Source organism: Podarcis muralis, chromosome 3 (genome assembly GCF_964188315.1).
Source record: "Podarcis muralis chromosome 3, rPodMur119.hap1.1, whole genome shotgun sequence".
Taxonomy (NCBI): domain Eukaryota; kingdom Metazoa; phylum Chordata; class Lepidosauria; order Squamata; family Lacertidae; genus Podarcis; species Podarcis muralis.
The window spans coordinates 15,481,288-15,620,516 of record NC_135657.1 but is presented as its reverse complement, the minus strand read 5'-3'; the positions used below and the strand labels follow the sequence as shown (position 1 = coordinate 15,620,516).

The following is a 139,229-nucleotide window of genomic DNA, read 5'->3' as shown; positions in this document are numbered from 1 at the left end:
CTCTGGACACTGGCAACCCACGCTACGCCACTGTGCGCAGTGACGCCAGGCAAGGCGTAAGTGTTCATGAACGTTGGGTCAGAGGACATTGCCTGCATGTGGCCATGTGGGATGAGTGTCTCCCCTGAGCGTGGTATAGACAACGATGGCTCTGCTCTGCCTCCACGGTCGAAGGCAGCTATGCTTCTGAATACCTGTTGCTGGCAACCACAGCTGGGTGGAAAGCTGTTGTGCTTGGGTCCCGCTTATGGGTTTGCTACAGGCATCTGGTTGGCCACTGTGAGAACAGGATAATGGACTAGATGGGCCATTAGACCAATCCAGCAGGCTCTTCTTATGATGTTAGATTCTGGAGGTGTAATGTTGGAATTGCCTAGCTGATACATACATGTGGGCATATTTGGCCTGATCCAGCAGGTTCATCTTACATTGCTATGCTCTTAGCAGCTGCTTCTTGCTGCTGTTACTGGGAGACCCAGAGTGTTAGAGCAACACAGGGCAGACAAAAGAGCAACAGCCAGGGGTGAGGGGCCAGTGGCATCCCACGTAATGTTGAACTTCAACCCCAGCATGGCCAATGATCAGAGAGGATGGGCATTGTCATTCAGTGTGTTGTCCAGAGGGCACCAGGTGTCCCCTCCCTGACATAGAGGAAGGCTGAAGACATGGAAGACAACTGCAGTTATTTCCCCTTACTGCAGGCTTCCTCCAGGGGTTTTAGACTAGCGCTGTCACCAGCCCCAGACAGCATGGGTGGCCAATGGTCAGGGATGATGGGAGAGAGAATCCAAAACTCTGGAGGGCACCACGTTGTGGGGGAGGGGGTGTATTAAATCACATGTCGCCCCCCCTCTTCTTCATGGAGTGTTCTGTCCTGATATCCCCAATGTCAGGAGTGCAGGAGCCAGGCCCTGTGACGAGTAGGGCCTCGCAGGACTGGGGCCTTCCTAAGTTTGTTCTGGAGAGGCAAGGCACGGCCGCACAGGTGAGGCCGCTTGGTAACTCACTGCACCTGATGGCAAGAGCCGGGAAGGGATATAAGGTCAGCATTCCCTTCGGCTCTTTGCCACAGCAACTCGTTTCCTGCCTTGCTGCGTTTGGCTTCTTGCTTCCTGATCCTCGGACCGTGGCTCCTTGACTCCTTGCTTTTCAACCCTTGGACCCTTGACTTTGTGACTCCCTGCTTCCTGACCCTCGGACCCCTGGCTTCTGGACTCTCATTCCACCTTCCACCCTGCCATCTTGCCCCCTGTCCTGACGTCCTCAGCCAGGACTTTGATTGCCCGTAGACCGGACCGTGACACCCAACTAGAATCGGAGAATGCAGAACTGGTGCAAAAACAACTTGAAAACGACTCTGCAGACTGCCCATTGTCGTTTCTCCTTCACCAGCACGCCCCCTGGCGACCTTGGCAACCTGAGACCTGAGAGATATAGCCCTATGCTTCCCCATCTACTGTCTCCCTGTCCAGGGCTTCTATACTGCCAGCGGTTTGCAACTCAGCCAGGATGAGACGCCCTCCCAGCCAGCCACCATAATAATTTGATCAGACGAAGTAAGAAAGGTACTCGAAGGAAGAGCAAGAAATGTTTTTGTTTTTTGTTTTTAAAGGCGGGGAGGGCGGGAAAACTGTAAAAAAAAACACCGCAGCACAAAAGACCTGGATTTCGGACCACCCCCTGAAGTCCATGTCTTTGTCATCATTTCCTCTGATGTCATAAATTCCTCTGCCCAGATTACTTGAGGCTCTATACGGTGTGAGCCATTTTTCACCTTCAGAAAAGTCCACCTTGTAATTCCCTATTTGCATTGACAATGCAACAAAAGGCCAAGAAGTCTAGTCGGGGAACTGCTGGTAACCTAACAACCTACCCCCCAAAAACCCACATTGATATCCTAGCACATCTAGGCATAAATCTAGAACCTAGACCTTTTCGTTTCTGTGCCGTTAGCTTGAATTGCAGCTCATTAGCTATCTTGGAGGCAATATTTGCAAACTTCCGCAAGCTTATTTAAGCATCTATGCATCCATATGTTTTTTTAATACATTTTTTTAAATGCATTGGGGGGGGTTGAGGGATTGGGGGGGGGGAGAACGTGTTCCTAACAATATGTTTCTAAATCTATTTGTATCAAGGTTCAGCAGCAAAACAAAACCCATACATAAATAGTAGCAAACCTTCAGCATCTTGTTGTCATGACAATGTCCTACTTATAGTGCATTAAGCTGATTCAGGTCTTTTACCACCTCGCTGTTCACAAATTATGGTCGCTGATGTGAACGAAACCAGCTGGAAGACTTTGCAACAACAAGTCACAAATTATTTTGCCACCTGACATGGGCACCCTCGCTGGAGAAAGCTCCCCCTGTAGAAAATACTGCAATGCACTTTGTTTCTTGTTGATGTTGTGGTTTTAAATCGGCAGCGGTGGCATAAAGTACAAAGCAGTAATAGACAAGAGTCCTCAATTTGCTGCTCCTTGAGAAGCCAGCTTGGATGGAGGACAGAACTGACCACTGGGATAAAAAAAAATTTCCTGAATGGAATACAGGTTAGTGCAGCTCTGGGAATTTTTCAGAGCAGGGGTGATCCATGTCATCTGCTGAAGCACCAGATTAGTTGATGGACCCTCCTGGCTCTGGCAAGTGAATGAGGTGATAACAAGGCTTTCAAGTTTTACTATTGCGCATGATGCATATTCTGGGGCTGTCAGCTGATCCTAATAACTTGAGTTGTTGTGCTAAGTATTTCTGATTTTTGATGCACGCCTTGCAATGTTGGGGAAGCAAAGCTCACCAGCAAGGACAGAACAGGAAATGGAGGTCGTACTCTTGGGGTGGGGGCAAAGGGACTATAGCAGGAGCAGTCAACATGGCTCCTGTTTATGTATGTATGTATGTAGCGCCCTTCAGATGTTGGACTACAACTCCCATCAGCCCCAGTCAGCAAAAAGCGCTACGGGCTCTTCCTAGTGATGACACTAAAGTCCATATTTAATTGACTAGAAATATAAATTTGTTCAGCTTGTAGTGCTTGGCTGCATTGTGAATTGAGCACCAATACAAAAGGCCTCCCAATTTTGGAGTTTCCAGCTTTCTCTCATTCAGCGCTCCCCCCCCCCCCCTGCAGCCGGAACTTGCTGGGAACTCAGTTCCGGCACCTGTCAGGTGGGCACCATTGCCATTCCAAGAGAATGAGGGAGGTGTTCGTGGTGAGTTTCTTTTTTCTAGAAAAATAGCCGCTCTGGTTCGCCAGAAGCGGCTTAGTCATGCTGGCCACATGACCCGGAAGCTGTACGCCGGCTCCCTCGGCCAATAAAGTGAGATTAGCGCCGCAACTCCAGAGTCGGCCACGACCGGACCTAACGGTCAGGGGTCCCTTTACCTTTACCATCAACAACAGAGTTCTCACTGAAGGCCTCGCTGTGAGAGGCCCCCTGTTCCTCTTTGACTGGCACCATAAAAACTGCAATGGCTGCACTCTGGGTACCAATGACTGTGGGAAATACTGTTAGCTATTTGTGATAAAATAGGTAGATGCCTTGCACAAGACTTGAAGAGAAATCTTTACTTGGCAGATTGCAAGAGTTGAAGAACTCTCTCTCTCTCTCTCTCTCTCTCTCTCTCACACACACACACACACACACACACACACACACACACACACTTTGTTTCTCTCCCTTGAGCCCAAGAGAGGGTTTAGTCCTTTTTTGTTTTCAAAACTCCTTCATGTTTTGAAGTCACCACACTCTCACATTCTCAGTCAAACAATCAACTAACAGAATAGCCTGCCAACAGCCACCTCCTTTCCTCAGTACCGTTTATTCTTTGTGAAATGCATTTACAATGTAAATACAATACAAATGCTAACAAATCTAGTTTCTCAGGAACCCTGAATGTGGCTGGCGGGCACCTCAGAAACTTCACATTGCAGGACCACTGGTGGACCCCATTGTGTTGTGGGAGCGCAACAGAATATCAGAAGTGTACTTTAAAAGAGACAGGTTGAGAATGATGTTTTGATCTGATCTTTTTAATCAGCTGCAGTGCCTCTTCCTAGCTTGGCCTAGCAGAATGGTGAAGGCATGAAGGAAGGAGGCAGAGGTGTTTGGAATCAGGCGGAGGAAGTTGATGCATCCGGAGAAGCCGTATTAGATTGCTGGCTGCTTCCCGGAATGCAGTTTTCCCCTCCCACCCCTTAGAGACCCCTTCCTTGGGCTTTCCTGTGCATGATCATCTCTGCTATACTCTCTGCTTTCTTTCAGTAAATAGTAAATGGAAGCCATTAAAGGCAAGGCAAGGAGAGAGGAGGGAGGGGAGGGGGGGAAATCAATGCACTCAGCTGAATGGCACTTAACTCAATGATTTCGGACTTACCAGTAAAAGCTCATTTTATGGAAAGCATTTTGAAGTTCTTGTCTCCGATTGCAGGAATATTGAATTACTGTAGTTTCTGTATTATCTCAGTAATGCCATAGTATGTTGTTGCTTTGGGTTGCTCGTATTGATTTTCAATTGTAGTTTTGTCTTGTTTTTTAAAAAAGTAAGAATGTAAAAAGAGTCTCCTTGATCAGGCCAGTGGCCCATCTAGCCCAGGATCCTCTTCCCATAGATGACATCCAGATCCCTGTGGAAAACCTTCAAGGAGGACCCAGGCACAATATCCCTCTCCCCTCTTGTGGTTCTGTGTTGTGAACTGCCCTGAGATCTACCAGTGTAGGGAGGTGTACAAATTTTAACAACAATGAAATATACTCGGAGTCGAGAGTGGATTTCATGCTCTTTATTCAGCTCATTAGTGGTGAGGAGGAATGGAAGTTCCCCCAGAATGTCTGCTTTATATACAATGGGCCCCACGTGATTGGCTAATTCCGGGATTCTCCTGTAGGCCAATCTGGTTGCGGATTCACTTCCACCTGGAGCTGGATTGGGTGGCTCCTGTGGACCAATCAGACTGCTGCATTCTGGACCCTATTGTTCTAGGACCAATCAGACTGTTGCCTTTTGGATCCTATTCAACTCAGTACATAACAAGCAACAACAACAATTTATTATTTATACCCCACCCATCTGGCTGGGTTTCCCCAGCCACTCTGGGCAGCTTCCAGCAAAATATTAAAATACAAGTCAGTCAAACATTAAAGGCTTCCCTAAACAGGGCTGTCTTCAGATGTCTTCTAAAAGTTTGGTAGTTGTTCTCTTTGACATCTGGTGGGAGGGCGTTCCACAGGGCAGGTGCTGCCACCGAGAAGGCCCTCTGCCTGGTTCCCTGTAACTTGGCTTCTCGCAGCGAGGGAACTGCCAGAAGGCCCTCGGCGCTGGACCTCAGTGTCCAGACAGAACGATGGGGGTGGAGACGCTCCTTCAGGTATACTGGACCGAGGCCGTTTAGGGCTTTAAAGGTCAGCATCAACACTTTGAATTGTGCTCGGAAACGTAATGGGAGCCAATGTAGGTCTTTCAAGACCGGAGTTATGTGGTCTTGGCTGCTCCCAGTCACCAGTCTAGCTGCCGCATTCTGGTAGTTTCTGGGTCACCTTCAAAGGTAGCCCCACGTAGAGCGCATTGCAGTAGTCCAAGCAAGAGATAACCAGAGCATGTACCACTCTGGCGAGACAGTCCGCGGGCAGGTAGGGTCTCAGCCTGCGTACCAGGTGGAGTTGGTAAACAGCTGCCCTGGACACAGAATTGACCTGTGCCTCCATGGGCAGCTGTGAGTCCAAAATGACTCCCAGGCTGCACACCTGGTCCTTCAGGGGCACAGTTACCCCATTCAGGACCAGGGAATCCTCCACACCTGTCTGCCCCCTGTCCCCCAAAAACAGTACTTCTGTCTTGTCAGGATTCAACCTCAATCTGTTAGCTGCCATCCATCCTCCAACAACAGCAACAGGTATTCAGAAGCATTACTGGCTCAACCACTGCAGTTGGTCACAAAAAGAGGAAACTTCTGTGTCATTCAAATTCTGTGGCAGAGCTTCCCAAACTTTTCACGTTGGTGACACACTTTTTAGACCTGCATCGTTTTGCAACACAGTAATTCAGTTTTACTAACAAACTGGAAGTTAAACGAACCCCTTTCCAGCCCCAGGGGGAGTGGGGTGGGGGAGTGTCATGACACACAAGTCTGGAAAACTCTGTTCTATGGAATTTGAATTGTAGCACCAGAAAATACAATGAGAAATAAAAGAAGCAATAAAGCAATGAAAAACTACACATAATCTAGCACTGTGCATCACGATGGCTGCAACAGGATAAGTGTGAATGAATGAATGAATGAATGAATGAATGAATGAATGAAATGTTCCGTCAAGACCCTCCACAATTTTCAAGGGGTCCATGGAAGGGGAGAAGAAAGTTTGGGTACCCATGCTATAATTTATTTCATGAAATGTATACACCACTTGACTGTAAAAAAGAGAGAAAAGGAAAAAAGAGAAAACCCTCTTCAAGCAGTTCAGAATAAGTCCCACTGAGTTCAAGTAATTGTAGCGATGTCATAGTTCCTCTGCCACAGATCTTCTTTAGCAGTTTTGAACTGCCGGGTGTCGTTCCCCCCCTGGTCTCCAGTGAATGGTTGCTTCTCACTTGCCAGAGTCGAGTTCTGGGTCCTACGGTGGTCACCCTCCCCATAGATTTTGCCAGGCTGGCAGATGGCAAATTACCATAAATGGGATAGGGGCTGCGGGGAAGGCTGAGAGCATAGCCAGGCATAACTAAACAGCAGCATCTGCAACTGAGCAAGCAAGGTCTTTTATCGCCTCGCCCGATTCTGACACTTTTGACGGTGCTGTTGCTTGGAGCAGATGGTCAGCGTGGCGTCGTTACAAGGGACTGTGTTTGGCCCTTATGCCCTCGGTCTAGGTGGAATTTCCTAGGCCCGTGACTTTCAATGGCTCTCCTTAGCAAACTTGCTGAGCGCTGCTTGCTGCCTTGAACCAGGAATACCAACTGATCACAGCGGGGGAAGGAAACAAGCAATGTCCCTGGCCACTGGCTGAAAAGCAAGAGGCATACCTATTCCCCCCTCCTCTGTTGTTGTTGTTGTTGTTTTTAAGCAGGACACTTTAGCTCAACCTTCCCCACTCTGGTCTCCCTTCAGATATTGTTGGATTCCTCAGCCCCAGCCACGATGGCCCATGGGGAATGGGTGATGGGAGTTGTAGACCACAATACCTGGTTGCCACCAGATGGTGGAAGGCTGCTTTAGATTAATAGGCAGCTTTTGCTCCTGGCTCTGTGCCCCGGACCACAAACCAAACAATTCCAGACCTTCCAGGTATCCCTATTTTCCAGGGACAGTCCCAGATTTACAGAAGCCATCCTGGTTTCTGATCTGATCCTGGAATGTCCCGCTTTCCCTTAGGACGTCCCTATTTTCATCAGAGAAATATTGAAGGCTATGGAGTTATGTGACCCTTGAGCCAAGGAGATAAATACCGTAACTCTACAACCTTCAGAAGACATCTGAAGGCAGCCCTGTAGTGGGATTTTAAAAAAAAAAATGTTTAATGTTTTATTATGTTTTTATATATGTTGGAAGCTGCCCAGAGTGGCTGGGGCAACATAGTCAGATGCGTGGGGTATAAAATAGAAAATAGAAAAAATAAAATATAAAATAAAATAAACAAAACATCCCTATTTTTATTGGAGGAATGCTGGAGGGTATGCAGTTCCATTCCAGGCCTGTTTGCTGACAGTCCTTCATAATAGAGCACTGTCTTCTGCAAGCAGGGCAGACTATCACACTAACTGAATGTATGGACAAGTTAGGAAGTCGCTAAAGACTCCTACAGAATCTCAGCAGTCATGGAATAAAAAGGGAACAGGATAATTCTCATGGTGGGTAGGTGGGTGGAAGATCCACAGTGATCTGTAGTGGGATTGGTGACTTTTAATTTATTCATATTTGACCTGGAGGTAGGTGTAAGCAGGCAGGTGGCCAAATTCACCAAATTATTGTGAGGCACTCCAGAAGGATCTCTCCAAACTGGGTGAAAGGGCATTGAAAGTTTAAAGTCATTAACACTGGGGCAAAGAATATATACACCAATAAAATATTTGAGGGGGTTAAAGGTAAAGGACCCCTGACAGTATGTCCAGTTGCAAATGACTCTGGGGTTGCGGCGCTCATCTCGCTTTACTGGCCAAGGGAGCCGACGTTTGTCCGCAGACAGTTTTTTGGGTCATGTGGCCAGCAGGACTAAGCCGCTTCTGGCAAACCAGAGCAGCACACGGAAACGCCGTTTACCTTCCCGCCGGAACGGTACCTATTTATCTACTTGCACTTTGATGTGCTTTCAAACTGCTAGGTTGGCAGGAGCTGGGACCGAGCAATGGGAGCTCACCCCGTCGTGGTGATTCGAACCGCCAACCTTCCAATTGGCAGGCCCTAGGCTCAGTGGTTTAGACCACAGCGCCACCCGCGTTAGGCCCCTGAAAAGGGAATTGCCATTCAAATCGTGTCCATGCCCTGCATCATGTGATTGATTGTGCAGGGTGGGGCTTACTTGGGTCCCCTCCCCCAATACTTTATTCAAGTTGGTACCCGTGGTGCTGGCTGAATGGGCGACAGCTGTAAATAAGGCAAAATCCACAGATAAAGACTCCTGATCTCATAGTCGCGGGTTCGAGCTCCACGTTGGGCAAAAGATTGGACTAGATGGTCCTCGTGGTACAGTTCTATGATTCTACGTACGAGGAAACTGACTTTACTGCAGTGCCCCAGTTAGACCTGCAGCAATCCCTCGTCCCAGGAATCAGGATGGGCTTACCATACCCCTCAACGTGGACGCAAACATTCTCTGCATCATTGCAGTGGTGCACATCTTGCAGAATTAGGCAGCTTTTCCATCTCCATTTGGCCCTTGCAGAGATGCTTACACTAAGCAGTAAAGAAAGCCAAGGCTGGATTGGATGAAACTGCCAGTAAAGCTGTGTGTGCTCAAAACTTCATAATAATAGGCCAAAAAAATTGTATCAGGCACACACAAAGAGAGAGAGAGAGACAGACAGACAGACATATACAGTACAGTGGTACCTCGGGTTACATACGCTTCAGGTTACATACGCTTCAGGTTACAGACTCCGCTAACCCAGAAATATTACCTTGGGTTAAGAACTTTGCTTCAGGATGAGAACAGAAATTGTGCTCCGGCGGCGCGGCGGCAGCAGGAGGCCCCATTAGCTAAAGTGGTGCTTCAGGTTAAGAACAGTTTTAGGTTAAGAACAGACCTCCGGAACGAATTAAGTACTTAACCCGAGGTACCACTGTACATACATTTATACACACACTTCCAGCTCATTACAATTCCGTGTCACTTTTGTGCTTTAAAATCAAATCCCGCTGTGCTACTCCTTCCTTTCTGCCTCCCTCTCCACCCAAACTTGCTGTGATTTTTTATTTATTTAAAGCAAACAATGGGAAGGGACGAGGCCAAATGGCTGTCCTGGGCACAAAAAGCGAATTGTCTCAAAACAACGGATCTTTCAGTCCCCCCCCGGGAGGCGAAGCACCATGACAGCAGCATGAATGTACAAAAGAGCTTCCTGTTAAGGCCGTGCCGCTGAAGTGCTCAAATTCGAACGACTTTCGCTGGTTGGGGGTGCGTGTTTGCAGAGAGAACATCCACAAAAGACTTCCAGTGTCTTTATGTAAATTTGCACAGGCTCTTGACTTCTGCAAAGTTGTTGGGGTTGCACCATAGAACTTGACGGAGTGTGCAACAACAAGAACAAAGTTTTTCTCTTGTGTGTGCATTGAATTTTGTACCTTGGAAAGTAGCTGCCATGCATTGTCTTCCACTTTCTGATTGAGGGCTCGGCCTTCGACTGGGGACTTCTGTTATTTTTGGATTTTTGCCTTGGCTTAGAGAGGCCACAACCATGGGGGAAGGAGCATGGTCGGTGAGCTAAAAATAAACGCGGGACGGAATACTGCTGAATTGCAATAGCAGCTGTAAGATGCTGGGAGCAATTGTGCCCTTGGACAATGCAGGCAAAAGGAGAAGAGACACTTTCCACCTGTGCTGTGTGATCCCGGAGTTCTGCAGAGAAACTGGTACAAGGTGTGGACTGCAGCTACCCCATAGATTTCTTGGACTAGAAAACAGCCTGGGGTGGGGGGAACAGCCCCATTCCCTTACTCCCAAATCCTCATTATCTCCCATCCTGTATCACTTCCTGCTAATTTGGTTTGGGTCCCTGTGTAGACAGTATAAGAAATCCATTTCCCTTATACAGTGGTGCCTCGCAAGACAAAATTAATCCGTTCTGCGAGTCTCTTCGTCTTGCGGTTTTTTCGTCTTGCAAAGCACGGCTATTAGCGGCTTAGCGGCTATTAACAGCTTAGCGGCTATTAGTGGCTTAGCGGCTATTAACGGCTTAGCGGCTTTAAGAAAAAGGAAACAAACTCGCAAGAACTCGCAAGACGGCGAAGCAAACCCATACGGAAATTCGTCTTGCGGAACAACTCAAAAAATGGAAAACCTTTTGGCCAGCGAGTTTTTTTGTCTTGCGAGGCATTCATCTTGCGGGGCACCACTGTACCTTTGCTCTTTCTCTTTACTGGGCCTTCCTTGTTTTGTGTCATACAATGGCAGGGATGGGATTTTCCCTGCATGCAATAAGACCAATAGTGGGTCCAACATGTGCTGTAGAGGGAAGTGAGGAGCTGATGGGGCTCATCAACCAGGGAAGACAGCCCATCTAGGAGAAGGAAAACTCTGATCCTAAACCTCTGCTGCCTTGGGGGGCATTTTCAGGAGACAGAAAAGGCCAAGGAGTAAACCCTAAACAAATCTTGAGCAGAGTCTCTATGACAGTTGGATGGTGCCTTGCAACTCCTAAAGCCGAGGACTTCCGGGTTAGCGCCATCGCCCAATGGCGGATTCTCTCCGAGCTCCGGAGGGAATCAGCTCTGCAGGGGTCGGGTCCTGCCGCGCCGGCGATGCGGGGACCCTCAAAAACCACGGGCGCAGAAGGCTGTGGACCTGGTGACTCGGGGGGCACCATTTGCGCCCCCGACCCAGGAAGTAGCCTTTTTAAAGGCTGCGGAACGGGGGTCGGGGAGCGGTGCGGTGCTGTGAGTCCTCTGCTTCCCCTGCTGAGTGAAGCCGCATGCCATGGATGGAGAGCGCTGACTTCTTCCTTTGAACATTTGGATTAAAAGCAACAACCCGTGAGTAATACGGAAATTGGACTTAAAAAGGGAAATTTTCTTTTTGAATTTGGCACGACCGGGGAAGGCGCAAAGAGGAAGTCCGTCTCCCCGAACTGTAAACAATTTAAAGCAAGGACTGGATAACTAAGGTTGAGAGAATATCCTTTTCCTTATTGGATAAAAGCTATTAATTTCACGATTGAAAAGCACAAGTAATTTTGCTGGAGGATAAGAGTTGTTTTTGAAAGTTGAAGTGCAACCCCCCGGGAACCGGGAGTGATCCGCGAGAGAGCCTGGCGAAGAGATACAAAGGATTTGACAGCTGTCAAAGTAGCTGTCAAAGTTGGGGAATAAATAGAGAACTTTGTATTTGGTGTCTTTGCTGGCTAGATTTGTTACAATTTGGATATTAATGGTTGAAACAAGGAAGAACAAGTTATTTTTGACTTTTGGGTTGAAACTGGAAGGATACTAAGTAACCATAATCCCTCTAGAGGGGGTTTTGGGACATTACAAGAATGGCTGTAAGTGGAAAAATACTTATTGAGCTGAACAGGACTTCTTATCTCCTGAGAAAGCTTCATGAACAAAGCAATATTTTGTCTACAAGGGTCTCTACGTTGAAGGAGACAGTAAATAAATTTACTGAAATTGGAAGGGACTTGACTCAAGTTTTTGTTCCTGAACAAAAAACCCTTGTAGCGGAATTAAAACCTTTTGCAGCTGAGCAGGAAGAGGAACCTGAGAAATGTGATAAAAGGCAACAAGAGATACATGATGAGCTGGAAGGGAATGAAGGAGGAGTTACAATGCCGCAGAAGAACAAGGAAGGCCAGAGGCCTGTTAGGAAGGACATAAAGAACAACAAGAAGTGGATGATGAAAATTTGGTCTGAATTGGACAAGGAAGAATGGAGAGATCTCCTGAGGTGGAGATCTGAAGACTTATGGATTACAAATTTGATTAAGATGGAAGTTGGAGAATTTGGGACATTCAGACTTAAAAGGATTAAGAAACAAGATTTGAGTTCTACTCTTAGATACAGAGGTCTGGATGGAAGAAAAATGGACATTTTTGAGATACAGCTTCTCCGAGATTTGGTGTTTGGTATAAAGGACTATCAAAAAAGCCAGCAAAGAGGAACTGAAAGAGAATTAAGGGCCTCGGATGTGAGGTCTCCAGGCTGACAGCAGATAGACTGATGGACATTGGGGATCGAAACCGGGAAAGGGGGGTTGGAGTTTGGGAATCCAAAGGATGGACAATTATATTTTGAATTTTTCTTATTTTTTCTTTATTTTGTCTTGTTATGAGTATAAAAAAGGGGAATTCGTGGAAGGGAATTGGGGGCGACCTTAGAAAAAGATTTTAATGTATAAAGATTATGGACTATAAGATGAATGTGGTTACTTAAAATGAACTAAATTGAATAATAAACTAAACATAATAAGGTTAAAATTAGGGATAAGAACTTGTTGAACTAAATAAATGGAAATGGAATACAAGAAGGGGAGGTAGGGGGAAGTCTTGAAAAGATGGTATTGAAAATAAGGTTTAAATGGTAAATGTTTTCTTTTTTCTTTTCTTTTTCTTTTTTCTGGATTTTTTGAAAATTTCAATAAATATGTTATTAAAAAAAAAAAAAAAGCAACTCCTAAAGCCAAGCTGGTGCCAAATATATTGCTGTGCTTTCCTTTGATCCACATTAGTGAGGCCGAGAGAGGGGCCCAGTGCCGGATTTACATACAGTGGTACCTTGGGTTAAGAACTTAATTCGTTCTGGAGGTCCGTTCTTAACCTGAAACTTGTTCTTAACCTGAAGTACCACTTTAGCTAATGGGGCCTCCCACTGCTGCTGCGCTGCCAGGACACAATTTCTGTTCTCATCCTGAAGCAAAGTTCTTAACCCAAGGTACTGGGTTAAGAACTCTGGGTTAGCGGAGTCTGTAACCTGAAGCATCTGTAACCTGAGGTACCACTGTATAAGCTATAGCTTAGGGCCCCACTCTCTTGGGGGCCCCAAAAAACTTTAAAGGAAAAAAATTGGATGTACATTTCCAAAATATAAGATAAAAAACAAATAAAATAAAACCTACGTATGGCAACAGTGTTTTGTATTGTGTAGACTCCTATGGTGTAAGTAATGGGCCCCACCTGCTAGCCTACTCCATTAAAATATCACTGGTGAGATACCTCTTAGTTCCATAAAGTACCATATAGCATATGTTCAACACAAGAACCAGCGACAATTTGTTGTTGACAAAGGACAGTTGGACATATAAAGGGCCCCATTACCTTCAGTAGCTTAGCGTCTCATCAAACCTAAATTCAGCCCTGGGGGGGGGGGTGTCTTGTCATCTGGGCAGCTCAGGACCTCCATATGCACCGCACTGCCCAGGCTTGCACCCCGGGGAGGTCACTTTGGTTTGATTTCGGTTTGATTTCACCCCCAGAGGCATCCTTGAGACAGAAGGTTGCCAACAACTGTGCATTTCAAGGTTCATTCATGTACTTACACAGCACATTTCACTTGGTACCAGGGCCTTGGCTAGGGGGTGGCGAAGTAGGCCCCCGCCAAGGGTGCAGGCAAAGCCCCCCCCTTACAAAATTGTCTTAAAAATATGACCATAAATAAAAATATCGATTACTGACTCATAAGAAAAGGTTTTTTAATAGAGGGTGAATTGAATGGGTGGAAGGGGGGTTGGTTGGAGGAGAGGCGAAAAGAAGAGCTAATATGTCTGTGGCTAAGGGGCAAAATCAGGGACGCGGGTGGCGCTGTGGGTAAAACCTCAGTGCCTAGGACTTGCCGATCGCATGGTCGGCGGTTCGAATCCCCGCGGCGGGGTGCGCTCCCGTCGTTCGGTCCCAGCGCCTGCCAACCTAGCAGTTCGAAAGCACCCCCGGGTGCAAGTAGATAAATAGAGACCGCTTACTAGCAGGAAGGTAAACGGCGTTCCGTGTGCTGCGCTGGCTCACCAGATGCAGCTTGTCACGCTGGCCACGTGACCCGGAAGTGTCTGCAGACAGCGCTGGCTCCCGGCCTATAGAGTGAGATGAGCGCACAACCCTAGAGTCTGGCAAGACTGGCCCATACGGGCAGGGGTACCTTTACCTTTACCTTTAAGGGGCAAAATCGGGACGGTTCTGTCAGGGGCACAAGATCACCCAGCTACGGCTGTGCATGGCACTGCTAGTGTAATAAGTGGGACTGGCAGCTCAAAGTTGTAGTGTGGAGTGACCCCATCAGCCAGCCCCGTTTTCTTCCCATTCCATTCTGTCACTCTTGGCTTCTATGCTATGGTTAAGTCCAGTGAAAGGCGACTATGGGGTTGCAGCGCTCATCTCACTTTCAGGCCGAGGGAGCCGGCGTTTGTCCACAGACAGCTTTCTGGGTTATGTGGCCAGCATGACTAATCCGCTTCTGGCACAATGGAACACAGTGATGAGTGCCAGAGCGCACAGAAGTGCCGTTTACCTTCCCGCCACAGTGGTACCTATTTATCTACTTGCATTGGTGTGCTTTTGAACTGCTAGGTTGGCAGAAGCTGGGACAGAGCAATGGGAGCTCACCCCATCGTGGGGATTTGAACTGCCGACCTTCCAATTGGCAAGCCCAAGAGGCTTAGTGATTTAGACCACAGTGCCACCTGTGTCCTTTTCCATTTACAACCATCCCTGAGAGACATTTAGCATTCTGTGTCCACAGAAATCCTCAGTTTGCATTGCACTGCTGGTGGTGGTGGAGTGTCCCTCTTTGGCTTTACAAGCTGCAAACTTTAGGATTCCTCTGATCACGCTGATATCTCCTCCTTGTTTCTCAGTAGTCTATTTGGGCTCCATGGTCAACATATCCCAGACCTGTTTTCACAGTTAGTATTTATGTTGCTGATGAAGAATTTGTACTATTAGTTACAGCAATCATTTTTACTTTATTGATTTAAAGCCGCAAGGACTCATATAATATAAGTTCACTGGTGCTTCTTAATTAAAAACAAAACAGCTAATTAGCCAATGTTTAGTCACTGCTGAAAAGTGAAATATTTGGAAACTGAAAAAAAGAACTTATTTATATTGTGAAACACACACATTTGCACTGGTGCTGAAATATTTTTCAGATACTTGTAAGACACTACTTCAGAGATGAAAATTTGGAATGCTTCTATTAACTGGATGCCAAAGAACTTACTTTGCATGTGAAAATAATCAATATAATTCAGAATTATGGCTAGGCTGTCTAATATATTTTCCAAGAAGCACCCTTGTTATGCAACAAACTTTATTAATAGCAAAGGCGCACACATTTTATTCTAGAATCAGTAGAGACTGAGTACAGTGGTACCTCAGTTTTCAAACAGCTTAGTTCCTGAACAACTTGGAATTCGAACACTGCAAACCCGGAAGTCAGTGTTCCAGTTTGCGAACTTTGCTTCAGATGCCAAACGTGCTCCTGAGCTTCCGTTTTCACTGTTGCGTTGCTAATTTGTGTCCCCCTCCCCCATTGTAATCAAAGCCTTCCATTTCCAATTTCAGTGTTCTGAGGTGATATTTTGAGCTTATATTTGGTGCTTTTGTTTTTGCTGGTTTTTTGCATTTTTGTTTGTGTGTGTGGCTTTTCTGTTTTTTGTGACTGTGGCTTGTGATTCATTTTATGATTGATTGATTGATTGATTGATTGATTGTGTGACTGTGGAAATGGATAAAAGTCCCCCTTCCAAACAATGACTATCATCAGTGCAGGTAAGAAAAAAGTAATTTTAATCTTTATCATCTATAATACTGTCTTATTTATTTTATATTACAGTACATTGATTATTGCTTTCATTTTTTGGATCAGTGGTCTTGTTAGATAGCAAAATTCATGTTCAATTGCTGTTTTAGGGGTTGTTTCTAAAAGTCTGGAACTGATTAATCCATTTTGCATTACTTTCTATGGGAAAGTGCGCCTTGGTTTTGGAACGCTTTGGTTTTGGAACGGACTTCTGGAACGGATTAAGTTTGAGAACCAAGATACCAGTGTACTAGTGGGGTGGGTGGGTTATATGTAGTCCGCAAACGATCTAGATGTACTGCATATTTTTTGCCACTGAAAAAGCACTTATGGAGAAACTGGTTTCATCCCCAAAATAAAAGCTCATCACAGATCGATTTTGCATTAACCCCTCGTGTGTCCGTTTGAAAATGGGTGGAGGAGGTCCCAGTAATGGGGGATGGGGTGTAGCCACACCTGCCCCATGATGTTGTGCGTGATGTATGGCAAGGTCACAATAATCCCTTCCTTCTTCCTTCACCTGTGCAGGGTTCCACAGTTACTGTACACTGTGTCAACATCTTCACTGAGCTATCCACTACAACCCCACGGTCTTGTTCCTGGTCACTCGCCACTAGTTCTGGTCTGGTGAGCATATATGTGAAATCAACTTTATTTTATTTTTTTGCCCCAACGCATATAATTTTGCTTACATTTCAAGGCATTTGCCATTTTGCTGCCCATGCACACAGTTTGGAGAGATGCTTTCATCTGTGCCGTTCCTTTCTTCTTTAAACTCCCTACAACAATTTGGAATCATCACTGAACCTGGCTACCTTACAGCTCACCTCTAACACTAGGTAAAGGGACCCCTGACCATTAGGTCCAGTCGCGGCCGACTCTGGGGTTGCGGCGCTCATCTTGCTTTATTGGCCGAGGGAGCCGGCGTACAGCTTCTAGGTCATGTGGCCAGCATGACTAAGCCACTTCTGGCAAACCAGAACAGCGCACGGAAACGCCGTTTACCACCTCACCGGAGTGGCACCTATTTATCTACTTGCACTTTGATGTGTTTTCAAACTGCTAGGTTGGCAGGAGCTGGGACTGAGCAATGGGAGCTCACCCCGTCGCGGGGATTCAAACCAGCGACCTTCTGATCAGCAAGTCCTAGGCTCTGTGGTTTAACCCACAGTGCCACCCGCGTCCCCTCTAACACTAGGTAAAGGGACCCCTGACCATTAGGTCCAGTCATGGCCGACTCTGGTGTTGCGGCGCTCATCTCGCTTTATTGGCCGAGGGAGCCAGTGTACAGCTTCCGGGTCAAGTGACCAGCATGACTAAGCCGCTTCTGGCAAACCAGAGAAGCGCACTAGCTAGCAGAATGCTAAACAGTGACAGTTCATAAAAAGGAAGCCTGCTGTGTGTGTCAACTCCTTACCTGAATTTCAAGAACACGTTGCGCAAGCAGCTCATTGACTGGATGCACCAAAGAGATCTGAGAATCGAAACCCACAACTCTCAGAGGTAACGCAGCTCTGTTCCCCAGCAGCAACGGTTATGAGTTATTAGAGACCCTCCCTTTGTGACTCACGGCACCAGCATGTAACCCCCTGGTGTTTCATCCTCCACTGTCTTCCAACGGTTTGATGTGCTAATGGATTGTTACAAGCTACCTTAATTATCTGAAATGACTAGATGATACCCATTGCCAATCAAGCAGTGCTTGCCTGAATGCTTGCTCAGGGTATGGCAAGTTCCTGCCTTTTCATTTTCTGCCTGAAGAACAGATTTTTGAGACATGGCTGTTTCTGCAAGTGGCTCCAATGCTAGAGCAGCTACGTTAACAATGATAACTGCAACCTCTGACAGCAGATGAGACCACTGCTGACAGAATGGTACTGGATAAAATTCATGTTGTCAGTGCTACTACAGTGGTACCTTGGGTTAAGAACTTAATTCGTTCTGGAGGTCTGTTCTTAACCTGAAATTGTTCTTAACCTGAAGCACCACTTTGACTAATGTGGCCTCCCGCTGCCGCCGCAGCATGATTTCTGTTTTCATCCTGAAGCAAAGTTCTTAACCCGAGGTAATATTTCTGGGTTAGCGGAGTCTGTAACCTGAAGTGTATGTAACCTGAAACGTATGTAACCTGAGGTACCACTGTACATAAATCCCTGAAAGGGAGCGGGTGGGACTGTGGTCTAAACCACGGAGCCTCTTGGGCTTGCTAATCAGAAGGTTGGTGGTTCGAATCCGTGCGACGGGGTGAGCTCCCATTGCTCGTCCCAGCTCCTGCCAACCTAGCAGTTTGAAAGCACACCAGTGCAAGTAAATAAATAGATACCACTGCGGCGGGAAGGTAAACGGTGTTTCTGTGCACTCTGGTTTCCGTCACGGTGTCCTGTTGCACCAAAAGTTGTTTAGTCATGCTGGCCACATGACCTGGAAAGCTGTCTGTGGACAAACCCTTGGCCTGAAAGCGAGATGAGCGCTGCAACCCCATAGTCCCCTTTCGCTGGACTTAACCATTCAGGGGTCCTTTACCTTTGCCGTAAATCCTTGAAAAACTTAGGACCAGCCCACCTGCAGGATCACCTTTCTCCACACCTTCCTGCCAGTTCTTGGACATCTGCTGCAGAAGCATTCCTAAGTGTCCCAAATCCATTTGGCATCCACAATAAATGTGACGTTTAGCGTAGAAGCACCTATATGGCGGGATTCACTGCATCTGCCCATCAGTCTGGCATTTTCTGTCTGGTTTTAGACTCCATCTTAAAATGTTTTCATTTACACAAGCTTGCCCTGCCATGTGACGCAATTTTACATTTTTGTGATGTTTGCCTGGTTTATGCTTTTATCTTTGATTTTATTGCCTTATGTTGGTTTATTTACTGACACAGCTTTGAGAACATTTCCCCCTTGATTTAGCAGGATAGAAATTGATGTATAAAATAAATAAACAGAACCTTGAGGAGAATTCCCCAGTCTGGTGGCCTTTAGATGTTCTGAACATCAACTCCCACAAGCTGATAGCCAGAGATGAATGATGGTGTAGTCCAAAAAATCTGAAAGGCACCGGGATGGGGAAGCCTAATTCTGAGTATTCAAATACATTTGAGTTTATTCATTCCTGTGACCCAACAATTTTCTGTGCTATCACAAAATGTAACCCTGGAAAGGCTGATCATCTCAGGGTGAAGACAGATGAAACTTCTTCCTCTTCTCCTTCTTCCTCTTCTTCCTCTTCAAATTTAAGAGTGCTAGATGTTACTTTGATAACGCTTCTCTCTGCCATTAAACACAGTCCCTTTTATAGTATTTCGCAAGCTCTGATAAACCAGGGTTTTTGTTTGTTTGTTTCTTAGTTTTGTATACCACCCTTCATCCGAAGTTCTCAGGGCGGTTCACAGCATACTGTGAACTGTGTTGAAAACTCTATAGTCCTGGCAAGGGCGTATTGGCTAGCACCCGTGTCATCTTCCTCAGAACACTTTCCCACTAGGAAAGCAGGTTTATGTTGCTGGTTTTTTTAAAGTGATGTGTAGGATAAAGGAGCCTCTTACTATTATATAGTTTAACTCACACACCCCACCTGACACACAAGGGTGGGAGTGAGACTCCCTCATTGATCCTGTGCTTGACTTGCCAACAAGTACTTTTGTGCCACCAGCTGCTCTGGTTGAAGACCCTGCTGAGACTGCTAAATTATGCTATATGTCTGCCTCCAGCCCTTACTCTTTGGGGAAGAGGGAGAAAACACAAACAAGTAAACTGATGGAGTGGTTAACACCCCACCCCACCCCCAATTTGCTCCATGAATCCCTTGTCTCGGTTCCCTTTGCTGGGCAAAATGCAAAGAATTAGACCAGCTCAGATTAGTGCAGACATGTTCATTATAGAAAGAAAGTATTAATTCTATTCACACCAATTACTGTGTTGCAGAGAGCAGCTGTGAGCAATGAATAGTTTGTGTTTATACAACATATACAAAGGGAGATTATCTAAATGGGAGCTCTGCCCACAGTTTGCTCCCCCTTTACAGTGGTAAAAAGATTTACAGGAGGACATGCCCCCCTCTGTCTTCCTTTAGCTAAGGGCCAGTAGACCTCCCGCTGCCTGCTAAGGATCTAACTGGAGGACTGGCGGCCCCCGGAATCTCACAATTAAAAGTGTGTCTAAATGTTTTGTGTTTTTAGGAGATTCAGCGGGTGCAAGCCTTGCATTCACAGCCTATGCTTGTCCCCTGGCTGTTTTCGTGGCAGACTGTTCTGTTCCCGATCTTCCAGGCAAAGCAAGGGAGTGGTCCAGCCAAGCCAGAGACCTGACAACTAGAGCACTGATGAGCAAAGCTGTCCAAGGAATGTTACCGCAGGCTAACCAGGAGCTGTTATACCAGCAGCTGGCATGCAAGAACTGTTTCTTTTTGTAGACAACCTGGGGCCCTTCCAGGCTGCTGTTTTATGGCACACAAATAGCACATTTGAAGCAGATTTGCAGTGGACCATCTATACATAATCTTACTTTATCTAGGGTTGCCATTCGTCCAGAATTTCCTGGACATAGCTGGGATTCGGCCACCAGGAACAACACCTAGGCGGAAAACACTTGTCCAGGAAAATCCGGACATATGGCAACCCATGTCAGAAGTATAGATTTTGGTGAATTTCCTTAAAAATAGTTCAAAAACTTCAATTTGAGATTTTGCAAAAAAAGTCAACAACTAAGAAAAACTCAACAACTCTCGTGTCTGCATTTTCACTTTTTGAAATATGGCAAGCCTAACTTTATCATTTTATCACATCTGCAATGAATTCCGAATATTCCCATGTTCTTGGCTTCACACTTCAACTGGGCCCATTCCATTATTCCATCTCCAATTCCCCCTGCCTGAGTGCAAGTTAGTTGTGCTGTGTCATCTGTTCTTTCATTTGTACACTTCTCAAGTTTTTGTGTTTCCTGTGCCAAAGAAACGCCCCATGCTATTCTGCAGAAGAAAATGCAGGAAGGCTAGCTTATGACATCAATAGGAAGCACATGGGAGTTGTGCAATGCTGCAAGCATCCCACCCTCCCCCCACACAGGTAAGTTAGTTGCACTATGATGGCATGGCACCATCATGGCACTGCTTGATGCACCAGCGGCTTCCACAGATACATAGTCTCCAGGACATTGCGCATATATGACTAGGCCTTCCAGCCACTCTGACCTCCATTTTCAAAGGATTCGAGAACTGGACCAGGAAGTTCTACAGTTTGAGAAACCTGATTCTGGATTCTGCAAGAAAGATCCACAAACAATTAAAGGCCAACATCTGTTTTTCTCGCTTTGTTTTTTTAAAAATAATAATATTTTATTAGAATTTTCCAAAAAGTTACTGTTTTTCTTGCTTTGGGTACCTTCCTGAAAAATGCACGCCTTCAGCTTCAGCTTCACCTTATTCCTTCAGCTTCAGCCGCTAACATGATAGTTCGTATCCTGCTGTGTATTTATTGAGTTGCATAATTTATATCCCACACCTTGTCTAAAAATGCATGCTCCTAGAGTGGCTAACAGAATAGGAAGGAACAGAAAAGTACAGTATAATAAAAGGAATATAATACAATGCACATTAATGCAGCAAATTAAAACAACTAAAGGAGATGTTGTTAGACTCCAAATCCCATCAGCCACAGCCATTATAGACAATGGTCAGGGATGATGGGACCTGTTGTCCATCGTATGGATGGTCACAGGCTCCACATCCCTGGCTTAAAGGAAGTCTCCAAGTGCTGGAGGGTGGCACTCCAACCCATGGATGCCTGGAGACTCTGCCGAGGAACAAATTATACATTTAAATCACAGCTGAAGCACATTTTTCTCCTCAAATAATTCTGGGCGCTGTAGTTTGTTAAGGGTTGCTGTGAATGGTCACTCTGACTGTGTGTGGTAAATTACAGTGCCCAGGATTCTTTGAAAGAATGTGCTTTAAAGTTACAGTGTATAACAGGCATCCCAAAACTCGGCCCTCCAGATGTTTTGGGACTACAACTTCCATCATCCCTAGCTAAGAGGACTAGTGGTCAGGGATGATGGGAATTGTAGTCCCAAAACATCTGGAGGGCCGAGTTTGGAGATGCCTGGTGTATAAGCAGCCTCTGATGAGCTGAAGAAGGCAGCCTGGCTGAAGGCTGGAGGGGGGGGGGAGTTAGTGATGATATAGCAGTGTGGAGATCATGATTGCACCTACTTGTCTAATGAATTCTTCCATGCTGCTCTGCCAGAATCTGTCAAGTTCGAGCCCCCAGTGGTTTCCACCAAGTAGCAGGATTTTTGCAATGCAGTTAGCAACTCTGATGCAATCATAAATCGGGAGGCTGCCTGTAAGATATACAAAACATGTGGCCTCTAAATGATCTGGGACCAGCCCATCTGAAGTACCACCTCCTCACACCTCTGTATATCTGTGTGCTCATGTCTACACCTGAGGCCTCGCCCTCATTTGGCACCTGGCTCAGCTGTTGCTTAGCAATGAAATGCATGTTTTTGTAGGCCTTTGTGGCAAGTTAATAGCCTACTGCTATATATAAATAATATTTCTCATGTGCCAGGGTGTGTTTTTTTCCTTTTTCACGCTGCCATTTCGTTTTGCACATTTTTATAACTGATTTAAGTCACTTTGTTATTTATTGAGTATGTTTGTATGCTTCCTTCAGGGTGCTTTGGGAAGACTGTGGGGTGTGCAATATGATAAATTAATAACTAAGCAGATCCTTCGCCTGGTGGTTTTTGTGATTTTAGACCACCTTGCATTGTATCCTTTGAACCAGTCAATGCAACCCTAAATAATGAGAGTCTTGCAGAGGAGAAGATGCTCATTACCTGTCCATTATACACTATTTTCAGACACAGGAGGAACTGCAGGGAATCTGAGATCTTACAATAGCGGCATGACCCCCCAAAATGAGAGAGAAAACTGGTTTCTATTCTCCATCACCTGCTGTAGCTAGAACTCTCTCATATAATCTCACCATACTACTGCCATGTTAAAAAAAACCACAGTAATTTTTGTGCATTTTTCCTCTGGCAGAAAATTACTTACACACCCATCAGCTTTGAAACGGGACGCCCTTTTTCTCTCTCTAGAAGACAGGTATCTTGAAAGCGCAATCAAATAATTTCTCAACAACTGATAAAATACCAAGTCATCAGACTCGGAGCACGATTGTTTAAAACGCAGCAGACGCACACAGTAATACAATATGAACATAACCAGAAAACAAATAGGACATGCTTTTAATGGAGTCCTTCATTATCTAGCGGTCGCCTTTAATGGAGCAAACAGCGTGTGCCATTTCTGTTATCTTACCGTAGACAGTTTGCACACACTGTAAAAATTGCTCTCCATTCTCCGGCTGAAAAGATCAGTGTTTCTAAAAGGTGGCGGGGAGGGGAGGTCATGCTGATTTATTGGCAATTAAACCTGAAGGATCTCTATACCCTCTTCAAAACAAAGCCTATCTGGGTAATTCAGCCGGAGAGACCGCAGAGCAGGCTGCCTCTCCTGTCACGAGCCCACCTTTTCTGTTTGGGCTCAGCAAAAACAACTGCCTTGGCCTTGCTGAAAATGTCCTGGCCTGTGCAGGTTCTAGCTGCAGTTGCTATAGAAACCAGCTTCCAGGGAACCCTTTCCACAGCAACTAGAGGAAGCCCTGCGGGTTTGCAGTGGAACCAGAGCACTGAATTCTGGGAAAGTGTTTCCGTTCATGAGGGCTGCTGGCCAAGTCTACTGGTCCCCAACCTTTGCTCCACATAAGTAGAGAGCAGACCCTAGAGAGTGTGTCATAGTGGTTAGAGAGTCGGACCTGGGAGATCAGGGTTCAAATCCTCACTTGGCCACAAAGCTCACTGCATTTGGTACAGTCAGTGCAATATTCTAGGTGTGGTCTGATCAGAGACATCACCTTGCCAACAAAGGTCTGTATAGTTAAAGCTATGGTTTTCCCAGTAGTGATGTATGGAAGTGAGAGCTGGACCATCAAGAAGGCTGATCGCCGAAGAATTGATGCTTTTGAATTATGGTGCTGGAGGAGACTCTTGAGAGTCCCATGGACTGCAAGAAGATCAAACCTCTCCATTCTTAAGGAAATCAGCCCTGAGTGCTCACTGGAAGGACAGATCCTGAAGCTCCAATACTTTGGCCACCTCATGAGAAGAGAAGACTCCCTGGAAAAGACCCTGATGTTGGGAAAGAAGGACGAAGGGGAGAAGGGGACGGCAGAGGACGAGATGGTTGGACAGTGTTCTGAAAGCTACCAGCATGAGTTTGACTAAGCTGCGGGAGGCAATGGAGGACAGGAGTGCTGGCGTGCTCTGGTCCATGGGGTTACGAAGAGTCGGACACGACTAAACAACAACAATGACCTCCCTTGATCTGGACTAGGGGTTGGCAAAGTTCCTGTGGCTTGGGCCGGTTCACGGTCCCGCAGATGCCATGGTGGGCTGGAGTGCGTGTGCACACACACTATTTTCGGCGCGGAGGAGGCGTGCGCAGCTTCCCATTGGCTGCAGGAGCTTCCTGCAGCCAATGGGAAGCCGGCCAGCGTCGCGGAAGGCGGTCCCTGCTCTGCTCCACGCTGGTTTAGCGCGGTGCACAAGAGCCGACAAAGCGGGCGGTGGGGGTCCATGGGCTGGTTAAACAGCCCCTATGGGCCGCAGGTTGCTGACCCCAGATCTGGCCTGTATACTTCTGTTGATACAGCATTAACCTTTTTTTGCTGCTGCATCACACTGTTGACTCACATAATCCAACAATGTCTGAAGAGCCACTGGTTCCCAAGCCTTGTGATAAAGTTAAAAATACAGTTCAGGCACAATTTGATTGATTGGGGAAGAGCCTCCCCCCCCCTATCTTTTACACTCTAGACAACATATTGGGCAAGATTACTTATCAGAGCTGTTTCTTCCTGACTAGACTGACTGTACCAAATTGCTGCCATGTTTAGATGTGAATGCTATCCCCCAAATCCCGTATCATGCAGCAGAACTCTTCAGTGTAAACACAGCACACAGAACACTGAGCTGAACAAATACCAAAGTTCTTGGCCAGAGGAGCTTATAAAGCTAAAACTATCAGGATACAAGATGTGGGACAACGCAAAACAAACAGCTGAGCAGTCGGGCTTTACAAACAGAAACCTTATGGGGTTTTTGTCACTGTCCTTGATCCATAAAATCATGGTTAATTTACTTAAAATTCAGGAAATAAAATCTAAGCAACACCAACACTGCAGATAAGTCACCTGTGTTCCTGCAGATGAAGTCTACAGATCTGTTATTCCAATTTAAAAATTATGACCCAGGTTTAAACATTCTTAAGGCATTCTTAAGTACATTTCAAAAGTCTATAAAAGACATCCATTATTTCATGACTTTCCCAGGCCCATATAATCGGGGGTAGACGTTATGGTTTACAGCTTTTTAAACATAAAGGGTTATATCAAATATTAGACGTACTTAGGAGTAGATCCTTTGAAATCAAAATGACTTACCATATTTTTCGCTCTATACGACACAGTTTTCCCCCTCCAAAAATTAAGGGGAAATGTGTGTGCATCCTATGGAGCGAATGCAGGCTCCTTGGCTTCAGCGATAGCAACGTGAAGCCTCCGAAGCGCAGAGGGAGCGCTCCCTCCGCGCTCCGAAGGCTACCCATTGCTTTCGCTGAAGCCTGGAGAGCGAGAGGGGTCGGTGCGCAGCTACCCCTCTCGCTCCCCAGGCTTCAGGGATAGCCGCCTGAAGCCTTTGGAGCACAGCGGGACCTCGCGCTGTGCTCTGAAGGCTTCGGGTTCCTTTTGCTGAAGCCGGGAGAGCAAGACTCTCCTGGCTTCAGCAGAGAAGGAGAGCTGCGCAGCGCCCCTTCAGCGAAGCGGGAGGAGAAATGGAAGGGGCTCCGTTTCTCCTGCCGCTTCACTGAAGGGGTGCTGAGCAGAGAGGGGGAGATTTTTTTTTCTTGTTCTCCCCTTCTAAAACAAGGTGCGTCCTATGGTTGGGTGCGTCCTACAGAGCGAAAAATACGGTACATAAATCCACTGATTTCAGTGGATCTACTGTGCATATGACTAATACTGAATATTACCCAGTGTGTTTCTTTCACGACAAAGTGACATATTCTATTATTAATAACGAAGCCATAAGACCTCCTGCAGCTCTCCAAAAGTAACATACACATGTGGATATGAATTTGGAGCCAGATTCGCCACCGCACAAGAGACAAGATGCTTTATAAAAAGTAAACAGTGGCGTACTTCTTTGGCAAGAAGTCCAACTGAAAAAACATAGCAAAACCCAGTTGTAGTTGTTGTTTTCTCTCAAGTGCACCCTCCTTTGTTCCTGGATGTAGTTTCTAGGTGCAAAAAGTGCGCTGACACCAATGCTCCCTGGGCCATCTTGAGTATGAATTGTAAGTCAAACTTGTCTGGAACCTGGTTTTGTCACTTGGGCCTCACTTTCAAGATCTTATTTTTACTGAAGCTATAACAACGATTGCATACTATTGCCAACACACTGAGGCCTGCTGGGATTGTTCAGATCACCAAGGTACTTAGCGCAGTAATACCCTGCCACCGTAAACACAACCAGTCACTCATAGCTAATAAAATATCCAAGTACAGTGGTACCTCAGTTTAAGAACAGTCCGGTTTAAGAACGATTCGGTTTACAAACCCTGCAAAACCGGAAATAGTGTCCTGGTTTGAGAACTTTACCTTGGTCTAAGAATGGAATCCAAATGGTGGAAGGACACCGGCGGCGGGAGGCCTCATTAGGGAAAGCGAGCCTCGGTTTAAGAAGGGTTTCGGTTTAAGAGCGGACTTCCGGAACAGATTAAGTTCGTAAACTGAGGTACCACTGAATCTCAAATTAAGCTCTGGTGGTACGCCCGCTATTTCTGGTGTTCCCTTGGACTTATGATACCTTCTCTCTGTTATCTGTGTGGATTTAAATCCATCAGTTTAGGAGACTACTTGATGCACACGATAAACATCTCTTTTCAGCCATGAAAAGTTCATGCCATAACCCAATTTGACGGTCTTTTAGGATGCCACTGCAGATTCTTTGGCTGCCACTGTAAACACATTTATATGGAAATAAGTCCCACTGAGATCAGAAGGCCGTACTTCTGAGCAAATATTTAGGAGTGCACCTGCAACTTTAGCATGCTTGTGGCCTTCCCAGAGACATCTAGTTGTTCACTGGAGAAAACAGGAGGCTGGACTAGACGGGCATTTGGTCTGATCTGGCTTGTCTCTTCCATTCCTAGGATGGTTAACAGGAGTTGGCCCCCATCCTTTCAGGGCATATTTTATGCAAGTGGTGGAGATTCTGATCTGAGAGTTTATGAGGATGGAACTTGATGGCGTTTCTCCTTTTCCCATCTGTGTAAGAAATGCGTATGCCGTATATTTGGGCACACGGTACCAGTGATATATCACTGCAGGTTACCTGAGGGTTCATCTGATAAAATTCTTCTTGCGAGATGTCTAAGAGAAACAAAAACAACATACCTTTGAATTAAAGAAGCAAAAGTGGTTATCAAGTCTTGCAGGGATGTAGCTAATTTTAGACCTAGCAATTAATGGACTTACAGGGCTCACCCCATTCAACAGTTCATAGCGGCTTATACGTTCTTGCATTGTTAGATATTATTATTATTATTAAACAAGGTTGGCAACCCAGATTTTCTACATACATATAAAAAGGAAATAATGTGAGCACTCCCGATTTCACATTTTAAACTCTCTTAAATCATAGCACCACCACGACTCCAGGAATAAAATGGAGCTTGCTTCTGCTGCCCTTATACTAGCTCAGTTGGCACAGCATGAGATCTTGGGGTTGTGTGTTTTGAATCCCATGCTGGGCAAAATATTCCTGCATTGCAGAGGGTTGGACTAGATGACCCATGTGGCCCCTTCCAACTTTAAAATTCTATTACCAAAATAAGCACAAATTTATTGTGAAAAAGGCTGGCATCTGTCTGTCTCGGGAGACGATGGAAGTGCACCTTTGGGGGTGAGGTCAAGCTGCTGGACGGTTGCTGCGCCTGCTGTGGCAATTACGTAATTTTAAAAGTAAAAATAATACAGTAACACGAGCATTGTAACCATGTGCAGTGGTACCTCAGGTTAAGTACTTAATTCGTTCTGGAGGTCCGTTCTTAACCTGAAACTGTTCTTAACCTGAAGCACCACTTTAGCTAATGGGGCCTCTTGCTGCAGCCGCGCCGCCGGAGCCCGATTTCTGTTCTCAACCTGAAGCAAAGTTCTTAACCCAAGGTACTATTTCTGGGTTAGCGGAGTCTGTAACCTGAAGCGTATGTAACCCTAGGTACCACTGTATATGCTATGCTAGCCTGGTCTGCTAGCCAATGACTATAATTTGTTTATTTTTAAAAGTAGAAATAAATGATGCTTTGTCACCCTGGTTGGGTTTCCAGCCAGCCATCTGTCTACCACCCGTTTCATGAACAGAACTTTGGGGGAAATTATACGGCTTGTCCTATGTCTGCAACCCCATGCACCCTCACCTAGGCTATGGGCGGAACGCAATCTGCTTCTAAGCAAGCACGCAGGCCGTCTGGATGCAGAGCGCCTAGAAACCATTCAGAAAGTGCCGTCGTAAATTTAAATGGTCAGTACAGTCAGTCAGTACAGGATGAGATTCTTCATCTCAAGGGTCGTGGGTTCGAGCCCGAAGTAGGGCAAAAGATCCCTGCATTGCAGGGGGTTGGACTAGATGACCCGTCCAACTCTACGGTTCTGCAACCATCTCCGCATTTGAACCTGGCACCCTCTCCCTTCAGTATCCATCCTTTGTGCCACCCAGCCCGCCAGCCACATGCTCCTCCGATGCCCGGGCAGACTCCATGGGCGACCGCCATCCCTTTAACCTATTTGGCCGCCAACTTCCGACCTGCGGGGATGAGTTCTGCCCGGACACTGAGGTCCAGCGCCGCCAAATTACAGGGAACCAGGCAAAGGGCCTTCTCGGTGGTGGCACCTGCCCTGTGGAATGCCTTCCCACCAGATGTCAAAGAGAAAAATAACTACCAAACTTTTAGAAGAGATCTGAAGGCAGCCCTGTTTAGGGAAGCTTTTAATGTTTAATAGGTTATTGTATTTTAGTGTTTTGTTGGAAGCCGCCCAGAGTGGCTGGGGAAACCCAGCCAGATGGGCGGGGTATAAATAATAAATTATTATTATTACTATTATTAAGAGTCAAGCCAGCGGGCGTGGGAACTTCTAAGGCTAAAAAAACCAAACCCTTCCTCCCCACCCCCTTTTTTGCAGCCAGCTCCCACGTGCCATGTGCCCCGCGCGCACCAGCGACGCCCCCTGCCCTCCGAACACCCCACCCCCGTAACTTCGCGCCGGCCCACCCCTTCCGCTTGGAATGGACTCGGCCGCTTTGCCGAGGGGGCGGCGCCACCGCCGCGAGGGGAGGGGAAAAAGGGGGCCGGTTGCGCGCCCGGAGGCTGTGCAGGCAGGCGGGCGGGCGGAGCGAGAGGAGGAGCCGTCGGCGGCCGGGGCGCCTTGTTGCTATGGGGAGACGGCGAGGGAGGGGGCGGCGTCGCCGCTGCTGCTGCTGCGCAGGGCAAGGGAAGCCAGAGGCAGCGGCGGCGGCAGCAGCAGCAGCAGCTGCTGATTCCTGACACATTTCCCCCCCTCGCTGCCATATTGCTGCCCCCTCCCCCTTTGCGCGAGCTTCATGCGTACAGTGAGTCGGAACCTCTCCTTTATTAACTATCTGGGGTCGAGGGATGCGGGTGGGGTGGGGAGCTGGGGGTGGCTAAGAGATACATACTCCCCTCTTCTTAAATTTATTCTTTCCAACCCCTGGGTTTTTCCTCCCCCCCCCTTCCGATTTCTTTTTCTTTTTCTACTTCTGGCTTTTTAATTCTCACTTGTCTTCCATTCCCGATTTCAGCAGCGTCTACTTCCAGTTGTGTTTTGCTGGTGTATTTCTGCTTTCATTCTCTCCCTCCCTTGACGTCTGGTGTGTGTCTGTGCAGCGCGGAGGCTTAAATTGTGCTGTGTGTGTGTGTATTGTGTGTACACACACACATATATTGTGGGTATATGTGTGCGCGCCCGCGCCTCCAGCTGAGTTCCCTTTGGCTTCAAGATATATGGCGAGGTTGGGATCTAGGGCGGCTGGAGATCAGAGGAAAGGTGCGGAGGTTTGAGTTGGTGTCAGAACTGGGGTACGCGTGTCTTTCTTGAGGGTTGTGCCTGCAAGTTGGTGTGTGTGTGTGTGAACAGACATTCGTGTTCCGGGGTCAGGGGTGTGTGACTTGGAGCAGGGAAGATAAATGCTCGAAACTGGAGAGGAAGACGTTGGAGAGGAGAACGAGGGATTTTCTTGTGGGTGGTGAAAAAAAGGGTTTCTGCCCAAGCCAGTCGTGTGTGTGAATGTATAAAAAGCTTGACTGCCAGATCTGTGTCTGACCTGTTTATGTGGGGCGTTGGGAGGAGTGAATGGAACAAGAAGGTTGGATGCAGCCAAAGCTCTCTCTCTGTCGGACCTGAGTCTCTAAATACGCCCCTCGAGAGATAGGTGGACTTAATAGGACCCAAATCTGATTTATTTATTTTTTAACCTACCTACTGACCACTTTAGAGCTGTGTGTTCTGATATAATGTGCTCCTCCTTCAATGAAGTGGTCCGGGCTCCCTTGGGCGGTGGAGAGACGAAGGTGGCATCTGGGGCAGGCAGGCGAGGGTGGCGTTCACTGGAGGGGCTCCGATCTCCTCCCCCACCAGTCCCCCCTTTCCTCTGACCCTTGTCCCTCTTCCTGCCCTAGACTCTTGCCACAACCCTTTTAACCAGGTAGCTTTGCCGTTGTGCACGCGCCCTTTCGCCTCCTTTTGGACTTCGCTTCATCCTCAAGCGCTGCATGTGCGGTTCCAACCAGGCCCCCCCCTAAATACGATGCGTGCGCGCTTGGGCTTTTGCTAAGACGTTTGTGTGCCCATTTGCTGTCCGTATTCTTTTAATAAATCTTCCCCGCTTCCGGGTGAGAGTGACTGGCTCGATCTTTCTTTCCGTCGTCACGAAGTTGGAAGGGAAGAAGGCATCCCGCGTGCGCGCACAAAAAAGTTCACCTGCTTTGGAAGTTTTTCAAAATGCAACTAAGTGAATTCTTTCCTTCTCCCCCAATAACCCCTTAGAAAAGAGAGAGAAAGAGACTTTTCTCCCGGCTTGCTCCGTCCCTCCCTCCTCCAGCCGCCCCCATTTTGGTTCAGGATTGTGACAGCCACGTGGCTGGCAAAGCCTCTCGCCGGGGAAAGGCGGCCACGGGGTCACCCGGGCGGCTCCGCGAGCGTGTGGGTGGCTGCGCGTTAGCAGCCCGGCACAAAGCCCGGCGCAAAGTCTGCAACGCCGCCCCCTCCTCCTCTTCCATGCGAGCGTAAGAAAAGGTGCCCCCCTCTGCGCTTTAGTCCTGCCTCCCATCTCTCCCCCCCCCCCCGCTCCTGCTTAGAAAATGCAAACTCTCCGGACGCTGAATGCAAGCGCAAGAGATTCAAGCCAACGGAGAAAAGAGAACCCCCCTCCAACATCCTCTGAAAAAAACTTGGACCCTTTTGTATGGGATCGATCAAGCCGCACTAAATAACATTAACCTCCCCTCCTCCTCCCGTTCTGTAACTGGCACAATTGGGAGTACACTCCCCGCCCCCCCCAACGCCTAAATATATGCAGGCATAGAGAGAATAGGGGGACAGCGCGCAGAGAATTTTAAACACACTTCAGTATGTGTCAAACCCCCCCCCCCCCCATATGCACGCTCTGTGAAAGGGTTAGGGAGGCAACAATCAGCACTCTTCTCTTTTTTTCTTTCCCTTAGTTAACAGCCCTAAATGTGCACTTGGGAACTCCTGGTTTGCAGAAATCCTGTGCAATGCTTCCTGCAAATGAGAATAAGTTGCATTGCTTTGAGGGGGAGGGTGCTGGTTCTGTTGCTCCTCCCACTGGGTTTTTAACTTCGGTGGACATGTGTGGTTGTTTTTTTTAAAAGGTATTTGTTAACGTTACAAATTATATCTTGGTGGTGTTTGTTGTTGTTTTGTTTTTTTGGCTGTGGCTAATTGCACCTTTTGGTTGGATGGCTGTAAGCTGCTTTGAGGGTCATACGCCCACGGTAAAGTGGCTGAGATATTTTAATAAATGGGAGGGTTGTGAGCAAACCCCGTAGAAAATATGAAATGCATTTGTGGTGGTCTTTGTTTTGTTCTAATGTATCACAAGGGCAACAAGTGGCTTTTAAAAATATTTCCTGTCTCTATTTTCTGCGGAGTCATGCTCAGGTGAAAAATTACTTTTTCGCCCTTTGCCAATAAGGGAATTTGTGCTTAGGGGTAGTGTTTCTATAGGTCAGCCTTTCTCTACCTGGTCTCTTCCAGATGTTTTCGACAACCAGGAGGGCAACCCAGATGACCGAGGGGCTGTCTTGGCCTTGGGGTCTCGTCCAACTTGACAGTTCTATTATTCTAAGTCATGGGTAGGCAAACTAAGGCCCGGGGGCCAGATCCGGCCCAGTCGCCTTCTAAATCTGGCCCGCGGACGGTCTGGGACTGAGCGTGTTTTTACATGAGTAGAATGTGTGCTTTTATTTAAAATGCATCTCTGGGTTATTTGTGGGGCATAGGAATTTGTTCATATTTTTTTTCCAAAATATAGTCCAGCCCCCCACAAGGTCTGAGGGACAGTGGACCGGCCCCTTGCTGAAAAAGTTTGCTGACCCCTAAGTTCTATGGGACCTGACACCCAGGTAAATGTGTGTTTAGGGTTGCAACTGAAATTAAGCTCCTTCAGTTCCCACTGATTTCAGTCGGGGAGAGTTCAAGACGCTAAACTTCCCCAATGAAATCGCTGGGATGCAAAATCAGTTCCGAATTGGCTCATGCCCATGGTGCATGATGCTGATTTTTTATTTTTTAAATTTAAATTTCTTAACAACATAAGAAGTACCTGCTGGATCAGGCCAACGTCCCACCTAGTCCAGCATCCTATTCTCACAGTGGCCAACCAGATGCCTGTAGGAAACCCACAAGGAGGACCCGCGCACAAGAGCACTTTCCTCCAGCTGGAATTCAGAAACATGCTGCCTCTGACCACAGAAGCAGAGCATAGACACTGTGGCTGGTAGACACTGATAGCCCTTTCCTCCAAAATCCTCTTTTAAAGCCATCCAATTCTATTACCTGTCCTGAATCTCCCAGCTTCTTTGGATGTCCATGACTTCCTAGGGTTATGAGAATGGGAGAAGATATTTTCTCCATCCACTTTCTTAGTGCCACACAATTTTCTACGCTTCCATCCTGGCTCCTCTTCCTCGTCTTTCCCTTGAACTCAAGAGGCTGCTGCCCCTTGACCCTTTTTCTTGCCCTTTTCTCAGCCTTTCCAACTCCTTTTTGAGGTGAGGCGACCAGAACTGTACACTCTACTCCAAATGCGGTTCAGCCATAGATTTGTGTAATAATAGCATTATGGTAACAGTGGTTTTATTTTCCTTTCCTAATGATCCCTAGTGCACTGGGCGACATTTTCATCAAGCTGTCCATCACTTTACACTTCTTTACATTGAATTGCATTCACCTTTTTGCTGCTCGTTCACTCAGTTTGGAGAGATTCCTTTTGAGCTCTTCCCAATCTCTTTTTATTTTCTAGCAACTCATATCAACGAACTTGGCTACCTCATTGCTCGCGCCTAACTCTAGACGGTTTATGAACAAGTTACCAAGCATAAGTCCCAATACTGATTATTGGAGGACTTTCTTAGGGCTGCCATATGTCTGGGAATTGGGCAGGAAAATGGCGTCCGGGCGGATTTTCGGCAAATTGGCAAAATGTCTGGGGAAACCCAGACGTATTTCAAGGGGAGGGGGTTAATATATATATTTTAAATCATTCAAAAAAAAGGGCAACAACTTTCAACAAAACCAAAACAAATAATAATAATAATAACAATAAACTCAACTTTGACCGGATTTTCGCTTTTGGGAATATGGCAACCCTAACTTTCTACATCCTTCCATTAGGAGAGCTGTCCGTTTATTCCTACTCTCTTGCTATATAACCAGTTCTTGATCCACTAGGACCTCTCTTCTTATCCCGTGACTCTTCCTCGGGTGTTTCTGGTGAGGTACTCTGTTCTGGGATGTGGGTGGCGCTGTGGGTTAAACCACAGAGCCTAGGGTTTGCTGATCAGAAGGTCAGCAGTTCGAATCCCCGCAATGGGGTGAACTCCCATTGTTCGGACCCAGCTCCTGCCCACCTAGCAGTTCGAAAGCAAGTCAAAATGCAAGTAGATAAATAGGTACCACTCCGACGGAAAGGTAAACGGCGTTTCCGTGTGCTGCTTTGGTTCGCCAGAAGCGGCTTAGTCATGCTGGCCACATGCCCCAAAAGCTGTATGCCGGCTCCCTCAGCCAATAAAGTGAGATGAGTGCCGCAACCCCAGAATCGGCCACGACTGGACCTAATGGTCAGGAGTCCCTTTACCTTTACCTTACTCCGTTGAAAGCTTTTCAAGCATCCAAGTGGACTTTGTCAGCCAGATCACATCTGTCTATATGCTACGGGTTAGCTTATTTAAATGGGTGGGTAGAAACTGGGGGGGGGGATTAATAGCTGATATCTCTCGCCCCCACCTCTTCCCAGCGGAGAAGCCAGTACTGTATTCACAAAAGTTTAAAGGCACCATGTTAAGCTTCTGACACCTTGACTTCCAGTCCTGCCCACCACAAGAGAGAAGATGTGCTTTTAACGAGCTCTCGATTTCATTCCCACCCGCAAATAGAAGATGTGAGTCTCCACCAGGTGGTCTCCAAGTGAGGATTCCCCCTTTGTAAAAGTGGCCATGATCTCTGCCAGCAAGTGCAAGAGGGGATATTTCCCTTTTCCTTCCTGGTCAAGAAAGTGTCCATCTTGGTTGTGATCTTGCGGAGTGGGTTGGGGACCAATAGGGAGCAAAGATAATGTCAGCGCATGCAGGTTGAGATATGAACGCAAACTCAGCTTCTCCATTGTAGCCATCAATTAGATTATGGTACAGAATAGGCGTGGGACACGGGTGGCGCTGTGGGTAAAAGCCTCAGCGCCTAGAGCTTGCCGATCGAAAGGTTGGCGGTTTGAATCCCCGCGGCGGGGTGCGCTCCTGTTGTTCGGTCCCAGCGCCTGCCAACCTAGCAGTTTGAAAGCACCCCCTGGTGCAAGTAGATAAATAGGGACCGCTTACTGGCGGGAAGGTAAACGGCGTTTCCGTGTGCTGCGCTGGCTCGCCAGATGCAGCTTGTCACGCTGGCCACGTGACCCGGAAGTGTCTCCGGACAGCGCTGGCCCCCGGCCTCTTAAGTGAGATGGGCGCACAACCCTAGAGTCTGTCAAGACTGGCCCGTATGGGCAGGGGTACCTTTACCTTTACCTTACAGAATAGGCAGCAAACAGCACAAATGGCAGAAATTATTTCGTGGCTCAGGTAGGCGCATGCAGACCTGGTTCTAGCAAAGCGTTGTGCCTCCTGTCCTCTATTCCACAGGGTCCCAAACTGTGGTCCGTGAGCTTCAGTCAGGTTCCATGTAGTTGATGCAAAACCCAGGAGGGGCAAGCAAGGGTCAGAGTGCTGGGTTTTCGCCTATTTACCATGCAGTTCTAGACATGTCTTCTCAGAAGTAGACCCCTTTGAATTAAATGAGACTTGCTCCCAGCAGGATTGCCTTCTGTATTGTCACCTCTCTCTTCCCCAAAGGCAAAATCGATATTTGGGCCTTCAGGACTTTGGACAAGTGTGGGTCGCAAGTTGTGATTGATAGCTGTGTCCGCGAAATACAGTGGTGCCCCGCAAGACGAAAAGCCCGCAAGACGAAAGGGTTTTCCGTTGCGGAGGCGCTTCGCAGGACGAATTTCCCTATGGGCTTGCTTCGCAAGACGTTTTCGTCTTGCGAGTCTCGCCATTTCCCCCCGCTTCCCCCCCCCCTTTTCAAAGCTGCTAAGCCGTTTATAGTCTTTTAGCAGCTTAGCCGCTAATCCTTTAATAGCCGCTAAATCGCTAATATCGCTAATCCTCTTAGCCGCTAATGGGGTTGCTTCGCAAGACGAAAAAACCGCTAGACGAAGAGAATCGCGGAACAGATTCTTTTCGTCTTGCGAGGCACCATTGTATGTGTTCCCTGGCAAAAGCCATTATGGCAAACCATCTTCAGGCATCTTTTTTTTATTGTTCCATAACTTTACAAACTCTTTCTCTTGTTATATCTTAAGTACCGTATATACTTGAGTATAAGCCGCCCTGAATATAAGCCGAGGCACCTGATTTTACCACAAAAAACTGGGGAAACTTATTGACTCAAGTATAAGCCAGTTCACCACACCACAAACCTCCTGGTGGGCTGGAGTGCACACGGCAGAGGGGGCTTCTCTCTCCTCCATTAAAAATGTGCTGAAAAAAGTCGGCTTATATACAAGTATATACGGTATATAAAATGTCTGAAATGAGGAGCAGGAATAGCTGTATTGTCGCAATGCAAAACTAGCTGTGTGTATCTTGTGGCAAAAATGACTTATACAGGATATCCTTTTTTAAAAAGCAGCTAGAATTCAGAGCATGGGAAGTGCTATACCAGAAGTCTTATCACGTGACCTTGCATCAGAATTCCTTCTCTCTCAGCTTCATGTTGTCTGATCTTGCCGCTCAGTCTAGACAGAAAAGGTAAACTCGGAGGCAGCTTCCTCAGTGCATTGGATGCATGTGAATTATATTATTCTGGTCTACTTACATTGTAGTGTTGAGCACCTTGATAGGATCTTCTGCCTTTCCACAGCCAACCTTATCTTTCCCTGCAGGGGTAATAGTATTTTACTGGCAAAATGATGGTGTTTTCGTTTCAGGCCACAGGCAGAACTGTTACATGAGGTTATAAAGGGTCAATATATTGGTTGGACTGGGATAAAAAAGTGCTTCTGAGTCTCTAGATGATAGCATCCGTTTTTGTTTGTTTTTTTAGTATTTGGGGGAGGCTGCCCAGTTTTCTCAGTACAGCACTTCAACCAATTTTGCGGTGTTAGAAACTCAGATATACAGTGGTACCTCAGGTTACATACGCTTCAGGTTACATACCCTTCAGGTTACAGACTCTGCTAACCCAGAAATAGTGCTTCAGGTTAAGAACTTTGCTTCAGGATGAGAACAGAAATTGTGCTTTGGCAGCGCGGCGGCAACGGGAGGCCCCATTAGCTAAAGTGGTGCTTCAGGTTAAGAACAGTTTCAGGTTAAGAATGGACCTCTGGAACGAATTAAGTACTTAACCTGAGGTACCACTGTATAAGCTAAGCGACAAATGGCTCATTAAATCAGGATTGCAGTCGCCAAAACGGAAAGTCTAATTCGAAAGTCGTCTTTTTCAATACTACTTTGTGGTTCCTGAAATTCATTCTGATTGTGCAGATGAAATATAATTGATATAATTCTACAGGATGTGGTATTCTTGTGTGAAAACAATCAAGATCCAAGGATCCCCAGGTATTCACCACCCTATGGTGGAGATGTCAGGTGTCATCCTGGCTCCTGAGCATCTTCACTTGGCCACAAATGGCCAATAGCCAGGTGCAAAATGCGCCTGGCTAATTTCGAACGCTGCTCTTTTGCATCATGGGGCTTGTCTTGAACAGGGGCTGGGGAAACTTGTGTCCCTCTAGCGGGTTTTGGAGTCCAATTTCCAGCAACCACAACCAGCTTGGCTAACAGAGTGGATGTGAGTTGAAGTTCAGCAGCACCGGAAGGCCCCACAGATTCCTCATCCCTGTAATAGTAGCTTTTGTCTCATTAAGGGATTATTTAATAATACTTCAGTTTCATGCTCTTCATACACCCAGGAATGCCCTTATCACTGAATATGAAAAGTAGGAAGAATTAGAAAAAAATGCAGGCTCTTACAACCAGGTATAGGCAAACTCGGCCTTCCAGATGTTTTGGGACTACAACTCCCATCATCCCTAGCTAACAGGACCAGTGGTCAGGGATGATGGGGATTGTAGTCCCAAAACATCTGGAGGGCCAAGTTTGCCTATGCCTGCTTAAAACACTTTGTGGGGGCGACAATATTTTTTGATAGGGGGCTAGAGCAACAAAATTTGCAGTGTAGGGGACTTCCTAGTTTAGGGGGGAAAGCAAGGAAGAGGGGACTTGCTAAAGGTGTATAAAATTATGCAAGAAAGCCGATAGAGCAGTTTCCCCCCCTTTCATTATTATACTAGAACTCATTGTCATGAGCCCCGTGGAGACGGACTTGGTGAGAGTGTTCAGATGTGGAAAGAGAGAGAACTGGAGGAGTTTGACCCAGGAGAGGGGTCCAAGGGAGTGGGAAGTGGCCATTGTCAGAAGACGCCAACCCTACAGTGGGGCTGGTAGATTGGGAAGCAATCAGGACTCGTGGAAAGGCCAAATGCTTTGCCCAGGGCATCATGTCTCAGCTGGTCAATGTGGTACCGGTCCCTGCTAGTGCAGGGTCACCTGCCTCAGGAGGCACAGTGAAATAAATCTGGCAATGAGCTGGTTCGAACTATCTTCACAGCCTCAGCCCATTTAGAAGAGGGCTTGCTTGCTCAGTCCTGAGCCTTGGGATGACGATGTCAAGTGATGGTGCCCATCCTGCTCTTCCAAAGGAGAGTCCAGGGGGCGTGTTGGGTCAGCATCTTAGCTTCTTCTGAGCCATGTGCTCTACAGCTCTGCCATGTTCCCTGACTTGGTGACCTGTAACCTGTTTGGGCTCTGGAGCAAATTTTGGAATTTTGGATGGGGTTTGTTCAGACTCATGGGAGATACAGCTGTCAGTGGCTACTAGCAACAGTGGCTGTGTTCTAACTCTGTTACTGGAGCTGGTATGCTGAGTGGACTAAAATGGTTTTGAGAATTCTTTTAAAAAAACGATGCGGTAAATATTCCCTTTTAGGAATTACGAATTTGATAAAATTGATGCAGGAGCAGGAGTTAAGGAGGAGTAAAAGTTGTTACACATGTTGTGGCTGTCAAAAGACCCTGGTGTGCTGTGAATTTGCCTTTTCATTTGATGGTATTTGCAAATTTATTTAATAAATCAATGCATATTTTTTAAAACAACAGTATAATAAAAAGGGTGTGGGGGAGAATTGACCACATTGGAACTTTGACTTCCTGATTCATAAAATTTATTTACACCACTTATTTTATTTTTTAAAACCTCTCAAAGCATCTTACAAAAAAAGGCTTGAATGACAAAACTATCCGTAAAAAACAGTTTAAAGCAGCTATTTAAAACGGTTTAAAATCTGCTGTTGCCTTATTGTTGTTTTAATTATTTTTTTAAATAAGGTAAAAAACAGATTAAAGCAGATGTTTTTAAATTCCAGATTCCTCTGGGGTCTCCTCAGTCCCAGCTCAATGGGATACAACCACACCAAGCCTCTCTGGGGCTGGATAGATACGAGTTGTAGGAAGCTACTGCTGTAGCTGTTTAAATAGCGCTTAAAGCCCTAAAACGACTTAGGTCCCAAATATGAAATGCCACCTCCTTTCCTCAGGCCTTCTTGGATGTTAAACTCATCAGAGTGGTTCCTTTTGGTAGATCTGTTGCCTTCAGAAATTTGGGAGGTAGCAGGCAGAGAGCAGGCCTCTGTGGCATCGTTTGGCATATTCTTTGTATTGCATATTCTTTGTACAGTGGTACCTCAGGTTAAGTACTTAATTTGTTCCGGAGGTCCATTCTTAACCTGAAACTGTTCTTAACCTGAAGCACCACTTTAGCTAATGGGGCCTCCTGCTGCTGCTGCTGCGCCGCCGGAGCCTGATTTCTGTTCTTATCCTGAAGCAAAGTTCTGAACCTGAAGCACTATTTCTGGGTTAGCGGAGTGTGTAACCTGAAGCGTATGTAACCTGAAGCATATGTAACCCGAGGTACCACTGTATTCATCATACGGCGGAAGGTACCCTTCTTCTTCCTCTGACTTTGGGCACCTGAGATAGATACATCTTAAGACCCACCATATTCTCTTGATCGCAACCTGTTTTAACATTTTAAAACATGTGTTCCAAATGGTTGTCACCTGTCTGAGAAATCCATGGTGGGAGGAGAGGCAGGTAAGAAATCTCAATTATTGTTATAAAAAACATATCTCCAGAAATAATGTCGGAATGCTCTGCGCCATGATTTGCTCTCTCCCCACCCCTCATTCCTGCATGTTAAATATAGTGGACTTCGGCTCTTCAAGTAGCCATTTCCTGCAGCAGTAAATTAAGAAAACAAACACACCCATGCAGAACCATTTCAGCTATGGTGACAGTGGTGCCCTTCATTGTAATCTTAACCTGGTTTCTCAAGGAAGGCGTGAAGCCTCTGCTTCTTTACTTACGCGAATCCACCTGAGTAACATGTTAAAGGAGCCCATGTAAATGGGAATAGCCTGGCTAAAATAAGCCTGGCTTGTGCTGCTTATTTTTATTTGCATTTGGAGCTCACCCAGTTATGGATGGCCCGGAGGGCGCAGTAGTAACAGATTAACAAGCACAAATATATATTTACAGTTCTATTAACATCTAGATTAAAAACATAAATATCAAAAACCCCAGCCTTCTGTCAGCTGAACCTTTCTCCATATAGAAAAGCCTTGCAGTCTTCCAAAAGGTGTAGATGTATCTATGCTTTGAGAGAAATAAGTAGGAAATTTGGGGGCTGCACTTCCATATAGAAATTTCCCTGCCCCTGGAAAGGCAGAGAGGGTTCTTGTTTCTGGGACCAGGCTTCTCTCTGCCAAACTTCTTGTTGCTGATTTTTAACGGAGCATTTAAGAAAATGATACCCAAGTTATCCCCAGTGTTCAAAATTCCCTGGGCGCCGGGCACGTTTTGCTACTGGCGCGGTTCTGATTGCGATTGGAGATTTCTGGGCACCAGGTTGACGACTTTGTAGGGATGTATGTTCCACAGTGTGTGGGAAGCTGCTGTGACTATCCGAGTGTCCATCTACATGCGCCCTTGCAGTTTGAACATGAAAGTGTGGTTGGAATTAGAGATAAGGCGCAGGGACGGAAAGGATCTCTTTGTACACCTCCGAGCTTGAAGTATGCACAGACAATGAATGGCAATTCTATATGGAGTTTGCCCAGGTGGCTAAATTAACAAGTTGATCCCTGCTACAGGCATTGCCAATTCCCAAGCCCTCCACCCCCTTTGCGGCTTTCCAACCGGTGAGCAGGCTTGCAAATGTACGGATTGCAACACAGATGATTTCCTATTAGATATTGAGCAGCATAAGCCAGACTCGCCCACCATCCCTCCCTCCCAAAAAAGCCCCCCTCTCCCGAAAACCATGGCAATCCAGGGTGGCTTCACTCGTTCAACCACCCTGCCAGAGGTAGTAGCAGACAGATGGTTCTCAACAATGGGAAAATCCAGTTGGTTTCCCTTAGGAGAATGCTTGAGAACAATAATGCTTGAGGGGATAAAGGCAGATTAATTAATAGAGGCATTGTTGGTACCTGTGTTCGGTTGCTCCTATTTGCGCTCTAATTATGCGATAGATGTGCTCTTTTATGGAGAGGTCTAGCACACAGCGTGGATAAAGCGCCCCTTCCATCGTAACAGTATCTATCAAAAGAAAGGAATTGGGCTTAAGTCTTGCTTCCATTTTTAGACCAACAGTAAGCTGAACGTGTAATCTGCAGAGCAACCCTATGCATATCTGTTCATAATATAAACTCCCTGATTGCCATAGTAGTGTTTGTTTTACTTTGGCATAATCTGCCCTTTAATTTGGTGTGAGTACTGTCTTCGATATCCAGTGTGTATTGTAGCACAGTGTCCTCAGTAGCCTGATTTATACTGGCATTAAACCATGGTTTAGTGTTGCAAGAGCAAGCCAAAGTGAACCCCAGACTTGAACTCCCTCTCCTCTCCTTCTGGCACAGACATGAGGACAAGATAGAAAAATTCTGCTTCTGTTTCGGATGAACCACAGTTTGACGTCCAACCCTAAACCGATTAAGTTTAAGTACAGTTAGTTGAAACAAAGGCAACTTCCTAAACTATAGTTTGGCTTGTTTCAACAAACCATAAAGGTAAAGGTAAAGGTACCCCTGCCCGTACGGGCCAGTCTTGACAGACTCTAGGGTTGTGCGCCCATCTCACTCAAGAGGCCGGAGGCCAGCGCTGTCCGGAGACACTTCCAGGTCACGTGGCCAGTGTGACATCGCTGCTCTGGCAAGCCAGAGCTGCACATGGAAACGCCGTTTACCTTCCCGCTTGTAAGCGGTCCCTATTTATCTACTTGCACCCAGGGGTGCTTTCGAACTTCTAGGTTGGCAGGCGCTGGGACCGAACGACGGGAGCGCACACCGCCGCGGGGATTCGAACCGCTGACCTTTCGATCGGCAAGCCCTAGGCGCTGAGGCTTTTACCCACAGCGCCACCCGCGTCAACAAACCATACTTAAGATTAATCACAGGTTGTCAGGTTCAGGTGGCATGGCAGGCTGTGGTTAATTTAAAAAGGAACCAAAAGTTTTCAACCTCCTCTTCATGGCTACATTGGAGGGGGAAGTGTGCCAGTCTGAAGCTAACTTGGAGATATCCTCACAATCCAAGCCAACACACTGTGTTGGGTAAAAGTGTACCTTCCCCCCCTTCCTCGGAGGGAGTTGTGAAGAAAAACAGGTTTGCATGTTTCCATTGTGGCTGATTTGAACTAGAGAAAAACCAGATGTGAAGGATGTCAGTTTTCTAATGCTCTTAACAGCATCCTCACACTTCCACTCTGGAATCCCCAGAGTAGTTTTGCAATTGTGTTTTAATTCTGGGGGAAGTACTGGTGGAATACAATGAAGCATGGACGTATATAAACATACATGTGCTACATATATATACAGTCATACCTCGTGTTGCGTTCTGCTCTTCTTACAGACTTTCAGCTTACAAAATGTGGCAAACCCGGAAGTTCGCTGCCCACGCATGCACAGAAGCGATCTGCGCGCTTCTCACATGTGCAGAAACGCTCGATCGTACCCGCACATGTGTGGAAGAGGTGCTCTAGTTGCAGACTTTTTGGGGTGCAGACGGCACCCCAAAACGGATTAAGTCCACAACTAGAGGTACCACTCTCTCTCTCTCTCTCTGTGTGTGTGTTTGCGTATGTGTGCGTGTATTAATAATAATAATAATAATAATAATAATAATAATAATAATAATAATAATTTATTTGTACCCTGCCCATCAGGCTGGGTTTCACCAGCCACTCTGGGTGGCTTGCAATGAAGATTAAAAATACATTAAAATGTCACACATTAAAAACTTCCCTGAACAGGGCTGCCTTCAGATGTCTTCTAAATGTCAGGTAGTTGTTTATCTCTTTGACATCTGGTGGGAGGGCGTTCCACAGGGCTGGTGCCACTACCGAGAAGGCCCTCTGCCTGGTTCCCTGTAGCTTTGCTTCTTGCAGTGAGGGAACCGCTAGAAGGCTCTTGGCGCTGGACCTCAGTGTCCGGGCAGAACGATGGGGGTGAAGATGCTCCTTCAGGTACACTGGGCCGAGGTCGAGGCCATATATATATATCCACTACCTGATGCTGAAATACAAGTTGCAAAGCTGGGCATACACAGCTGCTATTCTGGTGGAGTACCTAAGCGCAGTGCACCACATGATTAAAACAATATTACATTAAAAACCAAATTAAAATATACAGGGGGAAAGTCGCAAAATTCACCCAGTAAACAGAGAGTAAATGCAATCCACAATCTACAGCTGTCTGGATGAGCAGAAACTTTTTATATTACCGGTGGATCCGCCATGCTCAGGGTGCCTGCCAGATCTCTGTGGGAGGACTTTATAAGTCAACAGCAGAACCTTAAACTTGGCTCAGTAGCAAATTGGCAACCGGGGAAGCTCCTTCAGGAGGGGCGATAGGGTGGACCAGTAAGCAGCACGCTGCACCAGTTGCAGCTCCCAAACAGCCTAGGTGAAGCCCAACACAAAGTGCGTCACAGCAGTCTTGTCTTGACGCTGTGGACATGTGATATCGATCCAGGAGTGGCCATCATTGATGTACCAGCCACAGTTGGTAAAAGATGCTTCTAGGTGCTGCAGCTACCTGGACCATGATGTCTTCAAGAGCATCCCCAAGCAACTCGTCTATTATTTGGGCAATGGACTGGCTCTTAAAATCTTATGTCTGTCATCAGCGCAGCCAGAGAGAAGGCAGGTGGTTTGTGCTATGAACACTACAACTGCATGCGCTTTCTCATCTAGCGGGGATGAGACTGTTAAGGGATGTGCCAGCTTGCCTTAACTATGACCAAGAGGCAGGCTTCTTCTTTCCCCCTCCTCCTTTTTTATCCCTGAGGAGAACATAATGCTCCAGTTGTCTTGGATACACGGCGGTGTATGTAGCATTGTAATCAAATATAGGCCGTCTGTAGTTGAATTTTGGGATTTAAATCTGACCTCTGATCTCAACAGCAGCTCTGGTGAGATGGGCAGCGTAATGTAGCACATGTGTGGAAGTTGCTGAGAACAAAGGGAAAAGGGAGAGAAGGAACAAAGGTAACTCTTTTTTGCTCCTCGCCTCTTGGATTTTCCTTGAACATATGCTTTAAATGGATGAGTGTTTCAGAGGCCTGATGGCGGAGCCAAACGAATCTCTCTCTCTCCTATTTGTTGGTCTGCCTCGATTGGAGCGTTTAGACGTTGGAATGAAATTCGGCGCGTTGCGTTCAGGTGGGGAGTCTGCGTTTGAGTTCGGGAGCCGTTCCTACAGGCTGCACCCATTGTCAAATTGGAAGCGGAAATTATGTCTTTGGTTGGGATGGGCAAATCTGGCCATTTTGGTTTCTTCCAGTCTCTCTCCCCCCCCCCCCCCCCCGAATCTTAACTTCAGTTCTTCACATTTCCCTATCCGTTTGCATTAAAAAATATTTTTATCAGCATTATAATACAGATTTCTTCTGATACACGTGTGTATGCAACTTTGCCTAATATACAAATTTTGTGGAGCAATTTCCCCTAAATTTCAGGTGTTGCTTTCACTAATATGTGCCTTTTATTGGACACTTTACTCCAGCGCATGCATTTTTGTACACATTACTTCTCCAGAGAACTGCCTTGCAAAATTCAAAGAATTGTGAGTTTTGAAGGATGGATGTGCTTCAGTTTTTCTTGTGTTGTTTCAGAAGCATGAATAGGCACATTTATCTTTAAATGAGAACTGAAACATATTTCTCTCCTCACCCCTAGCACACAGGTGTTGTAATGAGATCTGTGTCAAATGTCAGCCTGAGATTCTGTGTTCCAGGTTCAGACACCAGCTGAATCTCCACACCTGGTTTAGAGGTTGTGACGTTTGGGGAAGAAAATAAAGATTTAGAATGCCTTGTTGTGAAATACCAGAAGGCCTTTGGATGATGGTTGTGATTTAGTAGCGTAAGAATGTTGTGATACTAAAGCCTTTTTAAAAAAAATACTGCGATTCTGTTTGCCCAACTACCGTACTTTAAAGGAAATTTAGAGAAGTTCATGGAAAGAAAAGTCTGTTTCGAAAGTGTTGTATTCCACTGAGTTATACTTTTGAGTCGACTCATTGAAAAGAATGGAGCAAACTCAATCATATTCATGAATTGAGTGGGTCTACTCTTGAGTAAGTCTCTTGGTAAGGAAAGATTGTCTCACATACCAAACAGTGTTAGACAGTTGCCAGGCGTGTTTTGCACGGGTCCAATTGCAACCATGTGGAGATCTCTTGGTGCAAAATGCCCCTTAGAGAAGGATCTGAAATATTTCCCCTGGAAGCTTGAATTTGTTTTATTCTGGATTGTTCTGTTTGATGTTTTAACGTGTTGAGATTTGTTCTATAAAATATAAAGCGGCATAGAAATGAAATGAATAATAATACTAACAACAAACTTCATTGGGGAGGAAAAAGGCGTCTAGACATTCCACTGTGGCGACCGTAACCTAGGTTTAACGTGCCATTTGGTGATTAGATTAGATCTCTTGTGTTTCTGACACTGATACCCAATCCATCACTGTGCTCTGCAGGTGAGGGTTTCCTGCAGATACCACCTAACATGAACATAGGAAGAGCCTGCAGGATCCGGCCAATGGCCCATCTAGTCCAGCATCCCGTTCTCACAGTGGCCAGCAAGATACCTGTGGAAAACGCAGAAGCAGGATTCGAGCGCAAGAGCTCTCTCTGCACCTGTGATTTTGAGCCACTGGTACTCAGAAGCAGGGGACAAGGGGGAGGCGCATGTCCAATTATGACACGGAGGTTGAATGCTGTTCAGCAGCGTAAAATAGTCGTGTCTGTTTTTACGCAGCCGCCTTCTCTCTTTTGCCCAGGAGGCAGAACAGGTTTTATGGGATGTCAGATCATAATGACAAGTCTAGGAATAACCCTCCTCCGCCTTCTGATTCCCTGCCCCCACCTACACTCTCATGCAGGTACACACCCTAAAGAGCATTGCAACATAATGTACTCTGGTATTAAATGCCAAAGGTTTAAGTTCTGGCGTAATGAGGCCACAGTCCAGCCTTTCAGAGGCCGATTGGAACGTGCAGTGCTGAACAAGCAGGAAGCCAGAACACGACTCTATTTAGGAATGCTGCGCGTTCTCTTGCTTCAGTTATCCCCTCTTTATCCAACACACTTGCTGGCTGATTTGACTCCTATACAGAAAAGGATGTGTGAGGGTCCCGTACTCAGAGCCGTCTTGTACTGTGGGGGTTCCCCCCCCCCCACTAGGGAGAAATTCCACAGTGAGATTTTATCCATAAAATAAATTTGCAGCTCAGTACAGTGGTACCTCAGGTTATAGACACTTCAGGTTACAGGCGCTTCAAGTTACAGACTCCGCTAACCCAGAAATAGTACCTCAGGTTAAGAACTTTGCTTCAGGATGAGAACAGAAATTGTGTGGCGGTGGCGTGGAGCAGCGGGAGGCCCCATTAGCTAAAGTGGTACCTCAGGTTAAGAACAATTTCAGGTTAAGAACGGACCTCCAGAACGAATTAAGCTTTTAACCTGAGGTACCACTGTAAACGGGTTTGATATCTGTCCGCCTGGGCAGTTCCAAACACCTGACTTCATGTGACTTCCCCTCACAAGCATGTGCAAATATATGATAAATCTCTTTGAGTGTGCTAAAAATTAGTACGTTAACAGTTTTTCTTTTCATAATAATAGTAGCAGCAACTATTATTATTAATTTATTATTTAAACCCTGCCCATCTGGCTGGGTTTCCCCCGCCACTCTCTCTATATAAGGAAAGGACTTGATCGACTTCTCTCAACCTGATATCTCAGAGGGGTCATGCTGGTTGGGGCTGACAAGAGTTTTAGTCCGACAACATCTGGAGGGCACTGGCTTTGGGAAGGCAGGGCTAGGTAGGCATATCATCTTGCCCATTCTAAATTAGCTTCATATGATCCTATGGTTTAGCTTGGGAATGTGACACAGAAGCTCACATCCTTTTCCAAGTGCTCTAGCCACAGTTTACCATGTTGTCCTACCAGGAAAGCTATTGTCAGTACCACAACCATGGTCTAGCGTTTAATGGCCTTGCATCATGGCAAACCATGGGTAGGGCAACCTGGGAATGAGTTGGGAACCCACACTTGTGAGGCAGAATGAACAAAGGCTGTTGAGAAAATCGGAATAAGATGTTTTAACTGGGCTGCTGTTTCTTATTCTCAGTGTATCTGCCTCCCTCCACCGCCGCCCAAATCTGCAGTATGTGTTCCTGAAGTGTGTGTGAAATACTCTTAATGTTTAACAAGATTCTATGCAAGTCCTTAACAATATATGGGGGTGATGATGTTGTGCCATGTGTTATTTCTGGATGTTTGGGACAATGGGTTGTGCCCAAAGTGTCCCTTTTATGAATGGAAGGGCTCCTCCTGCTCATGGAGGAACTGAGATCTAATGCACGATCCTGCTCGAGAAAGTAGGGGGATGCTATTTCCACCCATTCATCCTGCAGCCCCCCCCCCCTTGCATAACTACCTGTGCTTTTCGGGCAGTTCTCTCAATCCTATGGAGAAGCGATTGCGAGTTGCACAGCCTCCATTCTGCATGGCAAAGAGTTGTGGGTTATGGGTGGTTTTGGGAAAGTTGCCTGTACCCTCAGCTCAGTTCCCCGTCTTTTTAAAAAAGCGAAATAAAAGCAAACATCAATGTACCTCTCAGGTTTTCAGTTTTGTTTTGTGGATGCCCAAGATATAAGGCATGTAAAGGCGTTGCGTGCTCTGTTTGCGTATCAGCTGCCTGTTAGCCAGGTCTGAAGAAATCGCTTTGCCATTGCTATAGAAACCTTGCCTTGATTAGATGTCATAACTCTGTTTGATTCACACTGATATGGCTATGGGTTCCCACTGTGAAATGAAGACAGGTTTCTTTTTATATATGCACAGAGAATATAAATTCTGCTGCTTTATAGCTTACCAAATGCTTAAGTGGTTTTTGATGCAGAATTTAATTAAAGTAGTTGCAGGAAATAGTAAAAAAAAGAAGTATCTTTTTTTTCTATGTGTATATGTGTTTGGACCATAATCTGCAAGTTTAACACATTGGTGGTAAACCTTTTTATGAAATATTTTAATTTAGAGAGAGCTTGTATCTCGGGGAGCTTATATCTCTCCAGGGAGCAGCAATCTGTCCTCCTGCCTACAGAATAATTCGGTGTAGGCAGGCCAAGTCATCTTTGATGGGTCTGAACAATATTGAAGGTTCAGCTTTATTTGGGCCTTGCTAGTTGACATTTTTAATGCAGTAATTGCCTGGTTGTTACTTTGTGGTTGCTAGCGATCCAACCATCTTTCTTGGAGGCGTCTTCCGACTTCAGGACATGAAGAATACTGGAAGTGGAGAGAATTTCTCTTGCAACAGAGAAACTTCATTTTCATGGCAGCGTGTGTCCAAATGTTGCCCATTCCCAAATCCTCAGCATTGGTGGATGCTGCACATAATTGTGGTTCCACAAGCACCATTGGTGACTGATGACCTCCCACCTCAAACTACAAAGCTTCTTGGCCTGTTGAGTTTTAAATTTGTGTGTGTGTGTTGATGTTTTCAATTGTTAATCATATTTTTATCTGTTTTAATACTTAAGTGGTTAATTTGAAGCAGAAGTCGTTATAGTGGATTATTCACCTGCAAGCACAAAACGGCTCTGGATATTTGTGTGTCTGTGACGTCATGGATGCTGACGGCATGGATGCTATCCAGTCAGTGCCTTCCACAGCTAGGTGAACGCTTCTTCCTCCTCCATTACATTTCCAACCCTACTGCAGATTTTCAGGAGTTTTTCTTTCCCAGAGCTTGAATACATAGCAAAGAAAGCGAGAGCTCTTGGAATTTTGCCCTCCTGTTTCTTTTATTAAAATAAAGCGCAACCCATGGTGTCCATCTTTACCTGCCAGTGCTGTAGTAGTGAGTGTGTTGCCACTGAGCCCCCCAAAATTGCATTTCCTTCAGAAATGGCAAGCCAGCCAATACCACACTTTCTGTATATTCCTGCCTTCCAATGAGCTCAAAAGAGCTCACCTTGAGCTTTTGCCATGAAAATGCCCCGCCCCCCCCCCCCCGTGGGAAATGGTGTCTCTGATTCAGCCACACCGCCAAAGGGGGATGGTTAAGAGAAACCCACGGTTTTAATACTGTTTATGAGAGCAACAGTTTACGACGCAACGTATCAAATATTAATACGAGGGACAGAAAGGATGGCAAAGGACTTGTTCCTCTTAATGGCGCCTGCAGGCAAATGAATACACAGTGAGCCGAGTGGTGGGTGGGTGGAAAGGAGCTGAGCAAAGATGGCCCAAACAGTATCGCCTTCTATGCACCCACCGCGATAATAAAAAATATTAAATTTCAGGTTGGCAGTTTATTACGCACTTTAATTCTCCAAAAAACATGGGGCCGTCCACTCAGGAAAAGGGCCTTAGCTCAGTTCCCTCTGCACACAGGAGGTTCTGGGCGTAAGACTCCTCCCTGAAACCTTGGTGTCAGGGCCGGAATCAGGTGTAGGTCAGCAACAAAGATGCATCACTCCAGGCCAGTGGAGTTATTTCTTTGTTTAAGGGAACAACCCACAGCTCTGGCCTAGTGGTCTCAGCAACTCTTTCCAGGAGGTCTTGTCCCGATTAAGCAGTTGTGAGGACTGAAGGTCCCCGCCTTCCCGGTAGCCACTAGGCCTCCACCTCTCCAGGGCCTTTCCCACGCAGTCTCAGGCCGTGTCTGCACACAGTCATCCTCTGCTCTGCCTGCTTAATTTCTCTCCATGTTATGGGAAACCAGGGAGAGCTGCTCAAAGAAGGAGACTCCCTGGATTCTTCAGCAGCCGGTCGCCACTCTGCCTCCTCTCCAGCCTCCGAGTTGGAGTCTGAACTGCTCTCTGCCACGGCCTCTTCCTGCTCACTAAAGCCTGTTGCCTCTTCAGCTTCCGACACCACCTCCTCCTAGCCTGCTCTCTCTTCTCCCTCTGACCATTCATGGTCATCCAATCCCCTGGCTCTCCTTCCCATGAAAGTTCCCTGACTGGTGCCTTCATCCAGCCAGTCCATGGCACTTGGGAGACCTGTTGCCAACTAGGGTTAAGGAACCCGACTCAGCCTGAGGACTGCATTCCCTTCTGGGCATCCTTCTGGGGACCTCATAGCAGTGGTCAGGCGAATTAGACGCAAAAATGGGCAGAGGATGGGATGTAATTTCCTACCTTGTACAGTGGGCTAGTTTCTATGCACCCTATCAGATCCTTCTCTGTCCTCCAAGCAATAGGCCTCATAAGAGATCAAGGACATGTTCCAGCCCAGGTAGAAAGGAGGCTACAAAACAGGGTTAGTGTGACCATGGGAAAGTCCTGAGGGCCAGATGGAGAGGCCAAGAGGGCCGCAATCCACCCCTGGGCCCGAGGTTCTCTCTCAGACCCCTGGTGCTGCTGTAAATAATACGCAGCTAGGCGGACCAATAGTTTCGTTCATCTATAAGGCAGTTTTCTACTTCAAACCATGGTGGCTATACTCTGTCTCTACTGTATGTTTCTGAATGCCAGTTGCTGGAAACCACAGGAGAGCAGAGATAATGCCAAGGTTGCAGGTTCGATCCTCGTATGGGGACAGCTGCATTGTGGGAGGTTGGACTATATGATCCTCGGGGGTTGCCTCCAATTCTCTGATTCTATTCATTCCTGTGCTTGGATCCTGCATTCAGAATGCTGGACCAGGTGGGCCCCTGGCCTGACCCAGCAGACTCTCCTTACGCTTCTATAAAAGCTTTCCCCCCTGTTTCTAGGCCAACAAGATTAAATGGGTCCAGTAACTGGAATGACTCCGGACAAGAAAGCTGAAACGCCGGGGGCAGAGAAATCCGCGGGGCTGCGGCACATCCAAAGAATGGGGAGCTTGCCGGAGGCGGTGGACGCGGCTCGGCCAAAGGCCACAGCTGTGGATAGCGAACTGGCCGACGACGAGCTCACAAACTTGAACTGGCTTCACGAAAGCACGAACCTCCTAACAAACTTCAGCCTCGGAAGTGAGGGTCTTCCGGTGGTTAGCCCCCTGTACGACATCGAGGGCGACAGTGTGCCATCCTACCCTTCTTCCTGCTACTCCAACCCCGAGAAGAAATCTGCCACATCGAAGCCCCCCTATTCCTTTAGTCTCCTCATCTATATGGCGATAGAGCATTCGCCCAATAAGAGCTTGCCGGTGAAGGAAATCTACAGCTGGATCCTGGAGCGCTTCCCGTATTTTGCCACGGCCCCCACTGGCTGGAAGAACTCGGTCCGGCATAATCTTTCCTTGAACAAGTGTTTCCGGAAGGTGGAGAGAAGCCACGGCAAGGTGAGAACTGGGCACTTACTGCTCTTCCTTTTGTTCTTTCTTTAAAAAACAAAAAACTAAAACCGTAACCAGTTTGCTTTGCTCGTTGGTTTAAGGGAAAAGATGGTGGAACTTCCTTTGATTCAGATGTTTTGTTGGAACACACAAACACAAACCATGTCTTTGCTGCCCTACAATTTTGAGAGGGGGTAGCCCTGTTCAGTTCCCTGCAGTCAAACCAACAAAGAGTATTTTGACGCTGTCCAAAAAGACTGACACTTTCCTTCCAGGGGAGTGCGGCCCCATCCTGACCAGGCCGCCTTCCCACCTCCTGGGCTGGAGAACTTAGAACATGTAACACCACTGTCTTTTCAGAATACGGTTTCAGTTTTTTGGTCCACCCATCACTTCCTCTGGGGACCCATCTAGCACCCTAGCCACCTGGGACTAGGCTGATGTCAGCAGGTTCCAGGAATCCTCTTTGTTGTGTGACTTTGTCGGGTCCTCTTAGTTTGCCTGGGAGCCTGGATGAGAGCTAGGAGGCTGAGAGGCCCTGGGTAAGGAGATGCTTCAGAATCTCAGTATTTATTAGCAATATGCAACAATAGTTTTATTTGGTCTGTTTTTGCAACTGTTTTTCTTTCTTTTTTTTAGTTTGCCATGCATGGTAAAATTGAAAACAAATTGGTAGAATAGAAATCAAATTGGGCTTCCACCTAACTTTGCCCGCCTCCCCAGAGCTTGTAGCTGCAGTATTGGGAGCAAAACTCAGGCTCGTCTTGCTCCCCAGAAGCAGATGGAGTCTTTATATCACAGTCTTCCTCAGTATGGGGCCCTCTCGATGTCTCTGGGCTACAACCCCCATCATTCCTGATCATTGGCCGTACTGGCTGGGGGCTGGTCAGAGCTGGAGCGCAATAGCATCGAGTTGGAGAAGAGTGTTGTCGTAGATAGGGCATGTGGAGGACTTCTGCTAGGTGTCCTTGTTTCAAGGAAGGATCTTGCAGTTTAGGGGAAGAAAAAGAAACACCACTTTGGAAGAGTTTGTTGGCTTACGGAGACCCTCGTAGGTCTGTCCATGAATGGGCAAGGAAGATAACTTACCTGCAGCCAGTGTTTGAAGCGCCCATCGTTCTAGGTGCATTTTGCGACATGGAATTTCATTAGCGCGAGCCTGTGCTGGGCCCGGGGGTAACCTGAGAACCACGGTCCAGGTCTGGTCCAGAATCTGTAGGTTCCGCTAGGAGACAGTCCGACAGGGTCAAGGCAGGACACGAGGCAGGAAACCAGGCAAGGACAGGTACAGGGTCTCAGGCAGGATCTGGCATAGAGCAATGTTGCTCCTGCAACCTGGGGCGAGGTCCAACAGCCTTTTATCTCTGTCAGGGTAATGGCCGGTCCTGATCCGCCGGCGACTCACCTCCCTGTTTTGCCCGAAGGTGAGCACTCCTCCTGCGAGTACTCAGGTCTCTCCTTCTCTCAGACCTTAGTCTCTGCCGCTCGGGAGACGTTGGTGGGTTACTAGACCCAGTGGAGCAGCTGTAAGTGATTGCCCAGCAGAGGCCAACAAGGTAATCCCCGCATCTGGAGCCCGGGCAGGCTCAGGCCCCTGACTTGGCCCAGCTGGTGCTTGTTGCAGGGGAACCTGTGCAGACTGGGACTCTTCAGGATCAGGTTCCAGACTTGGTTCAGATGATGCCTGAGGCAAAGGATACGGTGCAGACGTGAGACTCTTCTGGTTCCGAGTCTGAGCCCGAGTCCCAGGCCATCCCAGAGCCGTTTCTGAGCTCTGCACCTAAGATTTCCGATTAAAACTGCAGAGTGGAAGGAAAGGAGGACCTTTTTCTGCCTCCCCACTTCCAGCTACTCTGAAGACTAGAGAAGAGACCCTCTTAAGAATATTAGGCGGTTGGGCAGGGGAAGGACTAGACCCTGTGAAAAATGAACATGTTTTAGGTGCAGTTCATTCATTTTCAGCACTGTATTCTTGTTGTTAAAGAAAACGTGCCTAGACATTCCATTGTTGGGCCCATAACCTAGGATGAAGGTGCCATGTATCTCCTACCTCTCATATCTCAGTGTCTAAGACTGCCCGCGGCAGGTAGCAGGATACAAGGGACTGTCTCCAGTAAATTGAGATCATTGGAACGGGTGCCGTCAATGTCTGCGTCTATGTATTGGTAACCAAGGGAGTGGACAGGCACCCTCTTCCTCCCTTTCTGAACACTGATGACTCAGTAATAATTACACGCGAGCGTAAGACATGCCGCAGAAGTTAATATCGGTGCCCTGCTTGCCCACTCTTGTTTCTTTCCTTGCTTTGGTACCTGCCCAGGTGACTCAGGCTTTTGCCAGCTCTTTTGGGTGTACCTTTCAGAGCCTGCGCGCCCTGGGGAAGGATGTGGTTGTTTCAGAACAGCTGGAAATTGCATGTTGCGTCAGCCCCGCTTCCTAAAGTGGAAGAGATTAGTTATTTGAAAGTTGTGCTGTTTGCAGGGGGGGGGTCGGGTCGGGTGGGTAGAGACAGCTTAGCGTGTGAAGTATGGGCTCAAATAGCAGCCTGGTTTGTGTTGCCATGGCAGCATTTCCTCTTGCTTGGCTGGCTTGCGAGAGGCTGCCGCCGCCGCCACGATGCAGAGGTTGTGTTCCTGCTGATCCGGTGGTGTGCCATTTGCTGGGGGTGGGGGCGGGCAGGAGGGGGGAGGGAGGAACCTCTCCTTCCTCCGTCTTCTTTTTTTTTAAGCTCAAGCACGAAGGCACGTACAAGACACACGTGTGTGCGTCTTGATGCAACCCGAACTCAGGAGTATCAAAGGGGAAGAACACTGCCGCTTTCTAAGTTGCTCTGCAAAACCGGTTTTGGAGTTCCTCACAGAGGATCTGCTTATGCAATGGAAACAGGATACGTGCGCAGATCAGATCTGCTGAAATAACACAACTCGGCTTTGTTACATAGCCAGGGTAGCTGTCTGGAGCAGGGCGTGTTTCTCACCTGAGGGCCGTGCTTCTGCTAAATGGGACCCAGTTTTCAGGTCAAACGTAACTGCAGATAGAAAGCTGCCTTCTGCGAGCCAGGCCATTGGTCTGCCTAGCTCAGTATTGTCTACCTCTTTAGTATTTAAGGCAGGAGTTCCCTTTCTATGCTATAGATTGAGCATGTGCCCTACCAGTGTGGCTGGGGCAACCCAGTCAGATAGCAGGGTATTATTATTATTATTATTATTATTATTATTATTATTATTATTATCATTGCCACCACTGGCCCATTGCTCTCTCATGCAGAAAGAAGTGTGGACATAGGGGTGCAAAAGTGGCCAAGATCTGAACTTGAAAGCAAGCCTATTTATTGCTCCCTCTCCTTCCCCTGCTACTCTTGGAGCTGGTGAGAACTGCTATTGGCTTCCAAGTCTAAAATTTTCAAGCCTGTCTTTCCATGTTTGGAACTATGATTTGTAAAAGACCAGTAGTAAATAGTGCAAGTGATGCAAAACCTGCTTATTTTGCTTTCCCATGGAGTGGAGGCAGGGTATGACAGATGTTCAAGAAATGCTCACTTTAAGAAAAAGAAAGTTGGTTTTATTTTCTGTTTTTGGCAATGTGAAGATGCTAGGGGCGACTCAGGAACTTCCCAATGCAGTGTGTTTCTGCAGTTCATCTTATTTAGCTAGCTGACGTGTGCAGGCTGCCTGCCTTGTTCAAAATCATTGACTTTTTAGAAGCTGAAGGGTCCTTGGAGTTCATCTTGTCAACGTGAAGGTTTTCTTTCCCTGTTTATATTCTCATCACCGCTACAAAAATGTCTGCTTGGACAAAGCATCACATTTTGGGATTGGGATCGCAGCTTCTGCAAAGTCAGCTTCCCTTGTAACGCACAGGTGTTACCTTCGAGGCAAAGGCTGCTATTTCCAAGTGTATTTAGAAATAGCGGCCACTGAAAGTAGACCGGCTTCTTTCTGATACCCTAGGCAAGGAGCTGACCTGCGAGATCCTTTCTAGCAGGGGTAGGGAGCCCACGGCCCTCCAGAGGTTGTTGGACTCCAACTCCCATAAGCCCCCATCAGCATGGCCAATAGTTAGCAATTGTGGGAGCTGCGGTCCAGCAACAAATAGCTGAGTTCTAAGAAGTACATTCAGGGGAGTGATTTCAGCTTCACCTCTGGTGATGATGAACTCAAGTGACTGGCCAGGACGATCGGATAAAGCTATAATACTTTCAGGAGATGAAGTTGCCTTCCATACCAAGTAGGATGGGGTCTTAGGTGGTAGCCTTTCATAGCCAGCCAGATACCCCAGGGTCTGAACCTGGGATCTTCCACAAACAAGCCATATTATCTGCCACTAATCCCTAGGTAGGCAGCCTGGTGCTCACCAGGTGCTGAAACTCCCATTGCACAGTACGGATGCTGGCCAGTGTTGGGTAGTGGTTACAGGGTCAGACTAGGACCTTGTAGACCAGGCTTCAAATCCATGGAGCTCACTAGATGGCCATAGGCCCCAGTCACAGCCTCCCAGCCTAACTGAGCACATGGGGTTGTTGCAGGGATTATTTTTTTAAAAACAACATTTTAAAATTAGCTTTTCAAACTTTATAAATTCTTTTAAACAACCATCCGAACATGTATCTCATATTAGTTGACTTCCCACCCACCCTTCCGTTGTGTTCTTTTCGTACCTTAGAAAGCTGCTATATTACTTATATTTTAGCCATTATATATGTTAATCATGATTAAACTATCAGCTGCTATACTTTAAATCCTGCATAACCATGATATTTTTTCAAAATATTTCCATTCTTCAATAATTTTTTCTTCATTCTGTTCTTTAATTACCACAGTTAAGTCTAGCCATCTCAGTGTATTCAATCATCTTTGTTCATCATTCTTCTTTCGTTGGGACTTAATCTTTTCCCATTTTTAAGGGTTGTTTCAGGATTTAAAGGAGGTGTGGAAGCACCATGGACACCTCTTTGAGCTCCTTGGAGAAGAAATTTGGGATGCAGATGCACTTAATTAAATAAATAAGAGCTGCCTCAAGCACAAGCACCCAGAAGAAAGATCGAGATGCAAATGGAACAAATAGTTGTTATTTTGAAACAGGCTCCGTTAATTCGTTGCCTGAAGAGAAAGAAGCCCATAGCACCCTTTTCCACACGGCCTTTCCAAATGAGATACCATTAGAAATGCAAGCAAACCTGCTATTAAGAAATTACGCTATTAATTGTATCCATTACTGCTTTCAACACTTCTTAGTTTTTCAGCGGTGGTTTGCTTCCAGCAGGCGCTTTGAAGCAGAATGGTTGAGTTACGCACGTAAACCCCTCTCCTTCTCCTTCTCCTCCTCCTCCTCCTTCTTCGATCACTCATAGCTGAATAAAACTGTCTTCCATTAACAGTGAGTCTGTAAGTGATTGTGGAGGCCAATTCTGGATCCACATGTCCTCCCACAGTGGGGACATAGGTTTCTGGATGGGAGTTGATCATGGTGAGGGTTTGCCAAGCGTGCCTTCCTCTTAGCACGTTTCTCCCTTGCTTCCTGAGTTTGAACATCTTCAAAGCCCATGACACCTTTGGCAAAGGCTGTTCTCCAACTGGAGCGCTCACAGGCCAGGGTTTCCCAATTGTTGGTGTTTATACTACATTTTTAAAGATTTGCCTTGAGACAGTCTTTAAACCTCTTTTGTTGACCACCAGCATTACGCTTTCCATTTTTAAGTTTGGAATAGAGTAGTTGCTCTACCCCTGTGTAAAAAGGAGGAGGAGGCTGCCTCAGGCAAGCCAAAAATGTCTTACCTTGCGGCCTTGAACATCATCACGGGGATTAAAGCTTGGTTCAGATATTTATTCGGTTCCTGAATCGTCATACGAAAAGCCCCGCTCAATCAGGCCAAAGGCCCACCTCATTCAACATCCTGTTCTCACAGTGGCCAACCAGATGCCTCTGGGAAACTCACAAGCAAGACCTGGGGCAACAGCCATCTCCCCACTTCTGAAGCCCAGCAATTGTGTTCAGGGGCACAATCCCCCAGCAGTGGTGGGAGGAACACAGCCATCGTGGCTAGAGGCCATTGATAGCCTTAGCTTCCATGAGTTTCTCTGATCCTCTTTAAAGTCACCCATAACTACCACTGTTTTACATAGGGGGGGAAATAACCCCAGGTATTTTTCTGGTGCACACAGAATGAGGCATGTCTCTTGGGGAAAGGGCTGGATTTGAAAGTGGAGGGCGTGAAATGGAATGGAGTGTCCCTGCTGGAACCCTGAACAGGAGCACTGCATGCTGCAACACATCGTTGCGGACCCCACCTATAAGCAGCAAACCAGCCAGAACAACTTCCTGCAAAACCAGCATTTGTACCACTGTCTCCCTGTGGAGTTGCCATATTTTTGCCCAATTTTAGGATGTCTGGGAACAAGGGCAGGGCACGGCTTTCTCCGTGTACTGAAGACCACCCATGGAAAAGTTCAGCAGGCCTGCTGCTTTCTATTTTCTGTGTTTAGGATGTCTGTTAAGAACATGGTGTTCTAACAGGGTTTGCGGGAGAGTGTGTGAGAAAGAAGGCAAATTCTATGCCAAACCTATCAGATAATTTCTTTTAGAACCTGCTGTTACAGAAGTTAGAATTGTCATTTATCCTGGGGCAGCTGAGTTCATGCCCATGGTGGGCAGGACCAGGTGCAAAAGCGGGTGCAGCAATGGATGTCCGTTTTCTCATCGTGACGCAGAATAGTTTCTACACCTTCTCTATTCTCAATCCTGGAGAGGAAGAGGCTTTCATAGAATTGTAGAATTGGAAGGGAGCCCAGGGGTCATCTACTCCAACGCCTTGCAGTGCAGGAGTATCCATGAGAGAGGGCTGTTCAACCTCTGTTCAAGGCCACATTCCAGCCAGTCAAAAGCTTTTGAAAAGGGTGCAAAGCAGCTCTGGCGAGGGCGGTGGTTGGAAGAGGTATGTGATTTGGGGAGGGTGCTGAGGGCCTGGTGGAGAGATCTGGTGAGCTTCAGGTTCTCCACACTAGGTTCTCCACACCGATATAGAGGGACCAGCTGCCTAGCTTGGTGTGAGGCAGCGTCGTGGTTCCTCTGTTGCTGTAAAATCGAACTGTATTCAAAACAGCCGTGTTTCTTAGGGTTTGAATCAGGATTGCTGATGGTTTCATGCCTTGATACTGTGGCAGGTGTTGAGTAGGATGTTTGGGATGTCATGAAACATACAAGGTTTTCCGTCGATCTGTCGAGAGAGGTGTTCTCTCAGCTGGCAGCTTGACCCTTCTCCTCCCGCTTTTTCAACTTGCTTCCTGGATCTGATGGGAAAGTGTTTGCGGAAGGGGCCCTGGATGGAGTTTGCAAACAAGCACTTATTTCCCAACATACGGTGCTGTGCAGATGTTGTTGGGACTGCAGCTTTCCTCAGACTCCGCCAGCATAGCTAGAAAAACACCTGGAGGGCAACAGCTGTCCCTGTGCCTTTCTGAAGGACCGTCCCTGTCCCAAGGAACTGCGTAAGGTTGATAATTCCCCCCCCCCTCCAGTATGGTGGGTACCAGGCAGAAGCTGTTGAAAAACCCATCTTAAGTGCTTGGAAGTGAGTGGCCGCCATGTTTTAAAAGGTTAACCCTCACATTGGCCCATTAAGTACATAGGATGGCTGTGATGTTGCAGTAGATTTGGTAGAATCTTGGTGTGTGGATAAATGGCAGCCTTGCTCAACCTGGAACCCTCCATACATTGCTGGACTATGACCCCCTAGCAATGTTAGAAATTAGACAGGTGACCAGGCGCATTTTGCTACTGGTGCAGGTCCAGTTGCTACCATGTTGAGATCTCAGAATGCTAGGTTGGTGACTGGCATCTCCATCTGGCTGGAGCAGGTAAGAAGAAGAGCTTATTAATTGCTTTTATTGTTGTTATTTAGTCGTTTAGTCGTGTCCGACTCTTCGTGACCCCATGGACCAGAGCACACCAGGCACTCCTGTCTTCCACTGCCTCCTGCAGTTTGGTCAAACTCATGCTGGTAGCTTCGAGAACACTGTCCAACCATCTCGTCCTCTGTCGTCCCCTTCTCCTTGTGCCCTCCATCTTTCCCAACATCAGGGTCTTTTCCAGGGAGTCTTCTCTTCTCATGAGGTGGCCAAAGTATTGGAGCCTCAGCTTCACGATCTGTCCTTCCAGTGAGCACTCAGGGCTGATTTCCTTAAGAATGGATAGGTTTGATCTTCTTGCAGTCCATGGGACTCTCAAGAGTCTCCTCCAGCACCATAATTCAAAAGCATCAATTCTTCGGCGATCAATTACATTTACAGTCCACCATTTTTCCAAGGAGTACGATTCACACACACCCCTCAGTTAATCTCTACAACAACCCTGTGAGGCAGGTTAAGAGGCTGCGACTGGCCCAAGGTTACCTAATGAGCTTCATGACTGAGTGGGGATTTGAACCCTGATCTCCCAGGTCCTAGTCCAGGCATAGGCAAACTCCGGCCCTCCAGATGTTTGGGACTCCAATTCCCATCATCCCTGACCACTGGTCCTGTTAGCTAGGGATGATGGGAATTGCAGTCCCAAACATCTGGAGGGCCGGAGTTTGCCTATGCCTGTCCTAGTCAGACATTCCAACCGCTACACCACACTGGCTTCCTAGAGTCCTTCTGCTATGGGGCAGCTCTATAAATTAAGTAGGTAAGTAAATATGGGGAAAGCAAAACGTCACCTAGAGAAGGATCTGAAATGTTTTCCTTGAAGCTTGTATTTGTTTTATTCTGGATTGTGTTATTTGATGTTTTAATGTGTTGTAAACTGCTTTGAGATTTTTTTCTTTAAAATATAAAGCGGCATAGAAATGATATACCCGTATATACTCCAGTATAAGCCAACCCAAATATAAGCTGAGGCACCTAATTTTACCACAAAAAACTGGGAAAACTTATTGACTCGAGTTTAAGCCGGTTCACCATACCACAAACCTCCTGGTGGGCTGGAGTGCGGCAGAGGGGGCTTCTGTCTCCCCCCCCCGGCCCCTCCCAGCCCCCTGCCTACCTAGGGTGCTGCCGAGAGGCAGAGGCTGGTGGCGGCAGCGATGGAGGAAGAACAAGCAGCCTGAAATTGCGGCAAAGGTGGTAGAGGAGGAAGGAACAGCCCAAAAGGGACCCTCGCTCGAGTATAAGCCGAGGGGGGCTTTTTCAGCATAAAAAATGTGCTGGAAAAGTCGGCTTACACACGAGTATATATGGTATATATATCTATAATTGCAAATTTCACAGGAAAAAAAGATGCCTAGACATTCCATTGTGGCAACCGTAACCCACGTTCAAGGTGCCATTTGTTGATGACCTGAGATACCTGAGTTTCTTACACTGCCTCCTAGCTGGGGCTGATGGGAGTTGTGGTCCTGAACATTGGGAGGCCCCCTTAGTTGAGGAAGCTTGCTGTACGGAGTGGTGCACAGACTTTGAAGTGCAATTTGTCAGGCTTGGGGTGCAAGTCTGTCTCAGCAGCCTCCAGCCTGCCGTGAGCATATTTCATCTACGACCCAGAGTCTCTCAAGTACCAAAATTGGCAGTTCATCATCACACGTTTGCAAACTGGATATGCTGCTGCCTTACGACCGTTTCCCTGCAGGAGGTATCCTGGAATGAGTCGGTTGTGGAAGTGGTGGTCCTGTCCTCTGAAACGGCTTACGCGGGCACGCACAAAATGGGAGAAGTCCTTCGTAATAAGCACGGGTGCTTTTGTTGTTTCCTAGGTGAATGGAAAAGGTTCTTTGTGGTGTGTGGACCCAGAATATAAACCGAACCTAATACAAGCCCTGAAGAAGCAGCCTTTCCCCTCTGCCTTTTTTTATACCCCACCAGCATCACCACTGAGGTAGGACTCTTGTTGCTCTAAACACAGTGCAATCTGGGACGGGTGGTTGGTGGAACGCAGATTTCCGTCTAGATCAGTGTTGTCCGCAGGTGGTGATACATTTTTTGGGGAAAAAATAGAACATTCGTTTTGGTTCCGGTAAGTCTAGAAGAAAGAGTCAGCCATAGCTTAGTGTGGAGAAGGTCCTAGTTTCATCTCCAGACTCCCACACCCTTTGTAGCCCTGCAAAGCCATTGCCAGCCAAGATCAGGCAGCGGTGGGATGACTCTGAGTAGGAGCAGAGGAGAAATTCGATTCAGCTCTCATTGAACGGTGAACTTGCACAGTCTGCCCTTTGTGAAACAAGGCATGAAGCGAAACACAGCCACCCTTCAAAATTTGCACTTGTGTGAATTTTGTGGTTCATTTCTCCAGGCAAGCAGAGCCATAGAATTGTAGAGTTGGAAGGGACCCTGAGGGTCATTTAGTCCAACCCCCTGCGAGGCAGGAATCTCAACTAAAACAGATGACCATCCAACCTCTGTAATGTGTACAAAAATGCTTATACTGGGGTAAAGTGTGTCTGCAGGAATATGAACGTATTGATGGGAAGAGTGTCCAAGCACACATATTAGAGGAAATAGTAAAAAAAGAAGAGGTGTATATCAGGCAAAAATTATATATATATAAAATAGGAGAAACGTTGCACTGAAACACTGATGAATTTTCATGAGGACTCTTCTTTTTTTTTAAAAAAAGTGCAAACTGATTTGAACATATGAAGAACTGAGCTTAGGACTAGAAAAAATAAGAGAACACAGAGAAAATAAGACTTAGCCATCGCTCAGTCTAAGACAGCTTCACATGTTGACTACCTTCTTTCGATTATCCTTGCTATTCTGCTTGAATATAGGAAGCATCTTTTTAAAAAAACAATGGCAACAGCTGAATGTTTGTGTTAGCTGAGAGAGACTTACTGGAATCTATATCCCAGTGGAACGTCTTGATTAAATGTTATGGGCAGTTTGCATTTGATATCCCTTCTCTGATAGAAAGCATACAGGAGCAGAATGGGTGGGAAGCCATTTTTGGCAATTCCTTCTCCTCCCCCCACCTCATCCCCTCCCAGTCAGCTCTGAAGGCTCACCACAAAACCTAAAACTAAGGAACTGAGAACAAATTATAAAGATCAAGAGTAGCCAACATGGTGGTCTTCAGATGTTGCTGAATTGCACCTTCCACCATCCCTGACCAATTGGCTGGAGTTGATGGGAGCTGGAGACTATCAGCACCTGAAGACCACCATGTTGGCTGCCTCTGATAAAGAGATCATGTAGATTTCAACTAGGCTTGCTTCCAAGTAAGTGTTTTGAAGATTGTAGTTGCAAGCTAGAATTAATTTTCTGGTCGCATTTGGGTTATGCAGAACTTGTTTTTTTGCGTGGGGGAGATTGGGGGTATTTATGCTCCCAGTTTAGAAGATGAGCCAACTGCCTGATAGAAAGCAAATGAACTTGTGGTGGGAGAAAATGGAGCTCATAGCTGGCTCTTAGCCCAGGTCACCACCGCCAGCCTACGGTAGAAACAGTTTGCCCGTTGCAAAGACAGGAATGCCTTTCAGCCAAGGCTGCCCCTCGATGACGTGCAGTGAGGAGAAATCCATTCCAGCAATGAATCCAACGGAGAAAATATCAATTGGTGTTTTACGCAAAACTGACGCTCTGCCCAATTAACGAAAGAGTTAGATGCGCTCTAAAAATCGACACAACTAATCAACTTTAGGAGAAATCTTTAACCTGACCAAGATGGAAAGGCCTTCCTGGCAAAGCGCCAAGGCTGAAATGAAATTTTGGGAGTCCCTTAACAACAAAAAGTCAAGCCTGTATCCATGTCTGGCATGAACTGAAAAACAGCTGACATGCTTTGCTTTTGTTTTTCTTTCTGCCAGAAGCATTGCATATGTAGGAGCACAGAGATCGGAGCTTGGTAGCTCCCAAGGGTGGCTGGACCCTTTGGGATTGGGAGAGTGGAAGGCAGAGAGGACAACAGTCGCTTGAGCAGAGCCTCCCGTTGACTGGTTGCAAGTAGACTGAAGTTGGTGGGGCACAGGTGTTAAATGCTGGCAAGGTCTCATTCCTCTTTGCAGTTGTGTTGCAGCTTTCTGCACTAACTGCAGATTCCGGATCAGGCACAAGGGAAGGTCTGCATGGAGCGCATTGCATTAATCCAGCCTTGAAGTAACCTATGCATGAGCGACTGTGGCGAGGCTTTCCACTCAAACATGGTTGCAGGACTGCAGCCTGTGTTTTGAATGTGAACGGTAGTGTCATAACTAGAAGATGTCTTGCCAGTTTTTGTTTGGATATTCCAGGGCCCAAGACAGACTTCCTGTTACAGACAGAATGTCAGGTAGGGATGGAAGAGAAACTCGATTCAGTTTGCATGTGAAGGCAAACCTATGTAACTTGTAGCTTTTTAAACAAGACAACAATCCGAAACACGGCCACCCTTCAAAATTGGCGCTTCTCTGAATTTTGTAAACAGTGTTTACAAAAATGTATAGGCTGGGCTAAAAATGAAAATGACATGCAAAAGATGCATTACCTGAAGGAAAATTGCTTTGCAAAAATGTGTATGTTAGTGGTAAAATTGCATATGAAAATGTTTGTGTTAGGAGAAATTTGCCCTAAAAATGTGGATGAATTTTCACAAGGACTTTAAAAATAAAATTCTACACTGCTGTAGAAACATGGGGAACTGAAATTGGCAGATTTGCTGTTCTGTCGTGTCAAACTGGCTGCCCTTCATTAGGTTAACAAATAACTGCTGCTGAGGAGACGAGGTCCTTTTAAAATCATCAGGGCAGCTAAAAGTTCTGCAGTGTTGTCCCTGAGGTAGATTATGTGCACCACTGCAGGAAGGACGCATGACTTCCAGTCCCCTTTTCCCAAAATAGACTAGAGCGCAGTAGAAATTCTCGCCAGGAGGGCTCCTGTTAACAGATGCTTATTTCAGACTTTATTCTCCAACTCACTTAGGGAAAATCATCTTTAAAGGAACACACACACACACACAGAGAGAGAGAGAGAGCATTCTTTACAAAGACGGCTTTAAAATATGTGGTGGTGTTTGGCTTGAGAACACTTCCCACACACTTTAGAACAGGATTTGCAAGGCCTGTGCTGGAGCTCAGTGTTTGCGGCCCTGGAGTAAAGCCAAATCTAGAGACTGGGGTTTAAAACAAGACAGGAAGAAATGCCAAGGGAAACTGTGTATCTGAGAAAGAAATGGCAGGGCAAGAGGACGCAGGATCAGGATAAAAAGCACAAAACGGTTGCTCATTAACAGAGGTTCTAGTCCTCAGGAGTATGGAAACCTGAAGGTGGAATCCAGAAACGTAGTAAGTTGCCTTAGACCAGTTCAAACTATTTGCCCAGGTAGCCCAGTATTATCTCACTGGAAGTGGCACTTCATGATCTTAGGCAGAAGTTTTTTCACATCACCTGTAACAGGAGATGCCAGGGTTGGAACCCAAGACATTCTGCAGCCAGAGTATTGCCCATCAGTGACCTCTGTCCCCTACAGGTGCAGAAACGTTTTGGTCTGGTGTGCCAGATCTTCATATCCCAGCACCCCACCAGCTAACTCTGACAGGTGGGCAGGACAACTCACTTGTCAATCATCTGATATCATAATGATATCAGGTGTGCAACAGGTCCCACCAAGTGTGATTGAAGTCCCTGTGCACTAGTTGATGGGCAGGAGGTTTGATCCTGTTTTCTGTACCAACTGTGTCTCTGCCTGCCCCATACATATAGGGCATCAGGTGTGCTACAGCTGGGTGTGGTTTGGGGGAAATGGTCTGACAGGCCAAATGGGGACTGTTTCACATATTCCACACCGGCCAGCCAGGGTTTTTAATCGAGTGTCTTCTCAAAGGGATTTGCAGTCAATCTCCTGATGAGCAGGCAATTATGACAGAGGTGTGTTTTCAGACACCTCTGTCTTGTTCACACTGTCAGTGTTTAGATATAAGCTCCCTTCCACAACTCATGTTTCACGTCTTTGAAAAGTAAGTCTGAATAGGCTCTCAGTCTGTGGCAAGCTGTCAAATGTGGCAGTGGGTTTAGATGCAGTCCTTTTATTTCTGTTTTCTTGAGTTCAGTAGCAAAAATGCCAGTTGCAGATATAATATAATAGGCAAGCTTAGCACTTTTTGACTTTGTTAACTAAATGCCCGCAAAAGAAACCTGTTCGATTAGATCACTTTCCGGGACATCAGAAAATGTTCAGCGGCAAGGCGCCCTAGGGATTTGCATAGGGAAACCTCCCAACTCAAATCTTCTCCAGAAAACCCACATCACAGATTAGGTCAGCTCTGTAATACACCAGGTTTAAGACTCACACCAGGCCAGCAGTCCTTGTTGACATCACTTCTGGTACAGGAGAGATCTGCCATTTTGAAATCACTGAAGGTGCAAATATGGCTAGACTAAGTGAATTCTTTCTTGGATCAGCACAGTCTCTAAACCTTCTTTCTCCTCTCTTCCAGTGGTTCACCTTCTCCTCACTACTTAACCTCAGTTTTGAAACAGAATCAGGGTCGATCTATCAAAGGTAAGTTGTGCTATCCATTGTCCATCTTTTAGCTCTGCTTTGGGTGGCTTTATAGACTCAGTCTGTGGCCTGGTACAGATGTTGTGGCCAAATTATGGTTTGGTCATCATGAACAACAGATTCCTTCCTGCACTTCCTGGCTTGGGGATTTGAGCACATGGGGAGAGGCAGGAACGCACAACCCCAAAGGCTGTTCACAATGGCCAAACTGTAATTTGGCCACAACATTCGTACTGGATCACAAATCACACAACCTGTGGCCACCACAAACGTATCAGTTTGCATCCCAAACCATGGTTTAAACCTGTAGATGTGGTTTAGTTGCAGCATCTGAACTCGGCTTGGTTGTTTCCGGAAGTTCTGTTAAAGGTCTTCTCTCTTGAGATTTTCCATTCTAGTTTCTCAGACCAGTCTAAGGCCTCATCTGCACTATCCATTTTAAAGCGGCTCTTTACAACTTTCAACAGTCATCTCTTCCCCCAAAGCATCATGGGAAGTGTAGTTTGTGGAGGTTGTCTATTCCTGTGAGAGCCCTATTCCTATCACAGAGCTACAATTGTCAGAGTGGTTTAACAGTCAATCCCTCTTCCCTGGGAACTCTGGGAAATGTAGTTCTGTGAGGAGAATAAGGATCTCCTAACAGCTCCCAATCCCCACAACAGAGTAGAGTACCTGGAATTCTTTGGGGGAAGCCATGACTGTTTAGAGTGGTTCGATACTGTTTTGAATACATAGTGCAGATGGGGCCTTAAAGCACCAATTTCATCTGAACTTTAGTCTCGATTCCATCTTCTTTTTTAACAGCTGCATTTGCAATCAGGACTCCTCTAAATCTTAATCCCCCCCCCCAATTTATCATTTAGATGTTTTTCAGCATCTCAACTTGTCTTCCCTTTTCGCCTTCTCGATTCTCACCCCTCCCTGCCAGCCCCAGAACCTTGTTTTGCTTCAGTGATTGTCTGGCTATTCCTTCCAACTTTGTAATTGATTAAGCACTTGGAGGAGATTGGGGCGCTGAACAAGATCTCTGTCCACCCATTTTTAAATTGGTTGTTGCAACGATGTGATCTAGAGCAGTGTTTCCCAACCTTGGGCCTCCAGCTGTTTTTGGACTACAACTCCCATCATCCCTCGCTAGCAAGACCAGTGGTCAAGGATGATGGGAATTGTAGTCCAAAAACAGCTGGAGGCCCAAGGTTGGGGAACACTGATCTAGAGGACCAGGGTGGTTGGCACCTATCAGCATGGATGTGGGGGAATCCAGTGTGTGTCAGCTGTGGAAAAGGCAAATTCCACACTAGGGATCTTTAGGAATGGGACTGAAAATTAAAGTGCTGATACCACAGTAGCATCAAAGAAATCTATGGTGCAACCACATTTGGAATAACGTGTGCAGTTCTGGTCGCCTCACCTCAAAAAGGACATTGTAGAGCTTGAGAAGTTTCCGGAAAAGGCACCAAAAATGATCCAAGGGGATCGAGCAACTGCCCTATCAGGGAAGGCCACAACTTTTGATGCTTAGCTTAGAGGTGTGTTAAGAAGGGACATGGTGCTGGTATATAAAATGATTCATGCTCTGGAGAAAAAAAGTTTTTCTCATAACACTAGAACACATGGGCATCTAATGACGTTGAATGTTGGAAGATTCAGAACAGACAAAAGAAAGTTGTTTTTCTTGCAGTGTGTAGTTAAAGGAGAGAATTTGCTGCTACAGGACGCAATGATAGCTTTAAATGAGGATTACACAAATGCATGGAGGATAAATCTGATGATGATGATAATAATAATAATAATAATAATAATAATAATAATAATAATAATAATAATAATTGTACCCTGCCCATCTGACTGGGTTGCCCCAGGCACTCTGGGTGGCTTCCCATATCTATAAAAAAGAGAAAAATTAAACATTAAAAAGCTTCCCTATACAGTGGTACCTCGGGTTACATACGCTTCAGGTTACAGACCTCGCTAACCCAGAAATAGTGCTTCAGGTTAAGAACTTTGCTTCAGGGTAAGAACAGAAATCGTGCTCCGGCGGCACAGCAGCAGCGGGAGGGTCCATTAGCTAAAGTGGTGCTTCAGGTTAAGAACAGTTTCAGGTTAAGAACGGACCTCCAGAACGAATTAAGTACTTAACCCGAGGTACCACTGTATAGGGGAAGAATAGAATCATAGAATTGTAGAGTTGGAAGGGACCACAAGGGTCATCTAGTCCAACCCCCTGCAATGCAGGAATCTCAGCTAAAGCATCCATGGCAGATGGCCACCCAACCTCTGCTTAAAAACCTCCAAGGAAGGAGAGTCCACCACCTCCCAAGAGAGTCCGTTCCACTGTCAAACAGCTCTTACTGTCAGAAAGCTCTTCCTGATGTTTAGCCAGAATCTCCTTTCCTGCAACTTGAAGCCACTCGTTCGAGTCCTGCCCTCCAGAGCAGGAGAAGACATAGCCGGCCGGTATGGCTATGTTTCACTGCCTCCCCTGTCAGAGGCAGTATGCTGGGAATCACAAGCAGGAATTGGAGGCTTCCCATGGGCATGTGGTTGGCCAATACGAGGACAAGATGCTGCACTGGGTGGGCAGGCAGGGCTTGGCAATTGCTTGACTCTGAAGCTTGCTAGGTATCCTTGGTCAAGACACTTACCTCACTTCTTATCCTAAACTAAGCGTGTTTTTAAAAGCATGGTCATGGTTTCACTCCTCTAGATGAAACCTAATGGGAGGCCATTTCCTTTTCCTTTTCCAGACTCTGATATTGATGCTGCTACTGCCATGATGCTCTTGAATACTTCCATTGAAGAAGGCATTCTAGATTGTAAGTAATGCTCCCTTTCTGTTTTTCAGTGCTACTGCTGTATTAAATCCCTTTTCAAATGTAAAATTTTAGTTAGAGCGGCTGATGGTTTCACAGAAAACACTTGAGGCCATTTATTTCTGGTTTGTTTGTTTGTTTTGAAAAGTCCTTCTTTAGAATATTGATTTGCAACATGAAATGAAATGAAATAATGTACACCCTGTTTGCTTGGTAGAAAGTCCCGTTGTGTCCAGTTGGACTTACTTGCAGGTAAATGTCCTTAGGATTACAGCACAAGCTAAATCTCATTACTTTGAAACGGTACCGCATCTTGGAAAGCGTATATGGCTTATTTATTTGTAACTGTAATTTTAAATACTGACAGCTCATATTAAACCATTAATGTTAAACTAAGACAGTTTTAACAAAGCAGTTGGTTACTCTATTCAAAGCCTTTACCCAAATTACACTTTTATTCCCTCCAACACCCCCCCCCCCCCAATTCAGCCTCATAACTGGGGATTCTGCTAGAAGCCTCTTTTCCAACCCTTTGCTGAGCTTTTGTCCTGCAGCAATGCCCTGGAAATATTCCCTGTAATACTCCTCCTACCTGTCACCGTTCAAAGATGTTCCTTACTTCTCCTCTTGGCACTGCAGACAGGCCTTTTCTCCCTGCCTTTTCAGCCTAGGTTGGCTAGTTCAAGTAGGCCCAGCAAGTCTTTGGTCACTCTGCCTCTCCTCCTGCCTCTCAGGTCTTCCTCCTCCTTCAGCTTCTTTCTTCTTCTGGCTCTCTGCTGACCAGCGCCCGACTATACACTCCTCTGGCCCAACCCCGACCAATCATGCGGTGTAACTGAAAATTCTAAACCTGCACCCACCAATCAAAAGACGCACGCCTTCTATCCTTCATTTGCATTCTGAGAATTCGAACGCTAACCCTTCCTCACAGCTGTCAGTTAAGGCCCTGTTCCGCCACAGTTAAACCAACTGTCGCCGGACCAGACAGAAAACTTCCCACATAAATGTACATTCCAAATCAAATGTTGGGAGTGCCTTACACAATGCATGGGATTTCTCAACAACAGGGTCCAATAAATTCTGAAGGGCACCGTGGTGACTATTATTAATATATTTGCGTACTGCCCTTCATCTGTAGATATCGGAGCGGTTTGTGACATAAAAATACAAAAAACACAAATCAATAAGCCTCCCCGCCTCCCCGCTCTTGCCTTAGATTGTTCCAAGTGCACCAGTTTCTGGTGTCTTTAAATTTATGAATTTATTGATAAATCAGGACAACAACAAAATAGTTAAGTTTATTTATTATGCCTGTTTGTTATGGGACGGGGGTGGCACTGTGGTCTAAACCAGTAAGCCTCTGGGCTTCCTGATCAGAAGGTCATCGGTTCGAATCCCCACGACGGGGTGAGCTCCCGTTGCTTGGTCCCTGCTCCTGCCAACCTAGCAGTTCAAAAGCACATCAAAGTGCAAGTCGATAAATAGGTACCGCTTCGGTTGGAAGGTAAACAGCGTTTCTGTGTGCTACTCTGGTTTCACCAGAAGCAGCTTAGTCATGCTGGCCACATGGCCCGGAAAAACTGTCTGCAGACAAACATCGGCTCCATTGGCCAGTAAAGCGAGATGAGTGCCGCAACCCCAGAGTCTTCTGCGACTGGACTTACCTGTCAGGGGTCCTTTACCTTTTTATATCTGTTTGTTAAACTAACAGTGTGTCCTTCCTTTGAAAGCAGCCCAGGGCACCAAACACATCTGTAATAAAAACACAATTAGAAATAAAGTGAAGACGTATTTAAAGAAGGTTTTTGGCATCTAAAAACAACAGATCGTAACAAAATAATGTGTCTGGACAGGCCTGCCAAAACAGAAAAGTTTTCAGCAGGGGTCTAAATCAGCGTTTCCCAAAGTGAGTGGTCCTGCCCCCCCCCCAGGGGTGGCGGGATTGCCTGGGGGGGTGCTAAGGGGTCACAGAGGAGGCGACAGGGGGGCACTGGAGGTGTAAATAACTAGCAGACTTTGGAAAGCTGGTATCACTGGATCAAATTCACCCATTTTTAAAAACAATTAAACCACTGCACATAGTTTTAACTGGATTTTGGATAAAAGTGCCATTAATGGTTACTGTTTTGAATTTTATCGTGTTGTTATTTTCCTTCGTGGGTCTTAGAAACCGCTATTCTGAATAATGCTTTCTGTAGGGCACGGGGCAATAGGGATGAGTTAATGGAGTTAAGTGGCCCGGAAATCTTTGGGAACCTCAGGTCTAAAAGACGGCGCTTGCCGAACGCTGGTATTTGAAACCTGACCCCTTTCATGGAATCCATAGCCAGCTGCAGAATAGCCTGCCCCAAACATCTGGAGGGCATCAGGGTGGGCTGGGGTGGGGAGGCACTGATCCCTCCCACTTACTTCTGAGAAGACTCTTTATTTTCCTCAGGTAAGAAGCCGCAGCCTCTCAAGCTGTCCAAGAAAAGGAATTACGTCAGCACGTTCCAAAGCCACGGCAAGGCAAGTCCCGGGGGGAGCGATTTCCCCGTCCCCAACATTGACCCCAACGAGGACCACAACTACAGTGCCAGCAGCGTGGCCTCGCAGCGCTGCGTGTCGCCCTCGAGTGTGTCTTCCCTGTCGTCCGTCGACGAGGTCTACGAGTTTGTCTCCGAGGCCAGCCGGGTGGGGAGCGAGGGCAGCGAAGGGTTCCACAGCGAGGTGGACACGGACGGAGACGACCGCGAAGAGGACGACGACGACGACCCCCTGGCCGATAGCGGCTACACCTCGCAGCCGTGCCTCGCCGCCTCGGACAAGGCCCAGCCTCGCAAGAAAGCCCTGGAGGAGCTCTGCCTCGAAATCGACGAGGAACTGAAAGAGGCGGCCGGGTCTCTGCTTCATCTAGCCGGGATTAGCCCCTGTCTAGGCTCCCTCATAAGTACTGCAAAGACCCATAGCCAGAAACGAAGGAGAAGGAATGACGTCACAGCCTGAGAAGTGTGTTTGGGGACGGGGGGGGGGGGAGGGAGAAGATACGTCTATCAATAGAGATAAATGCATATTTTATTTTTTAGCGTGGCAATACTCCTCTACTTTTTACCCTTCACAAGGGAGATCAAAGCCATAAAAGGACTTTTTGTTCATGTATTTTTTATTTTCACAGATTCTAGTTTTGCAATTTGTTTCTTTTTCTAATTGCAAAAGCGGTGGTTTTGAAGCATTGAAGAGCGGATTACAATTGTGCAAAACAGGTGGGGCGGGGGCAGAACAAACCAACCAACACAGCAGTTCCTTCCCCCTGATAATTTTAGCAAAGTTGAATATTTGAGTTTATTGGAGGAGTGGGTGCCATTATCTCTGTCATCTCATACCTTGTACATCTCTTTGGGTTTGGAACCTGGGGGCTTCATTTGACCTGTCTGAGTTCATAGGGCTCTGCGCAGAGAACAGGGCAGCCAACCAAATGTTGGGAGCTGGACGGCAGCTCCCTTCTGCCCTCCCCATTGGCTGTGCTGGCAGGGGTTGATGGGAGTTGTAGTCCAACAGCATCTAGAGGGCCACACATGCCCCATTTCCTCCAATGGGAGTGTAGAATTGTGCCTTGCTTCCTGGCGCACCTGTTCCGCAGCGAGACCTGGTGTTTGTATGTTAGGCGCATAAAACCCAATGTGTAGCCGGTCTTTCTCTAATTTTTAGGGGAGAGGGTGGAGTGGATGCAGTGCCTGCATTGAACTCTACACATGTAGTTCTCAGCCTGCATAATTTTTGGCCCTCAAAGATCAGTCGGTGGAGATCAAGCGGGAAAAGGCTACATGGACTGTCTCCTGTTCCAGATTGACATGCAATTCACAAATCCCAGGTGGGACTGAAAGTGGAGGGAGGTGCATTGGGAGCAGGAGAATAAGCAGGCGCAATCCTGCCCCCTCTCTCTGTGCCCACGGGCTCCTACCTCTCTCGGTTCTAGACCAGGGGTAGTCAACATGGTGCTCTTCCAGTTTTGGACAACATCTTCCACCCTTCTTGATCAAAGTCCATGCTGGTTGGGGCTGATGGGACTTGGGAGTCCAGCAAGAATGGAAGGGCATGGAGTTGACTATCCCTGAGCTGGTTCTGACACCTTCACGTGTTCTGATTTAAGTATTTGCAAATGCAGGATAAGGTCTACCAGCTTTCAGCTTGGCTTCCGTTGTTGCGTAATTGTCTCATGTGCAAGCCGAGGGTCTGGAATAACCTGAATACTAGACAACTGCCATCGTGGGCCAGTTACCGATTGACTGATGACTGCAATAACACAGGGAGGGTGTTGGGAATGCAACATGTAAACGTGGATGTTTTTGAGACTCTTGAAGGGTTTATCTCCACTCTTATCCTCACCTTCCTTGGAACAGCACAAAGTAAGGAGCTGGTTCCTTTTCTTTTCTTTTCTTTCTTTCTTTCTTTCTTTCTTTCTTTCTCTTTCTTATAGTTATTATATTTTAGATCTTCAGCGCACACTTTATTAGCAAACCCAATGTTCTTTTGGTCTCGATATCCAGATTGAGTGAAAAATGTTGACTGCTAAAATTATAAATGGCTGTTGCACAGAGAACTTGTAGTTACATGTTCAGGTGAAGCATAATGAAATGGGTTTCTTTCTTTTCTTTTTAAGGTTACGGTGGTTGATACTGGCCTACTTCTCACTGAGGAGAAAAGCTTGTTCTGGACTGTACCATTTTAGGCTACAGGTGAGGGCACACACAATTGGTTACTGTTCTGCGTGAAGCAGAAAACCTCAAATAGAAAACTAGGTGTCCAGGGGAAGGACTCTAGTCTGGCTTTCTTCCCGACATCGAGTTCTTTTAAATGTAAAAATCATTCAAATCGCGGTGCAGCTTTACACTGTGTGAGCCCCCACCTGCAGTCAGAAGCAGAACCGTACAAACAGAGCTGGCAGCCTCAATGAGGACTAGGTTCTTGAATGCATTCTTACTCCACTTGGAAAACCGGCCTTTTTTCCTTCTCTTCTACTGTGTGCTTCAGTTTTGCACTGTATTAACCTAGCATCCCTCAAGAAGACAGTATATAATACGCAGCCTTAAAGGGCACCATTTTCTAAACGTGTGTGCGCGCAGGGTCACGCTCCCTCCTTAAGACTCTGAGAGGAGCTTAGGAAACGCCTGCGGTTGATGGTTAGCCGTCCGTCCCATCTTCCTTGGGGAGCAGTGACCGTTGGAGCGAAATCCTGGCTCCTGTTAAAATCAGCGGGAATTTTGCCATGGTTCGTGCAGCCAGAACGGCACCTTTCTTTTTATCCGTTATCGCAGCAATAATATCCCCTCCCTTGTCAAGTGTCAAGGAAGCCCAAGAGCTCTGTGCTTGCTCTTCCGCCAACACAGTATTCTAGCGCGTGCTTAAAATGTAACGTGGGAATGGTAAAGATGCGCCTGTGAAGGTCCAGAGACCTTCCATCTTCTGACACAGCCCTTTCTGTGCGATGACGTATGCCCCGTGCATGCACTTCCAACGGGAAACCTTTGTGTATTTTACCATTCCCACGAACCATAACACAGGATGTTTGTGTCCTCCTGGGTCTTCTGTGGTGGCTGCTGTGTTGTTTGGCTGCTGTTAGGCAGCTGGAGGCATCGTTGCCTGAATGGTGCGGCCCGTCTGCCATCCAGGTGTGTAGTCCAGCCTAGACCTTTTGCTGTTCCTGGCACTTGTAATGATGAGTTTTGGAGATGGAGGGAAGGACCCACATGTATCACCGAGGGGGGTGGGATGGATCCTGCACCCATGTCCTGTTGGGAAATGGCCCTCACTGGAGTGAAATGGTAGCCTGGGAAGTGGATTGTCACGGTGCCACTGGAAAGATCTCCCATGTCAGTCCCATCTGAGTCTCTCCAGGGAGCCACAGCCAAGCTCTTACCCCACTCCTGTTCCTTTCGGTGGATGCTTGTGCAGGAAACTTTTCCGCGAAGTTCGCCCTGTGGTTCCGAGAACCCCTTGAGCGTTCCTTTGCAATGATCAAAGCATTAGCGTAGCTCATTCTGCCTGTCATGGAAGGTCAGCTTGAAGTGCCATTTTTTAATTTGTTTCCCGTGTTTCCGAGTGTTGAGCAGTCACGAGCGGCTGGTTAAGCAAACCTCGCCTCCCCATTAGCAAAATGCTTCCAGGTTGGCAGAGAATGAAGGCGGGAAGCTAAACTTCTATTAATGTCGCAGAGCTTCTCTGGTGACTAAGCCAGAGGTGGTCAAGATTTCACTGCCTCTTCATGAACGCAAGCCGCCTTATACACCCGGTATAAACTCTGCCAGCTTAATAATTCTTGAAACCATTCTGCAGACACACACACACCCCAGTATCCCTCACGCCTTCTGTATGTCTTGGGCTACCAGTTCCATTGCTCCTGACCATTGGCCATATTGGGTGTGACTGATGGGAACTGGAGCTCAGCAAGATCCAGAAAGCATCCCATTGGCTACCCTTGCTGTGGACTTTCAATGCCTTGGGCCGGGATCCAGTGAACCCAAACCAGGCTTTCTCCCACCTCTGGACCTTGACGTGGTTTGCTGGATCCCAACTACTCTCAACTGCATAATCTGGTCAAGAGATTCTCCCAGTGTAGGCCTTACGATTGCAAGGATTTATGTAGCATTCCACCCCCTCCCGGAATTTCAGAGGAAATCTTTCGTTCAAATGGTAGTAAACTGTAAATGGCTCTTGCTCTGTAATCATGTTGCTAGTTTCTAGACAAAAAAAAAAGTCTCTAATGCATGGGTGTTTGCACGCTCTCACCTGTTTGTACACCACTTTCTCTGATGTAAAAGTCTATAAACGCCAATGGTGCCCATCGTGTATGTTGCCTGCTGCTTCTCTTCTCCCCAGAGGTTCTGATGGATTGGCCAAAACAACCTTCTTGCCGAAAGCCCCTCTAGAGCCTTTTCCTGTGTCACTGTTTTGCTTCCCAGAACTTCACGGCGACAAGTCAAACATGGGAAGGGTTTACAAGTGGGTCTACCTGCAAGTCAGACATGATGCTTTGTGATATATTTCTAAGAAAAAGTTTATAGGTTTTAAAAAGAAATTGAATACTCTCAAAGGACATCTTTAAGTAGTCCACTAGAACAAAAGAAAACAGAAGCTTGGCTTGGTAGGCCTCTGGTGGGGTAGTCAATATGGTGATCTCTAGGTGTTTAAAACCACAGCTCACACCATCCCTGGCTATTGGCCAGACATTCAGAGGGTACCACATTGACTGCGTACAGCCCATGGGTTAAAATCCTTTAAATTTAAAAGTTCTTATTTGCTGTACAAAGAGGGTGTTCAGGGGACCTCTTTGTGCAGGCTGTTCTTAAGGTTGTGGTGTCACGACCGAAAAGGCTCTGCTCTAAGTTTCGCTAGATCTCACCTCCATAAAACAACACCCAGAGTGGAATCCTGCCTGCTGGTCTTGGGGTGGTTTATATGGGGGGAGGTCTTCCAGCAGGTATGCTGAGCCGAGGCTGCTTGAAGACTCTGACTGCCATGTTTTCAAGGGCGCCCACAGGTCATTTTGAATATTGGCTGTTGAAGATTTTAACAGAATGGAAACTAAAAACAATTGGGAGCAATTGAACAATACCCGCAAAACTACTATCGTAGCAGCTTGGGGATCAGTTTGTGTGTCATTAGGTGGGATTAATTTGCAAAATATTTTTCACTCAATAGAAACTACTGAAGCTGTAGATTTGGCAGAAATGCAGAGAAAGAAAGGGGCCAATAGATGCTCATGTCTGAACTTGCGAATGGCTCTAGACGGACACCCTTCCCATGTCATGGCTTTTGCCACAGGTGTGACTTGTGAGCCCACCTCCTTAAGTGAAAAACGATGTCCTACTAAGTGGTCTTGAGCACCTGCCGCATGGGGGTTGAATGTGAACTCATTGCAAATGGACAAGCTTGTAAATTAAGTGCAAATGCACATCTTTAAATTCCTGTATGTCGTATGTGCTGAAAAGAGGTGTCCCTCCCATTAACATTCGTCCAAAATAAGTGTTCAATAACTTACGTGGTGTGGAATTTGTTTTTGTACTAATACAGATAACGATAGGGCTGGATTTTATTTATTTTTTAAATAATAAAAAGGACGTGTTTCTTTCATTCTTGTGTATCTTTTGAAAGCCGGCAAGAACTAAACTCAATTCCGGCTAAAATTGACCAGATTTCCAAATGAGGCTCCTTTCCCCCTAGAACTTGTTGGATCAGTCTTGTTGTCTTACACCTGACCTGTTCCGTCGGCCATCTTGCCCTTCTTCCCTTAACCCCTGCCTGCCTCCCTGCCTGCCAGACATTGGTGTGTGCAGAATTGTCCCCCTGCGTCCTCCCTCTTTATTAGTGAAGTATCTAGTGTCACTTTTGTGCCGGGAAATGTGCTGTACTTGTTCGCCGTTTCATTAATTAGGTTTTCTTGATTTTCCACGGACAAAGGCAGAGCAATAACATGGGAACATGTCCCCATGGCGTGGGAACAATAGTAGGAGGAACAAAACCTCCGCTGTGAGTCCGAATTAAAGGGCTGAAACTAGTGGCAGTGTGATGACGTCGTTGCCTGGTGCTTGGGATCTGATGGGGTGCATTTGGATGACCCTGTATGCCATATAGACCATGTTTTACCGCGGTCAAGCAGTGGACTAGTGCAGGCTCCCCAATTTTGTTCCGCCGTGTTGCTTACTGTGTGGTGTCTGAACTGGTGCTTCGGGTTTGTTTCTCTCCAAACAAACCATTGCTTGAAGCCAAGGTCTGCTCTTGTCTTCCTGATAGCGTCTTGTTTGGGAGTATGAAACCATGGGCGCTGGTGCAGACGCCATGGGATGCCAAGGCCCAGGATTGCCTGAGCTAGTGGAAGAATGTAGCAGCAAGGAACTGGGAGTCTGTCCCAGCACTCTGCTCACTCACGGTAAGCCATGGTCCACCTGAATGCTGCCCCTGGAAGGATGGAATTCTGCATCCCATCACTTCAACCAGTGTCATCCAACCTACAGATGGGAAGTAGTGGGGGTTTTTTTGCTTTTGTTCGCGTTAAAACCATCACCGCTCCCTGCATGTAGAAAGTCAGCACTTTAGAGAGAGGTTTCGTACAACCCTCTTTCTGATAATGCTATGCGCACAAATCTTTTTTCATTTGGTGGGTGGGTGGAGTTGGGGAAAAAAATCACAGACACACAACTCCCGAATTTTGAATGGCTCTGCCTGGAGTTTTACATACTTATTAGAACAATTTGGAGACTGTGTTGTAACAGGTGAAGAGTTGATCCCTTTCCCTAATGCATTGTGGGAAAAGTTCAGGGAACGGAATTGCCATACTTGCATTCCCAGGGTGGTCAGAATGCACCCCTCCGATTCCCACAGCAGCTTGTACACAACAGCTCAGCTATCCTGGGGCAAACATGTGGTGTGAGCAAGTATTTGCTCCCCAATTTTCAGCATTGGGGGGTCCGTGAACCCTGTCGGTCTGCTACCGTAGTTCGGATTATGTGCTTTTCCTTCGTGGGCTTTCAACCTGTGTGTCTTCCTATGGCAAGACTCCACGCAGACTTCTGTTCCAGCAAACGGAGAAAAGTTTCCAGCATTTCTCTATCTCAGCCCTTCCCCATCTCACTTTTCTGTGGCGAAGTCCTTGATTTCTTTGCATCCGGTTAGCTCTGGCGTAGCGGGGAAATACCCAAGGATGTCTGGCGTTTCTGTACATACATCCCTTCCTTGAAAATTTCCTCCTTTCCTGCAGGTCTGGGACTTTGAACCTCTGCTGTTCCCAGCAACACAGGTTAGGATGGCCACAAGGCAGAAGCAAATGTTGGTAGAGAAGTATTAACGCAGGTCCCTCACTCATGATAGTGGCAGGTTGCATACCTGTGCATTTGCAAGTGCTGCTGACTTTGCTATCCAGGGCATGAAACGAAGGGCAGTTGTTCTCTAAAGGCACCTTGAAAGGATGTTAATGCCTTTTTAATTGTTCAGTGGTGCTTCTCCTTCCTCTTCCTTATTTTGGCCTTTCTTGCCTATTAAAAGGCACCGGTTTGCATACTGCCAATGCACCTACTTTTTCTCTTCCAAGAATAGCTGAGTCCCAGGTTGCACCTGGATTTACAAGCCTTCGTTTTGCCAACACGACATGCCCTTTTAATATAAGTGTTTTGAATGAGAATTAATTGGTGACTTCAGAAGAAGTAACGTGGAACAGTCCTCCTTAGACTATACCGCTTTAGAGTGCAGATGTGTGCACGTGTGTGAATCTGGCACATAGAAAACCAGCTCGTCTGTGAGAAGGCTAGGCTAGAACCTTTATCCTTGACATGTGAGCCTTCTGCCTGCAGGGAGTTTGTGCAGAAGTCATTAATAAATCCTGCCGCCCCCACCCCTTATGTTCTGCAGTGCAATTCCTGGATGACTGTGCCATATACTATTTTCTGTCCATGTAGCTCAGCTTTTAATTACCCTTGATTATTTTTTATTGTTGCTATTGTTGTTGTTGTTATTGCTCAGTTCTTAAGACAGGCTAATCTAGTCCTATCAAGTCCAAAGGATGAACGAAACCTTTTTGTTGTTGTTGTTGCCACTATAAGGGTAGGAGCAGGTAGATCTCGTGGTTCAGCAATTGCAGGATCTCTTTGGAGAAAAGAGCTGCTACCCGTTGGAGACGCGAAAGCGTTGACAGTGGTGACGGTGGCAGTATTCATGAAGATATACGTTGATGGTGTGTTAGGCTGAAAGGAGCCTCCCAATTTCAGTTTCTCCCGTGCAATGTGTGGGACCACCCACCCTTCTGTTGAACTCCACTGCCTTGTTGCCACTGGTCAGGAAATTTGAGTGGCATAATGATTTGGGGGTGAGGAGGAGCTGCCCTATGCATTGTAGGGAGAGAAACGGAGGGCGCAGGCAATGGCATTGGCCGTAGCAATTCCGTGCCAAGTGTTCAAGTATAGTTCTGATGTTTGTGAGGTTTTGAGGATTTCGGGTTGGGGTTTTTTTTTGCTCTTTCCTTCATGCTTTTTAAACTTTGTAAATGAGTTGAAATCAGCAGCAGCAGGGGGGAGATGTTAAACATAGCTTCCTCAAGCGCTAAAGATGGCCCTGGAGAGGTTTCTGGAAGAGGGTCGCCCCTACTTGAGATAAGAACTGCCGGCTGTGCTGTGCAAATCTTTAGCTCTTTCATATTCCAGTGCTTAAATTATAGCTTCCAGGAGAATTGCAGGCAATCCTTTCTAGAGGGGGAAAAAAGCCCAACTTTTTGAACTTGTATGGTTTTTGCAGCTTCTTTGTTTGGCTAAATCAAGCGCTTTGGTTAAAGCAAAGGATGCCCCGCCATGCTAATAATGGTGTAGTCAAAATATTTATTGAAAAAGAAGAGTAGAGTATTTTTTAAAATATTGTACCTGCCATTTATTGGGCCGGGGGGGGGGGGGAATCGCATTCTCCACAGCTTAACTGCCAGTGCCAATAAAAGGTCTGTTTTTAGAAATGTACATTTCCCCCCAGACTTAAAGTGCATAATTTAAAAAGTATTATGTTGCCATCTTACAGTGATATATGAAACCATTTACAATTGCCAATTCATTGTAACTATTATTTATTGAAGAGGTGGAAATTGTACGAATGCTTTCGGATCAAAGTAACTGGAGTTCTTTCTAATGATCCCCGTTTGCCTGTTTTCTTAGAATTTACTTAGAATAAAACTCTGCCAGTAGATAAATACACCGTTCTAACCCCTTTATACCTTGAGCCCAGTTGAGTAGCTTGCCTGGTTTAAAGACAATTTTACAGATATTTTAGTTTTTGTATGCTAACCTCTATTAATTGAAATGTTTATGGAGTTTATTTTTACCAAAGAGATGCAATTCATTATGATAAAAGTATTTCAAAATAAACTTTGTTTTATAACATTCTTGAGTGATGTATTTTGTGGGTGACATTACAAGAGAACAAGGGAGGTGTTCATGGTGAGTTCCGGCACCTCTTTTTCTAGTTAAAATAGCACTGTGGATAGACAAGATTGCAGAGCTTTATACTTTTGAAGACCCATTCCTGTAAATTCAAGTTACAGTTACTCTGCATATTTGACACTTTGCTGCTCGTTTTGATTTACAGTCGTACCCTGGTTGACGAACGCCTTGCGACTCAAACATTTTGGCTACTGAACGCCAGAAACCCGGAAGTGATTGTTCCAGTTTGCAAACGTTCTTTGGAACCTGAACGTCCTCTGCGGCTTCCGATTGGCTTCAGGAGCTTCCTGCAGCCAATTGGAAGCTGTGCCTTGTTTCCGAACGTTTTGGAAGTCGAATGGACTTCTGGAACGGATTCCGTTTGACTACCGAGGTACCACTGTATTAGGCCATGGTGGGGGAGTGGTGGATAGAGGATTCCTTTCTATATGCCATGTTTTGCTGCGGGTGGGTGAAGCAAGGGGGAGCACGAGGCTGCCACTTTACTGAAGCTAAGCGAGCTTAGGTCTGGTCAGTGCCAGCACTGGGTGTCCGGGGAACCACAGAATCATATGATCATCTAGTCCAACCCCCTGCAATGCAGGAGGTTTCTGCTTTGGGTTCCAGCACATACGTGCTCGCTTTGGGTTCCAAGATGGATGGAAGGAAGGCAGGATAGAAATTTAAACGAGGGAGCAATGAACTAAGGGGAACCCTTTGCCTGTCCACTATCAGGCAGAGGCTCAGAGAAAATTCTCTTTCCCATGCACCTCTACCTAATTCTCCTTTTCGTTGGAACCCTTCGCTCTCAGCTCTTGAAACCTCTCAGGAAAGGGGCAGCCATTTCTTAACTTCAAGGAAGTACGTGGGCTGGTATGCTTGCTGATACCATTGTGATGGAGGCTGAAACCACTGCTGATGATGGTATCTCCATTTAATCGAGGAACAGGCAGCTCCCTGCCCTTCAATAGTCTTGCAATTTGCTTGCCCCAGAATGGTACAATTCTAGTGTAAAGCCTCAGTCACACCTGGCGGGATGCCAAGGCAGGATCCTCTCCCTTCTGCACCTTCCTGCCCCTCTATAATGTTTCTGAGGGGCTGAGGGCTGCCCGAGAGGAGGAGTTGCAGAGTTGGAAATGATCCCAAGGGTCCTCCAGTCCAACCCCTTGCAATGCAGGAATCTCAATGCGTGGTCCCCCCTCCAATTTGAAACCCTACCAGACCCTGCTTAGCTTTGCAAACGTGCCAGCAGTATTATTGCTGCATCATTAGGTAGTTGTTCCCCCTTAGAGCAGAAGTGGGGGTCATTTTTTTCAGCCAGAGCACCACATTCCATTGTAAGTATACTTCCAAGGCCTGTATGCTGGGAGTCAGAGGCAAGCATGGGAAAAGGAAGGGAATAAGAAGAGATGTGACTCTTAACAGCGGGTTACCTTTTAGCAATGCCAAAGTCAAGAGGTGTCTAGTAAGAACACCAGTGCTTTCTGGATCAGGGCAATGATTCATCTGGTGCAGGATCCTGCTCTCAGAGTGGCCAACTAGATACCTATGGAAAGCCTGCAAGCAAGACCCAAGCACACTAACACTCCTCCCATGGTTTGTTTCTGAGTATGTTTCCGAGCACAATTCAAAGTGTTGGTGCTGACCTTTAAAGCCCTAAACGGCCTCAGTCCAGTATATTTGAAGGAACGTCTCCACCCCATTGTTCTACCCAGACACTGAGGTCCAGCGCCGAGGGCCTTCTGGCGGTTCCCTCACTGAGAGAAGCCAAGTTACAGGGAACCAGGCAGAGGGCCTTCTTGGTAGTGGCGCCCGCCCTGTGGAACGCCCTCCCACCAGATGTCCAAGAGAACAACAACTACCAGACTTTTAGAAGACATCTGAAGGCAGCCCTGTTTAGGGAAGCTTTTAATGTTTGATGCATTACTGTATTTTAATATTTTGTTGGAGGCCGCCCAAAGTGGCTGGGGAGGCCCAGCCAGATGGGCGGGGTATAAATAATAAATAATTATAATTATAATTATTATTATTATTATTATTATTATTATTATTATTATTATTATTATTTGCAGCAACTGAATTTCAGGAAGAGACTGCCTCACATAGGCATCATGGCCACTGAAAGCCTTATTCTCCATTAGTTTCTCCAATGTGTGTGCGCTGAAACCAGGGCCGGCCCGCCCATGAGGTGGTCTGGGGCAGTCGCCTCAGGCGGCAGAATCCTTAGGGACAGTGCCCCTGTGAGCACCTCACCAACCTGTCAGAGAAGCAAGGAGAAGTCGAGGGGATGGCCATTTCCAGCGAGATCTCGCTGAGCTCTTGTGAGCTCTTTCTGCTGCTGCTGCTTCTCCTCACATCTCTGGAGTCAATCCAGGTAAATAAGGCTTGGGATGGGGAGAAGCAGCGCCATTTTGCCTGGTGGGGTCTATGGCTTGCAGAAGCCCTTTGTACTTCTGGCCAGCGAGAGAGAAGCTTGGAGGACTATCTGTGGGTCCCAGGCCTGAGCCTTTCCTCCTTTGCCCTGGAGAAACTGCCTTAGGAATCCGCAAGGTCCTTCCTTGGGAATTTCCCCTGGAACCGGTTTTAAAAGTAGTTGCCTTTCTTTGTAAAAGAAAAAATTTGGAGCTCTTGTCAAGCGATATGATGTCATCTCCACCCAATCATAACCTGCTTTGTGTGAGCAGAAGGTTCACTCTCTAGGGGAAGTACCCCGTGAATGACAGTAGCATCCCATGCTGCAGTTGCTAGGCAACTGAGCCAGCTTTCGGCAAGACCTAATTTTAAAGGGTTTAACTCTAGAAGAGCCAGGATTCATCGTACCTAGAGTGGTTTCTGGGCTGTTTGTGGATATGTTGTTGTTGTTTAAGAAATGGTTTCAGGGAGGGTTAGAACATTTGCTCTGTATTTAAATAACATACACTAGAGAAGTATTTACCCTTACATTGGGAGGGCTGGGAAGTCAGGCTGAAATCACTGTTGCATACATGCCCTGGCAAATTCAGTATGGAGACACATTTCCCCTTTCTACAATGTCCTTGTCAGTGAGGACTTGGCAGAGGCCAGATCTGCTCCCCAAAGGGGAGTGATATACTTTTCTGCATAAGAGATAAAGGCAGCCATTTACAGACCCTCTGAGTGCCTCTATTTTCCAGGGACAGTCCTGGATTTATAGAAGCCATCCCGGTTTCTGATTTGATCCTGGAATGTCTGGCTTTTCCTTATGATGTCCCTGTTTTCATCGGAGAAGTGTTGGAGGGCATGGAGTTACCCGACCCCTGAGCCATCTGAAGGCAGCACTGTATAGAGAAGTTTTTTTAATGTTTAATGTTTTGTTATATTTTATATACAGTGGTACCTTGGGTTAAGCATGATTTCTGTTCTCATCCTGAAGCAAAGTTCTTAACCCGAGGTACCATTTCTGGGTTAGCGGAGTCTGTAACCTGAAGCGTATGTAACCTGAAGCGTATGTAACCCGAGGTACCACTGTATGCTGGAAGCTACCCAGGCTGCCTGGAGTGAGCCAGTTAGATGGGTAAGGTATAAATAGTACAACAACAATTATTATTAAGTATAATAATAATTTTATTTAATTATAAATTTAAAATTTTATTTATATCCCGCCCTCCCCAGCCAAAGCCGGACTCAGAGCGGCTAATAAAATCACAATCAATTAATTGAAATGCATTCTAAAATAATTTCAAAATCAAATTAATGGCATTATTATTATTAGTTGTTGTTTGTTGTTGAATAGGACGTCCCTGTTTTCACTGGAGAAATGTTGGAGCGTATGCTTTGCTAATATGCAACAAGCAAATGGTTGTGCTTGCAGATTCCATAGGAATAGTGGCTACAAAAAGTCCTGCTGGTGAAGACTAGTGTGTGTCAAGCAAGAGGCAGGTTTTGCTAGGCCTGATGTTAATATGTGGCATCAGGGAACAGCAACTGGGGAACCAGCGCTCTGCCAGAGCCTATCCCTGATGCCAACTAAGGTGCCCATAAAGTTTTGAGGTTATCCAATCAGTGCCAGGCTGAAGTTCTCACCCTAGGCCAGCAGGGGGATACTGTAGATAGTTTTGACTCAGGTGCACATATGCAAATAAGGGATTGAAAGTGACGGTCAGTGATTGGATAGTTACAGAAAGTTGTTACTGTTGCGTTGTAGTGGAACTCTATATAAGCAGGCTGGCTGAACCCTTCAGTTCAGTTCTGTTCTGGGTCTGTGAATAAACAAGAGCTGTTTGAAGAATTGCTGTGTCGTCTGATATGTTCACCCACAACTTAACAGTACCGACTGCCACTTTTAAGTTTCCCACAATGCCCTGGACTGAACCTACCTCAGGGCATAGTGAGAAATGAAACAGAAACTCACAGCCACTTGGCCTGTATCAGGAATAAAGGGAGATGCCTTAAACCAAGTTATTACAGGATCTGAAAACCATACACATGTACAATAAACTGGAGTCGTTGTCAAATGCATCTCCCTCTCTATTTTAAAATGATGCAATGTGGTTTATTTGGCCCCAATATCATATTAGTAAAGTGTTTTTTGCAAGTATGGAGGATTAAAATAAGCTTAGGAGAAAAGTGCAGAACAGAGGTTTGCATTTGCCTTACATGGGATCTTGCTGTGGCAACATCAGTAGCCCATAATGCTTCCCTAGCATCACAATATTTTATGGATTTTATGTGTAACCAAGCACACACCTGTCTGTACATTCTGCTCTTCCCCTCATGCCTGGTTTTCTAAGTACAGTAAAGAATAACTGGGTTTGGAGAGATTTAAAAGGCACTGCCTGTACAAGAGAGATTTGTCAAGACTGTCATGGGAAAGCATGTACATTTTGCTGCTCAGCCTTACTGTTGCTATGATAACAGAAACAAAACAGCCGTTTGGAGCATTGCAGCATCGGTTTCTGTGGGGCTGGGTTCAGCTGGAGCTTCTGGCTTCGGATGACTCACAATGGCCGTTTCCCAACAATTTCTGGTTCTCTCCCCACACCCTCCCCGGTTCACAGAAAACTGTAGTGAAATTCTCAGAACCCGTAAACGAACATGACTGGGCAGAAGGAAGAACTTTACTACATGGTGCATTAACTTGTGATGTTTGCGGTCATAAAATTTGACGACGGACCCAAACTAGGATGGGTTAAAAAAAAAGGATAGGTCATAATAAACTTTGAACCTTCACTTTACAGAATCAAGGTAGCACTGAGTACTAGTTGCCAGATACAACCTACAGGCGTACCTTGGTTTTCGAATAGCCTAGTTCTCAAACGTTTTGGCTCCCGAACACCGCAAAGCTGGAAGTGACTGTTCCGGTTTGGGAACTATTTTTGGAAGCTGAACATTCCTGCAGCCAATCAGAAGCTGCTCTTTGGTGTTCAAACATTTTGAAAGTTGAACGGACTTCCGGAATCGATTCCATTTGACTTCCAAAGTACAGCTGTACAGTCTATGACCATAAGCTTCAACCCCTTCTTGTTAGTTTCCAGAGATATTTGGGAATTTTTGTTTTGGTTATTGTTTCATTTATGAATCAGTTCCTGCCAATTTTGGACTATGTATCAATACATCACTCAGCCCTGGGTGATACACAATGTACGGGGAATTGACCCTTGCTCTGATCCAGCAAGAACTCTGTAAGCTGCTGTGTGAACCTTTTTCAGATGACATGGGGTGCGTGGAAATACTTAAAGTAAATAATAAAAGGTTTTCTTCCTTGCAAAGTGGGTCCTGGGTCCAAACTGAGACCACATTGGGGAACCATCCTCCCTTTCCCCACTTGGTGCACATCCAGACACAGACTACTCAACACACCTGATATTTACTTTTTAAAAGCCATTCACACAATTGCTAATTGTATGAGTGGTGACTTGTCTAGTTTCGGCCTTAGTCACATAACCAACTTTAGTTGAATTGGGAGCTTCTGTTTTATTTCTACAGAAAAGCGGAGCTTACGTTCCAATCACAGACAAAAAGCTCCCCCTAGTGAACTTCAAGATAAAGAGCAAATTGGGTTATTCACAGGGAATGTGTAAAACGTTAATTGGGTTTCGGTATCCAGAGAAGTGACTTAAATCTTCAGAAACTTTTGTAGGCACAGCTCAAAATTAAACAGGCACCTCTGGAATCTCTGTCAAAGTTTAAGCCCTTTCTACCCGTAACAACACTACAAATTCCCATCATGACCTGGACTTAGTTGATGCATGCATTTTCTCATGATATTTTTCTGTGCTATCTGGGTTTTTAAAACTCTTATACTTTGGTTTACACCACTGTTGCTCTTACCACATACTCTGTCTCCATACCATTGTTGTACTTGGCATTCTGCTGGAGTAGTGAGGCTTCTAAGTTAGGCAATAAAATAGTAGTGCAGCACAGATGTCAGCACTGAAATTATATTCAAATGAAACAGCCACCACCAAACAGGATTAAAAGATCTAAAGTCCCGAGCAACTGAAAAGATTTTCACCGGGTGCGAAAAAGGCATCAAGTGCAATGCCAGGCAAGCCTTCCTGAGGGAATTATTAGGAACTTGGGGTGCCACATCTGAAAATGACTGTCCCAGGGCACCACCCACCTCACTTCCAATGACATGTAACTGCATGGCAGGTATCAGCACCTAGTACCATTGGGCAGGTCATTGGGCCCTGGCAGTCTCCACTAATCCTGGGCCTGTCTGCCACAGCCTTTGTTGTCTGCCAATCGCAGGGTGGTCATTGGGAGAACACCCATATCAGAAGAGCCCTCCTGGTCCTGGATCCAGCCAAAGGACTACCTGGTCCAACATCCTGGTTTTCTCACAGTGGCCAGGCGGATAACCACTGTGGGAAGCCTGAAAGCAGAGCCAGTGTGGTGTAATGGTTAGAGCAGTGGTGCACCATACCTGTTGTGCAAAGAGGATGGCCAGTGTGGCAGGAAGATTCAAGGACAATCAAAGAAATATCTAAACATTTAAGTGTAGTGTAGTATAGTATTTTATTATTATTTGCAGAATATATTTTCTGAAAAAATTAAAGGTCAGAAGAGAAAGGCTTATTTGCATAGGTCTAATTTGAGTGTTTTGATTAGACCTACTATAAATAAGATTACCCAGCGAAAGCAAGCTCACTCATTGAGTTTGTACACATAGTTAAGGTACATAAGTAACAAGGCTCATTTATATCTTGGGAATGATTCATTTTCTTTTTATACTTTTTGGTTGCCCCATTATCATATTAAAAAGTAGTTGTCTACGTTATAAATCAACCACTGCTAGGAGTTTTATTTTTGTTTTCCAATGTATTTCTTATCAATTAAAAATTCAGTGTGGAGTGAGCAAATTCTTATTCTGAAAATGTGGTCCAGAGCAAAAAGCTTGAGAACCACTGAGTTAGCATTGGGACTATGAACTGAGAGACCAGGATTCGAATCCCCACTTGGCCATGAAACTCATTGGGCATGCCCTGCGGAGGACCTTAAGGTCCATAAATAACAACACTTTGGAGGTCCCGAGCCTCAAGAAGGTTAGATTGGTTTCAACTAGGGCCGGGGCCTTTTCAGCACTGGTCCCGATTTGGTGGAACACTCTGTCACAAGAGACCAGGGCCCTGTGGGATTTGACATCTTTCTGCAGGACCTGTTCCGCCTGGCCTTCGGCTTGGACTCACTCTGACCCCTTATATGGGATTTGGTATATAAATTTTCCCTTGGCTTTTTTTCTGCCCCATGTAGGACCAGCATGGATAGCTGGCTCGGGTGAATATCTGACGTTTCCTCCCTTTATGGTCTTGATTTATGGGCTACTACTAAAATGAGGGGACGCGGGTGGCGCCGTGGGTAAAACCTCAGTGCCTAGGGCTTGCCGATCGCATGGTCGGCGGTTCGAATCCCCGCGGCGGGGTGAGCTCCCGTCGTTCGGTCCCAGCTCCTGCCCACCTAGCAGTTCGAAAGCACCCTTAAGTGCAAGTAGATAAATAGGTACCGCTTTATAGCGGGAAGGTAAACGGCGTTTCCGTGTGCTGCTCTGGTGCCAGTTCGCTGGAGCAGCGTCGTCACGCTGGCCACGTGACCCGGAAGTGTCTGCGGACAGCGCTGGCCCCGGCCTCTAGAGTGAGATGAGCGCACAACCCTAGAGTCTGTCAAGACTGGCCCATACGGGCAGGGGTACCTTTACCTTTACATTACTAAAATGAGGCTGCGTTTTAAGCTGAATTTTAAGCCGTATTTTAATTAACTGTTTTTCCCCCTCTATTACGTTTTATGGTAATTTATATTTGGCATTAGCTGCCTTGAGCCCAGCCCTGGCTGAGTACAAATAAAAAATTATTATTATTATTGTTGTTGTTATTATCATCTTAGGCCAGCCACCAACGCAACCTACCTTACAAGGTTGTTGCAAGGGACCCCAAGGGTCATCACCTTGTACACCACTTTGAGCTTTTTTTGGAAGAAATGGTAGTATGTAAATGTTTTAAATAAGAATAGCAGCCCTGCCGTTCTCAGCAACTGGCATTCAGAGGTACGCTGCTGCCTCAAACATAGCAGGGAGAATAGTGGGTAGGCACTGGCGACCTTCACCTCACTGCATTTGCCTCATCCGCCCAAAATGTTATCCATCACTTTGGCGAGGGCCACCCAAACCACATTGTCTTCAATGATGCTGTGCTCAGGAGCGAAGACTCCTAAAGCGCCTGGATAGCCCAGTTGGTAAGAGCCTGGTGCTGATAATGACCAAGGATGCAGGTTCGATACCCGCATGGGACAGCTGCCTGTGCTGGCATTGCAGGGGGTTGGGCTAGATGACCCTCAGGGGTCCCTTCCAACTCTAGGATTCTATGGTTTGTGTCATCTCAAGATGCCCACAGTGCAACCCTATGGAGAGGCTACTTCGTGCGACAGGTTTTCCTTCCCAAGTCAGCTCAGTAGTGCGATTCTGACCCTCCCTGCTGGGAAGCAAGGCCCGCCAAACTCAAGGGTCGCTCGCAGCCTAAGCCCGTGGAGAAAAGGGCCTCCCCTCCAGGCACTAGCCCAGCCAGCGCAGCCCCAGCTCCGGCCTTTTGTGTTCCCAGCCCTCGGGGAAAAAAAATCTACGGCTGCCATGGCAACGCAGCCCCGCTGCATTCTGGGAGGCGTCGTCCATCGCCGCGGCCCGTGGGGGAGACCCCGTAGCCACTGAGCCGAACCGCCATAGAAGACGCCCCGCGCACGGCGACCAGGGCGCCGGTTACCATGGCGACAGTAGCGGCGCGCGCGCGCAGAGGGCGCCCGCAATCACATGTTCCGCCCCGACTTCCGTTGGCCGGCCGCCGGCCGCGAGAAAACGGGGAGCGGCCGTTTATGGTTCAAGCCCCGCTCCCCTCACCCGGCAGTGCCTACTGCGGCAGTGGCACTTTCACGTCGCCTACTTCCCCCCTCCCTCCCGACCCGCTCCCTTTTCAACCGCCGCTGGTCGGGTAGGGGATCCAAGATGGCGGACCGGCGGGCGCCGGGCCGAGGCTGCGCGGTGACGTTAGCGCGCCAGCTCCGCCCGAACCCGGAAGTGCGTCTCCCTCTGTGGGCTGAGCGGCGGCGGGGCGGCTCTGCGGATAGCGGGTCTCCCCGTCCCTCAGCCGCGCCTGCGGTGAGCGGCCATGGCGGCGGCTGCCGAGCTGCAAGGGAAGTACCAGAAGCTGGCTCAGGAGTATTCCAAGGTATTGGGCCGCGCCGCCGCCCCTCGACGCGGAGGCCTCCTCGCGGGGCTACCTCGTAGCGACGCCCCCGCCCCAGGTCCCTTCATACTGAGGGGACCCTCGCAAGGGTACGGGAGCCCCGCAGGGTCAGTTTTCGCGGACCCCGCTCGCCTCCGCCCTGGCTCAGCCAGGACTGAGGCAGGGTCCGCCGCTTCCTTCTCCCTGCCTCAGTCCTGTTGCAGCCGGGCAGAGACGGGCGCGGAATGACAGGTCTCTCCTCCCGTGGGAAGTGCTGGGCTACCTCGGGCAAGCAGAGATGTTTATTTGGGGGTGAAGGACCAAGGCTCAGTTGCAGCGCACATGCTTGGCGTGCAGAAGGCTTCAGTCCTTCGCAGTTCCAGGTGGTTGTTTTAATTAACGGGAGCTGCTCGTATTTGAGAGCTCCTGCACATTGTAGCAGACGGTACTGGGCTAGATGGGCAAATAGTATGGCAGGTTGCTATTATTATTATTATTATTATTATTATTATTATTGAATTTATATACCGCCCTATACCCAGAGTTCTCAGGGCAGTTCACAGAGCAAAATCAAAATATAGTATAAAACCACAAAATATAAAATCAAAATAAAAGCAACCCAGTAACCGCCTCCAACCCCCCCCCCCATTTTAAAAGGGCATAAGAGGTTCCTGAGTGTGTACAGTGGATGCTTGGTTTGCGAACGTGATCCGTGCGGGAGGCACATTTGTAACCCACAGCACCGTGTCTGTGCATGGCGAGTTGCAATTCGGCGCTTCTGTGCATGCGCAAAGCGTGATTTAGCGCTTCTGCGCATGCGTGGCTGTCAAAACCCGGAAGTAACCTGTTCTGGTACTTCTGGGTTTCAGCGCATCCGTAACCCGAAAAAACGCAACCTGAAGCGTCTGTAACCGGAGGTATGACTGTACCTGCAAATCGGCATAGTGCGGGGAGCCAGGGGTCAGCAGTTAAAGGTTCCTGGATCTAATCCAGCCTGTTGGTACTTGCCCATCCCAATGTCTAACCCAGGGCAGAAAGGAGCGTGTAGGAGGGATGGCAGATACACATACCTCCCCCCCCCTTTTTTTTCAGAGATGAGGATATGGCTGTCAATAGCCACTAGCCAGAAAAGCTTACATTTTGCCTTCACTGTTGGAGGCGAATATGTTTCTCAAAAGCAGGTGCTGAAAATCGCAACTGAGCAGAGCACTGTTGCACTCAGGTCCTGCCTGTGGATTTTCCATAAGCTTCTGGTAGGCCACTGTGAGAATAGGATGCTGAATTAGATGGGCTCCTAAGATCTTTGCATTCCTTGCAGGGGGACAGCTAGATGCTGAATAAAGAGTATACTTTCTGCACAGCTGCTTTCTTGCATTCACTGTGATGGTGGCTGTTGTTTTCTGTTTTGTGTACTTAGGGAATATTAATGCAGGAGCTGTCCATACCAGCCCTTAGTGCTGATACAGTGCTGGGGCTGTTGCCTTTTACAAAGCAGTTGCTTGTCCTGCAAAAAAACAACAAAGTGATTACTGTATCCTTAGGCACTTTCATATGCATGGGTGTGCTCAGCTAGCCCTTGTATATTAAAAATATCAATAAAAAGCATTTTAAAAGCTTAGTAGCATCTTAAAATCTAACTAGCTTTTATGATGTAAATTTTCATTGACTGAAGTGTTAAAAAGTCTTATTTGTGATACTAGCACTTCTTACAGGGTTGATGCTGAAGCTCTTCGATGTGACAATCTCCCTCTTATAATATGACCAATGACTTCTAATTCTGACACCAACATTTGTGTGTTAATTCCACAGCAGCAAGTCTACACTATCGGTACACTACATGCTTTCATAGTTCAGTTTCTCAGGAGATGCACACATACACATATGAATATTTGTTTTGAGATACTTCCTGCTACCAGTCTCTCTTGGTAGTGATACAGATTCTCTGTCATGAGGAAGTATATATACTTCCTTAGTTCTAGTTTTGAAGTGCCATCTGTTTTTCCTGTCTTTTCAACATCTTCTGCTATTAATATTGAGACAGAGTGTCCCCTGCACACAGGGCTAACTTGAAGTTGCTTCTTTGCACTTAAGAATAATAGTCTCTTATTAGTATAGTGATGCCCTCCTTGGTAGTGAGAGTTACCAGCTATAGATTACGTGGATCTCTTGATTCTCCTGTCCAGATACAACTTTTTCTTTTTTCTTTTTAACATTGCTGCTGAATTATTGCTATCCTTCATATTTTTTGTCTTTAGTGTTGGTGAGATGTTCACTCAGACTTCCCTTTTTCTCCCTACTTCCCTAGCACATCTGATTCATTCCTTAAGGCAGAGCTCTCCAAACTTTTCATGTTGGTGACACTTTTTAGACATGCATCATTTCGCGATGCAGTAATTCAGTTTTGCTAGCAAACCGGAGGTTAAACTAACCCCTTCTTTCCAACCCCAGGAGGAGCGCAAGGAATGTTCACATTACACACCTACATATCGACACAGTTTGGAAAGCGCTGCCTTAAGGCTTCCATCTACAACAGCTGAGAGGAAGAGATAATGGCAGTGATTCTAACAGTGCCTAAAGAAAAAAGTCAGGGCTCAGGTTTGCCTGAATCAAGACCCCCTATCCTGAGTACTATACCTAACTACTAGGTACATGAGACTACTATGGCTATTCAGTGATAGATAACGTGGGTTGGAAGAGTTTGCTTTCACCCCCAAAGGCATGGTCTCCCAAGATGGATGCCAACAGAAGAGATGAACCTGTTTGGAGCAAAACATACGCTGGTAATCCTATAGATCAGGTTCGTTCAACTTCCAAGAGTCTGCAATCTACTCCCAGTATAAAAAAAACCTGGCTGTGATCTACCCATTGTCATAGTCAGGAATAATTGTTGAGCTTTTTTAAGGTGAGGCTGACCTAAGTTGTTGAGCTTTTTTTTGGGATCAATAAGGACTGCACGGGCGCAGTTGACCAGGGACATGCACGCGATCGACAGTAGATCGTGATCGACCTGTTGGACATGCCTGCTATACATAAAGAAGCACCACTATGTGTTGTAGTGTGGAAATAAGAAACAAAACAGTTAATGACTTAAAAATGTGTATTTTGCATGCCACGTCAGTTGGGAAAGTAATTTGTCGTTTAAATGCCTTGTTCACCAGTGTCATTAATATTTTATCAAAATAAGCACTAAAATTCATTTTCCTAGTCGTGTAAATATGCACACAAAGGAACACCGGCTATCAAATGCACTCCCATTCTGAAAAGCTTGAAGTGGGATTTGGACTCTTTTCAGCCACCATTCCCCAAAGAGAAAATGTTTGATTTTTTTGAAGAGCAAGGACAGCCTGTTTTAATGTTTGGTATGATTTTTAAAACTGTAATTTAAATGAAACATTGCAAGTGTCGTGTACTGCTGCTGTTGAATGTTTCCTACATCAGCTTCGTTAACGAGTAACTCCTGAATGTCTGCTGAGGAACACTGTGTGTTGATGGGGATTCTAGGGACATTTTCTAGTTTTCGGGTCAGCGCCTTGTGTGTCAATGCTCAGGCCTGCTGCATTTTGTGATAGTTGCATGTGAACTTAGAACACAGCCCACACAACATTCCCCTGCACCTTCGTATTGAAGAGAAAGACCAGTTGCAGCAGGCAATATATTTTTCAGGGAGCCATACTTATTACTATCCATCTAATTGGGGATTTGGAACCATTGATAGGCAACTGAAGTGATCGATTCCAAGTCAGATCACCAGTCGGTCCAGCTCAGTTTTGTCTACCCTCACTGCTAAAGGCTCTTCACGGTTTCAGGCAGAGAAACTTGCCCAGCCCCACCTGGGGATGTCAGGGGTTGAACTTAGGACCTTCTGCAGCAGAGCATGTGTTCTGCTACTGAGATGGAGACCTTCCCTGGTAAATAGTTTGCAGATCATTCTGTGGTGGTGTCACTTCTGAGTCCAATAGACCCGCAAAGCTCCTGATTCTTCTACTTCAAAAATCACTGGGCTACTGAAACACACTGTGAACCAATGCCATCAAATTCTCCATGGAGCCAATATCTCCAGACCTTTTGTAGCTAAAAGTACTTTAGCAACCACAATCAGATTTGCACTGGAAGTTCTCTGTTTTTAGCTTGGCAATGCCCTTCGCATCTTGAAAAAATTAGGTGGCTAAATTGACTTGCCCAAGTCTAAAATTTAATTTAGATTCTATATTATGAGCTTACAAATAACGTTTATGCTTTTTCTGTGGTCCTCTGAGTGTGCTGCTTATTTTCCTAGAGAAAGGCAAGATTTTGCAGGTGGCTAATGATCAGCTCAATGCAACCTCATTGCTTCATCACTGAGTTAATGATTTCTCATTGTCTCTCTTTTGCAGCTTCGAGCTCAGAACCATGTACTGAAAAAGGGTGTGGTGGATGAGCAAGCAAATTCAGCATCACTGAAGGTATGCTTTTCAAACAATGAAGTGAAAATGAGCTTGATTCTCACATTTACTGCTTGCTTACATGACACAGTTCTGCCTTGTTTGTACAGGGTTGGCACTAGCTCCATGTCATGCATACATTCAAGGGCCAGGCTGTTTTTTTATTGACATATAAGGTGTCAAACATCTCTTGGATTTTTTAAGAACACACACCACAGCATGTATTGATAGAATCTTACAGAGATCTGTTGCTGCTGCTTCTGCAGAAGATGCCTCTCTGCTGGCAAGTGAGGGTGAGGCCAATGAAAGCCAGCCTTCTGTTTTCCACCACTACTGCTGCTGGAAAGAGGACCACTAGCTGTCAGCAGCAGAGGGAGGGGCAGAATCCCACATCTGCTTTCCAGGACAGTTATCAACATAACTCTTAACTGACAGCACCCAAGGGATTTCCCAAATTCTGTTCTCCAAGTTTACTTCAAGAATCATCATACGATTTCTTTTGTCTGGGTAGTACTCACTGAAGTAGTTCCATTAGTGCAAGGACTTTTGGCTGTGCAACAGAAAGTCCTGCCTCTCCTCTTTATCTGTGCCCTAAATCTGTTCTGGGGGGTCTCCCCAACCCCACAGAACAGATTTGGGGAGATCGTGCCAGGAGTGGAAGTTGTACAAACGGAAGCGCTTGCACTAATGGAATTGCTTTGTTGGAGATCGCTCTTTGTTATGATTTTCTACCAAATTACTGTAACTGGCTTGTGCAATGGTAATGTTTTCAGCTTCCTTGAAAGTGCCATTGGAAAGGCCGGTATCAATCCAATAAGTATATGAATAAGGAACAAAATGAATTCAACCCTCGTAGTTCCTCATTTCTTCCTTTCTCTTGCTGCTATAAGGGTGGATAAATAATTCGCCACCTGGTTTTTGTAAAGTGGTTTACGTTCCTCCCTCCCTCTCTGAAGCTGTGCAAGAAAGCTGCACAGAGGGGCTGGGGAAAAAATTGACATTTGCCTAACTCTCCTGCAGTACTGCCAGCCTGGTTGAATGTGTATATTGTGGTACAGCCAGAATCAAAATGCTTATCCAAAAGATTGCTTTTATTTTGAATAGCAGATTAACAGGGTTGGGAAAATCTCAAGAGCAAGCATAGGAACTTAGAAACATAGGAATTTCCTTTATACTTTGTCAGGCCATTAGTTCATCTAGTTTCAGATGGGAGCTTTCCCCAACTTTACATGAGGACACCAAGAATTTGAATCTTGGACCTTCTGCATGCAAGGCAGTTCTACCTCTGAGTTGCTTAAAACAGCAATAGCAAAATACTTAAGGTTGCTTAAAATAGATGCTACTAGTTAAGAATTCAAATGCCTTTATTTCTCTTTTAAACTAGTCTTATGCTGGGTTTTCATTTCAGAATTTCAGTCTTTTATTCCAGTATTGCTAAGGAAGATAGCATCTGCTATGCCTCTCCCAACCCATAACACAGTGTGTAATCTCTTCCCTGTATACGGTCTACAGATTTATATGGAAAGAGTAAATAAGAATTTGCTTTTACTGTTGTTGGTGCAGTAGGGTAGTTAAAGTGCAGAAAGGAATTGATTAGCATTTAAAGATCTCATAGATCCCCTTCTATCTTTTCCTGGTGAGTGGAGAAAGTGCACTGTGGGTTGGATGCTCTGTAAAGACAGGGGATGGGAAGTGTCCTTTCTTTAAAAAATTAGGACAGCTTCCTGCTTTGTAAAAAAGAAAATCTTGTCGGAATCTATTGTGATAAAACTGCTTCTCCCAAACACAGGAACAACTGAAAATGAAGGACCAGTCACTCAGAAAGCTGCAGCAGGAAATGGACAGTCTGACCTTTCGAAACCAACAGCTGGCAAAGAGGGTAGAGCTGCTTCAGGATGAACTTGTCCTAAGTGAATCTAAAGGCAAGAAGAACAAGGTGGGTACCTACCTGAATCAACCTGTGCAAGTATTTTTGCGAAGCAGCATTTTCCCAGCCTTCTGTTGGTTGAGGTATAACCCGCTGAAGTATCAGGCTTTGCTCTTGGATCCAAAAATAAATTTCTTCATGAGGTGTTGTTTGGGTTAGGGAACACGGCCGACTCTGTGACATGGGAGAATTACCCACTTCCAGCAGTTGGAGGGCTAGTTTGAAGGAGGGCAAGGCAGAGGAATGACTCATGCAGAGGGCCAGTGGGGAACCTCTTCTATGAATGTGTTCCGTTGGCTCATAGAAGTCTGTATTTATTGAGGCTAGAGTAAGCACCATTGCACATACTGTAAATATGGGTAGGATTGCTTTGTGAAAATATCAGTTTCTTTGGGTGCACCAGGCTGAAGTGGCTGGTCGAAGGTCACCTAGGAAGTGTTTCTTGAAAGCAGGGTTTCCCAGGCAAAGAGCTGACAAGTAATCAGGTGGCAGCAGCTGATGTTCCTCCTCACTGCCATCACCCTTTTCTCCCTTATCGTCTTGAGGCCAGAAGGAGAAGGAGGATAAGCAAGTGAGGTGCCATGGTCAGATTCAAGGGACTTGAATTTAGGCCTCAGCAGGTGCCTCTGGCGTCTGCCCTGTTTGGCATTCCCGGTTACTGCTTGGTCTTCTCTGCTCTTCCTGTTAGATACTGATAATGCAATCTTAATGCATATTTACTCTGAAGGGAGCCCCACTATGCTCTTTGGGTATTGCTCCAAGGTAATTGTGCATTGGGTTGCTGTCTAAGAGGTTTCTTTCCTGCTGTATTACCTGATCCCCCCCCCCGTCATTATTTTAGTATTTGATGTGTCCTAAAATGGACTTTGTCCATGGAGTGTTCTTGGCAGGGATACTGGAGTGGCTTTCCAGTTCCTGCTCCAGGTGGATCATGTTTAGTCAAAACTCTCCACTATGACCTGTCCATCTTGGGTGGCCCTGCACAGCACAGCTTGTAGCTTCTTTGAGTTATTTAAGCCCCTTCACCATACAAGGCAGTGATCCATGAAGGAGTGTCTTGTGGAAGACAGGCGTGCCTGGCATGTTCTAGTCCATGGGGTCACAAAGAGTCGGACACAACTAAACGACGAAACAACAACAACAAAAATGGACTGGTTATTTATTACAATTATACCATGCCCTTCCTCTGCGGAACCCTGAGTACCATATTATGCTTGATTCCCAGGCACTTATCTGGCCAGTGCCCAAGACTGGACCCCCTTAGCTTGAGCAACTAAAGTGCATAATGTGCCTTCTTGCCATTTGATGCAATCTCTGAAAGCAGATGTTGCCAGATTAGTTGAAGCCAGATCGTCGCTCGTTTCCTGCTTCTCATTAAATCGTTATGACTAGCACATTTTATAGAACCCGTGGTGCAGGATCTTCAATAAAAGCAAGAGGAGGAAGCAAGCCAAGAATTGCCCGCATTCTCTCCGTTGTACAATTGAGGAAGTGAGAAATTGCACAAAATTACGGCCTTCTGGGCAGACAGCAAAATAGATAAAGGGAAAGTTAGGAGAGTGGGGTTCCCTCAGAGGTTGATGTGCTGCCATAGAGAACTGGGAGCTCTGGGTTCATGAGTCCATGTTGCTCGCTGCTTCCGAGAAACTGTGGCCCTCCAGATGTTCCTGAACTACAACTCCCAACTTTGGCCATGCTTGGTGGGGCTGCTGGGAGCTGTAGTCCAGCAACTTCTGGAGGGCCAACAGTTCTCCATACCTGGCCTAACCTATTCAGGGAAGGGCTAGTGTCGTGACTGAGGAGCTGAGCTACAGATCAGCAAGTCCCAAGTTGAAAACTCACTCCATTCTATAGTAACTCTAAAGAAATCCCATGTATGAAAACCGTAAGCAGTTCTGATATTTTGCGGTACTAACTATCCACAGGAGCTATGATTATGGAGTAGTCTTTAAGTACATTCAGTAAGCAGGAATGCTTTTGCTTTCTCTTAGAAGACCGGCGAACCCGCATCCCAGTTAAGCCAAGAACAGAAAAACGTATTTGATGAAGACCTTCAGAAGAAAATAGAAGAGAACGAGCGGCTGCATATTCAGGTGTGTAATTTGGTAGTACACAATATATTCTACGGCTATTTAAATTCCATGGCAACTTGTACAGGAGGGGGTGCCATTGTGATGCCCATGTGCCCACAGAGGCCTTCTCTGGCACTCACAGGCGTCCCTCCCCTGCCCCCTCCCTAAAATTAGGCATGAAAGAAACGTACAGTGGTGCCTCGCAAGACGAAATTAATCCGTTCCGCGAGTCTCTTCGTCTTGCAGTTTTTTCGTCTTGCGAAGCACGGCTATTAGTGGCTTAGCGGCTATTAACGGCTTAGCGGCTATTAATGGCTTAGCGGCTTTAAGAAAAAGGTAACAAACTCGCAAGAACTCGCAAGACGTTTCGTCTTGTGAAGCAAGCCCATAGGGAAATTCGTCTTGCGGAACGCATCAAAAAACGGAAAACCCTTTCGTCTAGCGAGTTTTTCGTCTTGCGGGGCACCACTGTATTGTAGCAAATAAAAAAGGTTGCATTGTGGACTTGGTTATGGTGTTTGTGTAAGTGTGTGTGTTGCCCACAATAGTTTATTCAGTTTGGAAAAGGTGTCCACCAAAAAAGATTAGCAACACTGGTGGGTAAGACTTTTAGAAGAAATCATCAAAGGCTGTCTTTTAGGTAAGATTGGCCAATTTGTTCAGTGACTCTGTTTTGAAATACTTCGGTTTGTGCCCATGAACTCTGGTAGTCCACAAGCAGCAGTGCTCTCTAGAAATGTATAACTTCTAAGAAACATTAAACAACAGAATGACCCATCTGCCTTGTGCCAGTTCTGCATTTTGGAACTTTGTTTCTCACAGCGTCCTGACTTGACTGTTTCAAGATGCCCTGCTTTCTTTGAATTAAAAAAAAAAAGCCAAATTTGTACTAAGCAAATGCAAGACACTTGGTACATCATAGAATCAGAACAAATCCAGTATCCTCCAATGTAGGGGTGAGAAATCTGAGGCCCAGAGGCTACGTATGGATCTCCAAGCCTCTCTGTCTGGCCCCCTGGAATCCCCAGGCCACCCTCCTCCCTGACACTGCTCTACACCCACCTCCAGCACTTTTGCATGCTCTCGAACTCTGACAGTGACTTTTGCTTACCTGGGTGGAAACAGAGAGAGAGGAGCGTGTGCAGAAAATAGCCTACTGTACCAAGGTGAAAATTTCCATTCATTGCTCTGCCCACGTTTGCCACTCAGAAGAGAATGTGACCCTCTGGCTGAAAAAGATTCCACACTTCTCATCTAGTCCAAGCCCATTGTGCTTCACCTGGGGGGAGACATCTTGCCCCGGTCATCAACTCTCTCTCCTCTGGAGTCATAAAACATTTCTCTGTTGCTTTGGAGGGTAGGGAAGAGATGCAGGAAAGACCGTGGGGCTATTTTGCCGTTTTATTTCACTGACAAAAATTATACACTGCTTTATTGTAAAAACAAAAAGCAAAAACCTCTAAGCATTTTACAAGCATATGTTTTGTCCCCATTTCTCTTTCCCTCTCGCCTTTTCCCAAGTAGTTTCTGGGCTTGGAGACCAGAGGGAGCAGAGACAAAAGGTGCACATATGGAATAGTCTCTTCATCTTTTTGTGTCTTTTTCGAGCAAAAGCAGCTCAAGTGAGGAGAGGGAATTAGTAGCTGAATCCTCTCTTCCTCCTTCCCAGGGAACAGCTTGAGATGAGTGCCAGAGTCTGCTGCCTGCTGCTGGCTATTCCTTGTAGAGACGAAATGTTGGCTTGAGGGCAGGGAGGCTCACTGGTGAAACTAATTGCTAACAAGTGGCATGTATAACATGTGGCTTTCACTGCCTTACTGAAGTCGTTTGCCCTAAATGCATCTGTTGGTGTCTCTGCTGTTTGGATAATGCATAGATTGATCTGTGGCTGGCTGGTCTCCTGTCTTCTGGAGAGAGGCTTGGGCTACATCATCTTTCAGTTTTTCTTCGCTGACCAGCCTTTGCTGTACACATAGCTTAATGGTAGAGCACCAGCTTTGAATGCAAAAGGTCCCAGGTTAAATCCTCGGCGTCTCCAGGTAGGGCTGGAGAAAACTCTTGCCTGAAACCCTGGAGAGCCCCTGCCAGTCACAAAACACAATTCTAAGCTAGGTGGATCAATAGTCTGACTCTGTAAGGCAGCTTCCGTTCCTGTGTAATCTGCAATGGCCATGACCCCTTCACCTGGCATAGGTCCCTGTCTTCCTGACTAGAAACATTTACTAGCCATGCTACCTCTCCTTCCTCATCAATGCTCTAGTGATAACCAAAATACCTCCAAATTTAATGTTCAGAAAGCTATATACATTTAAGCTTACTCCGTTCACACACCAGCTTCTTGCATTCTTTCTCATTTCCAGACTCTGGTCAAATTGTTTCTGCAGTATTTTTTTTCTTAGTTGCTCCTTTTTCAGCTTAAAGCTAAGTTCTCCCCTGCAGAAAGGGAGCAAAGGCTTCCAAGAAGACAGTTTGTTGCAGGTGCCTATAGATTAATACCTGTGGTCTCAGTGGAACCAGATAACTCTTCTCTTGCTGCTGTACATAAAGTTATTTTTGTGTAAATGTGTATTTGCACTTAAATGCATTAGGAACTCTTAAAAGTAAAAAAAGTAAAAAAAAAAAATGGGCATGGCTGCTGCTCCCTCCACCTCAGTACCTCATTGTTTAAATTTACTGAATGTCCATTTTTGAGAGGTATTCCCCCATTTTTTCTTTATAACAACCCTGTGCTGTAAGGCTGTGAGGTAGTGACTGGCCCAGAAAGCTTCGTGGTTGAGCCGAATTTGAATCTGGCTCTCCCCGTTATATGTCCAGTGCCACGTGGACACTCCCTTTACATTAAACATTTCTTAATTTTAATTTTTTGCTTAATGTGATTTGTTTTTCCTCTTCAGCACTGGATCTAATAATTGCTGGTATTTCAAACTTCTTCATTAATTTTTTTTAAAAAAAATTAAAATCTACTTTTCCTGTCGGCAGGAGAGCTAATTCAGAAGCAAAGCTTCCCCATGTTTTCAGTGTATGTGCCTGTCCAGCTTCTGAAGACAGACAAGGCTAGACTTTTTGGTAGTTGTGGAGGAAGTACTCAAATGTTATTTGTTTACCGTTCCACCCCCACCCCCCAACAAATATAATAATCATAAAGGTTTTAAAAAACAAAAAACCAAGAAGGTGAGAAACCAGATATTAAAGTTGTGTGAATTTTTCAGCATCTGTGTTTGAAGGATTCAGTATTGGGTCATGTCAGCATTAGATAATCTGTGATTAGGAGCTTCTGTGATTTTTACAAAAGTGGGTATAAGCAGCAGGGGTGTAGTGGTATACGTAGGTTTATATATCTTCAGAGGGATTATTAATGCCTTGATCCTTATCGGTTTTCTCTCTCCCTGCCCCCCCCCCCCCGGCCAGGGTCACTTATATTAACTTAATAAAAAACAAAACCACAGGAGAATCTGAGCACAAATGCCCTGCATCACATCTACTTTGGCCCTCTCTTGTTTTTTCCCCAGTTCAAGAGCCAAAATACTAGTATAGTAGAAGTGTACCACTTTGGCAAAGTAAGAGTTTTCGGCCTATGACGTTCCTGGAAACACTGGTGCCAGAAATTACTTATGAGCTGCAGCCCTAGGGGCATGTGCTTGTTCCAGTGTAGCCTTGGATCTGAGCTGCCAGCCCTCCCATGGGTGATGCTCTGTGATGTCAGACTCTCCCTTCTTGTTTCAGTTCTTTGAAGCCAATGAGAAACACAATCTTTTGGAAACTGAGCTGAGGAGCAAGCTGGAGGTCTTGGAGATGGAGGCAGCGCAGCACCAAGCCGTGGTGGATGGCCTCACTCGGAAGTACATGGACACAATAGAGAAATTGCAAAGCGATAAAGCCAAGTTAGAAGTACGTATCAAAGCTGTGTGTCCACCTGTCCTAGATCTCAGACCGCCAAGGCCTATCCATCTCATATGTTGTTGGCCTCTTTGGAACTGGGAAAATTCTTCCTTTTTTAATCAATGTTTTATTTGCAGGTTGAGTGACTGTTTTAATTATTCTCGTGTTCTTAAATTCTTTTACCTGGTGCTGATGTAACTACTCATTTTTGGTTTGATTGTTCTTGTTGTCATTCAGCAGTCATTTATGTGCTCTTTGGGGCAGAACTGTGGTTAATAAATGCTTAAAGTAATAAGACATCCTCAAAATCTCTGTGTGGAGTTGGTTGTGCAAATAGCTATTGACAGCTCTGTTTTCCCTACTTACTTTTAGATCAAATCTCAAACGCTAGAGAGAGAGGCCAAGGACTGCAGGGTTCGAACAGAAGAATGGTAATGCTCTTGACCTCTTTAAAAAATAAAGACGTGATTAGGAATTCCATTTTATTGAGGCGTATAGTGTTGTAAAACAATTATTGCTTCGTTGTCATCTTAGCATGGGCATGGGCATAAAGAGCAACCTTATACGGAGTCAGACCAGTTCTCACGTGTTATTAATTAAGGTACCATATAGGACCCGGAAGCTGTACGCCGGCTCCCTCGGCCAATAAAGCGAGATGGGCGCCGCAACCCCAGAGTCGGCCACGACTGGACCTAATGGTCAGGGGTCCCTTTACCTTTATAGGTCCAGGGTAGGGATGCGGGTGGCGCTGTAGTCTAAACCACTGAGCCTAGGGCTTGCCGATCGGAAGGTCGGAACTTCGAATCCCCACAATGGGGTGAGCTCCCGTTGCTTGGTCCCTGCTCCTGCCAACCTAGCAGTTCGAAAGCACTTCAGAGTGCAAGTAGATAAATAGGTACTGCGTCGGTGGGAAGGTAAACGGCGTTCCCGTGTGCTGCTCTGGTTTCGCCAGAAGCGGCTTAGTTGTTTGCCACGTGACCAGGAAAAACTGTCTGCAGATAAACGTCAGCTCCCTTGGCCAGTAAAGCGAGATGAGTAAAGCGCCGCAACCCCAGTGTCGTTCGCGACTGGACTTAACTGTCAGGGGTCCTTTACCTTTTTTTTTATAGGTCCAGGGGGTCTAGTTTGGCCCATCAGGATTTTTCCCATACTCACCTGCCCATCAGCTGACATAACCAGTGAAACTTCATGGGAAATGTATGGATTTGGTTTTTTCAGCTTCAAGTAAGCACCCCAAAACCCAATAGTTAATGTTGTTGTCTTATTTTTTTATCACCCAGCCAGCAGCAGTTAAAGCACCTTCATGCGGACTTGAGCAGCAGATTGGGGGAGTCCTTGAACATCATCAGTGAAAAGGTTCCTTTCAATGATACCAGTAGGTACTGCATGGATTACCTTTGTTGTGTGCTAAAAAGAAGCTATAGAAAACTGAAATTTCAGTTTTCACCATTCCAATTCATCAAAAATAATTGAACTTAGTTTTGCCCAGTCAGCAACCAGGCTGGAATTATGCTTGATAAGGCACACAGGGCTGCCGCTGAAAATGGCAGTGCTGTGTTAAATTTCCATCTCCGTTTCTGTGGTGTGTAGTACAACTCAACCAATGTATGGATGCAGTTACACAAATTTTCTGCCTATGCCAACAAATATGGAACAGGGGTAGTGAAACGTACGCAGTAATTGCACCAAGACAGGTACAGGTACCTGTTAAGTGATGGGCAGGGCAAGGCAACAGATAGCTGCCCTGTGCTCCTAGTAACAGATTGTCTCTCTCATGCACAGTCTTCTGGGAATGCCATAACATTCTACACACAATCACATGAGGGATGATGCAGTGAGAATTGCTGTTACGGCAGGGTGGCTGGGGGTAATCAAACAATTGCTGGCTACAGAATGAGCCACTGAATGGTGCTTGTCTCTCTTCTGTATTATTCCTTCATTAACATTAAAAGTAAAGGCTTGTTCCTGTCCCCCTCCCATGCCAAGAGATCCAGATCAGGTGGCACATCAGAGAAAAGTCCTGAGCCGCTTGTTTATCCTCTGTGGCTTGCTTGAATAGCTGAAACCATCCATTGCTTGGGGCTTTTTGTACCTAAGACTCATCCACTTTCTACATGCCCTCTAAAGACACAGGCCAGCAACCCATGGTCTTCCCTGTACTTCCCAGCTTTGTGTTAGCCACTGCTTTGTTGTATTCCTGTTTATGAGAGCATATAAATGAGTGGGAGAGGCTGGAGACATCCCAGAGAGAGGTAGACTCTCTGCTATGAATGTGAATGAATGAGAGAGGGGAGAAAAAGGGGTTTCCTGCCAACATTGGCTTTTGCAGGCCCCAATCACTTTTCTCAAGGGAATGCAGTCTCCGTTCCCATAATAGTTGCCTGCCCTTGCCCTTAGGGTCAGGAATGCTCTTGTAAACTGGCTGTTGTGCTCTTAAGTTCAGATTGTTAATGGCACCTAGATAGCTATTTACTGTAGATGCTCCTCTTATCCCGGTAGACAGTTCCTAAGCTTTGGTGGTTGGGTTTTTTTAAGGCTAGCTTGTTGGGAATTAAGCCAGTTTTGGGTTTAGGTTTAATTGTCTTTTATTTCCCCAATTTAGCTTTGACGTGGCTGGGCGTTTTATAAGTTGTCTTGAATTTATTGTTACCACCTGAGCATCCAGAAACATAATTAGCTTACGGTGACAAGGTGTGTGGCAAATGTTGCAAGTCTGCCAAGCGGAACTACTGAAATAGATGCTTGTCTTATGGATTAATGCCTACCATTAATTTAGGTGTCTCATTTGCATTGCTTACTAAGAAATCCATGTGCCTAATATAAATGGATTTGTGCACTGTATTTGCTAAAAAAACTGAGCTGTAAATTAGGAAGTTCTCAATTCAAATTTCAGTTCTTTGTAGCCTTAAGGTGGCCTTCCATTTATTTATATGGATATTCCTGACCTACCTGGTACTTGAGACAGAAAGGTGGGATACAGTTTTAACAATATCATGCTACTATATTGTTGAAAAAGAACTTTAGAAATCCTAAGGTGATTGGGGTTGAAATGTGTTACTCCGTAATGACGCATGCACCTGCCAATCTCCTATTCATTTATTTGAATTTTTAGCCTTTACTAGCTCTAGGAGTCAGACGTTCAGCTTGAAAAAGATGCTTGTCTGTTCTTGAATGGCTTAACAGTCTAAGGCAGTGCAGGAGGATCGGAGAGAGAAAATAATTGCTGTAATACTTTGATTCTTTTCATAGGGTCTAGCCAGTATAATGCTTTGAATGTGCCATTACACAGTAGAAGGCGGCAGGTGAGTAATAAACCTAAATTATTAACCTAAAAAGTTTGCAACATCTTTGGCTCAAGGCTTTGGGACGGTGCAGAGCAAATAATAGAACCATAGAACTGTACAGCTGGGATGCTGGTTCTCTCTTAGCTGTGGGTGGAAAAATGTAAGAATCAAAGTGGGAGGAGGAACATTTTAATATCCAATGCATTTCGGACTTCTCAGGCACCTCATCCGGGACTGAAGTTTAGTCTTTTGTTATACTGTCTTCAATTTCCTCATACTGTGGAAGATCATACAAGAGATTAAACTTCTGTATTTGAAGTTTACACATTTGAACCTGAGAGATCTGAAACATGTTGGATATTAAGCATTTTTTTCAAAGTCCTTTGCTTCTTGCCCACCCTTTATCGCCATTTGCCTGGGGTTTCCCATCTTGCCAGATCTTGGTTAATGCCTCCCAAGTATTCATGACTGCAGAAGGGGGGATTTACGTAAAAGCTGTTGGTAGCAACTTGACATAAGAGTCAAAAGAGCAGCCACCTGTTTTCAGAGGTAGAACGGGCTCTCCCAGAATTCTGCTCCTTGGAGATGGCAAAAAGTCATTTGTCTCAGCCCCACCCACCAAGACTGAAAAAGAACTTGGCATTAGTGCTGTAGATGAGGACAGAAGTACAGCACTGCTCCAACTCTCTATGTTGAGATTTTAATACGAGTCTTTGCACGTGGTCTTCTAAACAATTAAGACAATAGAAGGATGCCTAGTAGAAAACTACTTGTGAAGTATATTGGCTTTCATTCCCACCACAAAATGCATTCTGGTTTTGTTGCTGAAAAATGAATGAGAAACACCAAGATATTTTTGGTCGTGGCCCCGACTTGGTGGAACACTCTCTCACAAGAGACTAGGGCCCTGCGGGATATGACATCTTTCCGCAGGGCCTGCAAGACAGAGCTGTTCTGCCAGGCCTTTGGTCAGGGTTCAGTCTGATTCTTTTCTTTCTGTATAAGAACAAGCATTAAAGAGGCCTCCTAGCCCGCTCACAGGTCCTTTATAAGACCAGTGGTAACAGTTGGCCCTGGAGAATATTAACCACTCTCAATTTTACCCGTGGACTGCCATCTGTCCAGATTTTAATTTGCTCTGAACTAATTTTAAGACGTATTTGATTGCCTGTTCTTATGTTCTTAGTACAGTGGTACCTCAGGTTAAGAACTTAATTCATTCTGGAGGTCTGTTCTTAACCTGAAACTGTTCTTAACCTGAAGACCACTTTAGTTAATGGGGCCTCCTGCAGCCGCTGCGCCGCCGGAGCACGATTTCTGTACTCATCCTGAAGCAAAGTTCTTAACCCGAGGTACTATTTCTGGGTTAGTGGAGTCTGTAACCTGAAGCGTATGTAACCTGAAGCGTATGTAACCCGAGGTACCACTGTAGACTGTCTTAGTTTGATTATGTTAGCTGCCCTGAGCCTGGCTCCAGCTGGGGAGGGCAGGGTACAAATAAAAATTTATTATTATTATTATCATCAGGATTTTGCCCTGATACAATCAGATCACAGTGCTCTTACTCTGCTTCTCCAACAGAAGAACCTTTGCAGCAGGGAGGAGGTCTGTCATATTTGAATCTTCTGTTTGTTCAGTTAGGAGCAGTTCTGGGGAAGGCCTTTTGTAAAAGAGATTGCTCTCCATCAAAATAAGAGTGAGCTGCATCACTGCCCTTTGTACCTTGCAGTTGAAGCTGCGTGACCTTGCTGGCCAAGCGCTGGCCTTTGTGCAAGACCTGGTGACGGCCCTTCTGAATTTCCATACCTACACGGAACAGCGAGTCCAGATTTTCCCTGTTGATTCTGCCACAGATACAATATCGCCATTAAATCAGAAGGTAAGCTGGACATACGATAAGCACACTATGTGCCAGCTTGCTACATTTTTCTACAGCGGATGCAATGTAGCTGTTAAAACAATCTCCTTTCTTATTTGTGCAAAATTTTACTGAATGGGGTGAAAGTTTCTCACCACACATTTCTGCCAAGGTAACATTACGGCTGTTTTGTATGCAAAGGATTCCAGGTTCAGTCCTTAGCACCTCCAGCTGAAAGAGCAGTTCTCTCTCTGTCCAAGATGCTGGAAAGCCAGTTGAAGAATAAGAATAAAAATAAAAATTCCCAGAGTCTTTAAAAAAATCCCAACGTTGTTATGTGATGTTGGGCAGTAATGTTCTGAGCTTTTGCTGCTGCATTGCTTTTATATGTATTCTGTTTTGAAAATATTTAACAGTAAGGTGCCTTAGGGAACTCTGTAGTGATGAAGCTGTGGGTTATCATTAAATAGTCACAGGATATGGTTTTGTAAATAAAATGAAATAAATCTTAACTTCCCTTGGCCAAAATGCCTGCACAGAGTTTTGCTTCAGGGTTTCTGAATGTTCCCTTTCTCTTACTTTCTCCCCCTTCCAGTCCCCATAAAAGGTAAAGGTAAAGGGACCCCTGACCATTAGGTCCAGTCGTGGCCGACTCTGGGGTTGCGGCACTCATCTCTTTATTGGCCGAGGGATCTGGCATACAGCTTCCGGGTCATGTGGCCAGCATGACTAAGCCGCTTCTGGCGAACCAGAGCAGTGCACGGAAATGCCATTTACCTTCCCGCTGGAGCGGTACCTATTTATCTACTTGCACTTGGACGTGCTTTCGAACTGCTAGGTTGGCAGGAGCAGGGACTGAGCAATGGGAGCTCACCCTGTCACGGGGATTCGAACCGCCGACCTTCTGATCGGCAAGTCCTAGGCTCTGTGGTTTAACCCACAGCACCACCCGCGTCCCTCCCAGTCCCTATAGTCCAAAATAATCTGTCCCCCGCACCCCCGTCATACAGCAGTTCAAATGCAGTGCTGGTAATCTGTTTTAATGCCAAATAGTTCCCTGACTTTGCAAGCAGTGCCTGCTGGAACCACTGACGGGTCTCTCTCGGTTCAGTTTTCACAGTACCTTCATGAAAACGCATCCTACATTCGCCCCCTGGAAGAAGGAATGCTACACTTGTTTGAGAGCATCACTGAGGACACTGTCACAGTTCTGGTAATATGGTTGTCTTTGTTGTCACATTCCGTGTCTGAGACAGGTTGCTACTAAATACCTGAGAGACATTTTCTTCTTTTCTCTTCAAAGGAGACAACTGTGAAATTGAAATCCTTTTCTGATTACTTAGCATCTTATGTCTGCTTTCTCAGGAAGATTCTTCCTTATCAATTGAAAAGGTACTTTCCCCCTTTTTGATCTGCACAATGGGAACTATAATTCAGTGTGCTGCTCATAAATTATGTTAAGAGTCTGAGAGCAGCATGGTAACATACCTCTGGTTCTTGAGAATGTTCATAATGATGGTTGACAATGAATATTTCAAAGGTGTCGGCGGGAGGTTGGGAGTTACTTTATTTTATCATAGCAACTGTCACTATCTGTCTGAGAGGGCATTGCTTCCAGTGTTAGATCGCTTAATGTAACTCAGGATCTCTTGTGGAGTGTGTTATTGAATGGTCATACATTGATTACAATGGATCTACTCGTATGACTAACATTGAATATCACCCAGAATTTTAGCAGCTTTCGTATAAATGTCATTCTCCCCTATGCATCTTGTTAGAGAGCCATCTTCATATTTATTTGTGTATATATATTTGGGCATTTTTACCTTGCTCTTTAACCCAAAAAAGTTGCAAGACTGACTTATAGAGATCAATAAGAAGACAGCCCCTATCCTCAGACTTACTATCAAAAATACATAGCACAAGAGGAAAATATTTTGGAGGGGAGAAGGAAAAACCCCTCAAGCACTAGTTCTTAGTTACGAAGTTATTAAAATAATCAACTGCAGCAGAAAGTTTTTCAAGGAGAGACAGAAACAGAAGTTGTTGTTCTCTCAACTGAGCCAACGGAATGGCCTGGTTTCTTCTCTTCCTCACCGACCTATAGCCTTCAGTAATGGATGCCACCAGGTGAAAGTGATGAAGGCGCCTGACAAAGTTAAAAGCAGAACTGTTTGCGAGTTTAGTAATTTTAACTAATTGTCTGCCTTTTAAATTTTATTTATAAACATATAACTCACCTTTCCAACACAAAGCGTCAAAGGCAATGTACAATGCTAAGAACTCGCCTAAAACCAATAAAATAGTAAAGAGAAAGAAATGTAAACAGCAGCATTTCAACCAGTTGCTTAAATTTATGTATCATTGAAGCATTGATAATGGGTTCCTTTTTGACATTTTGAACAAACCCTCAATAGCCACTTGTTCAGAAAAGTGCCCCACAATGTTTATCTCATCTTTTCTGAATATCATGTATTTTTTTTTAAAAAAAAACAACCACTGCCACCATAATACTCACTTTTAAAAACATAAATTCATATGTTCCTAGTTTGGAAGAAGAGTGTGAATCTTCTCTTTGCACAGCTGCGTTAAGAGCCAGGAACATGGAGCTGCAGAGAGACATGAAGAGGCTGACTGCAGTCTTTGAGAAGTTGCACACGTACCTTAATCTTCTTGCCTTACCTAGTAAGTAGCAGCAGCAGGCCAGGGCAGCTGAAATACTGTATTGCAGGATCTAAAATTTCAAAATTCAGTATTGAATCTGGTGGGTGGGTGTTTCTCTTTTTGCTAGACCAACATCAAATTACATGCATGTCACTGCCTGCTTTTATTGTATGAAAGGATCTGGGGTATCTAGGGATTTGTAGGCCATGGTGAGCAGTTACCTCTTTGTCACTAGTATGACTCTAATACAAATATTTAAGAATTATGCTCCAGTGATCAATCCCCCGGTTGTGTACCTTTCCTGGGCTTTTCCAGATACAACAGTGCTAGTATATATATATTTCTTTTGAATGAAACTTACTTAAACTGTAGGTACAGTGTTTTTATATGTGTACTGAGTTTGGAATCAACATTGAATAAGACAAGAAAGCGGACAAGAAACGGTTTAAGGGATTTTGTTGGACTACTCCATAATTTGATCATGGGTAGTAGTATTTATAGGATTCCCTCCCAAGCCTCATCCAAATTCTCCACTTGACCAGAAATCTGGACTTCACATGAACTTCAAAAATTTAAAGGACTCGGATTTCTTCCCTGTTTTGGACTGAGGAAGCTGGATAATCGCTGGTTGCATATTGCTCTTTTATGGCAGCCTTTGCCAACCTAGTGCCCTGCAGTTGGTTGTTCTGGCTAGGGGTGATGAGCATTGCAGCTCAAAACATCCGGAGGGCACCAGGTTCGTGAAGGCTGCAATCCTTCATAGAATTGTAGATTTGGAAGGGAACCCAGGGGTCATCTAGTCCAACCGACTGCAATGCAAAAATGCCCCCATCCTTTTAACGAAACCAGGCCTCTTATAAACTCTTTTGCTAGCGGGAACTACTCTTATTTGGCAAATGCCCTTTTTCTCCTTGACACTTGTCATTACATTTGGATTTTCTGCTCTTTGTACAACTTCCAGGCACAAATCCAGACCGTCTGCTTCGTACAAACTTCAGCTCTCTGCTCACATACATTGCTTCAACCCTTAATGGATTTCACGATGTCATGAAAGGTGAGACTGGCTGAAGGATATACAGCTTTTTTTTTATTAAAAAAATGACACGTTAGCGCTCTGGTCACTTAACACTTTATGGGTGGTGGTTGGATGTTATAAAGATTTAATGGCCTTTGCATGGTCGGCCTACCTAGTATGTGCTTCAACAAAAGGGAGAAACAAATCATACTCGAATACAGTGTTGTTGTTTTTTACTGATACAAGTTTTCAACCATATGCAAAAATAACAATAAATACTGGTAATGTATCTTTGTAATAACCCTGTGAAATGGGTCAGGGGTGGCCTACATTGACTTTTGCCATGGAGTGGGAATTTGAACATGAGTCTTTCTTGCTGAAACCTAATGTTCCCTCCACTACTCAGTACTGGCTCTCCACTGAAATCGGGAAAGTGTTGCAAGAAAATATCCACAGGATTGGACTGTTAAGGTTTGAAGCACAAGGTTTATAGTGAAATTAAGTACTGCTAGCATAATGTAAAGGGTTCTGCCTAACTACACTGAAACAGAAGGTGTGAAGTCCATTTTCGTTAAGGGCAATACTCAATAATGAAGCGGTTCTAGCTACTTCCTACTATATTCTTATTTCCTGCTGTCTAGGTGTGCCAGGCAATCGGGATTTGCTCAAAATATAGCTAGCTCAGTGGTAGAGCGCATGCTTTGCATGCGGAAAGTTTAATCTCTGTAGGATTGTCTCCACAGATAGTCATATCTATCTTTTGAAAGCGCTTTCCTAGGTAGAAAAAGTGACATTTAGCAAGAAATGGGATTTTCAGACTGGATCTGAATGAGAGGTTTGGAGGGCGATGTGCACGCCTAATGCAAGTTAATTCTTTCTGGTTTTAGATGTTTATAAGCATTATAGTCAAAAAGCTGCTTTGGAGCAAGAGCTCCCCACGGCCACGCAGAAGCTCATCACCACCAACGACTGCATCTTATCATCTGTGGTAGCATTAACAAACGGAGCCGGCAAGGTAACTTCTTTTCTTACACAAAGTGCCCGTCACAGCAGCCTAAATCAGCATTGTGAAACTAACACGAGCTTGCAGCCTCTCTATGATGTATCTGTATCTAAATTCATGCAAAAGTTCACTTTTATTGTCACAAATTGGGAATCTTTATAAAGGAGAAAGTTGTTGTTCTTGTGGTGCATTCCTTGAGGGTAAAGCTCAGGTGGTGTAAAATTGTGCAGCCAGAAAGTATGTTCATAAGGACGCAACGACATAAGCGCCCCACAGGATCAGGCCAGTGACCCATCTAGTCCAGCATCCTGTTCTCACAGTGGCCAACCAGATGCCTGTGGGAAGCCCCAAAGCAGGGCATGAGTGCAGAAGCACTCAGTCGTGACTCCCAGCAACTGGTATTCAGAGACACACTGCCTCCAATATTGGAGGGAGAACAACAGCAACAATTTATTTATACCCCGCCCATCTGGCTGGGTTTCCCCAGCCACTCTGGGTGGCTTCCAACAAAATATTAAAATACAATAGTGTGTCAAACATTAAAAGCTTCCCTAATCAGGGCTGCCTTCAGATGTCTTCTAAAAATCTGGTAGTTGTTTTTCTCTTTGACATCTGGTGGGAGGGTGTTCCACAGGGCGGGTGCCACTACTGAGAAGGCCCTCTGCCTGGTTCCCTGTAACTTGGCTTCTTGCAGTGAGGGAACTGCCAGAAGGCCCTTGGCACTGGACCTCAGTGTCCGGGCAGAATGGTGGGGGTAGAGATGCTCCTTCAGGTATACTGGACCAAGGCCGTTTAGGGCTTTAAAGGTCAGCACCAACACTTTGAATTGTGCCCGGAAATGTACTGAGAGCCAATGTAACCATCACTTCTTTGAAATGCCCCCCACAATCAAGCAATATATAGTTTTAAAGAAATAAACGAATAGTAGTCATTGATGGCTTTATCATTAATGGATTTGTCTTATCCTCTTTTTAAACCAGCGAAGCTAGTTGCTGTCACATCACCTTGGAGCAAAATCCATGGTTTAAAATGCGGGCTGTATGAAGAAATAATTCATTTTCACTGTCCTGAATCTCACACAGCTCAGATGGGCTTGGTTTTCTAGTATTATATGAGGAGGAAGCGTTCACTGAAGGCATGACCTTTCACACCTCTGTCATGTCCCCACAACTCACCTTTAAAAAAACCAAAAACAAACCTAAAAAACCGCGAATACTGCAACGCGCTGTTAATCTAAAATGAAAGCAAATGGTTCCAAGTTCCTTGTGGTTTTGCTGAAGTAGGATGAAGGGGAACACATAAGCTCAGGACTCTCTCTGCATCTCATTCTTCTAGCTCTAAACTATCCAAACTTGCCCAGTATTTTAAATCTCTGCATTTGTATGTTTAGGTTGCTTCATTCTTCAGCAATAACTTAGACTGCTTCACTGCATCGCTGAGCTATGGGCCTAAGGGAGGAATGGAGTTTATCAACCCCCTCTCGGCGGAGTGCATGCTTCAGTACAAGAAGAAAGCAGCTGCTTACATGAGATTGCTGAAGAAGGTTTGTGCCTGTTCAAGAACAATAGCTGTAGCGCAGTGACTTGGAACCCTTGGACACGCTCTAAAAATCCCTTTGATGTGGGATTGGATTCTCTCCGCCCATGAAGAAGTGGTTCTTTGTTGCTGATGAAATCATTTTTTGTTCCCGAGCTGTATACTTGCTTGGGACAGAGCTGCAGGAAAGATTGTGGAGCGTGATGATTGTTGGATAAATACGAGACCAGTATACAGCAGCCTTTGCGCTCTCTGTTTATGGAAATATGGCTGGGTGGGGCAGGCTGTATGGATGGAATGTCATTATTAGTCTGCGTGGAAAAATCTGGGCAGGGTGGTCTCACAGCTTAGTAGTCAAATAGAGATGATGGACATTTGTTAGCAGGACAGGTTCAATATGTTTGCATAGGCCAAGGTTTGTTTGGGGATGGAGCTAATTAGGAGTTTAGCGTAACTAGAGCAGTTGAAAAGTTTGATGTGGCCACTGCAGGCTTATTGTCTTCCTTGTCTCACTGGTACCAGAGAGCGGGAGGGACATGAGTGCATCTTTTATTATGCCACAAATTTCGATCTTAGGCTACTTGGGGGTTTCTGTAGTTTTCTAAGCCACAGACTTGCATTGTAGGACTAGAACCCTTCTCCTTGCACAGAACCCCGCCACATCCCATCATGTCACACTTTAAACAAAATATGGAGGAGCACTCAAACACTGTATAAAGTTCACTCCACCTCTTCTCCGAAGTGGTGCGGTTCAGTGGCAAATAAATCACATGAATCTGCTGACTTGTGTTTTTTCAGTCCCAAACTAGTCTAATGAAGTGTGAATTGCGGTGAAAAATTAAAAACTCAAGCCGTTGATTGCTTGTGGGTGTGGGTGGGTGGGGTTTTTTTGCTTATAGCTGGAAGAAAAGTGACAGTGGAGGCAGCTCCCAAATTTTAGTTCAGTTGAGTGGGATTCTTGGTCATTAGCTAGGAGCTGCTTTAAGGACAGACCTGTTGCATGCTGACTCCCGTAGCATCCCATTAGACCCCTTGTCACCCTGTTCAGCCTCTCTTTACTATTTTCACACCATCCTAATCCCACCCCCTTCTTTCTGCCTGTTGCCAGCTTCTCCCACAACTCTTTTGTTACCTTCATGCTTATATGACAGAACTTCTGATGGTGTTTCCAGCTGAAAAACCTGCTGTCTGAATGACATGCAGCTGTTTTCATTCATTGTTTGAGATCCGGTCCACGCATGGAATGCACAGTGGCCTTCCTCTGTTGCTTTCTGCCCAAGGCACTTCAGAGCAATGCTGCAGCTGTGCGTTTTCTCTTTCTTCTTTGCCTCCTCCCCCCCTCCAAAAGTGTAATATACCAGGCGCAGATCTCTGCCACCAAGGGCCTGGAAAGCATCAACAAATACTTTTGCTAGCAAGGGAGGGAGGGAGGGAGGGCAAGCGGGCGGGGGAACTTAACGCTTCCCATATGTAACCCAACTCACTGAAGTCATGTATATCTTTTGGCTCTAGCCATGTTGCGATTCAGTGCCTTATGAAGAGGCCTTGGCCAACCGCAGAGTTCTTCTGAGTTCCACGGAGAGCAGAGAAGGCCTTGCACAGCAGGTATTCAGTCGTCCGACACGTAGCTGTTCCTAAGCTTAGTGCGCTCACTGAAACTGTATTAAATTTGATAGTCTCACTGTCCTAACGTCATTTAATGCTCATGGCAATGCATCTCTAAATAGGGAATTGATGGGTGAGTGTTTGCAGACTGTGCCAGTTTTGAATTTGTTCCTTTGTAAGCCTGATCCACACATTATTATTATTATTATTATTATTATTATTATTATTCCTCACCAGTCACTCTGGGTGGCTTCCCATACATAGAAAAATATTATTTTGTATTTACATACATATTTTTAATGGATTTTTTCCACAAAATGTGCACCTATAAACAAAATATTAGTAAAAGAATTACCGTATTTTTGGCTCTATAAGACGCACCTAGTTTTTAGAGGAGGAAAACAAGAAAAGCCAGCAAGAGCCGCAGACACGCTTGCTCGGCGCGGCTCTTTAAAGATAGAGCAGCTCTTGCTGGCTTTTCCGGGAGGTGGGAGAAGGGAGTGACGGGCTGCCCTCTGTCCCTTCTCCCACCTCCCTGAAAAGCCAGAGCAAGTTGCACAGCCATCACTGAAGCCAGCAGAGGAAGAGTGATAGCTGCGCAGTGGCTCTTGCTCTGCTGGCTTCCCAGCAAACCGGGATGAGGGACGGATGGGGCTCTGTAAGGGCTCCCTTCCTTTCCTCTTCCCGCTTCGCTGGGAAGCCAGCAGAACAAGAGGCGCTGCGCAGCTCTCGCTCTTGCTCTGCTGGCTTCAGCAATAGCTGCGCAGCCTGCATTCACTTCATAAGACGCACACACATTTCCCCTTTTTAGGAGGAAAAAGGTACGTCTTATGGAGCGAAAAATACGGTAGTTTCTAAATGCATTTTATTTTAAAATATTTTAAAAACAAATTTGAATAAGTTATTGAGTCAAAAAATGCATCACAAAATTTGGAAGATAATGATGTTAGTTTGCAAAGTGTGTATTGGGTTTAGTTTGCATTAAAAATTTGCAAAGACTGAATATCTCAAGCATCCCTTGTCTAACCAGTGAAAGGGTTATGCTTGGCTCTAGACTTCTGCATGCAATCCAGGCTTGGGAGTGCAGAACAAGGGGACTAGAGCAGGCAGGCATCTTGACAGTATGACTCTGAAAAGGTGAGTCTGCCATAAAGCTCAGTAGCGCTGTCTGATATGGTTATTCTTCTCTACATGTGACAGCTTGGATCAAATCTGTGATTATCTGCTGTCCTACTTCACTTCCACTTTCTTTGGCCTCAGGCTTATTGTAAAAAAGAAAAAAAGGAAGGTCAAGTGTGTATGAAATTGGACATTCCCCCCACCAGAACTCAGCAGACAAAAAAGGCGAATGGACACAAAGCTTTTTTTTATTGGCATGCATTCTCTGTTTATTTTGTGTCATCTTATTGCTCGTGGGGTGAGTGAAGAGAACCTCTAACACATATGGTGCTGTTGTCAGGTCTATTTGCTGCCAAACATGTTGTCCAGCTTGGAAATTTGGCTTCAGGAACCAGGTTTCCAGCTAGATGGCCAGTTGACCTAGTGGCTAAAAGCCCAAAGTTGATCTCTAAGTGGTCCTCTTACAGTTCTTAATTCTCTCCAATTCATGTTGTGCTAGAATTTAATTCAAGCTGTTCTATAAAATGGCTAGTTAAATAGATAGGAATACGTAATGTGAAGCCCCAAATATATTTCTTCCTCTGGCTTTTGGAGAATAATGTAAAACCACAACACTTATCCAGGGCAAATATTCTGTTTAGCCAAACTTGTCATAGTTGCATGGAAGCCAGTCTAATGGACTTGGGCTGTTCTCTTCTTGGGTGTTTAAAAATAAACCATTATCTCCTTAGTTTGTAAAACTTTATCTGGTCTGTCACCGCAGGCATCCGTTTCCTCCGTTCTGCAGATGAATTTGTTTGGTTCATACATTCAGCTGTGCATCTTGCACATTACGCTATCTTAAGTTTATATTTAAGTTTACATTCTTAAGTGAAGGAAACATTATTTGTTTAAAGGTTCATAAAAATGTGATTTGCCTGTCACATCCTGAGTTTCATATGGGTTCCTTGCTCTCTTCCTCTTTTCTATTCCCTCCTGTGTTTTTTCTGTTTTTAAATAGCCAGAAATGCAGCGCTGAGATGGAAACCTTCCTTACAGTTTTTGGCATTATGGATGGCAGAAACTTTTCAGTGCAAGCTGTGAGCCTGCAGGGCGCACATTTAAGCATGTCAAAGCTACAGGTTGTTGCTTTTGTTGCCTCTTCTCTGCTCCAGATACAACCTGTTCGAGCAATGATTCAACTTGCTATGCACACACTTTTAGATACCCTTTAACTTCCCATTTGTTCACTTCACGGTGCTAATTCTTGCTGTTCTCTAGGTCCAGCAGAGCTTAGAGAAGATTACGAAACTGGAGCAGGAGAAAGAGCACTGGATGCTGGAGGCCCAGCTGGCCAAAATTAGGTTGGAGAAGGAAAACAAAAGAGTAAGCGATAAGCTCAGAAACTCTGTGGGCAACCAGAGGATTGAGGCAACCCAGGAAAGCCTCTTCACACTGAATGCAGATGAACAGGAGAAGGAGGATGCTGCAGAGAAGGCTTTGAGGGAACCAATTCAAACTGCAAGTCTCGTAAGTGCACCTTACTCCCAGTGATGTAGGTTGGAAATTGGGCAACTGGAATGACTACAATACTAGCTAAATCTAAAATTAACATTGGAATTAACATTTTTCAGGTGAGTGACCCTAGAAACCACATATATATTAATGTATACAGCTCTCATGGCCTTCATTCTCCTCAAAAAAGTTACCCCAAACCCTGAATAATGTAATGGGAGTGAATATAATTGAATTCTCATGTCCTAAAGTGTTTACAAGTAGCCCAATATAAATGAAGAACTCCAGTTTAATGTAGGTTAGCATCTCTGTGCTGAATGTGGTGCATGGAAGGCAGGGGTGGGAGGGAAACAAGTGGCCACAAGGTACATCCACGATGCCTTGAACAAAACGCCTAAATGTGGCCAACGTGTCTTGATTTTATCTCGCATTTGTTTCCCCCTTTTCCACTGAAAAGCTCAGCACAACATGAATGCTTCTTCCCCCAAGCATTCAGTGTTTGTTTGGAACTGACACACTTGCAAGCTGATCCCACTGAATAGGTTTTCATTTTTATTGGGGGGAAACACCATGGGCAAAGTTTAAGTTGCCCATGTTGAAGCCCCATTGATTCCAGTGAGGAAAGGGGGAGCATATACTTATCTTTCATAGTAAGATTAGTGCAGCTTAATAAATGTAATTACCTTTTTCAAACTTTGGAACAAAAGCCAGTTAAACTTACCTTGGAGCCATTGAAATCAACTTCATTTAAATGAACTTTAGAATCAGAAAATGAATGTACTACTTTGAGCTGATTCTGTCATCCTAATATTTTTCTAGGTCGGGATGTTGATAACCACTGAAAATGAAGAGGTATGTTTTTTAACATGACAGAGTCGTGCTGGCATAATTTTTAAGCTAAACTGTATGGAGTGGTGCTAAAGTGACCCCTTTACAACTGTGTGCTCCTGGTCAAAACACTGTAATGTAAAAATATCCCTCTGGGATGGGGCCCTCCAGATCTTGGACTTCCAGCTCTTGTCAGGTTTAGCCATCATTGTCAATGAGTAGCAAGTGATGGGAGTTGTGGTCCAACAAGATATGCAGAGCCAAAGATTCCCTGTCCCTGATCAGCTGTTCAGTTTACTTTGTCAGATGAACTGTACTCTTTCCCACCATTTCTTTGGTCTTAATCTTCCTTGCTTCTTGACATTTTGGTGCAGAATTCCACTTCCTGGCTGTTTATCTGGGGCAGTGGCAATTACATTACTGCAATCTACACTGGTCCTTTCCCCGCACTCCATCCTTCATGTTGAGCTCACTTAGGCACAAAGTGAAAACCTTGTTGTTTACCCAAGTCTTTGAAATGTAATCAGCATTCTTTTTGGCGCTGCTACTTCATATATGATGTTGTTAATGTCCTCTTGTTGTGCTGCCATTGGGAGAAAAGGCAGGATATATGTACGAGGAAATGAATAAATACATTTTATGACATTTCCTATTCTGCCAGGAGCTTATCTTGCTGTGATTATGGAAACATGTGGTACTCCAGGAAATGATGGAGTGCAGTTTGACAGCAATGTTGTTGACTGTCCCGATAGGAGAACTTGCCCCATCTCTTCCCCCGCCATGGCCAACTGCTGATGGATTAGAGCAGTCTCCATCTAATCTGGTATCCATGTTATAACAATGGCCAGACAGATATCACTGGCAAAGCGTGCAGATTTGTGTTTGTTTCCTGCATCTAGTACTAAGATGTGTGCTGCCTCTGCACATGAATCGTAATAGCTAGTAACTATTCTTATGTTACCCTTTGTAGGCCCCAGAAGCCGACACCCGGGAAGACTTGATAAAGAACCATTACATGGCAAGAATAGTGGAGCTTACATCTCAGTTGCAGCTGGCTGACAGCAAGTCTGTGCATTTCCATGCAGAGGTGAGTGCGCAAGTGCTTTCCTAATTCGAAAATGCAAACTTCGTCTTACAGTGAAGGTTCCCTTTTTGCACTTCATTCCACCCATCTGCGGCTGCTGGGCTTTTTGAAGCTTCAGCTTTTACAAGCATAGAATCATAGAATCATAGAATCATAGAATCATAGAGTTGGAAGAGACCACAAGGGCCATCGAGTCCAACCCCCTGCCAAGCAGGAAACACCATCAGAGCACTCCTGACATATGGTTGTCAAGCCTCTGCTTAAAGACCTCCAAAGAAGGAGACTCCACCACACTCCTTGGCAGCAAATTCCACTGTCGAACAGCTCTTACTGTCAGGAAGTTCTTCCTAATGTTTAGGTGGAATCTTCTTTCTTGTAGTTTGGATCCATTGCTCCGTGTCCGCTTCTCTGGAGCAGCAGAAAACAGCCTTTCTCCCTCCTCTATGTGACATCCTTTTATATATTTGAACATGGCTATCATATCACCCCTTAACCTCCTCTTCTCCAGGCTAAACATGCCCAGCTCCCTTAGCCGTTCCTCATAAGGCATCATTTCCAGGCCTTTGACCATTTTGGTTGCCCTCCTCTGGACACGTTCCAGTTTGTCAGTGTCCTTCTTGAACTGTGGTGCCCAGAACTGGACACAGTACTCCAGGTGAGGTCTGACCAGAGCAGAATACAGTGGCACTATTACTTCCCTTGATCTAGATGCTATACTCCTGTTGATGAGGCCCAGAATTGCATTGGCTTTTTTAGCTGCCGCGTCACACTGTTGGCTCATGTCAAGTTTGTGGTCAACCAAGACTCCTAGATCCTTTTCACATGTACTGCTCTCAAGCCAGGTGTCACCCATCTTGTATTTGTGCCTCTCATTTTTTTTGCCCAAGTGCAATACTTTACATTTCTCCCTGTTAAAATTCATCTTGTTTGTTTTGGCCCAGTTCTCTAATCTGTCAAGGTCGTTTTGAAGTGTGATCCTGTCCTCTGGGGTGTTAGCCACCCCTCCCAGTTTGGTGTCATCTGCAAATTTGATCAGGATGCCCTTGAGTCCATCATCCAAGTTGTTGATAAAGATGTTGAATAAGACCGGGCCCAGGACAGAACCCTGTGGCACCCCACTAGTCACTCTTCTCCAGGATGAAGAGGAACCATTGATGAGCACCCTTTGGGTTCGGTCAGTCAGCCAGTTACAAATCCACTGAGTGGTAGCATAGTCAAGACCGCATTTTACCAGCTTCTTTACAAGAATATCATGGGGCACCTGATAGGCAATCCCCTCTTAGTTTTGGAAATACAGTGGTACCTTGGGTTAAGTACTTAATTCGTTCCGGAGGTCCATTCTTAACCTGAAACTGTTCTTAACCTGAAGCAACACTTTAGCTAATGGGGCCTCCTGCTGCTGCCGCGCCGCCAGAGCATGATTTCTGTTCTCATCCTGAAGCAAAGTTCTTAACACCTGAGGTAGTATTTCTGGGTTAGCAGAGTCTGTAACCTGAAGTGTATGTCACCTAAAGCATATGTAACCCAAGGTACCACTGTACTACAGTGAATGAAGATACAGTGGATGCTCGGGTTGAGAACGTGAACCGTGCAGGATGCACGTTCGCAACCTGCAGCATTCGCAACCTGCAGCGGTGCGTCTGTGCTTGTGCAGGTTGTGATTCGGCGCTTCTGCGCATGCGCGACCGACGAAACCCGGAAGTAACCCATTCCGGTACTTCTGGGTTTCAGAGGTCCATAACCTGAATAAACACAACGTCTGTAACCCGAGGTATGACTGTATTGCGGCTCAGTCAATAATGTGATCTGTAATCTTACTGAGGAACAGCTGCAGCCTAGTCATAGAGCTCACTTGCTTTGCGTGGAGAAGGTCCCAAGTTCAGTCCATCCAGCAGCTCCAGCTAGAGCTGGGAGAAGACCCTGCTTGAAATCCTGAAGAGCCGCTGGGCTAGATGGACCAGGTGTTTGGAGAAAACAGTTCAGACATAAATTTGCCATGTGGCCTTGAGGAGTGCTGAGTCCCATATGTAAAATGGGGGAAACAACCTACCTCAGCGGGCTGATGTGATGAATGAGTGAAGGGCAGTAAAGCCCCCACTGTATGTGTGAAGGTGCTATTGATTTTTAAATAATAATTGTCCGCATAAAAGACGGCCTAAATAAACTAACATGGCTTATTTGTGTATGTGTTGGCAGTGCCGGGCACTTGCAAAGCGACTCGCTCTGACTGAGAAATCTAAAGAATCCTCATTGGAAGAGGTGAGACAAGCTAGACAGAGCATCACCAGGTTGCAGGTAAGTTTGTTTAACCACATGGCTCTGTGCGTGCATTAAGAGTTGTCCATGGCCACCTTGATCTAGGGCCTGAACCAACCTGGAACAACCTAGGACTCGCCAGATCTGGGCCTTGAACTGAATTCCTGGAGATTTCACAGTGTTTTATTAGACTTTTAAGACCCTGACTAAATATACGGGAGGATGGGGTGAGAAGGAGACACAGGTACTCTGCCTATGCATCTCCTTCTCCTCCCCCTTACTCTCTGCCCGAATGAACCCCTTTTGACAGTCCTGGATCACTCTGGGTGGACCTGATCCAGTCTGGGCCTGTCTCAACCCACTCCAGCAGAATTGTGGGTTAACCCAAAGCTGCCTGGTTCAGAATCCAGGATTCAGCCAAAGCGGTTAGCCCTAGTGTGTACAGTGATACCTTGGTTTTCAGACTTAACCCGTTCCAGAAGTCTGTTCCAAAACCAAAGCGTTCCAGAACCAAGGCACCCTTTCCCATAGAAAGCAATGCAAAATGGATTAATCCATTCCAGACTTTTAAAAACTACCCCTAAAACAGCAATTCAACACAAATTTTACTAACGAGACCAGTGATCCATAAAATGAAAGCAATAGCAATAAACAATGTACTACAGTCACACAATCAATCAGTAGCTGAACTGGGTTCCACACAGTCACAAAAACAAAACAAAAAAAGCCACAAAAACACAAAATAAATAGCAGAAACAGACAGACCTCAGCGCAGCACTCAAAATGGAAGAGTGGCACTCAAATCGGAAGTATAACACTTAAAACAGAGGACATTCGGCTTCCGAAAAAGGTTCACAAACTGGAAGTTCCAAGTTGTTTGAGAACCAAGGCATTTGAGAACCAAGGCACCACTGTATATATTATGAGAACCTGTGAGCAAATTTACGTGGACCCCGCCCACCACACCCACACCAAAATGTTGCAGAGTAGTTATTTTCTATGCCCACTAGAATGGTTCCATGCATTAAAAGAGCCAACTCAGTTAAAGGTCAAGGTGTCCTTTTGGATATGGCAAAAGGATATCTCTGATTACCTCCATTCTGCAGTATACTTCAGAGTTCTCCTTGGAAGAAACTTCCTAACTAGGTCTGAGTAAACCGGAGAAAACCTCATGCTATTAACTTTTATTTTGCACTATTATTGTATTTATACTTGTTTATTTACAAATGTATTTGTGGAAGTTGTGGGATATAAATAAACCGACGATGTCTATGACCTTTCAGGATGAGTTGACGACGACCAAGAGAAGTTATGAGGATCAGTTAAGCATGATGAGCGACCACCTCTGCAGTATGAACGAAACCTTATCCAAACAACGGGAGGAAATAGATACACTAAAGCTGGCTAGTAAGGTAAGTAATCTTGTTGCATGGGCTGCAGGCCAGGTTCCCTGCAAGTTGCTAGTATTTCCTATCCTTTCTTGGTCACTTAGGATAGGACACTTACACACACACACACACACACACACATATTCCTGAGTGTGTGCAGGGGCCATGCCAATCTTGTTTTTACATTTTTGGAATAATGTAAACGATATTTTTCCTCCTAATCTATTCTTTTCTTGCGCTATGCTGCCTCTTTTCTCCCTCATATGCCATTTTTCTTTTCTTTTCCTTTCCTCACTCCTTGTTTTCTTTTTTCCTGACAAGCAAACGGTCTTGGCTATAAAGTATAATAATATATTTTTAAAAATAATTACTGGGTGTGTTGGGTGTTGGGCTATGTCATCTGAAGGATTGCTTCAGTTTCCAAAAGCAACAAATGTGAGATTATATCAGATGGGTTTCTGAATCAATGAAGCCATATACAAAAAATGTCTTCTTTTTTTAGTTTGAGTTCATAGCTTCTTTCAAGCATGCTTGTCAATTTCTGGTATAATATCACACTAAGAGCTACATGCTGCCTAATTAACTAAATCCCTCTTTAGAGAAGGGCTGGGGAGAGGAGAGCAAAGTGTGAGCTCTTCGTTGGTGGACTAAAGAAAATACTCCTCCTGATTCTCTGTCCATCTCTGCTGTTGCTTAATATCTAGCTGTGTCCAAAGTGTTGTACAGAACATTGAAGGTCCCCTATTCAGAAGCCATACAGTTTTTATTAGAAGACAAGGCAGTGATTGTGGGGGACAGGTTAAGAAATGATATCTAGGATAAAGAATAAAAAGAGGATGAATGGTAAAGAAGTTGCTGGACCTTGAGAATTCACATGAGTACCAAGAGGGAAGTAGCTTGGCAAATAGGGGAGGCTGATCAAACCATGTAGTATAGGAGATGGAGAAGTTGAGAACTGGAGCTGGCAGTGGAAGAGGGCTGAATGAGGAATGCGTAGATAAAGGGCCTTGATTGAGTATTGCAGTTGTGAGTCACAGCATTTGGGCAGAGGCCACAGTTAGACAGACTGTACAAGGGCAAATAGGCCAATGGTCTGGGCTGGTATGGCAGCTTTATATGTTCATGTGGATTTACAGTGGGACACAAATAGGGAAATGTTCACACAATCCAGTTAGTGGGAATGCGAATTGTCCTGCCCGTTTTTTGTCTTTTCCCCTCCTTCATTTAGATTCTGACAACCAGTTTTCCTACCATGTAGTGACTTTTTGCATCAAGATATACACACAACTGGAACTAAGTGCGGAATGAGATGGCACAGCCCAATATGGATTTTGCTGGTTTTGAGTTTACCCTTCTGCAGGCATTGTTCCATAGGGACATAGGAAGCTGCCTTATTGTCAGGGAACTGCCATCAGCTCAGAGGCGAGAGGTAGAAGGGCAGTTGGGTTACAGGGAGCCTCCAAAGATCGTGCGAAGCAGCACTTCCTCCACGGAGGAGGGAAGCCACGCCTCCAGTGGGGAAGGGGTGCAGGGCTCGGAGGATGCAGGGGAGAGCCACAGCACCGAGCATGGACAAAGCGGGGGGAAGGCAGGTCCCCCTCTGCCCACGCCCTCTCTGCGCAGACGGTTTACGCACAGAGAGGGGAGGCATAGGATGGTGGTCAAAAGACTACTCTGCTGGGGAAAGTTTAAGGGCTACCCACTCCCAGATTCTGCAAGTGACTGAGCAAGACATGGAATTGAGACGTTCTGCACTGTGAATGTTTTTGTACCAATAATAAAGCCTTGAAAAGACCAGTGGGGGTCTTGCCAGTTCGTTCTCGAGCAGCCACACTGGCATCCATAACACTTATATTGAGTCAGGCCTTTGGCCCTGACTTGGCAGAGGTTCTCCAGGATTTCAGGCAGGGTTCTCTCCTGGCCCTACCTGGGGGTGCTGGGCATTGAACTTGGGGCCTTCTGCTCGCCCAGCAGATGCTCTGCCACTGAGCTATGGCCCTTCCTATGGCCTTTTGGTATAGAAGTCACATGTTGATACTTCTCAGTACAGCCTTGGGGCATGTGCACTTTCCTCACCCAGCCTGTGTGCCATAATAGGAAGGAGCAGTTTAGTATTAGTAGTAGTTCGTACAGGCTATGTATAGGGTTTTTGCACATGCATGCACTAACAGTATTTCTGCTTGATGCTTCTGTTTAGTATCAGCACTGTTCTGGATGCCACTTAGAATGCAGCAGCGATATGCTAATGGAAGAGACTTAGTCAGAGACTGCCCCCTCAGTCTCCAAAGGCGAATGGAAATGATGAGAGTTTGGTTTTGGGGTTGTTTTTTTAATGTTTTAAAAACACACTTATAGGCTGCTCTTTTCCAAGTACTTGATACAGTATTGCCAGAAGTTATGGCAATATGATGGGAACTGATGCTAGAGGGTATGGAACAGGCTTTTCAGGGTCAGGAGAAGCTTTCCAGATGAAGTAAATCTGGAAGAAGCAAGAGAAATGGCTTAATGGACGGGAGGCTGTTCTAGCCCACACAAGCTCTGACTCCTCCTGAAATGCTAAAGCCTTGTTGATGACAGGCAGGAAGCTTGTTGTGTAGAGCAATCAATTCATGAGTCATGAGTTTTTACATGGAGTGGAGGGGGAGAGAGACAGACTGTTGTTAAAAGACCTTGCCCTTGGCTAGCACACCCGGTTGGAGAGCACTCAGAAACAAATTGCAGGCTGATCAGTGGGAAATTAGATTCCTGGGGGAAGAAGCAATAGGTGAGCCTATGCAGGAAAAGTTTGATCCCCATACATAGAAACAAGATACAGGAGCATGCCTTAATATTGCCTACACAGACTGGCAACAGCTCTCCAGGGTTTTAGGTAGGAGTCTCTCTCAGGCCTAGCTAGAGATACTGGGGATTGAACCTGGGACCTTCTGCAAGCAAAACAGATGCTCTGCTACTGAGCTACAGCCCTTCCCTTGGGGACCACCAACAGAGGTCCCCTCCCCACAAATCTCAGTGATTGGGCTGGGATATAAGGGATCAGATACCCTGGACCCAAGTAGTGAAGCACCTTGTAAATGAATACAAAAATCTTGGACCTGGCCTGATAACAAATGGCCAGCGAGTGCCTATTTTTATTTATGCATTACCTACATGGTAGAATGGGACGCGGGTGGCGCTGAGGTCTAAACCACAGAGCCTAGGGCTTGCTGATTGAAAGGTCGGTGGTTCAAATCCCCACGACGGGGTGAGCCCCCTGCTCCTGCCAACCTAGCAGTTCAAAAGCACGTCAAAGTGCAAGTAGATAAATAGGTACCGCTCTGGCGGGAAGGTAAACGGCGTTTCCGTGCACTGCTCTGGTTTCGCCAGAAGCGGCTTAGTCATGCTGGCCACATGACCCAGAAGCTGTACGCTGGCTCCCTCAGCCAGTGAAGCGAGATGAGCGCCTCAACCCCAGAGTCGTCTGCAACTGGACCTAATAGTTAAGGGGTCTCTTTACCTTTTTACATGGTAGAATAATCACTTTCCAGCTTCAATCTCCTCCTTGAACATCGCCTCTGTTCCATGAAATCTTTGTCTTTACCCTTGTAATGCCCCCACCCCAAAACTGAAATGCAGCCAAAGTACTGTAAACTAAGGGCAGACAGAAAGTAGAGCAGAGAATCAACTGGTAGATTTCTGGGCATTTGCAGTAGATCGGAAAGAGTTTCTTGACTACAAGAAAGCTTTCTATATTAGTTTCCCTTCTCTGATCTGTAGCAACTCACATTTGCTTATGCATGTGTTATCATCCCGGTTTATGGCTCATGGGACGCAGGACGTGATTGGCTTTGCCCCCTGAACCAACATATTTTACCTTACTGCAACCCCTATGTTTACCATTTTTCACTTGACTACTATTGAAGGACCCTGGGGTTGTATTAAGTGTAGTGTTAAACAGATCGTTCCATCAGTGCAGGTACCCTTGATTGTCTTATCCTGCATGAGGCAGAAGCCTTTTCTTCTTGTTAAAACTGACATTCCCCCCCCCATTAAGAGATAAGATTCTGTTTTACTAGAATTTCACCAATGTGTGTACAAAGCACAATGTACAATGTGTACAATGTACAAAACAGGAGTCCATACCAAGGGTCTCTAAAATACTAATGTCCAACTTATTTGTGATGCATGATCCTTTTTGTAAACCACTTTGATATTTTTAAAAATCAAATGGTATATTAAATAGAAGTATGAATGAATGAATGCACTGCATGCAGGTGCTGTTGGATCAGGCCAGGGAATTATTTGCAGGAACCCCAGTGACCCACAAGCATTAGGCAACCTCCTAGAAACAAGTATTTTGAAATTCTTAGAAAACATAATAAATGGAATGGCCCCTTCTCTTCTCAGAATGGCCTACAGTCCAGCAGAGGATTCTGGTTGGTGGGAGGGTGTGTGCGACAGTTTGTAATATTTCCCCCCCAGTTCCCAATCCCTTTGTAGTACCTCCTTTGACAGTTTCAGAGCGTTCCCCAACTTTTGGGTGGAGCAGCACAAAGAGTTTCAGGGGAAGAGTAGAATTCTGCTGCTCTCACAGGATGCTCCCTTCATTGGAAGAGAACTCAGGATCTAAGTCTCTAGTGTGGGGCATTGGCATTTTAGTTGTTACTTTGAGGGACATATTTACGGTAATGTGATCCACCTTCAGTCCTAGGGATAGCTGTTGTTTTTTACAGATTAAGTAATAGAAAAATGGGAAAGATCTCTCCTTGGCCCTGAAGAGCTGCTGTCAGTAAGACTACTAGGCAGAAGTGTGCCAGATGGACAAATTGCCCGACCGCAACAGGCAGCATCCTATGTTCTGCTGATCTCCTGTGTTCTCTTTTTGATCTAGGGAAATTCCAAGAAGAACAAAAATCGATAGTATTGGTCGTCCAACTGACCTTTGGATGTTGCTGATGCACAGAAACACAGATGCCGAAACTGATGTTCAGCTGGCAAAATGCCTCTTGGACTGGACATGGCTGCAGTGGTGGGATTACCAGTGTTTGATTTGGTGTTGCATTTGGATTTGAGACAGCACCAGATTTGGTTGCCAGTGTAATGCAAACTGGACTTGGCGTGTTCAGTAGAGCAGATGGGGGAAAATAGGCACTCCATGGATAACTTGCATAGGAATGAACCATAACTTTTTACCATACCACTTTGTAACTGCTTTTAGTTTCCTTGTACAAACTTCTAAGATTTTGTATATTTGAGTGCATATTGAGATGAACAAATCTGACACCAGTGTGGTACTTGTCTCTTTCTGCCTAAGAGGTTGTCATTCCTACCCGTCCATTCCTTTCTGTGAATTAAAAGAAGAAGAAGCCCAGAGCTATCAGTGTTTTTCAGTGATGTCCACCTGTGCAGTTATTGTAAAAAAAAATACTACTGATTCCGGTCTTCTCTTCTAGACTAGCTTAGATTGCCTTAGAGAGGCAGTCTCAGTACATTTATATTGAAGCATTCAATGCGGCTGTGACTATTCATATTAACTGTAATGAACTATTAAAAGTGTACAGTAGTGGTCCTTTTTTTTTAAATCAAGTGCAGAAAGTGGGCCAAAGAAGGTGTTCTTGAATCGTGCTGAAGGGTGATATTTTGTCTGTTTCCGTTTGTTACTTTTCTCATAAGCCGGTGATAGAGAAATGACTGCCCACAGCTGGAGGAAGATGTGAGAATAACAAACAGTGCTGACAAGTGGCTTCTTGCAAAGACCTTTCATTTCAATAGGGGTGGGACAGTACGCATGATGGGCCATCACTATTTCTGTTTCAAACGCAGCTTGTTGCATTGAAGCAGGCTAAGAAATCACTGAATCAGCAAAGCTGTGCAGAGAAGAGCTGGTTCAAATACTGATGTAAACCTTCACGTGGGTCTGTGGTGCTGTTCTTTTGGAGCCTGCCTGTCTTCCCCATCTGCAACCACATAGTAACTTGCCCGTTTTAAAAACTTCCTTTTTCCTCTTGAGGGGTGGGGTGGAGATTCTTTCGCATGGTCACCCGAGTTTCACATTACAACTTCTATGTGGCAACGTAGGCTCTTAATTCCTGAAATGCAGCAATGCCTTGCTGCTTGAAGCTTACCTTTGCACTTTCAAAGTCTGAGCCAGTCCCTTGCTGAAGATTGTTCTGTGGCATTTTGGAATCGCCCAAATGACGTCTTGGTGTTCTAAAAATTTATTCCCGTTCCAAGTTTTCTTCCTTGGGAAGATTTTTGACACTAACCTGAGGTCTTTTCAACACAGTATTCCATGGGAGTTCCTCGCCATTCACAAGAAACTCCACTACTGAATATTTCACAATGAACTACTTCTGTAGCCCCGTAAGAGATAGTAGCTGTCCTATGTTCAAGGGTTACTTCATTGTATCAACCATGTCAATGTGTATTACGAGCATAGAATAAATATACTGCCATGTTAAAACTTTCGCTGTCAGACTTTTATGTTTGTGTGCTCCTGTGTTAGATGTGGTTTTGAGCAAAACTGCCTTTGGACATATCCGTGTGTCCTGACTTTTAATGGTTTTTAAGATATATAGCTGCAGTGTTTAAGATAATACTGTATGACTAAGCACTGGTTAACGGGAGGATGGAAGATTGAATGCTGAAAGGCAGTGTGTTTTGAAAAAAATTACTGCACTCAATGGTTAATTTTAAACCACTGCTTTTAAAGGCAGAATCCAGTCTCAAACCACGCAAAAGCATAAAGGTGTTGCATGTAAGAAAATTAATTAGATTTATTTGATTTCAAAAGTGATTGAAAATACAAGCTACTGTAAGGTAATGATAGTTTTACAACTGACACTCCAATTTATGTAACTGGTCATATTACATTTCTAATTCTTCATCATCTCATCTCTGCTCAGAGATCAAGATCGGACAGAGCTAAAAGAAAACATTGATAGAGAATTCATGAAGTGTGCATTATGTATGGATTTATTTAGTTCTGGATATATGCTGATCTACGTTAGAAAAGGAAGTGGTAGGCTCTTTGTAGAATTGGAATATTTCCAGGGTCAGCTGGTGGTTTTTGAAGGGGGGCAGACCAGATGTCGCCAGCAGCTTCATCTCTGGCAGGTCCTCCACCTCTCCTTGTCCATCACTCTCCAGGTGGCACTTGTAAAAAGTACGGACCATTTGGGCAGCATGATGTTAATTCGTCATCAGAATCTGCAATGTTGGGACCTATTTCATTTCCTGTCATATACCTGTTTTCCCCAATTTCCAGTTCAGCTTTTGTTCTGAGTTATGGTGTCCAAGGGACATGGGTGGTGCTGTGGACTTGCCAATCAGAAGGTCGGTGGTTCGAATCCCTGTGACGGGGTGAGCTCCCGTTGCTCGGTCCCTGCTCCTGCCACCTAGCAGTTCGAAAGCACGTCAAAGTGCAAGTAGATAAATAGGTACCGCTCCGGTGGGAAGGTAAACGGCGTTTCCGTGCGCTGCTCTGGTTCACCAGAAGCGGCTTAGTCATGCTGGCCACATGACTTGGAAGCTGTACGCCAGCTCCCTTGGCCAATAAAGCGAGATGAGTGCCGCAACCCCAGAGTCAATCACGACTGGACCTAATGGTCAGGGGTCCCTTTACCTTTACCGTCCAAACTCTGAAACACAGCTCTTTATACAGCAAAGTGCTGCAGTTGGCTGCAAAAATGCAAAATTCCATGCAGGTATAGGTTTCTTTTTTCCCTTTTTTTAGGGGCACACACTTACAGGGCGCCGCCTCCTGTCCCTGCCTTGGCTGAGAAGTGATATACAAATGCAGTGGATAAGTAAGGAGTGCTAGGTTATTTTTTGCTGGATTTCTTCTATGTCTAGCCAGAGCTATCAAGTTGATAAGGAATGAGTAAAGTCATGTAATCTTAACAAACAGCAGCAATGAACCAACAGTTCTAATAAGAGCCCATCTCATGTTTGCAGCACACAAGCAAGCCGTTCTACATCGGCTGCTGCTGCATGCCCTTGTTCACACGCACACATTCTCTTACATGGGCACACCAAAAGCTCTTGCATATATTTGTGCTTATGCAAATAGATGCACAGTGGGCAGTAGTGTAAAGGAGACCTGCGTGAAATGAGGCTGAAGGTTTCAGGTCACTTGCCCCTGTTGGTGAAAAGACTACAGGCCTTTAAAGTGAAAGGAAGATTCAAGGAAAGGCGTATTCCCCCTTCTTCTTGTGGCCCTGCAGACTCTGTCTTACAACTTCCTTATGCCAGGTTGTAGGGGTTTTTTTCCAGCCTGAGAGTTGCATTCCTTTCAAGGGAAAATGTGCAGGGGCCACACGCCAGTAGTCAATGTGGCCAGAAGCAAAAGTAGCCACTAAGAAGTGCTAGGTGGAAGAAAATAGGGGGGTGGGTGGGTGGGTGTAAAAGAAGGTCTTGGTGCTCATTGGTCATTGGCTCAAGCTCCACCGTAGGGTTAGGAGAGTCCTCTGGCTGGAGAATGCTGCCAGTCAGTTCAGATAATACTGAGCAAGATGGACCAATTGCCTGATTTGAGATGTCCCTTGTTTTAGTTTCTAACTTTTTAAAGCTGCAACATACGTGGATACACTTTTCTTGCTTATTCATTATTGAAAGCGCTTTGTGATTATTGAGATTAACTGATCAGAAACAGAGTAATTGTGCTTGAACTCTAGCTTGAGGTCATGATAAATACTGTGTGTGAAAGATGGAAATTAGGATGAAATTGTACAGAGGGCAATTATCTGGCCTTGAGCCTTGTCAGTGTCCAAATTTTCTACCATTCTCTGTCACACACATGTATTGATGTATACTGACCATTGTTGGTACATTCCAATATGTCTGATGTTAGTTAGCAATTCTGGAATTATTTAAGCCACCACACGTGGATTTTAAACAAATTTAATGCTACTTAGATTAAAGACCTAGGCTTGCTGGAATGACCCCTTTTCTCCTTCATGTACTCCTCTTGTGTACTGTACTGGGAGAAAATCTGAGCCCTAAATTGTTTCCTAATCCATTTACTTTAGCATTAGTGTTTCTTGTTACTCTGTTGTGAAACTGCTGTTGTCAAATTGGCTGCCCTGCGACTGCTCAGAACTGTTTGTGCTCCTCTTATCTGGGCCAGTAGAGGCAAAGTGGCTGAGAATTCTTCAGCTGTGTGCTTGGAATGTTATTAGAAATCTGTTGTTTGTCTAGAAAATAGCTTGGAATTGGGAAGTAAGAAATGGGTGCTTGCAGAATGGTTTGTGCTTGCTGATTTTATTGTGAAATGATTATGGCCAGGTGAGAGAAATTAGGTCTGCAAGTCTTAGGGGTAGATTAATCAACAAAACCATCAGTTGATGAATCATTAAGATGTATAGTAAATGATGAAAACCTAAAGACATATTTCAGGACTGACAACGCTGAGGGTAGAGGGCAGGGCAGGCAGGGAGTAGCAGCCACACAGCCTACCCTGTGTCCCCTTAAGTTAGCCAGCTGCCCTCCTGTACAATGGAGGAAGATGTCTCATTGCAACGAGCGGTGGACTCGTAATCTGGTGAACTGGGTTCGCGTCTCCGCTCTTCCACATGCAGCTGCTGGGTGACCTTGGGCTAGTCACACTTCTCTGAAGTCTCTCAGCCTCACTCACCCCACAGAGTGTTTGTTGTGGGGGAGGAAGGGAAAGGAGATTGTTAGCCGCTTTGAGACTTCTTAGGGTAGTGATAAAGCAGGATATCAAATCCAAACTCTTCTTCTTCAAACTATTTGCTATAAGATTCAACTGCCAGTCTCATCAGTTTCTGTATTTTGAACTGGGTGGGGTGTGGAGGCATCTTCTCTCTCACTTCAGATAGGAAAAAATCTTTGTCTACGCCCAGGTACATATGAACATTTCATCTTCTCAAAGGGGCAATAATATAGACCTCTCTTATGTATTCTTTATTTTAATATGATTTATTAAGAATTTAAAGAATGTGTGTGTGTGTGTGTGTGTGAGAGAGAGAGAGAGAGAGAGAGAGAGAGAGAAAATATAAGAGTCCTACTGAATCAGGCCAGTGGCCCATCATAGTTCAGGATCCTGTTTTCACAGTGACCAATCAGATTCCCATGAGAAGAAGGTCCTGAGTGCAACAGCCCTTGTGCTTACAATCAAGTTTCTGTTGTGCCCACTATGTCTCTGCAGTAAGGCCAAGCACTCCAGCTTCCCCAGCTTGGCTCAGATGCATCTAGCATTAGCAAATGAACATCTTTACGTGGAGTCTCTCTCCAAATGTGTCTGGCACATGCATTTTTCCTGCATTGTTGGCCTCTTGGAATTACTATGGCTGTGCCACTGCACTCTCAGTGCCTAGTTCTAGCTCTTCCACAACTGAATCATAGAATTGTAGAGTTGGAAGGGACCACAAGGGTCATCTAGTCCAACCTCCTGCGATGGCTAGAATGTTTTGTCCAACATGGGGCTTCAATCCATGAGATTTAGAGTCTTGTGCTCTGCTGACTGAGCTGTCCCAGGTCATATTCTTAAACATTTTCTGATTCCAAACTAGGAATCAGCTCCTGTCAACTTCACCTCTGCAAACGGTCTAAAAGATGCTCCACCACATTTTTTATTTTAAGCTCCAACTGTCTTGATTCCATCCACGTTCAAGTACGGCTCATCATTTTGTACAGGGCCAGCTTGTCCCCAGACATACCCACCTTGCCTAACAAATCCAAACCCCTCATCCCAACACCACTGTCTTATCCATGCATTGAGGCTCTGCATGTACAATGGGTGGTGGCATTTCAGAAAAAATGCACATTTGAAGGTCCTGGCTTCAGTACTAATTTTAGCAGCTAAAACTCCAGTATGCAGGAATTCCTTATCAGGCAAGTTGTTGTGAAAAAGGATTGCTATTGATAGAAAGTTTGAAAAAGCAACAACTTCATGGGGTTAGTGTGTATGAAATACCCCAAAGTGATTTAACAATAAAACCAGCAATAAATATATATAAAAAATAATTTCAAATCCAATAAAAATACAGATTGGGATAAAATTCTCTGGGTAAAAGGCTTGTTGAAAAAGGAAGGTGCTGAAAAGACAATAGAGATGGCAGCTCTCTGAGATGTGGGGAGGGGGGTCATTCTAAAGGGCAGGTTTTGCAAGAAAAAGGGCCTGGTTCCTATATCTGACAGAAAAGAGCTCATGAAGAGGCACGTGCAGGAGCACTTCTGCAGCGTGCAGTGATTGGCTGGGCATAAAAGTGATGAAAAGGATCCTTTACGTCAGTACATTAGTACCAATATCTTGAACATAGACCAAGGTCTTAGTAGTTAATCAGTTAGTGGTTTTAATGGATCTAATTGTTCAAATTATTGATCTTAGAGCCATTAACTGATTTATTATTTGCATAAATCATTATAATTTACCTAATTGTTCATCTTATGGTGAACTTGTAGACTCCTGGGCTTTCACTTGTAGAGCCAGCATCCTTGGATTCAAACACCTACATTACATTGTGTGTGTGTGTGTGTGTGTGTGTGTGTGAGTGTCCTTGGGCTTTCTTCTGTCTTGCGTTGTCCACTCAATCTTTGTCTGTCTCTCAGGACTCAGAAATTATGGGATATCATGTGGCTTAACTTTTGTTCTCAAGATAATCCAGGCAGTTTTGCAGGGACCACAAAGGCATTTTCAGCATAGTGAAGCAGCATTCCATATCTCTGTGTGGGGGAAGCGCACATTCTTGAATCTTGAAGCATTTTGTGCAGAGTTGAGGATTTGTGTCTAAATGTCATTGCAATTCCTGCTCCTGTGGAAGCAGGGCCAGTTGAGTGTGTGTGGGTGTGGGGGGTGTGATATAAGTATACTGCACAATTCTCTGAGGCATAAGAAGCTTCATGTGAAAAGTCAAATTAGAAAAATGCAGCTTCAGTATTAACTTTTCCCAGCAGGGTTTATTGACCCTATGTACAGCCATTCACTTTGCTGGTTTAGAAGAGAAGCTTGTTCAGCAGTCACTAGGTTCCCTAAGCCCACAAATACTTTGACTACCAGACATATTGACAGTACACTCAGCTCAGCTGGAACTCTGTATATGCCCTGGAACTCTGTGTTTGTTTTGGCTTGGCTCTGACCAAAAGAGCATGGTGTCACTGCAGTGGAATTGGATGAAACAGCACTGCTTTGACTGGAATCTCCTGCAGCAGTTGCCCACAATGGAGGTGCAAGCCTCATTAGTCCCTGGAACCAGTCCCATATTGAATGCATACATATACCTCCATTCAGCTATTAATTAATTCTGAGAGAGAAAAGTCTCCACCAAAAATTGGATTTAAGTCAGGCATAGCCAAACGTGGCCCTCCAGCTGTTTTGGGACTACAACTACCATCATCCCTAGCTAACAGGATCAGTGGTCAGGGATGATGGGAATTGTAGTCCCAAGACAACTGGAGGGCCAAGTTTGGCCATGTCTGGCTTAAGTAATATCTTCACTTTTCCACACAAGGGTTACCTCAGTCACCTGGTTGTGAGTTTTTGTTGATTAGAGATCCCTTGTAACCTCCCTGATACACCACAGCAAGAAAGTTGCACTGCAATGCCTGGTGACAGCTCACTACCAGTGTCTTTTGTATTATTATTAATAAATTGATGTATCACCCAGCTTTCACCATAAGATCCCAGGGTGTGGGACATAGCAATTTAAAACACAATGTTAAAATCAGTGTAACACAAATTGTTGTCACTTCTGTCTACTTCTATCTTTAATGAGCTCACCCTTTTTGTTAGAGCTAACACTAGTGCTCTGGCCTATCTAGATCTCTTAAGCTTGCCTCCTCTCCCTGTCTCTCAACCATATATGCTGTTTTCTTTGGATTACTCAGGATCCTGGTGGGAATAACAAGCCAGTGGTATCTCAGCATGAAAGCTTTTTCTGTTTTCTTAACTTTATTATGAGGTTTTGAAGTAGGCAAGTTGGACAGGCATGATGGCCGACTTACTGACCTCATCAGTGTCTATTGAGGGCATCCTTTCAGGAGTAGAGAAAATTTCATGCTTATTTTATCTAATTCAGAGTTTCCTTACAATTCCCATCATTGCTGAACATTGGTCCTGCTAGCTAGGGATGATGGAAATTGTAGCCCAAAAACAGCTGGAGACCCAAGTTTGGGAAACCCCGATCTACTTGTTAAACTGCTGCAATTTGCAGTTTAAATTGCTGTCAGAAACTCTGAATTCAGTCACAACTGGGCACTCGCAAATCATGGTAAAACTCAGGAGACTACTACTCTTTATTATCTCTTTCAAGGAGGGTAATTATTTGCATATCATGTCTCCTTCATATTTCTATCTTTCCCATTTCTGTAGTATAAGGTAAAGGGACCCCTGACCATTAGGTCCAGTCGTGACCCACTCTGGGGTTGCGGTGCTCATCTCACTTTATTGGCCAAGGGAGCCGGCATACAGCTTCCGGGTCATGTGGCCAGCATGACTAAGCCACTTCTGGCAAACCAGAGCAGCACACGGAAACGCCGTTTACCTTCCCACCGGAGCAGTACCTATTTCTCTACTTGCACTTTGATGTGCTTTCGAACTGCTAGGTTGGCAGGAACAGGGACCGAGCAACGGGAGCTCACTCCGTCGTGGGGATTCAAACCACTGACCTTCTGATCGGCAAGTCCTAGGCTCTGTGGTTTAACCCACAGAGGGCCCCCGCGTCCCATATTTGTCCCTAAATTCTTGTGTATGTATAGACACATTGGTAGATCTGTTAGCATACACACATGAAGTTGTCTTACTTCTGAGATCACAGTAGTCAAGTTATTTATGCTGACATCAATGGCATGAGCATCAGTTTCTCTTGTAGACCTCTGAAAGAATGTAATGTTGAACCAGATGCTGTATGTGTCTCACAGAAGCTTCTGGGTGAGTAAATTAAATAACCCTTCCCTCAGTGCTGCTTCCCATATAAAATGAACTGCCCAAATAGAACTTACTGTATTTGCAGGTGGTAAAGTTAGGAGTTGGTGGGATTCACCAACCATAGTCTTTGGAGAGGGCATTGGTGAGGGTGGAATTCTCCAACATTTTTGAGATAGCCAAAATAGAAAAGAAAATTTATATGAATCTTCTTTTATGATAAATCTTGGTTCATTTAATACTGAATGAAACTGTTAGATCATATTGGGGGTGGGAGGAAGCAGCAGGCAAAGAGGAGGGAGATTGGAAGGAGCAGAGTCAAGTCTATTGCTTTCTTCAGCAAGATTAAAGTAATATTAAACAATCTGCACCAATTTACTCAGTGGCGAATATAGACTGGTTTTTTTGCCAAATATTCTCTGAGCCAGTGTGTAGGCAGTGAAAAGCTATGTGTGTGACCTCTGTTGCTGTTTACTCTGGGGAAATAAGTGGGGAAAAGAGACCTTTGTACATACTTTGACTCCTGCAGCAGTGAATCAGTGGCAGGATCTTCCAGTAGTTTTCCAGTTCAAAATGCGTTGATTCAAAATGCTGATCAGTGTGTCCCTATCAAGAAAGGGTACAGCTTAGTTATCCCTTATGGTACAGCCACTGTCACATTTGCCCTCCTTAAGCACAGATAGCTTGAAAAACAGTGTGAGCATTTGTATGTGGGAGGGTGGTAGTGGAACACTGGAGAGGGAAAAAAGGAGTTGCATTCAGGGGCTTAATAAGAACAGAACTGCACTTTTGCCCCAAAGACATGCGTAAATCTGCAAAGCCGTAAGTGATTTGATGCTTCAGTGCCTTAATGTAAACTGGAGAAAGGACAGGAAATGAAACAAGATTACGTTGTAATGGCAGATTAATGGCCCTGCAGGTTTTAAATTCAGCAGCCCCATTCTCTGCTTGTTTTAAGTTTCAGAACAAGGAGTAATTGTTTGAAAGAATCTCTGCAATGGGTGAGGGTGGGAGGTGGCACATAAGAAAACTCCATTATTATCTTGTACCTATGAAAGACTTGACCTTTGAAGGCAATGCTAAACAGCAGTGGGAGGAAAAAATAGATTCGTTGCACAAATCCTCACTGCTTTCTAAGTGCTATCAAACCTTGCTTGCTAGGCCAGCCGCAGGAATTTTGCTGCCTGAGGTGACGGACAAGAGGGAGTCCCCTCCCAATTGCATGTACCAAAAGCAGCCAGACTGACCTTACTTCAACAATGGCAACAGGACTGTTTCCTCCACATC

At 45.6% G+C, this 139,229-nt stretch overlaps 2 protein-coding genes and 1 long non-coding RNA gene across 7 annotated transcripts; 2 read left to right on the top strand and 1 right to left on the bottom strand.

The window, feature by feature from the left end:
• Nucleotides 1-29,443: 29,443 nt before the first annotated feature.
• On the top strand, nucleotides 29,444-80,944 carry FOXN2 (forkhead box N2). Of its 3 annotated transcripts, none has more exons than XM_028725023.2 (6): nucleotides 29,444-29,665; nucleotides 51,257-51,807; nucleotides 61,526-61,647; nucleotides 66,179-66,243; nucleotides 68,991-69,059; nucleotides 71,494-80,944. In XM_028725023.2, exons 2-6 carry the CDS (start codon nucleotides 51,271-51,273, stop codon nucleotides 72,039-72,041), a joined length of 1,341 nt encoding a protein of 446 aa, XP_028580856.2. In that variant the 5' UTR covers nucleotides 29,444-29,665; nucleotides 51,257-51,270; the 3' UTR covers nucleotides 72,042-80,944. The 3 variants fall into 3 exon arrangements, with proteins under 3 accessions (XP_028580856.2, XP_077781599.1, XP_077781598.1); XM_077925473.1 differs by lacking the exon at nucleotides 29,444-29,665 and adding an exon at nucleotides 29,822-30,120; XM_077925472.1 differs by lacking the exon at nucleotides 29,444-29,665 and adding an exon at nucleotides 48,887-49,212.
• Nucleotides 80,945-90,497: 9,553 nt separating this feature from the next.
• On the top strand, nucleotides 90,498-130,523 carry PPP1R21 (protein phosphatase 1 regulatory subunit 21). Of its 3 annotated transcripts, none has more exons than XM_077925470.1 (22): nucleotides 90,498-90,654; nucleotides 95,025-95,093; nucleotides 96,862-97,008; nucleotides 98,994-99,092; nucleotides 102,795-102,959; nucleotides 103,323-103,381; nucleotides 104,231-104,325; nucleotides 106,200-106,252; nucleotides 107,964-108,113; nucleotides 109,204-109,305; nucleotides 109,396-109,484; nucleotides 110,641-110,777; nucleotides 111,718-111,810; nucleotides 112,659-112,786; nucleotides 114,165-114,317; nucleotides 115,823-115,915; nucleotides 118,295-118,543; nucleotides 119,348-119,380; nucleotides 120,327-120,443; nucleotides 122,637-122,735; nucleotides 123,980-124,108; nucleotides 128,952-130,523. In XM_077925470.1, exons 1-22 carry the CDS (start codon nucleotides 90,595-90,597, stop codon nucleotides 128,979-128,981), a joined length of 2,349 nt encoding a protein of 782 aa, XP_077781596.1. In that variant the 5' UTR covers nucleotides 90,498-90,594; the 3' UTR covers nucleotides 128,982-130,523. The 3 variants fall into 3 exon arrangements, with proteins under 3 accessions (XP_077781596.1, XP_077781595.1, XP_077781597.1); XM_077925469.1 differs by having other exon boundaries at nucleotides 98,991-99,092; XM_077925471.1 differs by lacking the exon at nucleotides 115,823-115,915 and having other exon boundaries at nucleotides 98,991-99,092.
• Nucleotides 109,478-110,702, bottom strand: LOC144327205 (uncharacterized). The gene is made up of 3 exons (XR_013392113.1): nucleotides 110,611-110,702; nucleotides 110,333-110,380; nucleotides 109,478-110,241 (listed from the first exon to the last, which is right to left on the bottom strand). It is a non-coding gene; the product is annotated as an uncharacterized LOC144327205 (long non-coding RNA).
• Nucleotides 130,524-139,229: the final 8,706 nt, after the last annotated feature.

Excerpts from the sequence above, each read along its gene's own strand:
- FOXN2 (XM_028725023.2), top strand. The coding sequence starts at position 51,271 with ATGGGTCCAGTAACTGGAATGACTCCGGACAAGAAAGCTGAAACGCCG. Across the intron at positions 51,808-61,525 it reads TGGAGAGAAGCCACGGCAAG|GTGAATGGAAAAGGTTCTTT; the intron begins GTGAGAACTGGG and ends GTTGTTTCCTAG. Across the intron at positions 66,244-68,990 it reads TCAGGGTCGATCTATCAAAG|ACTCTGATATTGATGCTGCT; the intron begins GTAAGTTGTGCT and ends TTCCTTTTCCAG.
- PPP1R21 (XM_077925469.1), top strand. The coding sequence starts at position 90,595 with ATGGCGGCGGCTGCCGAGCTGCAAGGGAAGTACCAGAAGCTGGCTCAG. Across the intron at positions 90,655-95,024 it reads TGGCTCAGGAGTATTCCAAG|CTTCGAGCTCAGAACCATGT; the intron begins GTATTGGGCCGC and ends TCTCTTTTGCAG. Across the intron at positions 122,736-123,979 it reads AGAGCATCACCAGGTTGCAG|GATGAGTTGACGACGACCAA; the intron begins GTAAGTTTGTTT and ends ATGACCTTTCAG.